Here is a 121,896-nt window from a genome sequence, read left to right as displayed (position 1 = left end):
TATCCACCTGAAAGAAAAAAAAGAAAAAAAAGAGGAGAGAAAATAAGAGCTCACCCATCTCTGATCTATTTGCACCATGTGTTTCCACCTGTGTGCTTCACACTTTAATTGTATTGTGTCCTAATTGAGTGTGTAAGCTCCCCAGGCAGGGAACTATATTAATTATGGGCCAAATCCATCCCTGGTGTAATTCCAATAAGTTACACCACGGATGAACTTGCTCCTATGTGGTTTGCAAAGTTCCATGCAGACTCTACGGTCTTTATAAATAATTTCTGGAATGGATCAGTTAGACGGAGAAGGCATGATTTACACAGGAATAGATCAGAATTACATCCACTAGGATCTCTCATTAATATGCATCCCTAAGACTGATGTCTGCATCCAGAATAAGATCTCCTAGATCTGCTGAAGAAGGGTCACTTGGCAATATTTATTTTTGAGGACCTGAGTGATAGCGGTGGGCCTAGACACGGAGGAGGTACAATTGCAGTACGCGTACGCGTCCCCTCGCTAAAAATAGCAACGTAGCCATGTCAGCGCGGGTGTCGTCTCAGGCTAGCTAGCTGAGCACAATCCTGCTCAGGCCCCGGGCTACATACTCTGGTGGCTAGCCCATGCCAACGTGGCTATGCTGCTATGTGTAATGAGCTGACTCGATCAAAGCTACCTTGGGTATATCTATATGATCCTCCTGATTGCAGTGTAGACATAGGTCAGTTGTGATTCAGACTCTCTCTCTTCATCCCAAATGGACCACAGCTGACCCTCATTTTGGAGAATGATTACTCTAAAGTGAGGCATTTTGCTGCATGTAATGTGTACAGCATGCTGCTATAAGGACAGCTTTTACGCAGGTTGACCCAGCTGCCATTGGTACAGCAGATCAACATAACATATGCAGTTTAAAAAAAACCTGTCCAACATGAAGACTTTACCTGATCGCCTTGAAGAGACCTATAAGCAGCTGTCTGGGTTTGTCAGTTTTTTACTTAGTACAAGATTAAAAAACAAAAACAAAAAACCACCCTATATATTGATCTGGAAGTTTGGAATGACGTCTTCAAAACAAACCAAAAGTGAATAATCTGACAAGAGACAGGAAATTAACAGCTAAAGTTGACATTTATTCCCTTCCTCGGTATATTGTACCTTCTATTCCTCCTAACTAAGGGCTCATCTTTACTGCGGGTTAATTTGAGGTATAACTCGAGTTATTTTGAGGTATAACTCGTTGTCAGGAGTTGCCCATAGCCCAACTCCTGACAACGCACAAAAGTCTCTAGCTTGCGTTAAATGAGGTTTTAAATTCAACTTATGTGGTTCTGCGCATCGCACACAATCATTCTGGGCCGCTTGAGGGTTTTGCAGTGTGACCGTTCTCACTCAAGCTAGGCTAACTTGAGCTAATGTATGTCTGGGCTGTAAGCGGCTTGGAGGAGACACATAGGCCCTGATGCAGAGCTCACTGGTTTTATTCCTGATTTGTGCCCAATCCTGCATGCACAGGTGCACACACACACAATTTAAGCACACGAACAGTTCCACTGACCTCAAATTAAGCATGAGGGTAAATCTTTGCATGATCAGGGCCCTGGTAGAAGCAAGATCACAATCAAAACAGTCTTCAGAGTAGCAGCATCCGATGAAGTGAGCTGTAGCTCACAAAAGCTTATGCTCAAATAAATTGTTTAGTCTCTAAGGTGCCACAAGTCCTCCTATTCAAAACAGTGTTAAACTTCCATATTCACTTACAGCCCCCTAGATAATAGTTTAACCTAGAATGTATTAGGTTCTTCTTCATTACTATCACATCCTAACTTTTATACTGGTGCAGTTTTAAAAAGTATTCTAATGTAGCTAATGCTATTGTCTCATTATTACAAACTATTCTATAAAAATACACTATGCAGCATATGAGTTATTGAAAACTGTTGTTTTTTGGAGAAAAACCAAAACCAAAGCACACATGATCACTCTGAATAAAATTGCAGCAGAAAAGCAGGCTTACTGCTCTTCAAGAAAATACCATAATATTGTTTTGTTTTTTCAGAGTCACATAAAGACATTAAAAAGAGCACCCAGATGGTTAAAGACTGTCTGAGTTCAGAGTCTCTCTCCATAAAATAGTTACTCATTATGAGAACTTTGTAATTGAAAAATTGTATGTCAGACCTTGACACACCACCTGAAAAAATGAATGGAATAGGACTCTAAATAGAGCCATTCATTCCCATGATATGAAGAGGACTTCACAATAAAATTTGACAGCCTGGATACCACATGTTTTGTATGAAGAGAGAGGTCAAGGAAATATAAGGAAACGAGCACGATTAGTTTTTAATACATCAGTGATGCAATAACAGTGACGGGCATGCCTGAATACAGGCCTGATGAAAGGGAAAACATGTTTGTACCCTTCCTTTTGCTTCTTTATGATGCATAAAGGGAAGATTTGGATCGTTTTCATTCCTCTTTTCAGAATTATTTTTCTCGGTGGTTGATTTTTTTTTTTAAATTTCAGATTTTACAGATTTCAGTAAACATCAAGTCTGATTGCCTCTGTATTTGCTGGAGGAATTATTGGAAAACTGGAGTGGGAGATTTTATAGCCTTAACTGAAAGGGGAATCGTTGTTGAATCTTTAACAAAGAGTGGATTTCTCCCAATGATGTGTTAGTTAAATGGGTGGAGGTTTTTTTTAAATGAAGTATTTCTATGGCACTGTCTCCTTGAACTGCCTCCAAATGGCTTTATTGAAAACCTGCAGCATATATGCACCAGTGTCTCCCTTCCTCTTACATATTTAAATATTGGAGTAATCTCTTTTTTCCTTCCACAGGAGAAACAGCATAACTAGACTGTAAATTCATGGTGTTTATTTTTGTGGGTGGCAGCGAATCAATGTGCTGTATGCAAACACTAACAGAGCGAAGGCCAAACTGAAGAAATGAGTCCGGCACTTAGTTTTGAAAGCAGTAAATTCCATGGACATTTTTATTTCCTGGGGGAGATAATTCCATGATCGGGCTCCAGCTCTTGAGCTCAGCAAGCTGCCCCCTACTGACTGATGGTTTCATTGATCCAGTGGAACATGGCTGTCCTTGGAGGCTGCTGGAGGAAGAAGACATGGTTTGTCATTGTCAGGGCGTTAGGACCAAAGCCATCACTGGACTGTGCTACACTGGAAGCCAGTGAATAAGCATTGGCGAGATGTGTTCTAGTCACCCTGTGTTGCTAAGCAGACAGGCTGCTGGATTTTGTACCAACATGCATAACAAGGAAGGACTATTATTAACTACCATAAACAGAAAAATGCACACAATCGCCAAAGGAATATTGTAACTAAGGAGAGAGTAATCTGCATCTCCCCCAGCTTGATCAAAGCCACACTGACTCAAAGGCTCCTGTTACCGTGACACTCCCTGTAAGCACAAGGACGTGCAGTCGTTTGTGGCGAAGCCGATTTCTGCCGTGTGAACGAGACGATTATTTTTTGCAATGCATCCAGATCGACTGTGCTGTGCAATGCACCACAGCAACTGTCTCCCCCTTAAGGAAGCGTTCCATGGACTTCTCCGGGAAACTACATTACCCAGTGATCACCGCGGTGCTCGTAGGAAGGACGTCTGCGCACTAAGATACTCAGATCCAAGTTTGGAGCTTTTAGCTGCCAGCCCTGGCCCATCATGTAGGTGCAGCAGAGCCTTCCCTTCCATTGCAATTGGGGAAAAAATACTTTGCAATCTGTTTTGCAAGGTGTGCAATTGCACCGCCCCTCTCTGCAAAGAGATCTGCTGCAGCAAGTCAGAAAAACTCCAGTTGCATGAAGATTGAGCGCTTGCAGTTTGCATCTTTGTTGCAAAACTAGCTACAGAAGAGAGGCAAGGCAAAGTCTTTTGTGCTCCCCTCCCCCATCAAAGCAAAGGGGAAAATGTCTCAGCCGAGAGGTAAGGATCCGACTTCTGTTCCTTGCAAAATATGCAAAAAAGCACGCATGCATTTTCAAGTGCATGAATGCAATTTTCGGGATGCAATTGCATTTTGAAGTTTGAGGCTTTCAATTGCTTTCAGTTGCATTTCCTGTTTAGTATGTGCCTTTTTTGTAGACAGACACACACACACACACAGTTCCTGTAAGGCAGGGCTTGCAGTTCAGCTGTGCATTGACGTTATTTGCATTCTTCTGCTGGGATTACCGAGCTCTTTTTGCCTTTTGCACAGTCAGGACAGATAAAGAATGTTGAAGAGCACATGCATGCACTGCTGTATACATTTGCAAAATAGGCAAAATGCATCCAAACTGCGGATACTTTCAAGTGCAGCATTAAACCAAACTTTTTTTAAAAAGGTCTCTTCAGGGGATGGAAGGTGAAACTTGAGTGGAGTTACTCGGAATTAAATATATACCTATGTTTCCATGAGAAAGTATTGTTCTGGTGCCAGCATTGAGATCATTTTCCACCGACATTTCCCCCTCCCCCCCCACTTAATATTTGGTAAGTTTTGGTCAGAGGCAGCGAGGGTGACAGTAGATCGCTGGGAATCTGCAATGGAAGGCTTTTGTTTTATTTCACCATTAAAACAGGCTGGGGGCGGACTGGGGTACTACTTATTTTTTAGAAGCACTGGGGACTTGGAGAGAACGCATCCGATGAAGGGAGCTGTAACCCACGAAAGCTTACGCTCAAATAAATGGAGTACTTGTGGCACCTTAGAGACTAACCAGTTTATTTGAGCATAAGCTTCCGATGAAGTGAGCTGTAGCTCAGGAAAGCTTATGCTCAGATAAATTGGTTAGTCTCTAAGGTGCCCCAAGTCCTCTTGTTCTTTTTGCGGATACAGACTAACACAGCTGCTACTCTGAAACCTGCTCTCTTTGTAAATCTTGGATTGTGCAGGACTCCTACTGCTTTGTAGCCCAAGGGGAGGGGGGGAAGTTGTGGGCGATTTTTTTTTTTTAAATTGTAAAAATGCTGGCGAACTGCAGTAAACGTCTCAGACAGGTCTCGAATGGCATAAGTAGGAGTCACTGCACATATTTGTCAGCAACGAGATTCCTGGGTACACAAGATGCAGCTTTGAGCTGGCTGGTTTGGCTCTCATATGGGGGCTGCTTAGTCTTGCATTTTGCAGCCATCAGGTAGCTTCTGGGGGTGGATTAGAGACATTGCCAGCCGCGGACACTTGGGAAGGTGATCCGAGGACTTTCGGGCAGTCTGTCCCGCAACTTTAGTGGCAATCAATACACTTTGATTAAGTGCAATGGGAAAGGACAGGGTGAGAGGGTAAGTTTATCCTTTAAATCAAGGGGTTGCGCTCATATTTCCCCCACCACCAGTTTTCCTTTTGTACCAGATTCAGAGGGGTTATGTAATTTATTCCTAATTTGGATTTGCTGCAATCATCTTTCCCAGCCAAGTGGAGAAGTGTAGAAAAGTTTCCAACAGAAGGAGGCAAAGAAGTTTGACCAGATAAAATAGAACAAGAGGATGCTCACAGGACTTGTCACTAATGAGACCCCCAACATGCTGATCTATAGCTCATGCGGGGATCCTGCCTCATGTGCAGGGGGGAATGGAGGGATGGAAGGCGGATGGGGTGGGGTTCTTCCTGAGATTCCCCCAGCCACAGAGTTGGAAAAACTGATCAAGCAGGACCAGATGCCTAGTAGAAAAAGACTTTTAAGCAAGTATGCCTAGTAAAGGGAAAGCAGCCCATTTCTGGTTTTAACCTCGCTTTTTGCATTTCCCAGCAATAGCCCTGTCAGTTCCCTTCGGTACCAATAAAATGGAGTGGACAAGTAGCCAACCCACAAAACATTATTTCAGTGAATAGGCTCATTCTTGAATCCCTTTTCCATCCATCCCACTCCATCATATGAGTGCCTTTAAGTTTACATTACTTTTGAATTGAGTCATCAACAGCCTTCCCCTACCTCAAGAAACTGTATTGAAATAGTCAGTCTTCAGAATGAAATAAAGGCATAACATGTTAGATCATTTAATATTGGATATGAAGTTTTACCTTTCCAGGCTTGTCAAAATAAAAATTTATTGAATAGCTCTTGCCCTTCAACTCTAGAATCCCCCCTCAAGTCATTTCCAACAACTTGTTCTGAAAAGTTGACTAAGATTATATTTTATTTGGTTTTGGTGCCTTTCTTCACAACGGAGATAATGCAGTGAAAAGAGATTGGTCAGTAAGTTTCTCTTGTATATACATATATCAAGTCTTGTCCTTGGTTTAAATGAAAGATCGGTATTTTTAGATACCACCTTTTAGATGTACGTAATTGGAAATAAAATATTTCTATTCCATCAAAAATGTGTCGCCAACAGATTATTTGAGAGTAGAGACCATCCTCGGTAAAGTTCCTTCGTTAATTGAGAGGTAAGTCTTATGCAGATTTCTTTTCATTATATGTGCTTATAAACATATTAAGGCTCAGAATTCCAGTGCTAGAATTCAAAAGTTTTGTGGCAGGTAAAATACAAGTTAAGAAGGCACGAGAAGGTACAGAATTCTAGTATCTCAAACATTAAGCAAATCACTGGGAAAACATGATTTCCTTATTTTTGTTATTCAAGAGACTAAAACTACATTCGTATGTATGGAATTATTTCCTACCGTAAAGAAAATGCAGTAAAAATGAACAGAAAGAACTGGAAGGCTAGAATTATATGCAAGTATCATTTCTGTATCCCAGAAGTTAATTCCACCTTGATGTATGCAAAATAGTATGGAAGATTATCTGTTTGAGGAAATTACAGTACAGAAGAATTAGAATCAGTGCCAGATATGGAATACATGGCTGTCACAACTAATAGGATATCACAGAAAAAAAGTGAGGAAATCCCTTATTACATAGATTCCTTGCTAAACACATGAAAGTCAGAGGCTGCAAGTCTGAATAAATGTGTTATATTTACTTTTTAAATCCATATTAAAAAACAAAAACCACCCTGTAGACACTTTCGGTTGTGTTTTTTTTTATGTTAGAGAAGTTCTGATCACAATCCTATACTGAGATCACCATGTGAGATAGTAAATATACTTAGAGCCCAGTTCCTGCATTTCAGTGATTCAAGTTTAAGGGGTTTTTTTGTTTGTTTGTTTTCTTTCAAATCAAGTTAAAACTCGATGCAGATAATGTTATGAGAAGCTAGTCACGTGTGACTCACTGACATATGTACTTATGGACTTTGATCAAAGGAAGTGCACATATTGAACGTTACATTTTATTTATATTTCATTGTTCATTTAATTTTTTTCCTGCTCTAAATAGCAACTGAACAGATGTAACACAAAATAGCAACTCCTGTTTATCATCTTTGTGTATAGCACCCCTATGGGTTTCTGCTGGTATAAAATTAACCTCTTCTAAGCTATGTAAAGATTCAGGTTAGTTATGTAATATCCACGTTTTCTCCACTGTGCTATTTCAGAACTTCTTGCCATTAACATATTGTCCTTACAGGCACTTGGCTAGGAGAGAATTTGCAAAAGCAGCGTAAAGTAATGCTTGGTGTAAGTCCAGGAGGCTTGAAACTAGCGAGTTTGTCTAGTTGGGCAAATGCTGCAAATGTTAAGTTACTTGCAGGAATTCTGCCCTTTTAGTTTGTAGGGTTCCCCCCCCCCATTTTTCAAAGAGGGTTAATTATGGTTCCCCTTGTTGTATGGAACAGTAAAATATATTTTTTATTATGTGATTGGCCCCGCTAACGGAGCTGTGTTAAGAATAGAGAACACATTGTGCATTAAAAAATTGAGTGAATCTCCCAGACGACAAAGGAAGATATTTCAGTTTTCTCACAACTATCAAAAGGAATTTTCATAGGGTTGAGAAAACAGAATGTGAAACTGAAGATTAAGGAGTGGAAGATTGCTCCTAGGCTATTAATCACTTATAACACAGAACTGACCAGTATTTTGAACAGCTGACTAAGTGGGAGTGGTTATAGTTTAGGGTTCCCCCTCTCTTTTATTAACTTAAGCAGATGCCATTGGCGACACTATACCCGTGCTTTTGATAAAGCAGCTTCCAACATCACTCTCTGTATTACCTATCGGTAGCCTTGGCAGCATTAGATTTTTAATTGGTAAGTGTCGGTAAAAGTTGATTTCACTGCTCACGCAAACCGATGAAAAATATTTCCATTGAGGATAATCAAAACGTACATATAGGCAAAGTAAGAAAAAGCTGCTTGAGGACTTTGTAGAGTTAGATTTAAGGATATTTATTTGGTATGTTTTGACATGCAACGTTGACAATTTCTGCTTTAACTTTTTGAATCTCAACGTCTCAAAATCATTGTTTGGCCATCCCCTGCAGTTTCCCACAACTGGAAAATGTAAATAGATAAAAATAGAAAAAAAAAGGGCTTCAAAATAGGGCTGTCAAGAGATTAAAAAAATTAATTGCAATTAATTGCACTGTTAATAATAGAATACCATTTAAATATTTTTGGATGTTTGGATATATTGATTTCAATTACCACACAGAATACAAAGTGTACAGTGCTTACTGTATATTTCTGATTACAAGTATTTGCGCTGTAAAAAGCAAAAATAGTATTTTTCAGTTCACCTAATACAAGTACTGTTGTGCAGTCTCTTTATCATGAAAGTTGAATTTACAAATGTAGAATTACGTACAAAAGAATAACTGCATTCAAAAATAAAACAATCTAAAACTTTAGAGCCTACAAGTCCAATCAGTCCCGTTTCTTGGTCAGATCACTCAGACAAACAAGTGTGTTTATATTTGCAGGAGATAATGCTGCCTGCTTCTTGTTCTCACTTTCAGGTGACATTGCGAACAGGCGTTCACATGGCACTGTTGTAGCTAGCGTCGCAAGATATTTACATGCCAGATGATCTAAAGATTCACATGTCTCTTCATGCTTCAACCACCGTTCCAGAGGACATGCATCCATGCTGATGACAGGTTCTGCTTGATAACAATCCAAAGCAGTGCAGACTGACGCATGTTCATTTTCATCCTCTGAGTCAGATGCCACCAGCAGAAGGTTGATTTTGTTTTATGGTGGTTTGGGTTCAGTAGTTTCCGCATTGGAGTGTTGCTCTTTTAAGACTTCTGAAAGCATGCTCCACACCTCATCCCTCTCAAATTTTGGAAGGCACTTCAGATTCTTAAACCTTGAGTGCAGTGCTGTAGCTATCTTTGGAAGTCTCACATTGGTACCTTGTTTGCGTTTTGTGAAATCTGCAGTGAAAGTGTTCTTAAAAACGAACAACATGTGCTCACTTATCATCCGAGATTACTAGAACATGAAATATATGGCAGAATGGGGGTAAAACAGAGCTGGAGACATACAGTTTTGCCCCAAGGAGTTTAGTCACAAATTTAATTAACGCTTTATTTTTTTAACGAGCGTCATCAGCATGGAAGCATGTCCTCTGGAATGGTGGCCGAAGCACGAAGGGCCTTATGAATATTTAGCATATCTGGCACATAAATACCTTTCAATGCTGGCTACAAAAGTCCCTTGGGAACACCTGTTCTTACTTTCTGGTGACGTAAATAAGAAGTGGGCAGCATTGTCTCCTGTAAATGTAAACAAACATGTTAGTCTTAGCAATTGGCTGAATAAGAAGTAGGTCAGAGTGGACTTGTAGGCTCTGAAGTTTTGCATAGTTTTGTTTTTGAGTGCAGATACGTAACAAAAACGACATTTGTAAGTTGCACTTTCATGATAAAGAGATTGCACTACAGTACTTGTATTAAGTGAATTGAAAAATACTTTCTTTTGTTCACAAATATTTCCACTGTAAAAATTATAATCAAAAATATAAAGTGAAGAGTGTACACTTTGTAGTCTGTTGTTGTAACAGAAATCAGTATATTTGAAAATGTAGAAAAACATCCAAAAATATTTAATAAAATTTCAATTGGGATCCTGTTGTTTAACAGTGCGATTAAAACTGCAATTAATTTTTGAGTTAATCTCATGAATTAACTGCAATTAATAGATGACCCTACTGAAAAACAACCATATATAAAATATGAATATTAACTGGAGTGTGTATTCTGCCAAGCCTACCGATCAGGAAAAGGGTGCATACTCTGGGCTCACCCTCTCACACCAGGTCGTCTCTCCAGATGTTGCCACTGGAAAAAGGTGCTGTGGGCGTTTGTCCCACATGTTTTGGAGCTGAAAGTGGTTCTGTGAACACACTGTGCTGGTAAGAAGGAGTGGCTCTGGCTGAAGGGCTCCTGAGGGTGCCCCTTGCACTTCTTATATGTTTGATGGGAAGTTTTGTTGCCAGCTGGCTCTGGTTTTAGGAATGCGAGAGTGAGCAGGGTTTGCAAAATGCCAGTTGGATGCTAAAGCGTATAAGGTATCCCGTCCTTCGATCTCTGAGCCACTTGTCACTCACTACGCTGTAATAGCATGGGTGGAATGGCCGACATACTTTCTAGGACACCAGCTTTGCACAGTGCGTTGCAGACCACTTGCTGGTTATGAGTATTTGAGAAAATGGAAATGCTAAAATAATTTGAGCTATAAAAGTGATAAAGTAGGGAAAGGGAGAGAGTAGGGTAGAGACTAGTGCTCTTTTTGGGTCTCAAATGACTTTTAAACCTCACAGCAACCCTGTGATATAGGGGAGGGATATTTTAAAAAGCACATCACTCACCACTGAAATGCAGCCACCTCTGGGGTGAAACAAGACAACTACTTAGCAGCCTCTTGAAATATCTTCAGCTATTTAGGAGAAGGGAGTGAAGATCATCATATTCAATTAAACCGGCTGGAGGGATTTAGAGAGGTAAATATTAATTCTGCCCAAAGACATTGGAGTTAAAGGGATCCAGTCAACATGAAAATTATACTTCTGTCAATAGTACGTACCAATTTTAGTTACAAGTAATATCTATGACAATGTTTTAAAGTAGTTTTTTAAAAGTCAAGTTACAGAGGAACACTTTTAAAAGGTAACATGGGACCTGGAATGATCACGAGAGAGACACAGCTGAGGTCCTGATCATGTATCATTGAAGGCACATTGAGCATCGCTGTGTCTATTATCATATTTAACTTTTGTTGCCCCTGTTTGCTCATCGCTGTCTTGTCCCTCCTTCCAAATGCGTTACCTGACTGCGTCCTGTGGATTTGTTGTTGTAGCTATGGCGGTCCCAGGTTATGGGAGAGACACAAATCACCCACCTTGTCTCTCTACTGTAGATTTAGCATTTCCAGCCCCTTACTTCACTGGATTGTGGATATACAAGAAGAGAGATGTCAGAGCTTGTTTATTTTAACTCCCATGTGGAATGAATTGTACTAATTCTGTGCTACCATTTTGCGGAGAAATGCACATGTTCCATGCTTTCAGACTTGTGAGGCAGGCTTACAATTTGTACAGCAGCTAGTCAAAGTGACTCTAGCACTCCTATTGTCACCAAGGAGAAAAATAATTCAGACCACCTGGAAGGGAAAGCGTGCCTATTTACTGGATATTGCAGCCTTCTCTTTTCTCCCCCCACAGGCCTCATGACTGGACACTGGGGTTAATATCACACATTCTTCTGTGTGTCAATTTGTCTGTAAAACATCAGCATTTTAAAGACTAGCCATCTACCCGTACAATCCCGAGAAGGCGCATACACATTATGCAATACGATGAGTCAGTCTCTAGGGCAGGGGTAGGCAAACTTTTTGGCCTGAGAGTCACATCGGGGTTCCGAAACTGTATGTAGGGCCGGGTAGGGAAGGCTGTGCCTCCCCAAACAGTCTGGCCCCTGCCCCTCCCACTTCCCACCTCCTGACTGCCCCCCTCAGAACCTCCAACCCATCCAATCCCCCCGCTCCTTGTCCCCTGACCACCCCCTCCCAGGACCTCCTACCCCTAACCGCCCCCACCCCCATCCAACCCCCCCGTTCCCTGTCCCCTATCCATGCCTCTGCCCCCTGACAGCCCCCCCTAGGACTCCCACGCCTATCCAACCGCCCCTGTTCCCCATTCCGACCATCCCCACCCCGAACCTCCAACCCATCCAACCGCTCCATGTCCCCTGACTGCCCCCTGGGACCCCCTACCCCTTATCCAACCTCCCTGCCCCCTTGTCATGCCGCTCAGAGTGGCAGGACTGGCAGCTGTGCCGCCGTGTGGCCCGTCAGGAGCTCACAGCCGGCTGTGGGGGAGGAGGGACAGCAGGGGAGGGGCCGGGGCCTAGCCTCCATGGCCAGGCCCTCAAGGACTGGGCAGGACGGTCGTGCGGGCCGGATGTGGCCCGCAGGCCGTAGTTTGCCCACCTCTGATCTAGTGTCTGGGAAATAGAGGGACTGTTCCTTTAATTCCTAGGCATGGCCAGAGCTATAATTTAAAAAAAGGGTTTCATTTCTTGTAAAAGTGCTTAGAGGCCTGTCTGGAAATGTTTTGAGATTAGAGTTATTGGCTGCAGTGATACTAGAAGCAAATTTAGGAGCCACGATTTACACAGCTTTAAATATTGTGCTGTACAGTAACAGAGCTTTTGTAGGTGATTAAGTCTAAGTTTCATATTTTCTTGGATATTGCATTTAAAGACTTTTCTTCTGGCCTCTCATCCCTTCCAAATCTACCTTAGTTTGGACATAAGCAAGTGGGGAGAGAGGAAAATTTGTGATTAGTCATCCTTATTCAATGAGAAGGAGATTTAAATAAATAGTGTTAGGATTTGGGGGACACAGTTGCTCCTTTTGTAGTTTACTTTTTTTTTTTAAAAAAAAACAAAAATTAAAAATTATTTTTAAACTGAAAATCCAGAGCACTTGGCTGGAGTTTCATACATTTCATCACACCTGTCCTATCAGCATGTGGCCTAACATGGCCATCCTGCTAAAAACCTCTTCTCTTTGCCAAGCTACTTCTGTTAGCTTAGAGTCATCCAGAGCAGATGCTGGACATCCTTGATCAAAATTCCAGCAAGTTACACTCATGCTTTTGCAGATCGTTCTTGTTCAGTTAATGACCTACTTACTGGAAAAGGAGGCTGCTTACTGTGCCAATTTCATCAGTTTGGACTCTACATACAGGAGGGGATTGAGCTTGCATAAATGTGGTGCAAACAGCCATGCAGCTAGAGTCAGGGGGAAAAGCAGCATTTTGGGCATCTAGTCAGGTTTCATGTACAAATGTACATAATGTTAGAGTTGAAGATCCTTTTTCATGAGGCCTCAGTGGGAAGAAAGGGCACCATTCATTAGGGCTGCTACCTGGCTTAGAGGGGAAGTGAAGGTAGTTATAAAAAATGAAGTAACAAGTAGAATAAAGTTGATAGTAATGAACATAACTCATTTTATTGTAGAAAATTGATAAGGGAAGCAAAGGGACACAAGACGATGTCTATGGCCAGCAAAGTTAAGGACAATAAAAAGGAGTTTAAGTATATTAGGAACAAAGAATCCTAACAAGGCTCGTGGTTCATTACTAAATGGAAATGGTAGAATTATCAATACAGAAATATTTCTGTTCTGTCTTTAAGTACAGATGTAGTCATATCATAACACTTTCCATTCAGCTACTATCTCAGGAGGATATTAAACAGCAGCTGCTAAGTTAAACATTTTTAAGTTAGTGAGGCCAGATTACTAGCTTTTTTTAAAAACTCTTGGATGCAAGTTGAGGTGCTCATTGGATTATTAATGTTGATTTTCAATAAGTCTTAGACCATGAAGGAAATTCCAAAAGACTGTAGGAAAAATTATAGATGGGACAACCGAGTTAATTATAGGTCTGACAGTCTGTCATTGATCCTGGGCAAGATAGTGATGTGGCTAACGGGGACTCATATAATAAAGAATTAAAGGAGGGAACATAACTAATGGCAATCAACATGGGTTTGTGGAAAAACAGATCCTGTCAAACTAACTTGATTATTTTTGAGGGGGTGGGGGAAGAGATTACAAGTTTGGTTGATAAAAATAATAGTGTTGATGTAAAATACTTAGACTTCTGTAAGTCATTTGACTTGGTACCACATGATATTTTGATTTAAAAAATTAGAAAGATAAAACTAAGCAGGCACACATTAAATAGATTAAAAACTAGCTTACTGATAGGTCTCAAAATGTAATTGTAAACAGGCAGTCATCACTGACTGGATTTGTTTCTTGTGGGTTCCCACAGGGATCAGTTCTTGCCCTACACTATTTATGTAAGAAGTGGAAGGCAAAAAACAAACAGCTAATGCTTACAGGTGACAAGTTGGGAGTGTGTTGAAATAACGAAGATAGGTCACTGATTCAGAGCAATCCGGATACAAGCAAACAACATGTGTTTTGCTATGGCAAAATTTTAATGTTTATCTCATGGCAAATCCTGCAGGATGGGGGACTCTATCCTAGGAAGCAGCAACTCTGAAAAAAACTTGGGGATCATCAAGCCAAACATGTCGCACTGGGAGCTCAAGGGCTGATGCAATCCTTGGGTGCATCAACAGCGGAGTCTCACGTAGCAGTCGAGGTGTTTTACCTCTGTATTTGGCACGGATGTGACAGCTACTGCAATCCTGTGTTCGGTTCTGATGTCCACAGTTCAGGAGGGATGCTGATAAATTGGGGAGGGGTCAGTGAAGAGCCACAGAAACAAGTAAAGGATTAGAAAACCTGCCTTACAGTGATAGATTCTTGGAGCTCTATTTAATTGAACAAAGAGAAGGTTAAGGGGCATCTGTAAGTATCTACCTGTGGAACAAAGATTTAATAGCGGGCTCTTCAGGTATAACACAGGCCAATGGCTGGAAGTTGAAGCTAGACATGTTCAGACTGGAAATAAGGTGTAAATTTAAACAGTGAGTGTAATTAACCATTGGAACCACTCCTCAAGGGTTATGGTGGGTTCTCCATCCCTGATTTTTAAAAACAAAAATCCAATCTTGATTTAACATCTGCTCTAGGAATTATTTGTGAGGAAGTTCTGTAGCAGCTCAGACTAGTTGAGCATTCCGATGACGTGAGCTGTAGCTCACGAAAGCTTATGCTCAGATAAACTGGTTAGTCTCTAAGGTGCCACAAGTACTCCTTTTCTTTATACTTTCTACAGTTACTGAAAGTAGGTGCAATTTATGAAGGCAGCGTACATTTAGATTTTATAACTCGTTTTGTAGGAGGCGTCTCAGTATAAAAACTTAACTCCAGCAAAAGAAACACACAAGCAGAATGTCCATTAGTCATGAGTGACCTTAGAACATCACGAAGATCACAATTGGCTTAGCTTCTCTGTGTTAATTACAAACAATATTTACAGGTGGAAGTTACACTTAAGTCAAAGGTGCAGAATCAATTAATTAATTGTGTCTTGGAGAATAAAGTCCCAATCCTGCTAGTAGTTCTTTCCATGCACATGCTCACTCTGTCATATAGTCTCAGGTGGTAGTACATGCAGGAGTTACTGTTTGCCTGATCAGATGCGAAGGCAATTACTTCTTTATCAGACTATAAATTAAATCTGTGATTAGATGCCTCGATCTGAATCGCCCCTCTCTTAACTGCTTCTCTAGAAAACAATATATTTAGAAGATCAAGACCAGTTATTGTAAAAGGGGACTTTGATCCTTTATTGACAAATCTAAAGTTTGATTAAAGTAAATGGATTTTAAAAAAAAAAAAAGTTACCCTGCGGAAAAGAGCAGTTCCCCAACCAATAAGGGATTTGTGAAAGGGGTAGGTTTTATATAGGAATTGTCCCATCCTTACAAAAAGACTTTTTTTAGCAGGTCAAAACAGTCCAGAAGCGATTATCAAGTCAAATTTCCCTAAACGGGCCACGCATTTGTTTTCTCTCTAGAGTCTCTTGATTATTCGATCACATGTGACTTAACACTAGCAAGTATCTCATAATTCCCAGTGCACAAGGCAGATGACAGCATAATAGAGTTACTAAATGTTCCACAAATTCCAAGAAAATCAGAACCAACAAGTCTCTGTGGCACAAGCACCGAAAGAGAGCTGGCCATACCATCCTATGGATGCTTTCCAGCCCTCCAAACAAGAGAGCGAGTTCACTTTTATTCCCTCGGGGGAGGGGAGACAACAAATCTAAAGCTCACCCAGAGTTCAGGAACTGGACTCAAAATTATTTAGAAAATCTTAAAACATGAAGATTTGATACATCCCTGATGGGGGACAGACAGGGAGGGAAGTGGATTAAGAGAGAAGGTCAGTGGTATCCTCATGTATCAGAGGGGTAGCCGTGTTAGTTTGTATCCACAAAAACAATGAGGACTGAAAGCTTATGCCCAAATAAATCTGTTAGCTTTTAAGGTGCCACCGGACTCCTTGTTGTTTTAATGGTATCCTCAGGAAGACAAGTTACTGAAGCAGTTGCTCAACATCTGTTCAGGCTGAGATCCTTAGTGAAGCTTTTAGCAAAAGGGTGGGTGCAAATTACCTTTTCCCTAAGGGATTGGATCGCCATCTCTGATGGCCTGCATGTAGGTTCCCCCTAGCCTTATAATACAGCCGTGCATGCCCAAATAAGGATGCTTGGAAATTTTACTAGGCATCTTTTCCTACAAACACACACCTTTCACGTCTCCATTTAATCCTTACCGTGAATTAAAATGCGATCCTCCTTGATGCCTGGTGCCCTGCTGGCTATGGTCAGTGGGCAGCCAGTTCCCAATGTCCAACATAGGACTAGGGCATTGTTTGCATCATTTGCCACCACCTGTAGTCACCAGTCCATTCTCTCATCATATGCAAGCCTTTCTTTAGTCCACTAGCAGATGCCATACTGTCTACTTAGGGCTTCCATTAGTCATGGCTCGGACAAATGGGGGGCAAGTAACTCAAGCCTTTTTATTTACCACGTGTATTGAAACAGGGTAGCAGTGCGGTGCCCCACAAATACATTTATGTGGAAGCAGCTATAGGATTAATAGAGGCCTAAAGGCCACCCTGACAGAAATTGGCTCCTATGCAGTCCACAGAGGTTGGTCAGCTGCATTCAAAATGGCCGCCATAGGGTGGCGGTTGACCGCTCTAATATTTAGTGGGCTAATTGCTGATAGGACCAATTGTGAACATGCAACATGTCCTGTACAAAAGAAGCAGTCTGGAATTCACAGCCAAAGAGGATCAGCCTTTAGGTAATGCTAGAATAGCAGCCAAATGAGTTTCCAGGCACCTGACGGTCAGGGCGTGGGCTCGGTTCTTTGTATGCCTTTGACACAGCCCTAGCTACCTTGAAAGGAGGCACGTTAAGTAGAGAAATCGAGCCTTAGAAGGTTAAACCCAGTGGAAGAGCCATCCCAGATCTAGGGGTTAGTGAGATGTCGGAACCAGGCAATGAGAATCTCTGGAAAAGCTACCTGAAAAAACAAACAAACCATCAACAAAGTCTATGGCGGGTGATGTGTCCCCTTTCAGATCAGTTTTCTGTGTTTTTTTGAGACTGTAAGCTGTGGGGCAGGGACTCTTTTGTGTTTGAACAACACCTAGCATAGTGGGGTCCTGCTCCATGACTGGGGGCTCTTAGATAATTAATAAATAATAATAATGCTGCTGCTAACTGGAGGGGAGTAAAGGACCGGCTTTCTCTTCTGAGCGAGGCAAAGCGCTTTCATTTGAATGCGACCTTGGTTCTTGGTGTTTCTTTTTATTAGCGGACAGCTGTGGGATCTCCCATATTCTTTGTACTGACAGAATATCAATGAGAAATAAGTAGAGTTTGAGGTTTGGAAGGGCCGAGTTTGATTTTGTAACCTGGTGCTGTTACAGGCTTCTTCCTTTTTAAAAGGGGAGGGGTTTAGTGTAATCCCTCTCCTTTGAAACTGGCGGGGAGAGAGAGAGAGAGAGAGTGTGTGTGTGTAGGTTTCAGAGTAACAGCCGTGTTAGTCTGTATTCGCAAAAAGAAAAGGAGGACTTGTGGCACCTTAGAGACTAACCAATTTATTTGAGCATGAGCTTTCGTGAGCTACAGCTCTATTGGTTAGTCTCTAAGGTGCCACAAGTCCTCCTTTTCTCTTTGTGTGTGTGTAGTGATGTTACAAACCCTTCTGAGTAAAGATTAAAAACCCCAAATACACCATAAAAGAAAACAAACAAGGTTTTAAATTGCAGTGTTCTGCAGGAAGCTGGAATAACTTCCAGTTCTGGAAACTTTAATGGCTATCTCCTGTGGGTGTATCATAAAATAATTTATATTCTGACAGGAGCTGTCACAATCACACCTTCATTAGGTAAAGATAGCCACTGGCCACAGCTGTACCTTAGAACATAGATTTAAAGTGCAGTTCTCCTCCAAGGAGTGTCTGGTGGTGGGGTTTTTGCTCTTTTTGTTTTTAAGTAAAGTCTCCTGTTTCCACAACCTTGTCCTTGTTCATATGCAAACTCATAAATCACTGACTATGGGGACACATTTTTATTGCTCTTTGGTCCTGTTAGCCCTGCAGCAGGAAAGAGCTAACAGAAGCTCGGATTCTGGTCCTTCTTCTGCAGCACCAAGATCGCTTCCTAAAATCCAGTGAGTGGCACCTGTGCAATCCCACTGCCTCCGGTGGGGTTACACAGGGGGCACGGAGGCATAATTTGAAAGTGATGGGATTCCACAGGTCTAGAGCAAGGACAGGATCTGGTCTGTATGAAACTTTGCTACTGGTGGGCTGCTCAGGTAGGAAAGAACCTCGTCTGACTTACACAATCCAGGCTGAGTTTTTAGGGCTGGCAGCTGGGAAGAGGGCACCCCCAGTTTGATGGTAAAATTGGGCACTCTTGGTGTTGGAGAGAGAAGTTTAGACACCCCACAGGGCAGAGTCACTTTTCTGAATAGCTGATCTGTGCACTGGAGTTAGAATTCCAAACAAACCTTAATGCGTTAATGTTTTCAAAGCCCAGAAGACTGACCCTCACAGCATACCCGCAGCAGGGGGGTCATTTGTTGTGCGGCAAGGGGGATAGCTGCCCCCTGCAAACCTTGGTTTGCCCCCCAGATTCTTCACAGGTCTATGCACTCCACTCCCCCTGCACTACTGTGCAGGGTAATATACAGCATTCTTTGTACTGACAGCTTCCCCCCACCACAGATTTTCCTCGGTTATCTAAAATGCATAAGGTTGATAGAGTAACATATTGCAAAGAAATTAAATGCAAACCCGTGGTTCGGAACATTTTCCTCACTGGGAATCCCGTCCCATTTATCAGTAGGAGACTGTCCTAGTGTTTGTAATCTCCTAATACCTAATCTGTTAGCTTCCAAACCCCTGATGTAGACAGTAAGATTTGGGATAAATTACTACCTGATAAATCTCAACACACGAGTCTCCAACTTACTCAGACAGCTATAAAGAAAGCTAATATGAGCAGTTATATACACTGGAAGTGCAGAAATAGAGCTAATCCAAGTGTTACAGAATTGTCCTTTGAAATATTTCTTCCCAGAAGGAGTAAGGAGAATCCGTGCAGACTGACCACCTTGCTATTCTGAAAGACCATATATTAGACATCAGTAACATGCCCAAAACATACATACACACACAATTTCTACTGAAGACTTGAGTTATTGTCCAGAGTCTAGGTTGATAAATGGACTAGAGAACAGAATTTCAGGCATCAGACATGGAACAAAGTGACCTCACACTATTACAATTTACAAAATAACATTTCAGCTGAATGAAGACACAGAAAGACACACTACCAAGGTCTGTAGGATTAAACCTACTAGGGTTATAGGTACATACCACTAGATCATCAGATCCCACTGTCTTGTTTTTGTGTCATGTAAGAGACTAAAAACATAGCTGGGATCTTTTAGCCTTGTTCTGAATCTGCAGCCCTTTGAATGGCAACGGGGCACACACCATTTGTGATACAAATGCGTTTACTCCTGCTAATACCAGCATAGGCTAGACAACCCAGCCAACCTTTCTTCCTTATCGTGCGAAGGGAGTTTTATTCTTGTTGTTAGGCTACATCCTTTAAAACCTAGCAGGGGATTTCTCGAATGCTGTTTGGGAGTGCCCCTCACAAGAAGGCAGGAGCTGGAACAGCTTTCTGTATTAGGAGAACTCTGCAAGCCCCACATGTATTTTAAAGCAAGGCTAATTGTTCTAAGCTTTAAATAAGTATTTACACTGTGTGCATATTTGTGAAGATACTCACCAGTTTGGGCCCGTTGTTAGATAATTGCTTTGCTATCAGCATTTTTTCTTCCTCTAAGGCAGGTTTCCTTTCAGAACAGCTTGTTTTAAAGAGACTACATGATGGCTGATTGGGAGAGCTCTAACCACAGGGCATCCTGGGATATTTAACTCCAACTTCACAACTCAGTTGTGGGGGGGAAAAAACATCCAGATTTTGTGGGTTCTGGGAATTATTTTCTTGATAAGAGGCGTGGGAGTTGGGATTGATCTTTAAGGTTCTGATTTTACAAATTCTTATGTATATGTTTAACAATAAGCATGTGAGTAGATCTTCAAGTTAAGCACATGTTAAGCATTTGCAGTGTTAGGGATAGATCTTCTCTTGATTGCTAAGTGGAGCAGTTAGAGGATGGGCTGCAGTGTGTAAATGGAAAAGGAGTACTTGTGTATCTTAGAGACTAACCAGTTTATTTGAGCATAAGCTTTCATGAGCTATAGCTCACTTCATCGGATGCATAAAGTGGAAAGTGTGTAAATTCTGTATGTGTGCCTGGCTGCACTTGTTTTTCTGTTTGTCAAATATTGACTGCTTATGCTATCAGTTCTAGTGACTTATAAATACAAAAATCACTTAATACCCCCCCCCCCCACACACACACACACTATGGTCTCAAAACACCAGTCTTGCAGAGGGAGCTCCAGAGAGACAGTGGCAGGAATATTGCTGTGGGGAGATACACTTGAAGCTCCTGAATGAAAAATCCTATTCCTAATTGAAAAGCTGGAACTTTCCCAGGGGGCGTTTGTTACACCTGGTCTCACTTGGCCTGGAAGAGTCTTTAGGAGAATAGAACTGAGGTACTCAAGCAGATCTGAGTGTGGGCACACTACTGAAAACAAAAAAGCACTCTAGTCTCTTGTGTGTTATTGCTATGCTGTAGTACACTCATTCAACTTGCTTTTCAAATTGAAGATAAAGCTGCACAGTAGGTAAACAGATGTTTGTTTTGTACACTGTGTACTTTGTCATGAGATACAAACCCACTTAGATGTCTAAAATGATGGCTAGAAATTTACACTTGTTGCTCCAATTTGGTTGAAGAGGGTTTATCTATTGGCCAAGATTCACTGTAATTATCAGTGGATATGGCATCTATTGGAAGGCTCAGGAAATCTTATTCTGTGAACCCAGTCCTGCAAACATATAAACTTATGCTCTGTGGGACTACCTGCATGTGACAGGTTTCAGAGTAGCAGCCGCTTTAGTCTGTATTCGCAAAAAGAAAAGGAGGACTTGTGGCGCCTTAGAGACTAACCAATGTATTTGAGCATAAGCTTTCGTGAGCTACAGCTCACTTCATCGGATGCGCTCCAATGAAGTGACCTGTAGCTCACGACAGCTTATGCTCAAATACATTGGTTAGTCTCTAAGGTGCCACAAGGACTCCTTTTCTACCTGCATGTGTAAAGTTATGCATATATTTAAGTGTTTGCAGAATTAGGCCTATAGTTGTTGCATGAGAAATTCATTGCCCTCAGAGGGCTTCCCTCTAATACGTTTGAGCTTTTACTTTTTGCTAATCTCTGTTCCTTGTTTTTAACAGCTATTTGTTTTGCTAAAATGTTAAGGTTGCAAAAATGGCAAGAACCATTCTTCTTTTAGCATCTTCCCTTTCCTTCTCTAAGTTCTAATATATCAGTTAGAGGGTTCAGTAGTTGATGCTCAAGTTTTGGAAATCTGATGAGGATTGTGTTCTGGTTTTCAGGTGTTTTTAAATTTAAATTAATCAGCCTGCCAGTGAGACATTAAGATATCTACCTGTGTAAGTAGGACCTATATGAGTATTTTGTTCTGTTACATTGCCAGCAGAGGGAGTAAGAGTTAGCTCTCAATGTGTGCACCCTGAACAGTTTGATAGCATCATCAATGATACTAAAAAACCCCTCAAAACAGGCCTTATCAAAAGCAAGGGAGGGGTGTTTAAAGCGACAGCACCGGGGTAATTTAGTAAAAAAACAGGCTTTTACAAAATCTAAGACTAATAGAAATGTTGGCTTGAAACTTTAACAACCGTAATGTTGTTAAACAAACAAGCATTCCTCTGCTGTGTTTTTATTCCAAATATTGCAGTGTTATGTTAATATATGAAAACCCTGAAAGTGAAATTGATTAGGGTTGTCCCCTGGGAGTAAAGTGCAAAATGTAAATAGTATAAACGGCACAAAGTAAATTAGATCCATATAACTCACAAGTGCTGTTTGAAACACAGGAAAAGAAAGTTCTAACAATTACTTTGACTCTGCCCCGTTTAAAAAAAAAAAAAAAAAGGAATAATTGCCAAATTCAGCTAGATGACAGTAGGATGGGGGGAATATTTCAGTGTGGAGGGGTCCCTAAAGAACCACTTAAAGCTTTAGCAGGCTGTGGTGATATTAACCTGTACGGGAAAAAAAATTAAAGTCCCATGCTAAACTGTACTGCAGTCTGCACATTGCAATTCTGCTTATAATGAAACCTCTGAGAGTGAAGTTACTTGACAAAGAAGAGAAAAAGTTACACTCCAGAAAATAAATATTCAGAAGTAAAAGTGAAACATTCTCATTATAGGTTTCAGAGTAACAGCCGTGTTAGTCTGTATTCGCAAAAAGAAATGGAGTACTTGTGGCACCTTAGAGACTAACCAATTTATTTGAGCATGAGCTTTCGTGAGCTACAGCTCACTTCATCAGATGCATACTGTGGAAACTGCAGCAGACTTTATATATACACAGAGAATATGAAACAATACCTCCTCCCACCCCACTATCCTGCTGGTAATAGCTTATCTAAAGTAATCGTCAGGTTAGGCCATTTCCAGCACAAATCCAGGTTTCTCATTATAGCCACGCTAACAAAAATAAAAAAAACTAATGGTCTCTTGATGGCATTTCGGACTTAATTTTTTCTCATGGATCTTTAAACATGGGTTAGAAGTACTAAAGAAGTGTAAATGTTGGGGGTTTATATGTAATATTTCATTCGTGAAAGATGGTTGTAAACAGGGTATAAGCTGCTGATACTACAACATCTGGAACATGCGGAACCAGTTAAATCTATTCTTGGTAAGATGAGATGCCTGTGGCTGAGTAGGTAAGGCCCTTGGTAAACAAATGAAACTGTAGCTCTGATTGCTATGCAATACCACTCATGGTTTATCCCACTGAAAGCGTGGTGATGCCACAAGTAATAATTATTTGGGAACATTTTATTCAGTGATACTGTTTCTTTACTGGGGTGGGATGTACCGATTTAACATCATTTGGGTGGACTGAAAATTAAAGGGAAGATAGAAAAAAGCAGTTTGAGTTTATTGTGGTTTTTAAGCCGTGATTCTGCAAAGATTTCTGCACATGCTCAGTGCGTGAAGAGTCCCATTAAATTTGGTGGGACTTCTCCTGGATGTAAAATAACTCATTGCAGGATTGAGCAAGAGATGCAGACTGTAGGCTCTCATTACAGGCAATAATGCTGCAATTACAGGCAATAGGCAATAAGGCTATAATTAAGCACTTGCTAAAGTGCTTTGCAGAGGTCCAGTCCTGTTCAGTGAAGCCCTTGAATATATCCTTAGAGTGCAGCGTGGGATTAAGTGCCTTGCTGAATAGGGGAATGCTTTTCTGAATCAGGGCCTAAGGGCAGACTTCCTTTTGAAAAGGAAGGCTTTGAACAATTTAAAGAGGACTCTGAAGTTGTAAGCAGAGAAATGCGGGACAGAGGTTTTTATGGAAATACAGTAGTTTTGAACAGAGAATTAGATGGTGCCGAGGGTTGAAATACTCATTCGGTTTAGCTGATAGCATGTATATTGATGGCTGATATATCATACCCTCCCCCCGGTGCTGAAAAGCCTCTTATAACCTGCAGATGTGTCAGGAACATACCAGGTAGCATTCTAACAATCTGGATTCCCTTTGCTTGAGCTGAGAAGTGTAATTATTTTCCTCACAGCTGCTGATTATGGATTTTTCTGGCTTTGACAGTGAACCACCTTTTAAAAGAGCATTTAGGCATTCAGTACCTTTTTAAATAATGAGTGAGGCACCTAAATACCTTTAGAGATCTCATCCTGCGTGTCTAGCATGCTGAGGGGCAGAGCCTCATTTGGTGTAGGTTGTACCCCATTGGCTTCAGTGAGGCGATGATTACCCAGGTTCCCCTAGAAGCCACCTTTTACACTGGAAACAAGTTTGGTTGATGCGGCACCCAGCATGCTACAAGTGCTGAAGGCGCCTTTAGACAACAACAACAATAGAACCCCCCCTTCCCCCCCCAAAACCCCCCCCCACCTTTTAAAACCCCACTATCCATTTAACTACAAGCCTGAGAATAGAAATAAGTCTGGAGGGCAGCTTTGAACAAAGCCACATTGGCTCTCTGATAGAGAAGAATACTGTACTTAAAAACAAAATAAAAAACCCCTCATACCTTTGCGACTAGACAGAAAATCCTCGAGCAAACTACTGTATGGCAGGCTAAGGAGAATTGCTCAGAAGGCACCGTGCAGCGGGAGCTTGGTTACAACAAAAAGTTGTAAAGACATCGACTAATTAGGAGGAAGAAGAATTGTTCAAGCTGTGTTGTAGGCTTAAACTTAAAAACAGATCTAAGCTCTGGCCATGGCTGAGATCGGAGTGATGTGTGAATTAATTGTGTTGTCGGACTAAATCCAAACTTCCCCGTTAGGGGTTGCCGCAGTCTGGAAAGTGTGCTAGTACGAAGACCGTAAAACAGACATCTGGGGTCACCAGATGCAACAAGGCTGTGGGCTATCAGCAGTTTTGTAGGCTAGTGCCTGGTGCAGGTACAAAATGGTCTTAAAAAAAAATCACACATAAGAGAGAGGTATGAACAACTGGAGTAATAAGACTTTAAAGATCACAGATAACCCAAAACCCCGACTTAATTCAGTGTGAGAGCCCATCCTCACGAGAGGAGCAGATCTGTCTAAAGTTAGACAATCTAATGAGCAGCATTTAAAGTCCTTTAGACCAAAAGAACCTGGAGAAGAATAGCAGAAATCATCCACTTCTAGGCAGGTGTCTTAGGATTTCACTGCTTAAAGCAGGGACGGACAACCAGTCTACACGACAAAGTTTGGTCGTCTTAACTACATCACTCAGGATTGTGAAAAGATTTCATGTGTTGCACCATGTAGTTAAAGTGACCTAAGCCCTGGTGTAGGCACCACAAGGTTGATGGAAAAATTCTTCCATTGAATTAGCTACTGTCTCTCAGACAGGTGGATTTATTACCGCAAAAGAAGAACCTCTTTCATCACTGTATAAGTATCTCGGTGCAGCTGTAATGTTTCTAGTGTGTGGTCAGTTTTTCAGAGCAGGAAGAGAGAGGGTCAGGTCTCCTGGGTCCAGATTTTCAGTTGATGTAAGTCAGCATACATCCATTGAAATCAAGCTGCTCTCTGATGCAGAGTCCCAGAATTGCCACCACTTTGTAGTGAGACTCAAAGCAAGCCATCCAGCCTGTCTGCAAAATGGACATAAACCTCTTTACTCTTGCACAGGGGTGATATGAAGCATAATTAGAGTTTGTAAAGCGCTTTCCATCTGCAGCAGAATTGCTGGTGCATGAGAGATAATGGAATTAATTGTTCAATAAATCCAAACCGGTCTCTGTTAACACACAGGAGAGTCCTTTAAAAGTGAATACAAAAAGAGGGAGCTGAAAACCAAAGCAACTACAGATCTGGAGAAGGGGAAGAGCCAAAGTGCACAAAAATAAACCAAACCCCCGTGTATAGTTCAAGGGGTGACTCTATTGTACACAGGCAGATTCCCACTGGACGCAAATGACCTAGGGTTTGGCCCAAGGGTTGGAAGACAAAGCAACAATTAAAGAAAAGGTAGCTAATTAAACACCCTCCCCCCCCTCCCCCCATAGGGCTGGAAGCCTCTTGCATGATTTGGAATTCCTGTGGATTTCTTAATTTGAGAGATAAACAGAAAAGAAAACAGTATCTGGGATGGAAGGCAAAGCAGCCAATGGACCTTGGCAGAATGAAAATACAAGCGTGATTGATGTTTCCCTGGGGACTCAGCAGAGCTACCCCCACCCCTGCTGCTCAGGTCACTGGATTTTTATTAGTGTTGTTACGTCCAGAGATAAGTGGGATGATGAGAGGCTGTGGGGGCTTGCAAAACTGTTACTTGACCAGATGCCTCAAACTTCTTGAAATATAAATTCTTTTTTTTTGGTGATACATATGGTGAACTAGGTGCCGTGCCTGTGAGTGATCGGGATCACTTACTTGGACGGGCAGGGTCTCTGCCAACTGTATCCACTGCTGCCCATGCTCTGCCAGTTTATCTCAATCTTCTTCAGTGTTGGATCCCTCCTGTGCAGAGGCTGATGATCATGCACATTACAAACCCACCGCCAGAATGAAGGCAGATGGAGACCACGAAACTTGTCTTGGTTGGACTTGACTGATGATGTGCAGAGACTGAAAAGCGAATGGAATAAGCCATCACCCCATCTGGCTTATAACTAGTCTTATTTGTTTTACAGCAGCACCTGGAGGTCCCAGTCGAGATCAGGGCCGAGTGCTATACAAACTTAGTGAGGGAGTCCCTGCCATGAAGAGCTCACTGTTTAGACCAGGCAAAGTGAGAGAGGGGAAACTGAGGCAGGGAGAGAGATGAAATGACTTACCCAGAGTCACACCCAGCAGGCCACTGATAGCTAAGGGGGGAAAAAGGAGTAATCTGTAGCCTCCATTTGCACTCCTGTGAGTTTTCCGTAAATCATTCGTGCCATTGTAGGCAAAGAGAGATTTTGAAGGAAGAAATATCTCCCTTCTCATCCTTCCTCACCTCTCTCTTCACAGTGTGGGGGCAGCAGATGCATGTCTTGAGCTGCTTTGTCTTAGGGAATGCCAATCAGTGCAGTCAACGACATCATTTAGCTTTTGGAGCATTGGTTTGGAGCACCTCAGTCATTGCTGCAGAGACCTGAGGCTGCAGCTCAAGGGTGTTTGCTATAGCACTTCCAAACTCCACGCCACGTTAGCTTCCACTCGCTCATCTCGATGCGTCCAACAGTGACACGGACAAGGTTCTGCAGCTGTGCCAGCCAGTCAGTGGCACCAGTCTGGCGCTGAACAAGCTGTGAAGAGCCAAGTGGGTTAACAGCTAGTTGTGAAGAGCAGGTAACTTCATGTCTTGTTTTGGCCTTCCTTTTGGGGAAAAGTTTACAGGTGAAAATGACCCTGTTAGGTCCTAATTGATCTCTGGTGTAATTTCACTGACGGCAACAAAGTTACTCCTGGGATGAACTTGGCTCTTAGAATATAATAGCTCACCAGCTAGATCTATTATACTGAGCATTAGCTAGATTTGAGGGGATTTGTGGATAGAGGCAAGACATTAGAAGCCTTTTTTGGTTCTGCATAAAGAGAAAAGCCCAGGTTGCTTGCACAGACACCTTATTGCACCTGTACAGAGAGGCTGGGATGAAAGGCTGAGCACTGAAAAAAAATGCATGTTAAACTAGTGAGTAAGAAGAACAGTGTAAGGAAAGGAAAATGTTTGGAAAGAGGAACAAGACGCATGAGCGTCGCAGTCCTTGAGCGGATCGTCCTGCTTTTGCCCAGACAATATTTCTATCCGCTGGCAGAACATTGGCACATTTATGCAAGTCACAGAAATTTGTATTTCGTTGTTAGCGGCATTGTTTTTTTTAATACCGCTAACTAGGAGATTCACAAGCTCCCACGAACCTTGGCATGTGGTCCAGCACTTCTTAGCACAACATATCCTTCAGCACAGACAGGTGTCCCTGTCCAGTTTGAAAAAGCAGGTGTATTTTTGTCTTATGCCAGGATCATGGAACGCCTGTGAGCTAGGCACATAGATAAGTGAGGAGGGACATTTCAGTTTAAAAAGCATCATCCCTTTGACCGATCCTCCACTGGTATAAGTTATCAGAGTGCCGGTGAAGCCAGTGGCAGTTTGTGCCAGCTGGGGATTTATGCAACGAAGTGCAAGTCTTTGAGATCAGTGGGGCTCCATTCAGGTTCCAGGGTCTGCCTGTGGGGATAAACATGCAGGATCCAAGCCAATATTTGTGCCTTCAGTTCACCCACAGGAGCTGATCTCACCACCTAGCTCTCTGAGTGCGAGGCTCATTTCTTTGCTTCCCTAGCAAGCCTCTAGGGACAACAAAGGAGAGCAGAAGCACAGGGCAGATGTTAGTCATATTCCTTATTGTATTACTGGAAGGCACTCAGCTATCATGGTGCTGAGTGGGATATAGGAACCGATACAGAACAATCGGAGCACTTGCATTTCTACCTGTCCAATGAAAGTAATAGATAATATCTAGCATATTTGTGGAGATAAGCATCATCAGCCCCATTTTACGGAGAGGGAAACCAAGGTAGAGAGATGAAGTGACTTGCCCAGGGTCACTCAGTAGGCCAGCGGCAGAGCGGGGAATAGAACCCAGGTCTCCTGAGGCCAAGTCCTGTACTCTGATAAGCCACACTGCTCCTTTTGGAAGGAGAGCAGATGCGGGATAGTGATAAAGCCATTCATGTCCCCAGCCTGTTGAGGTGCTTGAGTAGCTGCACAATAAAAATGGTGATAAAAGGTGATAAGTGTTATGAAAACAAGGTAAGCCAGTAGCACATAGTGAACGTTATTAAGGTCTAACCTCCATCCTTAGAGGTTTTAAAGGCCTGGCTTGACAAAGCCCTGGCTGGGATGATTTAGATGGGGTTGGTCCTGCTTTGAGCAGGGGGTTGGACCAGACGACCTCCTGAGGTCTCTTCCAGCCTTAATCTTCTATGATTCCAATCCTGCGGTTCTTATGGAGGCACAAGTCTCCTCATTATTTCACTTTTCATGTTGTATCCTCTACCGGCGCAGAGCCAGGTCAGGGCCCCATTGTGCAAGTCACTGGCTAAATAAGGACATTTGCTGATTCGAGGCTGAATAAAGGTCGCAGGACTTTCTCCTGGCCACAGAAACGGACAGTGTTGCTGCATCATGGCTGCAAATATCAGCCCATTTCTGGCACCAGCACCACTGAACAGCAGGCATATCTTCCCCACCCTCTTTCCAGATCTGCGCCATCTGCTTAGAATTCTATTGCTTTGGCATTTCCTTGTTGCACTTCTTGCTCGTCCGGGTACTGTTCAGATAGGCAGCGTCTTCTGGGCCAGGAAAGGGGGAGAGCTGAGCAAGCCACCCGTTTCCTCAGAACTGCGGTAAATGAGAGGGCAGTATGTTGAAGGCAGAGTTTCTTTTCCTGGCCATTGTCCTGTATCCTCTCCTGCATGCTCTGAGGACAATCTGACGACTAGGCACATAGTCGTGCAGACTGAAACAGGAGGAAGAATATAGACAGACCTCCTAGAGCCAGAGCTACTTATTCAGTTTTTACCCAGCTCTAAGCTAAACTGTTGGTCATTGCATGAAAACCTCAGTATACGAAGGGTTCTGTATAAAATGCAGCTGGCTACAGTAAAGAGAAAGGAGGAAATCTTAGCCCCACTGAAGTCAGACGAATAAACAGCCAATAAAATCAACCGTGCTGGAAAGCCTTGCAGATTGCAAATGCAAAGGGGTGGTTGCTGACTGGGGTAGGATTCCCCTGGTGCAGGCACCATGGGGACAGCCATAAGCTCTGGTGTAGGGAGTGGGTCAGGTGCGTGGCTGGAGTAGGAGGGAGGATTCTAGGCAACTAAGATTCAGAGCTGCACTGTACCTCATAGGGCCAGCCCCAGGAGGCTGCCGTAACGTAGGCCCCCAGAGCCATCTAAGATATGCTGGGGGCCACAGAAAGGCATCTTAAACCCACTTTCGTGTCCCCTCTTCCTGAGCTGCGAGTTCTGTGCTGCACCTCTTAGAGCACAGCTGCACAGAATCTCACCTCTTTCCCCTTTAAATCTCTAGTCAGTTTAACACCCAGATGTTTCCAGCTCTTATTAGCTACCTGTACATTCCAAGGAGCAGTCATAGCAGAGTGACAGCCTCTCAGTATGCTTTGCATATGTTTGTTATGTTTTCTAAAGATGAAACCACCATAAGAAGTATAGGGTGAAGACAAAACGGAAATCTGGAGTCTTGTTTCAGACTAGATGAGTGTAACCTTGGATACCGGACCCCGGATCTGCTGGAATATATGTTTAAGGACAAATTTGACAACCAGTGTGAGACTTGACTGAATCAGGAAATTGACTTAAAATTGAATTACCAGCATCTCGAGTCTACTGAAAGGACAGGTAAATAAATGCATGCTGGTCTTTGCACAGTTTAGGGACATTTCCTTGTGCTTCACTCACTGCTAAGAGAGAGCCATTAGCTTACAGATGTTCTTTGTGCTTGATGCTTCTGAAGAAGGCAGAAAATTCCCCTATTTGTGTAGCATTGTATAGGGAAGGGGCATTTTGTTTTAGATACCGGACCATTTCCTGAGTTTACTGCCAATAAACCTATACAGAGCACTGCTCTAAAGATAATTCATCCATTGTCTCTGTCTTGTCTTAACCGTGGAATTTCATTAAGAAATGTGTAATTGCATTACCAATGTTATTGTCAGTTGTAATAGCATCCTCAGGCCCCTTTTCTTCTCCCATTTACATTAGTGTAAATTCAGAGTCACTCCATCAAAGTAAATGGCATGACTCTGGATTTACATGGTGCTAAAGGAGAGTAGGCCCAATGATGTTGGGAGATGGGAGTAATGTAAATGTGTACAACACACGCACATGAAGTTTGTATACACTGGCAAAGGTCATCCGGCTCAGATTGCCTGTGCTTTCCTGCAGCTTTTTATACTCCTGTAAGTATCAGTGACCTGATGACTGCAATGAGAACAAGATTTCAAGGCTCACCCTGCTCATGTTAAATTGGAAGGAGCAGGAAATAATTAGGAACCAGGCGCCCAGTAAGAAGATAGGTAATTAGTTAATGTAACTTGTTACAGACCTAGATGACAAAATGCAGTTTAATTTACGTAAGTGATTTCTGGAGCTGTGAGACAATATTGATGCCATGGAGGATGAAGTAGCTTGATATTTTGGGGCCTACACAGCCTGGCAGTCTGAGCAGCTTGGCCTTCTGCATAGACCTTTCTGTATAAGAGTATCCCCACTATGTAGCCCATAGAGCTGGCCTTCCTGCTTGTTTTATTACATCCTGTCTTTATTTACTAGGTTGCTGGTTGTTTTATTAGAATTGGCTTATATTTTGTATTGAATTACTTCATTTGACATAACTTCAAGTTAAGGGGATTTGATCATTTTATTTCATTTTTGTATGTTTGACTCTGGGCCAAGTAACTTGCCAGGAGGCTCCGCAGTCAGGACCTCTGAGCAATGCAGTCCACGTGGAACTGGCTTGATCAGAGCAGAGGCCACATGAGCTTCCCCACAGTTCATACAGTGCACCTCAATCCTTCTTTTGCAACACCCCTGCTATTTTAGTTTGGGGGCTCTCCTGTGCAGCGTTTATTACAGCTTGCAGGATTGAGTCATAGGAAGGGGTGGAACAATGCGACAATAAAACCCCTGAGAGGCGGCTTGCAATACTGCTAGATCGACAGGGTTCTTTCACCTCTGGAGTAAGCAGCAACAAGTTTGCTCAGTCTTTGGCATTACAGTGTAGTTACTAACCGTGTCACCAAACAGTTTGGGAACTATTCACCCACAGTCTCTGCCATAACCATACAGCTAAGGGTAGCCTAGAATTCCTTCTGACCTGTAAGGGGTTAAGAAGCTCAAATAATCTGGTTGGCACCTAACCAAAAGGACCAATGGGGAAAGAAGATACTTTCAAATCTGGATAGGGGGAGGCTTTGTTTGTGCTTTTTGTAGGGTGTTCTCTCTCCTGGGACTGAGAGAGGCCAGGCCGAAATCCATCTCCTCCAACCAATCCTGAACCACTCTCTAATATTACAGAAATAGTAAGTAAAGCCAGGCAAAGCGTGTTAGATTATCTTTTGTTTTAGCTTGTGAATTTTCCCTTTGCTAGAGGGAGGTTTACTCCTGTTTTTTGTAACTTTGAACTAAGCCTAGAGGGAGTTCCTCTGTGTTTGTGAATCTTTTGTTACCCTGTAAAGTTATCTTCCATTCTGATTTTACAGAGGTGATTCTTTTACCTTTTCTTTAAATAAAATTCTTCTTTTAAGAACCTGATTGATTTTCAGTGTCCTAAGACACAGGGGGGGTTGATCTGTGCTCACTTTGTAACCAATTGGTTAGGATATTATTCTCAAGCGTCCCCAGGAAAGGGGGATTTGGGGGGACATTTTGGGGGAGATAGGGCTCCAAGTGGCCCTCCCTAAATGTTTGTTTAAATCACTAGGTGGTGGCAGCATACCGTCCAAGGACAAAAGGGATTTGTGCCTTGGGAAATATTTAACCTAAGTTGGTAGAAATAAGGTTAGGGGGTCATTCATGCAGATCCCCACATCTGTACTCCAGAGTTCAGAGTGGGGAGGGAACCCTGACAGTCCCTGAAAGAATCGCTCCTCAGACCAGTTGACTCTGCCTTACCTTGACTACCGAGGTGAGGTGCTTGCTGAATTCGAGTAACAGCAGAATGAAACTTAGGCCTGGGCTATACTAAAGTTAGGTCAATGTAAGCGGCCTTGCATCAACTAACTGTGTAAGCATCTACACTTAAATTTCACTCCTGCCGGCGTAACTGCCTCTCTATGCTGACTCTACGCTGCTTGTGGAAGTGGAGTTGAGTCAAGGTCAGTGTAGGCAGGTCAACTCAGTATCCGTGTAGACACTGCATTGCTTATCTCAACAGTTATTGGCTTTCAGGAGTTGGCCCACAGTGCCCCACACTGACAGTACAATTGACACAAGCGCTCCTAGCGAGGATGTGCACTGCTGACAGAAGAAGCAAAGTGTAGACATGCACAAGTGAAGTAATCACCGCAGCGGATGTATGCCTACGTAAATTAGGCCGACTTAATTTGTAGCGTGGACATGTCCTTAGTTCATCCACATGATGTACCACTGCTTGGCTGTTTTCCCTGGTGTGAAGGTTCCCATATCGAGAGCCCTCTGTCTACTTCGTCTGGACTTAAAGCCAAGTGGAAAATAAAATCTTCTGAATTTTGGATCTGATGCCACTTTCTTCTCACTAAGTATTTGAGAGTGAGACCCTGGCCTCACTGAATTCAGTATGAGTTTTTCCATGGACGTCAGCATGGCCAGGATTTCACAGCCCAGTGTTAGAGGGGCACAGGGATGTGTAAGGGACAGATCCTGAGATGGTGTAAAGCATCTCGGTTAGAGTCTCTGGAGCTCCATTGTGGTCAGCTGAGCTACATGAACCAACACCAGATGAGGACTAGAAATGGAGCAAATGCAGCTGTTTCCTAGACATGTCTGAGCACCAAGGCCTGGCATGTCACCGCCCCTTTGATTTCTTATATATTGGCAAAGTCTATGACATTCTTAAAGCACTCTCCCCTCCCCTGCTTCCCACCATTAAAGTGTTTTAATGCTGTTTCCTGTAAGGAAAATAAGAGATGATAAGATGGTGTATGTAACCCAGCACTCAAGAGCAAAGCTACAATTCTAAGCCAGTGCATGCAGTCCAGCACTCAAGAGCAACCCTACAATAGCCACCAGCTTGTGCAGGCAAGCACATACCAGCTGCCCCCTGATAAGCCAACGTGCGCAGGCCAGCAACCCTGTGATAACAAAGGAAACTAGTACGAGGAAGCCCAGCATTTGCAAGTAGCCCTGCAATAACACTACGTGCAATGTTCCCTACTCCTCTTTGAACAGCCCTGCAACGATGAGGGAGTTGTTAAGGAAACCAGTTTCAGTTTGCAGCTTCCAAGGTGTTATTGCAGACAGTGAGTAGAGACGTTAATAAAAAGCAGCAGCAGGAAATCCTTTGAATCCCACAGTCTGTTCTGTGTAGCTTCATCACTGTATTGTCCGAGCACCTCCCTCTGATCCACCTCCAGCTTTTTTCATTGTAAAATCCTCCAGGCAGCGCAGGGCTGTGTCACTTGCTGTTACCCGCAAGGAGGTGGGATGTCTTTTGCACAAAACGATCATGAAGATACCCTGCAGGCCCTGGGGATGTGTCTACCCACCAAAGTTGTCCCTTTAACTATATGGGTGTACTTGATGGAGTACAGCTTCTCTCCCATGGGTGCAGTTATAGGGGTATACAATGCTTCTCCTGGTAGTTTATTCCTGCACAGGCTTTATACCAGTATAGCTGCATCCACATTAGGGGTAGCTCTGGTATAACCATCAGTTAACCCTGCTCCTCCGCCCAGCCATCGTCATAGTAATGTAAGAGACTCTGTAGACCAGGCTTCCGGGACAGACCTTTCCTAGCTGCACTGTAGTTCATCTGCGTCAGTCAAACATGGTCCACTCCTCGGTGAATCTAGGAAGTTACCCATTCTGGCAGAGTTGCCAGTATGCACTTAAGATCTTAGGCGACAGAGCCCATGTCAGCTTGTTTACTTTCAAGGTTGCAAAAGGCTTCTGATATTGATATTGAGCCCTCCTGTCTTCATCCCAATCTGGGTTTTCAGTAATGAGCTTTTTGGCTCACCGTTAGCCAACTGGAGTGTTTTTCATTCCAACACTAATACAGAGACAGCCAGGTACTAACACTTGGCAGCTCATATTTATTGACAGAGCTAAGGAGAGAGCGTCTTAGTTATATTTCAGTGATACAAATAAAATATAGGTTTCAGAGTAGCAGCCGTGTTAGTCTGTTTTCACAAAAAGAAAAGGAGGACTTGTGGCACCTTAGAGACTAACCAAGTCATTTGAGCATAAGCTTTCGTGAGCTACAGCTCCGAAGTGTGCTGTAGCTCACGAAAGCTTAAAACAAAATATAGCTCTCTTTGGCTCTTCCCTTGGCTTTCGGCTGAAGCTTTAATGGTGCTTAGAAAGTTCTTGCATTCTGCCTGCTTCGCCTATAGCTTACTGGGGCTATGGCTACACAGTGAGGCTTTTAGCGTCGCGGCTGTGCGACTACACTTCCTCACAAGTATCAGTGGCTTTGTGGGCAGGAGCGCTCTCCTGCTGACAAAGCGCTGTTCACACCGGCGCTTTTCGTTGGTAAAACTTTCGTCGTGGGGGGGGGGGGGGGGGTTGGTTTTTTTTTTTTTTTAACACCCCTGAACGACAAAAGTTTTGCCGACAAAGTGCCAGTGTAGACAAAAGTCACTAGTTTTTCCTCCATCTCTGTTCTTTTTGGTTGGGGGCGTGGCTTGCATTTCAGCTGAAAGGGAGCCAGCTTGTGAAAATTCACATGGCGGAGCCAAGCCATCAGGAGCCCAGGAAGTGACATTCCTGTCTGAGGAGGTGCATTTAAAATGTACTTTGCTTAATTTAAATCTTTAAGTCCAAAGACTTGGCTGGGAAGCAGAAAGGGTCTTTACTTGGTGACTATTCTAAGGGTGGTAAATGTTTAAATTCAGGCAGTGTAACATCCTTTTCCACTCCTCTTAGACTTGGCCGGAGTGTCCTCAGTTGGGGGAATTCCTGGGGGAGAGACATGGGATGAATTAAATGCTTTTCAGCCTGATAGTTGACAAGTGGCTGACGTTCAGCTGCTTGAGGTAAACGTATGTGGATGTACAGAGCAGACAAGTACAGCACCTGCTAAATAACAGCTGAATTCTTGTAGGTTCATAAATAAACTGCTGTCTGTTACCTTGTGTGTGTTAACCTGCAATCATTTGTTTGCATCAGTGGTAAACCTGCACGCTGATCTGTAATAAGTTTCCTTAATTAAAAGCGATACTCATTGCTTCCTGGATCATTCTAAAAGGACAACCATGATATTAATAATGCAACATATGCTTCTGTTAGCACCACTAGGGTGCTATGTTTCTTTGCCGCTGTGCCCCAGCGTAACGGGCAGTGCTAGCAAAATATGCAAGTATCCTAATCTGGAAAGCGCCAGGAGAGCAGGATTTCTGCCTGTTCACCAGTTTCGCATGGGCCACATATACTGCTAGATCTAAGGAGAGGTGGGAGTCTGGGTTTTGGCCTTGATAAAACTGCTTTTGTTAATGGGAGCTTTGCCTGTGTAAGGACTGCGGGAATAGGCCTCTGGAAGTGCATGGTTTGTAGGCTTGGTTGGACACAGTTGCTCTGACTCTGTTGGATAGAATCAAACAGGCCATTGCACTGTGATCTGTTCAGCTCCCATAGGTGATGCTGGGTCAGGCTTGTTTGCAAAGTGTTCAGGGTGGAAGGGGCCACTGGAGACATGTGAGCTGGTTATTAAAAGCCTCTGTGGGTGTGCACTGAGGCACCAGGTGTCTAGATTAGCTGCCAGCATGCTGGTTTTTTAGGTGGTGGATCTGTGGTGGAAGCTGACCCAGCAAACTCACTTGCCTCCTCCCCGGGAAGCTTTTACTGCGCTGTTTACTGAAGTGGGTCCAGTGAAAGGGGCCACATACAGCACACTCGATTCTAATACCCACCAAGGGAATGAATGATTTTCATTACATGAAGATATGCCCCATTCAGTTGTTTAACTCATAATTAGCAATCCACCTCCTGCTTCCGCCCCAAGCTGTTCCGACACCCAGTTGGGTCTGTTGGCGTTAAATTAATATTTGTGTCTGTGCAACTCCGTTCCTTCCCACAGCTAGATCCGGCTCCCTTTTAAGTCAGTGGAAAAACTCCAATTGACTTGATTGGTGCAGGATCAATCCTGCAGGGCACAGGGATGGGAGGAAGGAGACCTGGTTCTGTTCCTGGTTTTGCCACTGACTTCTCTGAGACCATGGGCAAGTCTCTGCACCTCTGTTTCCCTTCTTGCTCTCTGTCTGTCCTGTTTATTTAGCCTGTAAGCAGGGACAGTTTCTCACTAGGTTTATACAGCACTCAGCGCAAAGGGGCCCAGATCTCAGGTGGGGCCTCCTGACTCTGCTGTATTGGTTTTCAAACAGTGGGGTGTGATGAGATTATCAGGGGCCCAAGGTGGGGGGGGTATAGGGTTGTGGCTGGCCAGGTGCCCAGGTCAAAGCATGGCAGCAGCAGGGAAAGCATGCAGGGAGTCCCCAGCAGCCAGGGGAGGAAGGTAGGCCCCCACCTCCCCAGTCCCATTCCAGCAGCAGCCTGACCACTGGGGATTTCCTGTGCGTGCTCCTAGGTGCTGCCCTGCACTGGCCCAGATGCCAGGTCAGCCACAGACCTGCATATTTTAAATCCTCCAGAGCTTGTACGAGCCTGCTGCTGCCCCTGGGCATGTTATCTGTTCTCTTCAGTGAGTTACTTTCTGCCCCGATGGGTGGGAGTTTTGGGGGGGCTGTTATGTTACTCCCATGGAGAAGGGAGGGCACAGTAAACCGTTCGGGAGCCTCCGCTCTGTTGTAATACAATTAATAATGAAGGTCGTCTTGGTCTTAGCTCTGCCACTCCCCCAAGCTCACACTGAGACAGTATCTTCCCCGTTCCATACCTCAGTTTGCCTTCTGTGAAACAAGAGGAACAATAATACATCCCTGCCTCCTGAGAGGCCTACATGAGCAATGTTGGTGAAGTGCTTTCAGAGCCTTGGGTTGAAGACCCTGGACCAGTGCCAAGTATTTATTCTATCTGAAGTTTGTCATTGCCTTGATTTCAGCAGAACACTTTGCACAGTAAAGTACTATTGATCGTGGGAAGGGGAAAATAATTTGTCCCTGAGTGCCTTGAATAAAATCAGAAGCAGAGCCGCATATAGATACCAGCAGCTCTCTTTGCTCCCGGTTATTAGATAACACTCCCTCCAATCCTAATAGGGAGGAGTGAAAACAGACCTTCCTCTTCCTGTGACGTTTTGCCAGTGACCCTTAACACTAAATAGCAGAACATTGCCATGTGCCTATTGAATTTGACTTTAATAATAAATTGTGGCAGAGACAGAACTGGCTAATATCCTCTGAAGGAAATAGGAGCATTTTGGAGTAAGAAACCCTTGACTTTGGATTAGATCAAAAAGAGCTTTTGGCCACGATGAAACGCCTGGAGGCTGGCGTACAGGATTTCTCTTTGGGAGCAGCTGTTTATTTTCTGTCCCAGTATCTGTGGGTAACAGACTCCTCTGTCTTTGCATTCTACACAACTACATTATTCTCTAGTAGGTTTCCTTTATTTTTCTGTGAAATATTAAAGTTCAGTGAATATTAATTTTTTTTTTTAAACTTTAAACTTTTTTTAAACCAGCAGCAGTCATCTTCACCAGTGAGCCTATAGCAAATTGCTGGACTCTGGAACCAGATTAGCAAGACTATTGCATGAATGAGGTGGTGTTTTTCTTCCCCCTAGGAATGGTGCTTAAGACTTTCAAAGGAAAGCATTCAATCTGCTTGGGGTTTTTGTTTTGTTTTTTTAAGTCAGAGGAAAAATACTAATAATTTTGTTTTTTAGCCCTTACTTCATTCCCAGCCCCAGTTCCTCAGTTTGTGGTTTACGCAATGCCCCTGATTTAAAAGAAAGAAAAAAGCCAAAAGATAAAGCACTAGAGGATTACAGCCCTAAAAGCTAAACAACTTTGCAGTATCTTGGCTTATTACTGGCCACTCCAGTAATTACTGGCCTATTACTGGCCACTGGCAGTGATTTCTCTGCGTCTAGACTCCACCCAGGTCTAAATACTTATGCTCCAGCTGAAGTGCATTGTAGGATGAAGATAATTTAAGCACATGCTTAAAGCTAAGCATGTCCTGAAGTGCGTTGCTAAGTAAAAGCCTCAATTCTCTTTATCCCATTGTCTTCCCAGCCTTGGCAGGGCTAACACAAAACCCTGAAAAAAATCTGTTCAGGCCCTTCCTTCAGGACACAATCCAGTCTGCAGTACAAAACATTCACAAAGTTAACACCCAAGCAACCCTATTATCCTGACCAAAGCAGCTGCAGAGGTCCAGAAGGCTATCTTCTCATGTCTCGCCACTCCAGGATGACCAACAGCAGCCAACTTGCAGCTCTCCTCCAACTGACCTCTCTCAACCCTTTATAGCAGTCTCCTGACCCCTTTCCTCAGCTGGCTGTGATAATCCGACAAAACTGGCTAGTGCCAGTGTCCCCCCACCCCAGCCCTTAAGAAAAGCAGGCCACCCACGTCCCATTCTTGGTACTTCAGAACCAACCTTGTTTCATCCTCTTCTCACCAATGCTGTTCTTAAAGCCCAAGCTCCTGGGGTTAGGTGACCGGGTCAGAATCTCAGTGGTCATTTGTAAAAATGAAATAAGATTCTAGCTCTCATGATTGCAGAGAAAAATGTGACCTAAGTGCAGCCTGAATGCTCAGAAACCAGGAGGGAAAGAAAAGGACACACACCCTTTCTTATTTATTGATTGATTTATTTTAAATCTAATTATTTTAAGCCAATTTTATGCCTTTTGGCTGTTTGGGGTTGACAATACTCTTGCCCTTAACCAAGGATGCAAGCTGTTTGAGGCAGGGACCATGTTTGCACTCCATCTTTGTACAGTGCAACCACAATGCATTCCAGTCCCTGATTCTAGTTACTACTGTACTGTAAATAGTAATGCTGCAGAACAATTCTTTTTCTTTTGGTGTGTACCAGACTGCGTCAAACTTCATGTTTTAAAATTGCCTGAAAGCCAGATAGCCCTAGATTTTTATCTCCTGTACATACTACTCCTCCCTTCAAACTGTAAGTACAGTAGAATACATCCTTTTTATCGAGTTCCTTTTAGCTGTCTATAAGGAGGAGTCTCATCCTTGCTGCGATCAGCTAACGGAGAGAGGTGATCACAAGCACAGAATTAGTGAATTGCACTCATGTAGAACGGACACCAGTCACTAACTCTGTTGGCTTGCGTCTTTTGCTTCTTTTCATCTAAAGTGCATTTAGTGCTGGGAAAAGGACAATGTGGTTTTTTTTATCACAATGTGTGTGTATCTGGGCAAGGTACCTCTTCTGGCTCTCTAAAGAAAGCACCTCAGGGGGTTATCAGTCAGTTTCCCTGGCTCACTCACTTCGTAACTGCTCTCTTGAGACTGATAAAAAGATGCCAGCTAATATAAGGTGGGTCCTGTCCAGGAGGAACTGGGCTGAGAGCCACCCAATTCCTCCCACACAGTTGGTGGAAACAACTATTGGTGGCTGATAACCTGGGGTAGATTCAAACCCGTGACCTAAAGGCCTTTTATCCTGGATCTGATCTAAAACCTCTTGAACATAACGAAAATAACATGGTTTTGTAGTCTGGGACTCAGGAAACCTAGTTTATATTCCCAGTACTGCCACTCATCGGCTGTTGGACTTTGGGCAAATCTCTTCATCCTTCTGTTTTCCTTCCCACCCTTGGTATATTTAGCTTACAAGCTCGATGGACAGGGACTGTCTCCTGCTGTGTGTCTGTACAGTGCTCAAGTCAATCTTGGCTGAGGGCCCTAGATGCTTCAAGAATACAGTTAGTAATAAAAATCAGTGGGTGGCTTTCCATTGGCTTCCCTGGGCATCGGATCAGGCTCCTTGTTAGCAATCTCTGTGCTATCCAGGCTGCCCCCGCATTGCTGTACCGTCTTGTTTGGTGGTAGCTACTGTGATAAATCAAACATTACACTTTGTATCCGTATAAAAATGATGATTCCTGGGTGCGTCAGAATGAAACGTCATCCGATTCAATCTGAAGGCTGGAAGGCAGATTGTTCATGCTGCACTCTAGACACCCTGTTGCGGGCACAGAGCTCCGGAGAGCAAGCACTTTGCATGTTGTAACAAAAGGAGTGAAGAAACTTTGTCTAATTCAGCTGAGAGGCATAAAATTGCTGGATTACAGCCAGGGACTTTCATTAAATACCCATGAGGTGAAATGTGGTGCGTGATGTTGTTGTTGTTGTTGTTGTTTTTGTTTCACACACTAATACTGCGGGGAATTTGCTGGTGCTATGTGAATTCCTGCTGGTTTAATTCCATCCTGCAGTTCCACTTCTCCCAGTGCCACGGTGAGATCCATATTTTCTTTTGATCATTGTTGATGCTTTAACGTTAAACTAGGTCCATGTCTTGGCAGCTTTGTTAAGGGAACAGATTGTGCTTCAAAAAATGGCAGAGTTTCAAAATATTGTATTCTCTTAAGAAAGACAAGGAAAATAAACTCAAAACATGCAGAATATATTTCAGCAGAAGGCGGAAAGGCTTTTAATATTTATTTGGGTTTGGTATTTTGCTACTTTGTTCTTCCTTTGACACCACTTGTGAACCAAGATAAGATTAAATTCTGTGCAGTCTGTTATGGTTCATGCTCAAATTAGGTTGATTTCCAATGGGTTAATTTCCATCCCTTCAGAACTGCCTAAAATATACTATGCTGAGATATTGGTACAGCATGTGTGATTCTGCAAGTAAATTAATGCAGGAAACAAAAAACAAAAATGGGTAAGAATCTGTGCTTGTTTTCACTTTTAGGTAGACCATTTGTGAGTGTTTTTGCAGCAGCAGGGGCTAGGATAGAGTGTTTCTCGATGACCGGTCTGTGAACTGGTGCCAGCCCCTGAGGTCTCCCTGACGCAGTTTAGGAAGGCAGCAAGCCAGTCCCTGGTATCAAAAAGCTTGAGAAACACTGGGATAGACGATCAAGATGAAGACGAAGTAGCAAACCAGAAGAGGACAGATGGTCTTATGGTTAGGGCCCTACCAAATTCACGGTCCATTTTGGTCAATTTTATGATCATAGGATTTAAAAAATAGTAAATTTCATGATTTCAGCTATTTAAATCTGACATTTCACAGTGTTGTAATTACAGAGGTCCTGACCCCAAAAGGAGTTGGCGGGGGGGGGGGTCACAAGGTTATTGTAGGGGGCATTGTAGTACTGTTACCCTTTCTTCTGCACTGCTGCTGGCTGGGTGCTGCCTTCAGAGCTGGGCGCCTGGCCACCAGTCGCCACTTTCCAGCCGCCGAGCGCAGAAGCAAGGGTGTCAATACTGCAACCCCTCTAAAATAACCTTGTGGCCCTCCTGCAACTCTCTTTTGGGTCAGGACCCCCAATTTGAGAAACGCTGGTCTCCCCATGAAATCTGTATCCTATGGGATAAAAGCACGCAAAAGACCAGATGTCATGGTGGGGGAGACCAGATTTCACAATCCGTGATGCATTTTTCATGGCCGCGTATTTGGTAGGGCCCTGCTTATGGTTAAGAGGCTGAGATGGGACTGTGGAGTACTGGGTCCAGTTCCTCAGTGTCCCATAGACTCCTTCTATCACCTGGGGCAAATCGCCTCGTTTCAGTTCCCTATCTGTATTACGGGGATGGAAAACTAGGATTCTTATACTCTTTGTCTTTGGAGCCAAGCTTCCTCTTCCCCCACCATTAGCACCTTTCACAACGGAATATTAAGAGGCAGTCCCTGCCCCAAAGAGCTTCCAATCTAAATGGAGACCATAGACAGTCACGGACCCCATCAAAGTCAATGGGTGTGCCATGCAGGATGCATGGGGTTTCCCTGGTTGCATGCTTAGGGGCTAGGATAGAGGTTGCAGGCTGTGTCAGAGAGCCAGTGAGAGGAATTGTGAGGATGATCTAAGAGGAAGCAGAGAGACAGGGCTTTTTGGGCACTGAGCTCGCTGGAGTGGCAGGCTTGGAGATTTCTGAGGAAGGAAACTGCTGGTTGCTGTTTGTATCTCCTGTGTTCAAGGAAACAGGACTCTATACATTTTGGGGGGTGGGGTAAATAAACAAGATTACACCAAAGTATACCTGACTCCTCTTACTGATTCGTCAGCCTAATGGAAACAACCTATAAGAGCCTGAATTTTGGCTAACCACTCCAGCTGACGAGGCAACAATATGTACAGTGCCTAGCACGGCCCCAATCTTAGTTGGACCCTCTAGCTCAGGGGTGGCCAACCTGAGCCTGAGAAGGAGCCAGAATTTACCAATGTACATTGCCAAAGAGCCACAGTAATACGTCAGCAGCCCCGCATCAGCTCCCCCACACCCCGCTCCCAGCGCCTCCCACCCACTGGCAGCCCTGCCGATCATCGCCTCCCCCTCCCTCCCGATCAGCGGTTTCGTGGCACGCAGGAGGCTGTGGGGGAAGGGAGGGGAAGGAGCGAGGGCACCTCGGGCTCAGGGGAGGGGGCGGGAAGGGGTGGAGTGGGGGCAGGGCCTGTGGCAGAGCCAGGGGTTGAGCAGTGAGCACCCCCTGGCACGTTGGAAAGTTGGCACCCGTAGCTCCAGCCCTGGAGCCTATACAAGGAGCCACATATTAACCTCTGAAGAGCCTCATGTGGCTCCGGAGGTTGGCCACCCCTGCGCTAGCTGCTATTATAATACTAAGAAGACCAGAGATGTAATGAGCAGGGGTACTCTGCTAGGGTTACCGTACGTCCATATTTTCCAGGACATGTCCGGCTTTGTGGTTCTTAAATCGCCGTCCGGGAGGAATTTTTAAATATCTAAAAATGTCCGGGATTTTGCCATTATTATTTTTCCCCAAAGATGAGTTGATCAATCACGAAAGAGAGCAGGAGGACTTGTGGCACCTTAGAGACTAACACATTTATTGGAGCATAAGCTTTCGTGAGCTACAGCTCACTTCATCGGATGCATAGAATAGAACATGTAGGAAGAAGATAGATAGATTAGATACATACATACATACATACATACAGAGAACATGAAAAGGTGGAGTCAGAGGCTAATTAATTAAGATGAGCTATTATGAGCAGGAGGAAAAAAAACTTTTGTAGTGATAGTCAAGATGGCCCATTTAGACAGTTTGACAAGAAGGTGTGAGGATACTTAACATGGGGAAATAGATTCAGTATGTGTAATGACCCAGCCACTCCCGGTCGAATATCCACGGCTGCTACTCTGAAACCAGTCTCTGTTCAAACACCTCCCCCTGGCCCCCATGGAGTGTCCTTTTTTTTTTTTGAATGTTCAAATATGGTAACCCTAACTCTGCTAATCTAATTACAGAAGCGTCTGCCTTTGTTTTTACCATTTTCCGTCTTCCTTATAGACCAACTGATGTCTCTTGGGAAATTTTTGAAAACTATTCATTATTATTCTCAATAATCTCTCTCTCTCTTAAGCTGTTCTGCTGGGTCTTGTCTTCTGTTTGCTTTTTTCTATTTAGACTTGAAGCTCTGTGGAACAGAGAACATGTCCTTTTCAAATGCAAGTTTGTAGTATTGTTTTTTAATTAATAATAATAATAATAAATAATATAAAGCAAGATATGTGCAATAATTTCCAAGTAAATGTTTTTTCCATAAGGCTGCATTGCAGCCATCTGCCACATGCTGGAATGGCCTGTGGCAAACTGAGCAGGCTTCATCTTGTGTGTTCAAGCTGAGAAGAAAAAGATCTACAGTTAAAAAGTTGACTAGTTGCTTTAAAAGGGTCATTTTCAGTTCTGTGGGCATGCATCGTAACCCAGTGGCCCCTGCAGCCCTGGAATGCACAGATATTTATAGTCCTGCGTGTCAGAGCATGATGGTAGGGTGCGTCATAGGAAAATAAACTGAAACACGTATAAGTAAAAGGCTGAAAGAGAGTGTCGTGAACAGGGAGAGACACAGAGGTTTGAAGAAATACAGTAATTGATGTAAATTGTTAGGTTAAAAAAGTCTAAATTAGGTGGCTGCTTTTTTGGGACCCAGTGTTTTATAACACACCCAAGCTGCAGCTGTATGTTTATCCTGGGGGTTTGGTGACATGACTTATGTTCCCAGGTTATTTTGTCCCTGGATTCAGAACCTCGCTCTGAAATGTGACTATATGTTTAGCAATGGAAAGGTTCTCATATTGCCCTAGTCCACTGGACTGTGTCACCCTCTGGTTTGGAATCCAATTACTCTAGGGTGAACTGCTTTAGAACTTGGTTTTAATCCTGTTCATGTTAACTCACTTTAAGAAAGGTTTAGCTAGCCAATGTGAACAAATACTGTTGTATATTTCGAGCCTAATTCTGCTCTCATTTGTGCTGATTTTACATAGCTACATTGACTTCAGTGCTTAATCCTGGTTGACACTCGTGTAAATGGCCCAGACGCTCAAAGGTATTAAGGTGCCTAAGTACCATTGATTTCAAGGATCTGGGCCTATAAGATCAGAATTTGGCCCTATATTGTCAAACTCTGTTTAAAAAGATTCTATCCTTGCTTGCACAAGGTAAATAGGTATTTACACCTGGTATATTGGAACTGGTTTCAGTCTGAATTGAATCAGTTCAGGAAACATGGGAGCCAGTGTAGATAGGGCTTAAAAAGATGAGATGCCTTTCCCCTCTGCACTTTCACGAGGGCTTCGGTTGCCTGAGCTGTCGCCTGCATTCTGTGCTTGCGTGGGAGCTAGAACTGCCGGCCTGGTCACAGCTGGCTGAACAAAGTAACTTTATATTTTGAACTCTGTGCCCTGAATCTGCACCACCAGACTGAGCTGGTGTTTCTGTTAAATAAGGTCAGCCATGGTAGACAAACTGTGTTTTACAATTATAACCACAGAGGTTAACACCCCACCGCCTCCTTCACCCCCCCACATGGAAATCATCTCTCTTTCCTTCTGCCTCTTTCTTGTTTCACAGGCAAGAAGAGAAACCCTGGGCTGAAAATTCCTAAAGAAGCGTTTGAACAGCCACAGACAAGCTCTACGTAAGTCTCAAAAAACTTAGGGTTTATAAACACCCCCCCCCACACACAGTTAATTTTCTCTTTCATGTACTGCTTTGTCGCGTGTCTCAGTCAAAAGAACAAAAGGGGGTCTTATTTTAGCTGATGGTGTCACTTCTTTTGCGTGAATGAGTTAATAGATTCAGAAGGGACCATTGTGACGTGCTGCATAACATGAGCCAGAGAACTTCCCCAAAATAGTTAAGAACAAGCTTTTAAAATAACCCCCCAAATCAACACACTCAGAAGAGAGAGCCCGGTATTATTAGGGTGCCGTTTGTTGCACAGGGCAAGCCCTGCAGCTAAGGGTTGCTTGGCTTTATCAGCCTCCTTGAAGGTTAACGTTGATTATTAAAGCAGCAGCACCCACCATCCTGTATGGCTTGGGTATCTATTTGCATTGGCAGGTCTGCTCAGCTGATAGGCATAAACGGAAACACACAACGTGATCTGATCCCATCCATCAGCCCCTTCCTCGTGCTCATTCTGCTAATCCTCTGAAGGGTGAGCCCCTGGGGGACTGATTTTAGACAAGTCAGAGACACAGATGTTTGGGAAACTACATGGGGGAGGGAAAGGAATAGGTACATGGGGGAGAAAGCCCTGGGCTATAAAGTGGCCAACAGCTGAAGGGATGTCACGTCTCCCCCAGAAATATGAAAATTGTGGCTGATGCTCTTGTGGTCGTTGGGAGAGTAATTTAGATTTAAGTTTCTCTTAAGAGAACCTGTATTGTCTACTTGCTTGGAACTGTTGCTACTATAATATCCCTGGAGCTGTCTCCTGGATGGTTTATATTCAATACATTTGCTGGTATAGTAATGTTGCTTAGAGATATATGTGTGGGATGGTTTATTTTGTTTGGGGAACTGGTAAAAGATAGCCCAGCAAAAGTACTCTTTTACTGGTATGAGCTGCGTCTGTACTAGAAAATGTTTGCTAGTGTACATCTAGACTGGTATAGCTATAGTGGCAAACCTTTTCTAGCGTAGACAAATCCCCAGTCAAATCAGTAGACATCAGATACTGCGACTATGCACTGCCCTGTACTGTGTGCCCTCATATGGGAATAATTTTATGACATTGATGAGATTCCAGAAACAAATTAATTAAAAAAAAAAAAAAAAAAAAAGCAAACAATCCAACTGGCTTTTTATTCAGAGCTTAATTCAACTGCCTGATCAAAGGAGCAGCCCTGGTATGCCCTGGGGGCGGGGGGGGGGGGCAGCCTCTCAGCCAATTAGCACCTCATGTAGGCCACAGTGTAAAAAGATGGTATGAAGGCCTTGATTTGCCAGGGCAATTCTACTTGGGCTCCCCAAGCTTATGTACAAGCAGGAAGCCTGACTTTTTAAAGTGTGTGAGCCGTGGTTTTAATAAATTAAATAAGTTAGGCAGCACCAGAAAGGAGAAATTTGAGAAATCTGTCTCTGGGCAGATATACCTGATGCCTTCCCTTCCCCGGAGGAGGAGCATTTTCTGAGAAAGAGAACCATCCCCCACCTTGTCTTAACTATTCCTGGAAAGGATTAGTGTAAGATAAATGACAGGTTTCAGAGTAGCAGCCGTGTTAGTCTGTATTCTCAAAAAGAAATACTAGTGGCACCTTAGAGACTAACCAATTTATTTGAGCATAAGCTTTCGTGAGCATCCGATGAAGTGAGCTGTAGCTCACGAAAGCTCATGCTCAGATAAATTGGTTAGTCTCTAAGGTGCCACAAGTCCTCCTTTTCATGAAGTGAGCTGTAGCTCACGAAAGCTCATGCTCAAATAAATTGGTTAGTCTCTAAGGTGCCACAAGTCCTCCTTTTCTTTTTGCGAATACAGACTAACACGGCTGTTACTCTGAAACTTTTCTTTGTAAGATAAATGAAGGCTGCTTCAGGTTCTCTGTAAATTGGATGGGGTAGCTGTTCCTGCAGAGACTGTGGAGGAATCAGAGCTGGGATTTCCTTTTTAGCTGCCTTTATTTGTATTCTCGCTGCCTTGTGGAATCCTAGATGGAGCAGGTTTTCCTTAGCAGGACTGTGGAGAGATGTAGCTTTGCTTAACGATCATTTTAGGGTAAGTGGGACCCTGCTAATTGACCTGCGTGGGGCCTTGGCGTTAATGGGCTGCTGTTTTGTACAGCGTTGGATGTGAATGCTAAATAAAGATGTCAAGGGGGTGACAAGATGTTAACCTTTTTGCCTGGAGTCAGGTAGTAAGCAGTTAGATGGGCTATCAATCCTTATGCTTTAGGACACAGAGTACATCTACACTCCAAAAACCCCCCTTGTCACAGCAAGTCTCAGAGCCCAGGTCAGCTGACTTAGGCTCATGGGACTTGCTGTATGTGGCTAAAATTCACAGTGTAGACAGTTCCCATGTGGGCTGGATCCCGGTCTCTGAAACGGGAAAGGGGGTGGGTCTCAGAGCCCAGGCTCCAGCCCTTACATTGCTATTTTTAGCCCTGTCATGCAAGCCCCTTGAGCCTGAGTCAGTCGACCCAGCTTCTGCCGCTTGCTGCCGCTGGGTGTTTTTTGCAGTGTAGACGTACTCACACTGATCACCAACTCAGAGGCCAGGGGTATTTCACAGTTCGGTGGATTAGGGTTTACTGCTTTCTTCTGATTTTTGTTTAAAAGCTCTACTGGGGATGTTCCTTCATCAGGGGAAGGGGAGGAAGAAAACAACCTGCCAAAAAAATCAGCCATGTCCTACTGAAAAATATTTTCCCTTTCTAAATGGAGAAAAGTCCTGAACAAAAGCATCGGGTCCCAAACTCCTTTTAGCCCCAGGTGCGTTCGGGGACAAATGCTACTTCCGAGACAGAAGTGAAACCGGGCTTGCGTTTTTCCTCTCTGCCTGTTTAATCTGTCCTGTAAACTGGCTAAGGCGGATTTGCTTCTCTCTGCCTCTCTTGTGTGTCCCAGGAAGTGGTTCCAGTCCCAGCCTCTCAAAGGGAGTACTCTGTTTGAATTCCTTGGCGCTGGAATTGGACGCAGGCTTGTGAAATTCCAACTCCAGCAACTTCCTTCCCGACACCTTTTGGGGTGACTTTGTGAACCATGGCAACATCTAATAGCACTGAAAGGCTAGGAAGCCAGCTCGGCTACTCTGGGTGACACTGCTGCATATACTGCATCGGGCTGCCGTCCCGTCAGTTTGAGGGGAACTTACACCCAGACCTCCCATTACTGAGTCCCATATCCACAGGGCAATAGCCCCTGGACTAGGGGCTCTGAAAGGCTTTGTCTCTTTGGAATATTATCTGTGTAAGGTCTCTGTGACTGATGCTTTCTGCATACTATTTTGTTCTTTCTCTTCCACAGGCCCCCTCGAGATTTAGATTCCAAAGCCTGCATCTCTATTGGCGAGAAGGTACAGTTATGAGCTATGGCAACCAAAGACTTCATATGTGTTTGCGTACACAGGGTCAGGAACTAAGTTAGGGGAGCGTGTTTAGAAAAATAATTCCTGGCTCTTGTGTGGGAGGGGTGCGACGATCTGAACGTGAGGAGGATTGAAATCGGGTTTAGGGCAGGGCTTCCTGGCCATTTTTAAGCATAAAACCACTGATGTTTTCTGTCAGTACTCCCTAAATTATGTGTTTCTCCATTTCTTAGCATCTTTTGTGCTTTATCAGCTAATTCCGCTCCCCCTCCAAAAAAGAGAGACTGTTCTGGCACATAATATGTATATTATCTTATGTTCATTGTGCCACTGTGTTAAAAGTTTATGTTCAATGCATAGAAATGGGATCATTATACATTTTAAAAGCCATCTCCAGAAAGTGTTGTTTATCCATTCAGACTAAAAGTTTGTGGATTACATACTCTCTAGTGCCGTATCTTCAGTAAAATTGTTAACCGGAGAAATGGGTAGAAATGCATATTACATATTTGTTTATAAGTGTGTGACAAAAAATAGCTCAGATCGTTCAGTGTATTGAAATTATAGCACAAGGGATTATATGCATGTGTGTGAAAGGATATATGTCCATCCTAAATCTGTTTTCTAGGAGCTGTAAAATTTTCTACAGAATGAAAGCTTTCATTATATATCTCTCTGGTTTAGAGGATGGAGGTAGGTTCATGGTGGTGGTTTCCTTACACATATGTGTTTGGCAAAACGAGAGTAAAATTGTAAAGTCTTTGGGTCAGGGACAGCCTCTTTGTTCTGTATTTTGTACAGCGCCTTGCACAATGGGGTCCTGGTTCATGACTTGGGCTCCTAGGCATTATCACAAATTCCCAGTGCAAATCATTATAATTATTATTATAATACAAACCAGGCTGTGCAGTTACAGTGGATACCAGCATGCTTCTAGAGTTTTTTAAGCAGGAGGTCATAAGCCAAGCACCTTTACGATCGGTGTCCCCTTTAGCACTGCAGCCTCTCAGCTGGTTTTAGTTCTTGTCTAAGGTTATTTTCCCTCCTCCTAGGTTTTGATGAAACAGCCGTGCCCCACGGATGCACAGGGATGAGAAGTGTGCTGTCATGCTCATAGCTTGGCTGCTTTAGCTAGGCTGTAGCCAACAGGGACTTGGTCCCAGTCCAGAGCATCCGATGAAGTGAGCTGTAGCTCACGAAAGCTTATGCTCAAATAAATTTGTTAGTCTCTAAGGTGCCACAAGTCCTCCTTTTCTTTTTGCAGATACAGACTAACACGGCTGCTACTCTGAAAACTAAACTGGCTAGTGAGTCTTCTTGACCCAGAATCCCACACAATCAGAACCCAGCCTACTCCCTTCTGGCCAGTGTCAGTGTCGCAGCTGAAACGTTTCCGTATCATTTAGAGAGGGATTAGCCGCAGCTCATCGAACCTGCCTCGGCCTGTATTCACCTAATCCGGAAGTGAGATCAAGGAGCGTGTGAGGGGTCTTTTGTGTCAGCACATCTGTTAAAAAGCAGCCAGGCTCAGAGCTCGCATATGAGACTGTCCAGCTCCTCCTGTGAGCAAAGCAGCTCTGCAAAGCCAGCCCAGGGGAATGGCCTAGCAAGGAGCAAATCCTTCTGTGGAGAAGGCCTAAGAGGTGACTCCGATTTGGTGCTCCAGGGAATAACCCAGTTTAATGAGAGTGACCTCATTTCCCTCTGCGACACGTGCAACATCCTTTAACCCTTGCCTGGCTTTTACCTAATGCCCCCAACACCCCACGCTTAATGGGATTAATAGTAACATGTAGTCGGGGCAAGGTGCTGATCGCTAAACCCTGGGTAATGTTAGTAGTTTTCTTCCACTTCATTCTCCCACCACCAGGATCAATACAAGCCAAGAGGACGCAACCCAAGAAGTTTACTTTTTAGATGGTCTGTGTGAGCCATGGTGGTCACTTCTAATAACTGGAGTATTTGACTATATATATATATATATATAACTAGTTTAGTCCCACCCACCTGCCTGGCCCTGAGCTATTGTTCGGTGTCCTTGCTACGAAAGCAAACTCCTCCTTCAGTGGCAGAGTTAACACTTGTATCCTCAGGTAGTGGTCTTAGCACACAGGGCGCTGCCCAGCTCACACAGAGGTGGACATGGAGTTGAGGCAGGGTTTTAAAATTCTCTGGAACTGGATGCAGGCTGAGGGTTTTTCCCAGAAGATTTTTCCTGGATGAGTTTTCTGGGAGCTCAGGCCACTAGCAGTAACGCATGATCTTAACTCTGGTGATCCCAAAGACTTCAGAGCGTTCCTGGACAATGTTCTTGTGACTGGAGTCGATGACAGTAATTGGATCGCCTGCTGCTGCTGGTCCTGATGTGGGATACTGAGTCAGGGCATTATGCGGACCTCATGGAGGGACTCTGCTAAGAATGCTGGCAAAGAACTAGATTGGCTGCTAGGAATCTCCATGTGCCTCATAAGTGTGACTGGCCTGTTCGTTAGCCTTTCATTTGTGGGGGTGGGGATCCTCCTTATTGGCATCGGATGCCCCCATTTCTCTTACATAGCCTCACCTTTATGGCAGCCCTCCCTGCGTCAAACCACTGAGAACCAAATGGGCTCTTGCTTCTTCAATGGCCAGAAGCTGATTGCTCCTCTGTAAAATGTAATAGCCTCAGAACAGCCCTAGATACTGTTGACCCATGAGGTGGGACATAGGGGAGCTGTGATCAAGTATGTGTGTGTACAGGCGTGCATGAACACCTCAAAACTGAGCTGGGTAACAACTTGACCTGAGGCTCTTGGAAGCGGCCTGATCACCTTGTAAATGGCCATTTTCTCCTAGCTCTAGCTGGAGCAGAAAGTAGGGTTTGTTTTCTTTCCCCATTTTTCCTGCTTCCCCTTGAATACTGACTCATTCCTCAGGAACAATGTCCCTAGCTCCAGCTGAGGTGTGAACTTCCACTGTTTGTTGCTGGACTGTTAACTTCAAAGCCTAGTTCCTCCCCTCTCCCCAGACGCTATTAAACAGCTTCCCCAAGTGCTCGGCCTTGGCATTTCAGTGAGGGACACCTCTTCTGGCTTTTCACTCTGAAGACTGGTAGGCCTAATGGATGAGGGGAGAGAGAGCCCACTCTCCCCTCCTGAAATATAATCAAAGCCAACTCAGTCATCCCCAACAGCTTGCAGGGCTATAGCCTGGATTGTCAACCTGGGGGAGGGAAGAGATCACACAGGCTTCAGCGAGCTCTGACCACCTTCCCTGGCTGTGAGGAGGATTCCAAATCTTTTTTTTGCTGTCAGAACATGGCATCGCTGAAATATTGCATTAAAAGTATGGTGTGGGTGTGTACCTCTACCAGCAGGAGGGCAGAACAGTCTGCATCTGATGGAGTGAGCTGTAGCTCACGAAAGCTCATGCTCAAATAAATTGGTTAGTCTCTAAGGTGCCACAAGTCCTCCTTTTCTTTTTGAGAATCCGTCTGGTCTACTGCTGACTCAACCTGCCTTCTGAAGTTTTTGACTCCTTTCTTACGTTGGAGGCTTTTCTTCATCTGTGCTGCTACCATGAATTTATATGTCTAAGATTCTAACCAGCGCAGGTCAGCCTGTCCCCAAATCAGATTCCGAGGAAAACAAGGATAGAGTCCAGTTCCATTTGACATCGTAAATTTTTCCAGGAAAACAAGAACGTGCAACAGCTGTTTTTATTAGAGTAAATGTCCCAGGAGCTTTAATAAGAGCACAATAAATCCAGGCAATAAATTGGTTAGGACTATCTCTTGCCACTGAACATCAGCCAGTTAATTTATTAGGTGATGTATTAGGTCATTAGCATTTTACGATATCTGTCATTGGGCGTTTGTCTCTCTTTCAAGTTTGAATTTTTATTTTCCCTGGCATAGCACTGGGGCTGGGAGATGGAAAGGGGGGTGCGGGATCTGCAGCTCAGGGGCTGGGAGATGGAAAGGGGGTGCGGGATCTGCAGCTCAAGGGCTCAGCGTCAAGTCAAAGAAATACCTGCTGCTAAAGTGATCCCTTGTTCCAAGAAAAGCGGTTCACATCCACAATCCCAAGAAAGAGGGAGAGAATTCCAAAAGGAGCTCTGCATGGAGGCAGAAAGACCGTGCTGGAAGGCGCAAAGAGGCAAGCGCTCATAAAATACAGAGCTCAAGCTTTTTTTTTGAATATGGCGTCCCATGGAGGAGGGAGACTTGATTGGCTAGCAGTCAGTACCCTGGTAGGAATTAGCTGTCTCTGTCCCAGAATGCATTTGTCCTGCAAGGTTCCTTTAGGACATGATATCATCATGCTCCTGTTCCACAGGCTGTATTGTGTTCCCTAGAGTAGGCTACTTGTCCCTTTCCCTTTAACTTTGCTGCTAAATTTCAGAACGCTGCCTGAAAAAGAGACAACGGGCTTGTTTCGGAAGAGTTTGCATTAAACAGCAGGCACGGTGTTGGACAGAACAAGATGCTTGGATCCATGTTAACACAAAAAAAGCTAGTGAGGGCTGGTTTTACAGTAAATGTAATTGTGACCAAACAGCCCGCGTCCAAGGTGTGCGGTAACACAGTGCGTGCGCCCAAGCTCTCAGAACCCTCTCCGGGTAGCACTTTGCAGGCGGCAGATTTTCCGTGGCTCAGGTAGAAAGCGGTGTGGGATTATGTGCTGTGAATCAGTTCATTATAACCAGTCGCTTTCAGCAGGACGGTTGACTTCTGCGGTGGGGCATTCAGCCGGCTTGAGCAGCGGAGACCTATTTCAAAACCCAGAAATAATAATGAGCAAAATACAGCCAGTGCACAATAATGCGTTGAAAAGAAGAAGGGGCAGGGCAGAAGGCAGAGCTGAAAACAAAGTCGTCCTTTAGGCAAAGCCAAGAGAAAGCAATGGGTAACGCTAGACAAAATAAATCTACCGAGGTTTAAAGTGGCACTCTCAACTCCGATCTGGCCCCGATACAGGTTTGTAGACACAAGCTTTTCAAACCCTAAGACCATTTGGAAACACTTCCTTGGATTATTTTTTTAAAGACATTCCCATGGGAAGAGTTGTTTCAGCATTTTCCGGCAGCGTTTTCAATGACCATTGCAGCACTGAGAACCTGAAAGTGAAAACTGACTAAATGAAATGGGAACTGGCTTGATTTTCCTTGCCTAAAATTTAGGAAATATAACTGAAAAGGTTGGAAAGTCCATTCTTAAAACTGTTTCAGCTCCATGTGAGGTGCTGTTAGTCACACAGGTGAGGGCTGCACCACTGTAGTGATATACCTCTTCTGGGGCCTAGCTAATCCTCACAGCACTCCTAGGGGGTTAGGGTCAGTATTCTTATCCTCATTTTACAGATAGGGAGACAGGCTAGAGAGGGGAAGGTCATCTGCCCAGTACCACCAGTGGGAGCTGGTGTTCAAGCAAGGCCTAGATCTTAGGAGTTCCTGACTTCCTTTATCACCCTGTCCATGGTGCCTTCAGTGAGGAAAACCGCTGCACCTGTTCTGTTGCCTTTGGCCTTTTTCACGGTGGTCTTTTCCTCCCACAGAACTTTGAAGTGAAGGCCGATGACCTGGAGCCGATCTCTGAACTGGGCCGAGGTGCTTACGGGGTGGTGGAGAAGATGCGGCACATGCCTAGCGCACAGATCATGGCGGTGAAGGTAGGGTGAGACTCCTAAGGTGTTTTCTATGTGTGTATGTGTGCTGACCCGTCAGGCTGTTCTCAACATAAGCTTCCACTCTTACCTTCACTCGAGTAGGCCTTAGTCTGACAAGGGACTTACTCTTTCCATGTGGAGGTGCTGAGATGGACAGGACATTAAGCCTAATTCAAGCCCAGATCTACACTTGGAAAAAAGGTGTGTTTTTCAAATGTGACCGCTGATGTGTTCAAAAATCCTAGTGTAGACAGGGCAAGTTATTCATCTGCACACCTAGGACTTTAAAATGCCTTAGCTCTGGTGTTTTGAAAGTGCACTTCTTTTCTTAGTGGAGATATACACTCTGGCTTACAGGAACTCCTCACTTAAAGTCATCCCGGTTAACGCTGTTTCGTTGTTACATTGCTGATCAATTAGGGAACATGCTCGTTTAAAGTTGTGCATTGCTCCCTTATAACGTTGTTTGGCAGCCTGCTTTGCAGGCTCGTTGCAGCGAGCTGGTTGGGGCTTGGAACCAGGGTGGGCCCTGTCAGCTCCCCACTCCCCTAAGTTCCCTGTGCAGCAGCCGCCCAGCAGGCTATCAAGGGCCTGCAGTTCAGCTGTCCCTCCCCCCTACTGCCCTGTGCTGCTCCTGTCCCCTGCCTTGGAGCTGCTCCCCTAGCCTCCTGCTTGCTGTGTGGGGGTGGGGAAGAGAGGGGCTAATGTCAGGGTGTCCCCCTCCCCCTTGCTCCTGCACCCCGCTTACCCCATCTCCATAGAGCAGGGGGACACAGGACAGGGCTCAGGATGTAAGGAGCTTCCTGGTGGCAGGTGTGGTCTCAGCTTGTTGATTAACTTAACAAGGCAGTGTACTTGAGTGGGTCAGCGTACTTAAAGGGGAAATGCCCATACACACACACACACACACACACACACACACGGTGTGTGTCTCTGTCTGCCATGCTGTCTCCCCTCCCTCCATTCCTGCTGCCTTGTAGAGTGTGAGGCTACATTAACAACGAGTTAACCCTTGAGGGCTCAGCCAATTGCTAGTTCATCATTTAGCAGTAAGGCATTCCCTTGGAAATATCCCACCCTCTGACTCCACCCCCTCAACCAACCTTCACAATCATCATTGCTGTGTACAGTATTAAATTGTTTGTTTAAAATTTAGTGTGTGTGTGTGTGTATATATATATATATATATATATATACACACATAGTGTCTTTTGTCTGGCAAAAAAAAATTTCCCTGGAACCTAACCCCCTCTATTTACATTAATTCTTATGGGGAAATGGGATTCGCTTAACATAGTTTCGCTTAAAGTCGCATTTTTCAGGAACATAACTACAACATTAAGTGAGGAGTTACTGTAGTTTGAAAACCAACTACAGCAGGTGTAAATTTGTCCCATTAAGTCGGGAGGATCCATGTTTTGCACTGCAGGCCACTTAACAGGAGCCTAAGGGTCACATATAATTAAGAGCATCCACTTTTAATAGGCATGTGCAGACCATGGAGATTCCAGAAGACTTGTGGGTGGATGAAGATGCACCACATCATACAAGGAGATGCATTCTCCACAGGCTGTACGTCCCTATTAAGTGTAAGGGCCTTTCCTTTGGCCTCGGCCTCGGCCTCCCCCTGCGTTAGAACTTTAGGAAGAGGTGAATTTCTCTTACTGCAAACAGAACAAAAGGATGCAAGGAGTGTCTGTGTGCACCGTTTATGTATCCTGTCTCCAAATTTAACATGACATTTTTGGGGGGCAAATGGGGTAATCTCTGTTGTAACCCCTCTGACTGAGGCAGTAATTGCAATACACTCTGATCTGAGCCCTGTATTGTGAACTTTACCCATTTCCGTTCATATTAACCTACGTTCATTTTATTTTATCTTCATCATCATTTCATGGGGTTGCTCCTCTGCATCTTTAGTAATCCATGGGTGGGTATGTATGTATTTATACACCCCCCCCCCCGCCCCCAAGTAAATAGTACCTGTAATAAAAGTACCTTCAGGGACTTTTGGTAGTTGAGAGCTCTTTAATCTATCAGAAAAAGGCATAACAAGACCCAGTGGTTGGTACCTGAAGTGGGACACATTCAGATTAGAAATAAAGCCCAATTTTTTAACATTGTGGGGAATTAATCACTGGAATACTTGATGTAGGAATGTGATGGATTCTTCATCACTTTAAAGGCTTTTGATCATGACTGGATCTCATTCATGTAGATATGATCTACCTCAACCAGAAGTTAAGGGCTTGATCTAGAAATTACTCGTTGGCCTGTTATACAGAAGGTCAGACTAGATCATAACAGTCCCTTCTGAAATTAAAATCTATAACTCTGAATATACATGCATATGAAGAGTGAGAGGGATACGTAGTATTGGGCAGTGTGTATACCACAATCAGAAGACCTGGGGCCTGATTCTCCTCACACTTACAAAGGGGCAGCAGACCCCCAGACCCTATGCCTCTGACACAGAACATCTGTTTTGCAAATGGTGATCGTAGCAGAGCCAATTTGCTGCCATGGCGCCTCCTGCTGGGGATTAGCTCTCTTGGACCACCAGGGCGCCTTTTACTAGTGGTGTCTCACTCGCCATTACTTCCGCTTCCTCTACCGTCTCCACCATCAGGACCTGCGTTGCTCTCGGACCACGGTGTCCTCTTGGGACATGGCCCTCCAGCTGTGCCCCAGCCCGCTGTCTCCCCCATTTCGGGGGACAGGCAGTCCTCAGTCCCTCCACTTGCCTCAGCTGCCAACTGCAGTCACTAGTCTAGCCCCTGGCTTCAGGGGCAAACTGCAGTCTGGATTTAGGCCACTCTCCTCATTAGCAAGTAGAGGTAAAGGGTGTGTGTGTATGGGAAGGAAACCCAGGCCCACCTGCTACTCTGGGTCCCAGTCCAGGGACCCTATAGGTGGCAGCCACTTACTGCCCCTCTTCTTATTCCCGCTGCCTACTTTCCCTGGGCCACTTCCCCCATAGCCCTAGCACCTTCCCTGCCCTTGCTTCAGGGCCTCAGTCTGGCCATGGTCAGCCAAGAGCTCCCCTATTGCTCTGCTACCCTGCCCAGCACTGCAGTATCTTCGGTGCTCCTCAGCAGAACTTCCCCTTTGCTCTCCAGGAAGAGACTGCCCCTTGCTCTGCTGAGCAGCCCTTTATATATGGGCTGCTCCAGCAAACCTTCTCCTGATTGGCTGGGTTCTCTAAGGCTGCCTTAACCCTTCTCCTGCCTGTGTGGGCAGCTGCCCCACCACAGTGACTCTTCCAGCTTCATGCCTTCATGGCCTCTGATAAATGCAAGAAGCTCAGCATCTTCATCCAGCTTCTGGACCTGCTAGCTTCAGAAAAGCCCTCTGAATACCAACACTTGGAAGCAAAGAACCCCCTTGTTACCAGCTGTCACAAAGTTGCATTCTTTTCTTAAAGCTCCAGCTCCTGGGCTCATGAGATTATCGGAGAATTGCCACTTTCAATTTTTATTTTAAAGTAAATTTCTAGCCCTCCTGGCTGTTGAGAAAAGCCTGAAAATGTAACCCCTGAAGGTTCTGGCACCAGAAGAGAAAACCCAGACATTAGTTTAAGAAATCTCATGCTTTTTAATGCAATCTCATGATTTTTGGAAGCCTGATTCATAATTTTTTAATCTTGGGGCTGGCAATACTGGGATCCACTTAGGGCTATTTAGTGCAGGGACCCTGTTAGGGTGACAAGATAGCAAGTGTAAAAAGTCAGGAGAGGGAGTGAAGGGTAATAGGTGTCTGTATAAGAAAAAGCCCCCAAAATCGGGACTGCCCCTATAAAATCGGGACCTCTGGTCACCCTAGACCGTGTCAGGTTGATGATTTTGTTAAAGTCCTCTGTAAGAAAATTGTAGATTAAAATGGCAATAATTGTTAAACCATAATTTACTTTTTACTGTGCTCTGTTTTTCTGTGGATTTTTCTTCGCTGGGACACTGAAAATATTGAAAAGTCAGTTTCATTCTTGTTTCTAGTCTCCTGGGGGCAAAACTGTGTTTTTGTTCTGTGTTTGTACAGCGCTTAGTGTAATGGGGACCTGGTCCATGACTGGAGCCCCTAGGTTCTACCATAATATGAATACATAATAATAATAGTTAAAAAACAAACAAACCCCAAACTGTCTTGTAATTAAAGAAAAAAAGTGAGAACAGATGTGTTGTACATAAGTTTTCTAAAAGGCTATTTTTACAAAGCCTGAATCTTGGGCCAAATTTGAGCTGATATTTTCGTTTTAAAATAAAAGGAAAAAAAAGATGCAAGGCTGAAAGTAATGGGTGAAGTGAAACAAAACTCTTAGCTCATCAGTACTGCCAAGAACACAACAAAGCTTTCCCAGTATCTGTGGGACAAGGACTAGTCTTAAGGTACATCTACAATGCAGCTTGGAGGTGTAACTCCCAGCTTGGTTGCCATACCCTTAGAGCCTGCATTCTATACATTTTGTCTGTCCTCTTTGTTCTGGTGTCCACCAGGTTCCAAAAGCCCTCTGAAAATGGGCATGACTGGGGTTAGACAGGATGGTGGGAGCGTACAGAGCTGTTACTTATTTTCTTCCTAGCTGCTCCACAGTGCTGAGCCATTTAATACTATTATTAGGCTCCAGTGGCTTTGACCAAAGAGCCTAGAATATCTGCATCTCGTCCACGTTTAACTGTGTGAGCTTATAAAGCTATCCCAGCACCACAGGCACTTGCTGGCAGCTGTCACTGGGGCCTTCCTATGATGGAAGGAGAGAGAGAAAGAAAAAGAGATGAAGAAAGAGATGTTTCAATAACAATAATCCTTTGCCCTTCTATAGCAGCTCTCCTCCGAGGATCTCTCAGGGCTTCACAGACATAAATCCCACCTCACCCCTGTGGGGTAGGTAAGCCCGATTATCCCTGTTTTACCATGGCACAGAGAGATTTAAAGACCAAATTTTCAAATGTCCCCTCTAGTTTTGGGTGCCTGACTTGAGACATCTGATAGACTTGTTTCAAGCCACAAAAGGAGTCATTGGGCAGGGATAGAACTCGGGAGTCCTGACTCCCAGGACCAAATTCTCTGCCGGTGTAAATTGCTGCAGCTCTGCAGTGGTGGCAATTTACACCAGCCTAGAATTTGCCCCCCAATTCCCTGCTCTATCCATATGACCACAATGCTTCTCAGTTGTAAAGAGAGCCAGGAAAAGGGGAAATGATTTAGAATCCGGAGTAAATGCCGGGACTTCAGTGTGTTGCATTGTGTGGCATTTTCCCCTCATGTAGCTGTTGTGAGCACACATATGCGAGTGAAACACGGCATGTGGCTGGGAGAGCCAGTGCTAAAATGCTCTCTCTTCCAGCGGATCCGAGCCACAGTGAATAGCCAGGAGCAGAAGAGGTTACTGATGGACTTGGATATCTCCATGAGGACGGTAGACTGCCACTTCACAGTCACTTTCTATGGTGCGCTCTTTCGAGAGGTACAGCATTCTGGATTCCTGCCTACGTCTTTCCCTTACACTTACTTGGCTTGGAGGCCACTGTGATGGGCACTGTTAAAGAAATGTAATAGAAGTTAGAAGATTAGACTACATTGTAAGCCTTTCCCCCAGCCATCTAGGCACTTATGCTATGCCCCTCCCTGGGGCGTCTGTTTTAATACACCACCATTGGTGTGCACTCTGCTATGCAGGTAGGTATAAAGACGTGATCCATCCCTAGGGGAATTTACAGTCTGATTCACAAAGGCTTCCTTGATCAGAGGAGACAAAACCCCCAAGGATCCTGGGTGAGGTGGGGAAAGCCATCTCTATGGCACTACCAGTTTCTATAGTGTTTGTTTAGACCCGGACAGTTGCGTGCTAAGAACATCAGCTCATGGCACATTGAGTTGCCTAGAGTTTAAAGCCAGAAGGACCATTAGGTTCTCTAATCTGACCTCCCATTTATCACAGGCAGTAAATCTTACCCAGGCACCCCTAACTCATAGTTCTCTTAAACATCCCTCCAATGGTAAATACTGCTCTAGACGTGAATTGAGTCAGGGAACTAGAGAAGAAAATCACCACTGGGGAATTTTTCAAAAGCACCTCAGCCCTATTTTCATAAGTGATTTAGGCCAAAGTGACTAGTGATTTTGGGTACCTCAGCTTTTGGGTGCTGAACCTGGGACACCGTAGAGGGGCCTGATTGTTAGAAAGTGCTGAGCACCCATCCTCTGAAAATCTGTCCCCTTTGAGAAGTCCAAGTTGAACAACCAAAAATGGAGGCATCCAGAATCTCTAGTCACTTGTGAAAATCTTGGGGCCTTAGGAACTTAAGTCCCATTGACTTTCAGTGTGGCTTAGACTCCTAAGTCATTTAGGTGCTTTGGAAAATTTTACCCAATATCTGATTTTTAAACCCTTGAGCCATGTAGTGCAGCACCATATATAAATCAGACACATTGCACTTAACCCTTGTGTGCTTGGAGGAGAATGGAAAGCCCAGTGCAATCTTCTATGAGACGTTTAAAAAGCCAGCAAAAGCAAGCCAAGGGCGAGCGCTGTAGGAGAGACTGGGCAGATGTTTGCTTTCTCTTTCCCCCAGGGAGATGTGTGGATTTGCATGGAGCTGATGGATACCTCGCTGGACAAATTCTACAAACATGTCATTGACAAAGGCCTGACGATTCCTGAAGACATCTTAGGGAAAATAGCCGTCTCTGTGAGTACAGGCAGGGGTGATGTTTCTATTCTAAACCTAGGCTGTGAGGATCTAGCGTCCCTGCCATCGGAGCCCTGGGATGAACTTGGCCCACAACCCAGCGCACATGCTAATTCTTATTTGGCTTCCAGTATTTGGTCTGCGGTGACGTGTCTGCATTTATGAGCCATAAATGCTCTCAAATCTGCCGATCTGCTTTTCAATTATGAAGCAGAAAACCCGATTGATGTGGAGAGGGCACAGCAGCTGCTTTTCCTTTCCATCAATGTACTGTCATTCCCAGGAGATCTCTGAGCATGCATATTCCCTTAGAGCAGTATGGATCAGAGGAAGGTTAGCTGTTGGTTGTGGGGAGGGGACCAGCCTGCCAGGGAGGGAGGAAAGCTAGAGGGAGAGTCAAGTGGAAATCAGGGAGGTGTCCTTGCCAGTGCGGGAACTCATTTTGCATGCTCACATATCTCACAACTATTGCCATGAATACTAAATCCAGACGTGGCGGGGGGCAAGAGCCCCCCAGGAATTCCTTCTTTAAAGATCCTGTGTAGCAAGAAAAGTTGAACGTGGCTCGCCTGGGTGAGCTGCATTCTCAGCTCTCCACTAGGAGTCGCTACCGAGGCACACTAGCCCACACCTGCCACTGAGCACGCTGCCTCCCTAGCACGCACGGCTGTGTGCTGCCAAAATGACAAACCGAGATTGTTTCCCCCAAGCGGGGCCGATGGGGCGAGCGCGGGGCAGTCGCTGTCGAGGCAGGAGAGGTGAGCTAGCCAGGTGTGATCAGCCACGTCATGCTGCCGCCAGCTCTGGTTCACTGTAGATTTGTTATGTTTCAGATTGTAAAAGCACTAGAACATCTACATAGTAAGCTCTCCGTGATTCACAGAGGTAAGTGTGACCTGCGTAGCTTCTGGCACTGCTTGTTTCTCACTGAGCCCTGTGTCACGCTCTTAGTCCAGCAGGGCTTATACTCAGAGCCTCGCTTGGTGCACTAAAGATAGCCCAAATACATGAGGTTTGGGAGGCAGGGGAAATCCTGTGGTCCAGCAACCCAGGATAACCCAAAGCCTGCTCAGGATGAGTGGTGGGTTGTTGAGTTGCTCTTAAAACTCCCATCGACTTGCCATCATATCTCCCCTGAAGCTGAACACAGAAAACAGCTTCCACCTTCACTTGGCTAGCAGAAGAAATGGATCATTTGCCTGCTTGCTTCACTGGATTCCTCTTCTGCTTCTGCTTCCCCATTGCATGCTGGGAAGGGCACAGCTGGCTAACTATGGGCCTAACTCAGAGCTCCTTGAAGTCCATGGAAAGACTCCCATTGGCTGGGATGGGCTTGGGATCAAGTTCTGCATATGCAAACTCCTCTCCGGGTGCAGAATGGGGCCGAACTGCCGTTTGGTGGCATTTACACTAAGGCCGATAGCAAGTCTCAGATTATTCACCCTCTCATGCAGGTCAGATCAACAGCTTAGCCTGTGGGAGAGGCATGAAACATACGTTTATAGATGAACTAAGCTTTAAAAAGCCCGACATAGGTACTAAAAAATAAAAATTGGGGCCTACCGTATTTTCCTTTCTGGCAACCACATTTGACCTCCAGATTTGTGATCAAACCTGCAATGTTTTGGTAATATTAGAGACACTGGCAGGGTAAATATTTTCGTACGTGTTTCAACCCCCCCAAATTTCCTGACCAGTATCAGAAATCCAAAATTATTAAAGCTGAAAAAATGTTTGTTGTGTGTTTGTACAGCACAGTGGGGTCTGGTTCATAACTGGGGCTCTCAGGTGCTACTGTAGCTTACCGTAGCAATAATAATTTATTTCCCCATTTGTTTTTGGGTTTTTTGCCCTCCGCTTTAGTGTCAGATCAGTTTCAGGATCTGACCCTAATGCTCTCTTGCAACATTGAAGGGTTTGAGTTGCAAAAGCTGAAGGGGGCATCATTTCTGTGTCATTTGGGCAGGTTTGTTTGGTTTTTTGTTTTTAGCAGAATCTAAATTTGGGGTTTAAACTCTCTTGACAATGTCCCCTTTAAAGCAACAACCTGCATTCAGGCCGATGCCAAGAACTGACATGATAGGAAACTGACTAACTTACTCTTTTGTCAGTTGGCGCATTTATGTAAAGGATTGTTTGCCATTTGTTGTCATGAAAAAAAAAAAGTCCATATCTGCAGCGTGACTGCTGGGGAAAGAGTTCTTTGAAATGATAGATGTTCAAACGTAACAGGGGATCGTGTCTCGTACATAATGTGTGTAATTGAGGTTGAGCTCCTGCCTTTTGGATATTTTATGGTGGGTGGGAAATGCCATTTCGCTTCTGGATTTTTGTTTGTGTGACTGAGTTCATTTGAAAATTCCTTGTTCCGACATCATAAATGAGGGGGGAAGATCTCAGATGCCAGAGGCTTTGACTGCAAAGAGACAAGATGCTAAATACCATGAACCTCTAGGTTCTGATTAGTGGGCTCAAGGGGATGGTGGCGCTGCTAGCAACCCTCAGATGCCTTTACAGCTTTGTATTATTCTATAATATGTGTAGATAGAGCAAATGGTTCAGAAGGAATGGTGGGTGCCTCCAGCATGAGGGATGAGCCCATGGTTAGATGAAGGCGCTACCCTAGGATATGAATGACCTGGGTTCAAACCCTGCTCTGCCAAAGGCCTCTTTATGTGAGCTTGGGCAAATCTCTTGGGAAACTGAGGCACAGAGACATTATCTGAATAATGGTGTTAATAGCACTGGCCTGCCTCACATATTGAGTGTGGCATGCTCACGTACTATGGTGTTGGAGGCCAGATAAGTATGATAGAACAATAGAATTTCTGACCCCTTGGGCCTGATTTCCAGGAAGTCTGGGTGCTCCCAACTCCAGCTGAAGTCCGTAGGAGTTGCAGGTGCACCCATAGGGGCTGGAACTAGGGGTGCTGGCTTAAAGTGGTTTTCATCGTATACAGGGTTTACAGTTTGGTTCAATTCTTCTCAGCATCCCCACTGTACAAATTGTCCCAGCACCTCTGGATGCATCTCTGATTCAGGCCCAAGGTGACTCAAGTTGGGCACCAAAACTAGAGGCCACTCTTGGAAACTTTGGCCTCTGTATCTTGTCTTACGATTTTCTCCTTTCCCCAGCTCTCTATTCTCTCCTCCCATCTTTCCCGACTTCCACCCTTCTTCCCCGTCTCCTGGCCTCTTCACATCTTATCTCTGGGGTTTTCCTTCATGCTGCTCTGAAAGCATCTTCAGTTAACGCATCCTCACCACGCGGTGGATTTTCACTGCGGAGATTTTTGTTATCTGTGCTGCCGATGGTGTGCTCAACGGGCAGCTTCGGGGTGCTGCTCTGTGACATCGCTCTTGTCTGTGACATCATGATTCTGCGCCCTACCCAAAGTAACAATAACAGGGAAATCTGTTAGTTTCCCTGGGAGCAATGTTTGTAAGACGTGGGAGGCGCTTGTGTAAATGGGGAAAATCTTTTGCATTTGCAACAGCTCCCAATCTTAGTGCAGTGGCTAAAAAAAGCCCTGCAGATGAGCCTGCATGGATTGATGCGGTCGATATTGCTTGGGTGCCTTCTGGTGGTAGGAAGCTAACCCGCCTTGTTCGCTCCCAGGGATGCTTTAAAACGATGGGGCTAGGCCCAGTTGTGACAGTGACGATGGTGTGTGTTCCTTCTTACAGATGTAAAGCCCTCTAATGTGTTGATCAATACACAGGGGCAGGTGAAAATGTGCGATTTTGGAATTAGCGGTTACCTCGTTGACTCTGTTGCTAAAACCATGGATGCAGGATGCAAGCCCTACATGGCTGTAAGTTGGGAAGATGTGTGGGAAACTGACTGCCCCACTGTAGAGAGGAATGTGGCAATAGATGATCTTAAAACGGGAGACCTAAAACAGAGCAACTTCCAGCATGTGTCTCAATGGCTCGCTTAGTGAAACATGCCTCTATAGTTATTTATTGTTTAATTATTTGTAAACATAAAGAGGAGGCTCTTACAGCTAAAGCTCAAAGCTGGGAATCAGGACTCCTGGGTTCTGTTCCCAGCTGACACTGACTCACTGTGTGATCGTAAGGAAGCCCCGGTAACCTCACTTTGCTTCAATTTCCCTATTTGCACAGTGGGGACAATAACACTTTTAGCAACATCCAGGCTCCTCTGTGAAAAGTCAGCAAGAGGCACCTGTGAGCACCACGGAGGGGTCAATTTAGAAGGGTCAGGTACATTAGGGCCCATCAGGTTTGACATCCTGTGGGCCCCAGGACAGCTGCTGCTTCAGGTTCACTTAGCAGCCAATGCACCCAGCCTCTTTTGGCTCTTTAAAGAGATGGTTTGCAATTCCCCTTTCAGTGCCATTGCCCAGCGCGGGAGAGGATTCACAGTGCTACGCTATTCAGGGGTGCTGTGAACACCGCCTTTCGGCCCATGTTTCCCCCCCACGTTCATAGAATCATAGAATATCAGGGTTGGAAGGGACCTCAGGAGATCATCTAGTCCAACCCCCTGCTCAAAGCAGGACCAATTCCCAACTAAATTATCCCAGCCAGGGCTTTGTCAAGCCTGACCTTAAAAACCTCTAAGGAAGGAGATTCCACCACCTCCCTAGGTGATCTGTTTGTGTAGCAGCAGCTTTGTTATAGCTTCTAAGTCAGGATGGATCTCACCTGCCTTGCACTTTTCTATGCCTATGCGAGAGTGGGTGTGAAACACTAACCCGGGGGGTGGGGAATCCTTCGCCCACAACCCCCGGTGGAGCATTTTACTTTGCTGAGGGGCAAACGCCTACGTGAGGCTTAAGGAACTAGTGAATTGTGGCCTCCAGTCTCCTGGATAAATCCGGGCCAGACCATGTTTCGAATTGGGAACTGGGGAAACAGGAATTCAGCTTCTACTATCTAGATCTCAGAATGCAAATGCCATCCGCTTCCGGTCCCCAGTCTTGTTGCCTGTCCTTGCAGAGACCGTAGGCCAGATCCAGTCAAGAGATAATAGGGGAGTGGAGTTTCAATAAAGAAATGGCCCTATGGGTTTCCTCTCAAAGACTCCCCTCGGGATTGGGGATTGGTCCTGTGCATTCAGCATGGTTAGTACTGCAGTGGGGATTGCCTGCTGGAAAGCATTCAGAGATGGTGCAGACTTGCTCTGGGGATATTTGCTGAAACATAGGGAATAGTTGCTCAGTATGGGGAGCTCACATCAGTCTTAACAGGCACTCCAAGGGGATGGAGAGGGGCCGAACGATGTAGGGATTGAACCTGTATGTCTATTTCAAACTGTTCTCGTCTCTCTTTCCAGCCTGAAAGAATCAACCCAGAGCTAAACCAGAAAGGATACAGTGTCAAATCGGATATCTGGAGTCTGGGAATCACTATGGTAGAGTATGGAGCCCTGAAAGGGCAGATCTGAAAGGGCTTGGGGTTTAAGGGAACACTCAGCAGGGCTGACAGTGCTCTCTGGTTCTGTTTTGTTTTGGACCTCTCCCTCAGATCACTGACACAGTTCCAGAGCCGGGGGATATTCAGCTCTCTCTGCACCAGTAGCCCATAGCATATCGCAGTTTAAAGGGGAAGGAGCCTAGTGCTAATTCACTAAGCCACGTAATCTGAGATCCTAGTGATTGTCACTAATCGTACTAGGCAGTCAGCACCTAGAAACTACAGCAATGAACACACTTGCAAAACAGTCAGTCGCAGGAGACGCAGCACGCGGGGAGACTCCTGAATCCGAGTCACACGTCATTGAACAGAAACCAAGAGTGCGACTCCTCTGAACACCCAAGACAATGTGTAATAAGCTAACCAATAAGCAGGAGAGGACCCTGATCTCTCGAACATCCAAAGATCTCTTTCAGTCTCCCCTCTGAACACCCTTGCAACTCAGCTGCCCACATCCAAGTGATGCACTTAGAGACAGCAGGCCTTATAGCTACAGCAGTCAACCCATAATACTTTTATTATTTAAAGGCACAGTGTTGTATTCTTACATTGAGCTCATAACATAAGAACATAAGAATGGCCATACTGGGTCAGACCAAAGGTCCATCCAGCCCAGTATCCTGTCTACTGACAGTGGCCAATGCCAGGTGCCCCAGAGGGAGTGAACCTAACAGGTAATGTTCAAGTGATCTCTCTCCTACCATCCATCTCCATCCTCTGACAACAGAGGGTAGGGACACCATTCCTTACCCATCCTAGTTAATATCCATTAATGGACTTAAGCGCCATGAATTTATCTAGTTCTCTTTTAAACTCTGTTATAGTCCTATAGTCACAACCTCCTCAGGCAAGGAGTTCCACAGGTTGACTGTGCGCTGAGTGAAGAAGAACTTCCTTTTATTTGTTTTAAGCCTGCTGCCCATTAATTTCATTTGGTGACCCCTAGTTCTTATATTATGGGAACAAGTAAATAACTTTTCCTTATTCACTTTCTCCACACCACTCATGATTTTATATATCTCTATCAGATCCCCCCTGAATCTCCTCTTTTCCAAGCTGAAAAGTCCTAGTCTCTTTAATCTCCCCTCATATGGGACCCGTTCCAAACCCCTAATCATTTTAGTTGCCCTTCTCTGAACCTTTTCTAATGCCAGTATATCTTTTTTGAGATGAGGAGACCACATCTGTACGCAGTACTCAAGATGTGGGCGTTTCATGGATTTATATAAGGGCAAGAAGATATTCTCCGTCTTATTCTCTATCCCTTTTTTAATGATTCCTAACATCCCGTTTGCTTTTTTGACTGCCGCTGCACACTGCGTGGACGTCTTCAGAGAACTATCCACGATGACTCCAAGATCTTCCTCCTGATTAGTTGTAGCTAAATTAGCCACCATCATATTGTATGTATGGTTGGGGTTATTATTTCCAATGTGCATTACTTTACATTTATTCACATTAAATTTCATTTGCCATTTTGTTGCCCAGTCACTTAGTTTAGTGAGATCTTTTTGAAGTTCTTCACAGTCCGTTTTGGTTTTAACTGTCTTGAGCAGGTTAGTATCATCTGCCGACTTCGTATCAGTTTAGTATCATCTGCTCCTGAGATTCTCCCACCAGGACAACAGGAGGGTTGTCTTTCACTGTGCAGAGCTAAAAACAGGAAGAAGGGGGTTGGCAGCCACTAAAGAAAAGAACAACATTGACTTGTGCATGCCCGGTGCATGGTTGGGCAATGTAAGTCATCTCCAGGAAGTGACATGGAGGAAAAGAGGGGGTGCCTCTTTCTGGGACCCTTACATAAAAACCCAGTGGCTTTCACTCCTGCCATGAATGTGGTAGTTCTCAGCCCAAAGATCTCCATCTAAGGCTGCTCCCCCCAATATTTTCTTCCATAATTTTTGGGCAGATGTGGTGAGGGGAAGGATCAGGTAAGAGAAATTACCTCCATGTAATTTCACTTATGGAAACACATTTCTTTTCTGGTGCCAAATGGTTTTCAAAACTGAGCCTTCTCTAGACCAGTGGTTCTCAACCTTTTTGGGCTCAGGACCCATTTGTAAATGTTTATGGCATGTCGCGACCCAGAGCCGGGGGGTGGAGGCGACCTAGTCTGGGGGTGGAGGCCCTGGGGTGGTTTAGGTCGGATCCTGCCCCCATGGGGGTTGGGTTCTTCCTGGCACTTACCCCATAGTGGCCGCTCCTGTGCTGTGGGGCTGGCTGGGCCTGGCTCCCTGCTCTGGGGGTTGCAACCTCCGGGGGTTGCAACACTACTCAGGTTTGGCCCCGCCCCTCCTCACTGGATCAAATTTGCGGGAGTGGAGTTGTGACCTGGCTCACAGGGTTGCAGTTCCACTCATTCAGATTTGGCCTACCCGGACTCCCATCGTTATGATGGAAGGACCAAACCTGAGTAGTGCTGGGACCCCAGAGGCTGCCGTGCCTGGAACAGGGAGGCGAGACCCACCAGCCACATGAGACAGGAGCCACGGGAGCTGCCTTGCGACCCTTTGAAACATTCTGGTGACCCAATTTTGGGTCCTGACCCACGGGTTTAGAAACCCTGCTCTAGAGGAAGTACAGCCCATCTCTTTAAATATCTTCTGAATTCCATTGAATTAAGTGAAAAATGACTGACATTCCTTCCGGGCAGGGTGCAATTTTAAAGGGCAAGAACTGTCTGTGGAACCTCCCTCAGCCAATTCCTGTCTTTTGGACTCCTGCAGTCGCACTGTGTGCCTTCCTCATCCTCTCTAGAGAGGCAGGAGGGTCTGGTGCTTAGGGTGCGCACTTGAGAGACACAAGTTCAATCCCCCTGCTCTGTGTGAGCTGAGGTAAGTCACGAGGGGACATTTTTAAAAGGGCTGAAATGTCTTAGGCAGTGAGAGTGAAGCTCCTAAGTCCCTTCCGAAAATGGGACTTAGGAGCCCAAGTCCTGTAGAGACTTTACCCTCAGCCCCCGTGCCTCAGTGTCCCATCTGTACAATAGTTAATAGCACTGTGTCCCTCGCAGGGGCGCTGTAAGTCTGAATACATTAATGATTGTGAGGCGCTCAGACATGAAGGTAATGAGGACCTTAGCTAGGGAGTGGTTTAAAGCCCCCTTTAAGGGTACGTCTGCACTGCAGCTTGAGGTGTACTAGACGTGCACATGCTAACTTTGACCTAGCTAGCACCCAAAATAGCAGCATGGCCGTGGTGGCACAGACAGCGGCTTGGGCTAGCTGCCCAATACAGTCCCCTCCTAAGTCCTAGGTTGGTACTCGCTTAGGCTGGATCAAAGCTAGTGCTTGTATGCCCACCTCCAGCTGCAGCATGGAGGTACCCTGTGCGGTGGCTTTTCCCAAGAATAGCTGGCTGGAGTGTTGTGAACTGCGGGGAACCCACTGACCTAGCAGGATAATTCCACCCATGCTCTGCCGGTGGGGCAGTGAGGGTAGGCTGTGACCCTAGGTTGCTGCAGCCTTGTCCTTGGATAACTTGTGTGCTCAGGGCGTGCACAGTCTAGTCTTGTGTTGGCGCTGCATGCCCCTGCGGGGGGAGCCCATCGCCCTGCCTCACTCAGCACAAACCAGCAGAACTGGCCTCTTCTGCTGCGCCCTGCACTTCCCCTGAGGCACAAAGAATCCTGGGACTCTCCTGGTTGGTGCCTTAGAGACACAACTGAGCCCAGTGTTCCTAAGTTAAATTGCTTCAGGGTTCGACTGCACTGCTTGAAACTGAAAAGCAACTTGAGTGTAACTTCAGCTGGCCAGCTGATGGCAGTACAAGCCAACACTAGCAAAGGGCCTGAAATGCTGATCGGGAAGCATCCATCCCTACTCGGAGAGTCTGTCGTTTTGGAGTCTCTTTGATTTCAAAGATAAAAATAAACTCGGTGGTTATTAGCAAAATCTCTCTTTAAACTCAGAATTGGAAGATCTGCCCTGAAATCCAGGAAAACTGGAGTTAAAGGGACTCCACCAACTTAACTTGTCACAGCAATAGGTCAAAGATTGATTTTTAACACCTGAGAGTAGGGTAATGGAGAGAGATAAGAGGGAGAAAAGGTTTTATCTCAGATTTGTTCACTTTGTGCATTTAACTTACTTGCTATATAGTCCATTTCCCCTGTAATTTGAGTGGGTCTTTCACACAGAATAATACATATTAAAAGAATATTAGGAAATTATCACTGTACTTAGATTGTAAGATCTTTGTGGCCAGGAACTGACCTTTATGATCGGTATGTACAGTACCTAGCACCGTGGGCCTCCAGTCCTTGATTGGTTGGGCCTCTAGGCACTCTCAGAATACAAATAATAGTAAAGCTACAAGCTGACAGAGTGGATGCAGTACAGATACCATGAATCCACCTCTCCCTTCTTCCAGGTGGTGATGATACAGACTCGCTTTGCAGGGGTGTGAATGACGGCATAGGGGTAGGGCAATGGGGATCGAGTCCTGGAAGCATGAGATGAAGAGAAATGGAAAAAGTTGTTCACTGATTTATCTGGTATGGGAGAAGAAAAATCAGTGCACCTTGACTGTATTTTAAAACTGGTTCCACTAGTGTCCCTTGCAAAGTAGGGACCTGCTCCTATGCTCCGTTCTGGCAGAGGAGGATTTAAGCTGAGAGTGCTAAGTAATGGGGTATGTCTTGGTCTCTCCCATCCCCAGCCCCTCCAGAGAGCAGTGCTGCGGGAAAGAGTGCGTACTGTGTTCATACAGGATAGGTGGTGAAAGGTGCCTTGGAAATTGACAGAGCCAGTGATTGAGACCCTTCATTACTGCCGGTGTCACTCGAGCTCTTCGTGGGGCTTTAAAGCCACGAGGCTGCGGGGGGGAGGGGTGACTTCCGTGCTGATGCTTGCCCCTCTCTCCCCCCCCCCCCCAGATCGAGCTGGCGATCTTGCGGTTTCCATATGACTCTTGGGGGACGCCGTTCCAGCAGCTCAAACAGGTGGTGGAGGAGCCGTCGCCGCAGCTTCCGGCGGACAAGTTCTCAGCGGAGTTTGTCGACTTTACCTCACAGTGGTAAGCGGATCCCTCCTGAGCTCTGGCTGTGGAAACCCAGGAAGGACCCCCCTCCCGCCCCCACGCATCCAGGAAACTCAGTCCAAGGCTGAGCCCTGTCTGCTTGGAGTCTGTAGCTCTGATATGTTTTCCTTGCATTCGGTAAAGAGCAAGAGGCTTGAATGCTGGCTGTGTCACTTAGAACAAAGTAAAACTGAAGCCTCCTGCCCCAGCATGCCCTGGGCCTGGAACCAGAATTGTCTGTCACTGGTCAGGGGTGTGAAAGGGGTCCTGGGGGGATATTGTGCTATCAGCGCCAATCTTAAGCCTAATTCTGCTGGTATAAACTCCCCATTGAGTGTGTGCGATGGCTCCCATCTTGGCCGACACGAGGGATTGAACCAGGGATCTCCAGCATGGCTCTTTACAAGTCACAGCCCCAGCTAGCGAGCCTGGCTTTTTAGGCAAAGACTCAAATGTTGTGTGTATGGGGCATATAACACACACTGTCCAGAGACTCTCACACGTCTTAGACATGAGGGAGAAATGCGAGAGAGAACAATGGCAAATCATTTCATCTTTAAAGGGGACACTAGCTAAGTAGTGTGGGTCCCAAACTGGAACTACTTCAAAGCAGTTGTGCTGACCTGGGGGATGTTTCCCCAGAGGTGAGATGGAGGAAGAGAATTTTTCAAGCCACTATATTCTTTGCTGAATAACTAAACAACCCAAGTCACTCCTCGTGCCGCTGTCGACGGGGAGCCATGACCTGGGCCCTGGAATTGGCTCCTCTCTTTCCACAACAGGTGGCTTCCCCCAAGAGAAGATTCAGAAATGCACGTACCCCTGGCCCTGCACATCAGCAGCCTCGCACTGCTTTCCTGTGCACGGACACGTGAGCCTGAGTGAACCTTCCGTAAGGCATCCAGGGTGGAACGTGTTTGGGCCTGAGAATGGCTGTTTCCTGTGGCTTTCAGGAAATGTAGCGCTGACCCTGAACGACCCCCCCACCGCCTCGGAGCCCCTGGGAAGCTATGCCACAGAGTGTCTAGCTGAGGGTAGTGGAAGTTCAGAGTTTACTCAGAGCTCGGTCACATCTTCCTTTCGATCAGTGCAGGGGGCAGGCTCTGTTGTGGCTTACAGCAGGGCATCTGCGTCGATTTCAGTGGGGCAGGGTGGGCCCGGAGGCGCAGAAAGAGGAGGTGAGCACGGGGAGAGGTAAAGGATCCATGTTACAGCCTGGGGCAGACTAGCGCTGTCAGCAGGTTTGGAAGGCTGCATGAAAGAACAGATCCTTCCTGCCCCCTAAAATAGACTGGCATTTGTCCTTGTCCTGAGGTGCATTGTTTAGTAGCTTCTAGCAACAGCCCTACAGCATTTGAATGCTCCTCCCTTCAGCCTCCCTGGAAACTACTCCGGAGGCCTCCCCCCCTTTCTTTTTTCCATTTGCTGTTTTGCCACTTGCTGTTTGCCAAGTTGGCAGATGGATGGCTGTTTGCATGGTAGCCAGGGAAGTGCTACAGGCTGACAAATGCAGAAATATGAGACTGTTCCTGATCTCCCAGTGTCAGGGCTCACAGCCCTGCCAGCTCCGCTTGTGCCCCAGGAAGGAGTTTATCACACCAGCCCAGTGGACCTTAAGAAACAGTACTTGGGATTCTGCTTTGGGGCCCTGTTTAAATCGGCCACGTGCTCAAGGTTCCTGGAATTTATTTCCTCCTCTTACTATGCAGAATCAATCCCATTTTCCCCATTTCTGCTCTACACACACACACACACAGAGCAGGACTGATGCCCCCCCTGGGTAGGGGGAAGTGACACCCCCCGTTTTGGAAGCCAAACACTGAAATTCTCCTTTCTAGACAACCTTCCTTTCCTCCATCTTGCCTGCTTGCCGCTTTGTTATTGTAGGGTTGTTTGAGCAAGCAGGGCAGCTTGTTGTTTTCCAAAGAACGCTGAGCTATTTGCTTTTCCAAGCCCCGTTGCTTGTTGCAGGTCACATGGACTTCACCAGCAGGTTTAAGAAGAGGAAATCCAGTCTGTTTGCGATGGTTATAATGATAATATCCTATCTTTTAGGACTTGCAAGAAAGTGTGTGTGCATCTCAGAGGGCCTGATTTAGCATCCACAATCTTACTTGATGTCTGTGGGAGCTGCTGGTGCTCAGGACCTCTGAAAACCAGGCCCTTGGTGTCTTTGGCCTGGTTCAACATCACTGAACTCAATGGAAGCAGATTTGGACCCTTAATTTCTGGCCAGGATCAGATCTGGGGGTGTTGGGACGCTGATCTTAAACAAGAAATGTAGGAGGTGTTAAAGAAGCTCAGGGAACTGAAAATAGAATTTGGCAGAACCAGAGGTTCCATATTGCTGTGAACTGTATGGTCAGTGATGATCAGTAGTGGGTTTTGAAAGGCTTCTTAAAGATTAACGTTAAATTCCTTCAGTAATAACCTGCCGCTGTTTGCCGTGGGATTGGTAATCCAAAAATGAGTCTTTTCCATGAAGTCTAAATTAACAAGAGCACAGACCAAACGCTGGATGAGAACACATCCAAGCTTTGAAGCTCACCTTCAGCTTGACTTGAAGCTTGACTCATTGCAGACTTGAAGGATATGATGCATCTCTTCCCAGTCACTTACCACAGTTAGCAGTTTTGACATGCATTATACCAATGCACCGCGGTTACAGTAAACGTGAGCTAACCATGTGCAGCAAGAGACAGGAAATATCTACTCAGCGGGCATCCATCACTTCCCTTGGGCCTGGCAAATCCCACAGTGGAGTGGCTTATCATAGCTGAGGATCACACTTTTGTTTTGCTCAGCATGACACCTTTCCCCATGGACGTGTCAAGATCTTTTAAAATCACTCCAAGCTTCTTCCCATAAATACACCATCAGGAAGTGAGTAGCGATTACGTCCTGTGATTAGAAGCTATTTTCTGCTGGAGGGAAGCAAAAATAACCTCCCAGCCACCAGCCTCCCGAGCCATCTGTTGTAGTGGAGGAGACTAAAGGATGTTCCGTGTAACTGTCCCCATGCCATAACTGAAGTGCAGAGATAAATAATAGCCAGGCATGGGTTTCTAAGCCATTCAGTTCTCCACTCCCTTGCTGGAGCATTGAGGAGCTGCCAACTTCTGCAAGCCCTGATTTTGCCCTGAATATATTCAGAGGGTTCCTTCAGAGCTCACCAGATGTGCAATGTGTTGGCTAGCATGTATGCTGTCTAGGGATGTACCTGCAGGAGTCAGAGCTCCTGGGTTCCTTTTCTGCCACTGACTTGCAGTTTGATGTCTGTCCCCAAATCCCTTCACCTCTCTGCCCCTGGTACTTACTTAGCTCTCAGGGGTTATGGGAAGGTTAATTGGAGAATGCCAGCTGCAGTGAGCTCATATGAACAATGCTGTAGATGGACTAATTATTATGACAGTGTGTGTATCACTCTCCCTTCATGATTGGCCTTCCACGAGATAATCCTTCTATCGCCACCACTAGAGCTGGGGCAACTGTTTGTTTTTGCAGCTGATGGCCCTGGCATTATTCAATGACTCTGTGGACCACAAGTGAGTGGTGTAGCTTGTCACCGTTATCTGTATGTTTGTTGACCACCAGAGTCCATATCTAGCTCGAGAGGATTTTACTGAAACACAAAGTGCAGTAATTTCCCCTACCACCATGCAGTCCTTGCCCTGGAACTGAGCTGCTCTGGCTGAGGGACTGAGAAACCAAGACTCAAAACCACAGTGGCGGAGTGAGGGTACATGTCATTGGGCTGTCGTGGGGTCATGAACTGAGTGTGCTGAGCCTGCAAGTTCTTGGGGCTCTGTGGCGGGCCACTTGGGGAATGAACCTTGGCAGACAGAGCCACAAATAATGAATAGATAATGGAAAAGGAAGTAACAGAGGGGATAATTCAGAGAGGCCCATGGCTGCAGATGGATGTTACCTTGAAAGTTTTAAAATGCAAAGGATCTGATGGGTGAGATGTGATCACTAGAAGGCACAGGCTGCCAGCTTTCTCCCAGGATGTCGGTGGGGGTCTGCATGCACAGACTGCAATCGGAGCATGGCCCTAAATTTGTAGCATGTCTTTTTCTAGATAGTGGAGTTTTGAATAAACCCAAACTAGTGAAGTAAGAACACAAATGGGGAAAACAGGACTGCCGGGGAGGTCTGATCCAAATCCCATTTGCAGTCAATAGAGACTCTGGTTGACTTTTTAATGAGCTGTAGGCCAGCTCATTATTTGATTCCTGATGAGACTGAATGAATCCGAGGAAGGAGTACATGCTTCAGAGATGTGCCATGGAACATGGTCTTCAGGAAATGGCGTCAGCTGTTCAGAGCCGTGAAAAGGCCAGAGTCACAGTGACGCAAAACAAACTAACTGCTGGGAAATCTACAGTGTTCATACTCCAGTCACTGGAAGGTCCTGAAATCTGAGTGCTGTTGATCTAAAATATGGATACAGGACTTAAATCTTTGGGTATTTGCGTGGTGTATTTTTATGGCTTTGCTTAAATTACATACAAGATATAATTCTCTTTTTATTTCCTTTCCTTCCTTAAAGCTTGAAGAAGAATTCCAAAGAACGGCCAACATACCCAGAGCTTATGGTGAGTGTGGCAAGGCTAAAGGTACATGGTAGCCAGACTTAAAGCTTAGGTTTTCAAAAGTGACTAGGTTTTCACAGGGGACTAGTGATTTTGGATGCCCCCTTTCATGTGTCTGGAGTTGAGCACCCAAATCACTACTCGTTCTAGGAAATCTTGGCCTAAGTACCAAATTTGGTTCTTTGTTACTCAGGTGGATTTCCCATTCAGATCAAAGGAAAGTGTACTGGTATAACTAAGAGCAATATGTTTCCCTAACGGTGTAATGGACCAAGGGTGTATGGGGAGTACTGCCAGGATGGATGAGGATGGGTTGGCAAAGGCAAAACTCTCCACTAGGATCTGCATGAGGGCCTTCTACACCCATCCTGAGCAGAGTTTTCATTGCTGTTCCACATGGGCAGCAGGAGCAGAACGTGCAACAGAGATTCATTGCCATGGCAACTTGGAGAGGAGGCTTTTGAACCGAATGATTTCCAGATGTTATTGGCCAGGATCAGCATGTGACCAAAACAAGCATTCACATACTGAATTTCTTCTGCTGCTTGGAATATATTTGCTTTGGGCAGGGCTGAGGGAAGCAACTGTGGAAAAAGATTAATGATAGGAGGGCAATGCAAGGTAATTTGTGTGCAGTGCTGAAAGGGGCTCAGAGGTCAAGTGTGCTTAGCTGCAGGTGAACTCCCAGCTGTTCAGACACTGCTCTAAACTCAGCCAGAGCTGTAGGAACTGATTTGGCAAGAACAGGCTATGCAGTGGGGTGTCCTGTACCTCCAGGCTGCACTTTGGTCAGAACCTCTCTCCTGATCTTCTGGAGCTACTTCTGCTCCTATTTCTGGTTAGAATCTGGAATTGCCGAGACCTGATGAAAACACGAGAGAGAGAAATAACAGAGCTGAATAGCTGCTTGTGAAGTTAACATCCCACTCTCCTAGACATTCTGCTTGGTTTCTATTTTAGCCCTGTGCTTTGTCCATCCCCAGGTGCACGTTCCACTCCCTCCCTGCCATTTCCAACACCTCTTCCATTTGCTGGGACGCAGGAAGGAAGTTAATCAGAAAGTATGAAAGTATCCTCCCTCATCGCTTCCTCCCGGCTCACTTTACGGGTCTTTGCGATACCTGCTGTAAGAGAGCTTTGAGGTTCCTAACACTCTATAGGTGTTCTCTGCACTGGAAGGTCATGCACCTTTTAAAAATTACTTGTAAGCAGTGAGTAATTCCTGTGGCATTTTTGCTGGGGTCTGTAATGCGATTAGACTATGTAGAGATCTACTTTACACACAGCTTTGCTTGCACACCGACTTTCAGACAAAGGGAAGACCAAATGTTTTTATTTATGATTGAATAGATAAATGTAGAGAGAAAGCAAATCTCAGACCTTTGCCAAATGGCCTTTTATCAAAAAGGCTCACCAGGGCAGATTTGTCTGTTGCAGCATAATACCCATTGGTAGCTGTGCTCACGTCTATTGAATTAGGCCCTTGGATCACCTTTCCAACATATCTCAACACTGTGGTATTTTACGGCAGATGTTAATGTTGTGAGGTCCTGTGGTTTTGGTGTGGTTTTTCTTTTTCTCTCCTGTTCTCTTATGGCATTACGAGTTGCGGTACTGGAACGGACTTGCCTTTTTAGAACACGGCTGCTCTTTGCTTTCCTGTGGAATTGGGGTTTCTCATGGAAAATGTGACTCTGTGTTCTCTGACTTGAGTAGCGGGAAAACAGATACTGGTGGTCTGTGCTTAATTCTTTTTTAAAACCTGTTTCCCCAGGTGAAATGGAGCATGAAACAACAAAAGGAATCCCTCTCCCACAGCTTACAGGCTGTAAAATACAGCCTAGGTCATGTGGAGGTGGCTGGGCAATTAGCTTTGCGCACTGTTCTCTTCCAGCCAGTGGCTGAGGTTGAGATCCTGCAGGGATCAGCATGTGACCAAAACAATAATGGGAATTGCTGTGAGAATTGTTCACGGGGCACTTGTGAAAAGTGACTCAGGTCACTTGGTGCATCTTTCCCTAGCCTCTACTCATATAATGGCATGGTTTGCGTCAAGTGACTATCTCTGATCAGCAGAAATGATCTCCGGGCTCTTATCTTCTGTCTCATACCTGCTTGAGCCCTGTTCTCTGCTTGAAATCTATGCCTCTCTCAGATGTTCCTCCTCCTCCTTGCAGTTGTGTCTCTGAACCTTTTTTACATGCTGCTCCCTGTGCTTGGAGTAGCCTCTAGTGCATCAAGCTACATCACTCTCCTTTTTCAAATCCACCCTAAGACAGCTCACTTCTTCCCTCCTCCAACCACCCTCTCCTGTCTCCACTCGGTCAATGCAACAGACGAAAAGTAATTTTGATCTGCATTAACAAACAAATCTTATAATGCAGGTGCCAAGCCTAAACCATAACCACTCCCATGACATCTTCACGTGCGCTGTCCATCCAATGTCTGATTTAGGTTGTAAGATTATTGGCAAAGGGACTTTGTATTGACTTTACTGACAGATGCAAGACAACAAATTACATTTAGCAGCAGGGCTCTTGGATCTGGATTGAGACGCATTGGCAGGATGGTACTTGGAACCTGAACTGGAGTAGAAGGTGTTGCAGGTATCAGTTGAGGGGCATCAGGAGAGCTGCGACGAAGCCCTGAACTGAAGTATGGATATTGCAGGGTTGGACTCAAGGTGCACTGGCAGAGCTGGGCAGGGGCGTGGGGCTACAGCAGGTGTTGCAGGTCAGGACTGATGTTCTTTGGCAGAGCTGGGTACACTTTAGACATTGTCATGCAGTCAGGCTGTGATCCATGCTCTTCATTCCTCCGTTTTATGAGCTGCACGTTAGTGTTTTAAAGAAAGCCAGGTGAAGAGCCTTTTCCTCTCCAAGAGGTGACACATCTGCTGTTTTTCCCATGGCTTGGCAGGGCATTTCTGCAACACAAGCAGAAAAGCAAAACCCCACCCATGCCCAGCCTCAAGAGAGCTGCGGGAGGGACTTCTTCCATCCAACAGCTCACCGTCTCGTGCGTCAGAAGCTGAAGGGAGTAGCAGGACTCCTGTGCCAGGAATCGTCAATGTAGCCGACTCCAGTTAAATTGGTCCCATGTCATCAGTGAGACGTTTTGAAGCATTTTGACAAAGTCTTTAAATGTCAGATGAATTCAGATTTGGGGTGTGGTGGGGGGTTCTTGGAATGCGATGAGCAGTTAAGATTGCCCAGCAGGAGTGTTGGAGGATTGTTTACACAGAGTGAGTAGGTCGCCTGGGTATGACCCTTGCATTACTGTTAGGGTGCCGCAGGAAGCTTTTATTTTTGCTGAGTAAGGGTGAAGGAAATGATCTGAAAAGTAGATTCTTTGAAATCCTCAGCCTAGCATCCAATGCCAGTAGCTCAGGTAAGCACTGGGGAGATGGGCAAGGGCCAGGTCTCCTTCCCCCGAACTCAGGCAGTGATTGCCACGCCCTGCTGTTTATGTAGGGGGACTGAGGGATCTGTGCAGTGGCATCTCTCTCCTGAGCTGGATTTGCCTATTGCGGTTCCATATAACTCCCACTGCACACAGATGCCTGCACGCAACAGCAAGGAATATTCAGCAAAAACTTGGTAACACATGCCGGTGACTGGAAGGCCCAGTGTAGGTCATTGAGGACAGGGAATCGTGGCTACTCGCTCCGAAACTAACACCCACTGGATTGGGTGTAACCCAGGACAGAACATAGCCTGCAGCGAGAAAACGAGCAAACAGGATTTGTGAAAAATTCACAGCCAAAATAGCCTTTGCTCTTTCATTTTGAAGTTGGGGGGGAGAAAGTGGGAGATAGAGGGAAGAGTGGAGGGTGGGTATTACAATACAGCAAAATGTCCAGGAAAACGTTCTAAAATGGATGAAAGTTTAGAAGTATGAAGCCTCGTTGCAGTCCTGGTCTCTCAAATCTGCTGAGGTGTCAGAGATTTTATTGCTCCCTGCAATGGCACGTCTAATACATTGCACCTTGAGCCAGATTGATTAGCTGTCGTCCCAGCTGTGCCCTGGCATTTGGACGAGCGCACAAATGGCCCTTTTGGTGCCTAACTAGCCCCTTGTATGTGAATGCACCTGGCTTCCCCTCAGCAATTTCATGTGCAAATTACAGGCACAAAGAGTTACACAAGTGTGTGGGCATTATGCATGTGAACCTCTGCCCATAGTCTTCAGAAATCTAGCTGTTTCCCACTGGATTGCCAAATGCTGGGATTGGACAACAGGGGGTGGATCACTTGATGATTATCCTGTTCTGTTCATTCCCTCTGAAGCACCTGGCATTGGCCACTGTCGGCAGACAGGATACTGGGCTAGATGAATGGACCATTGGTCTGACCCAGTATGGCCACTCTTATGTTCTCATGAACCAATAGTAAACCAACCTGGATGTAAGTTAGAGATACCTGCAGTGAGATGTATGGGACCTTTGTGTGCAATCCCTCTCATTCTCAATACTGCTGTGCCATACAGGCAAGAGTAGGCAATGGACAGCTGTGTTTTTAGGTCTGTGCAGGGTGAACCGACACAAATCATGGTGGAGCATTGCATGCCGGGACTTTTGGTCTCCATGGGTCACACCTCCTAGCTTAACGTGGAGATTGCCTGCTGGGACCTGGGTCATGCACCCATGTTGACCTGTCTGTGAGGGGTGCTTATATGGCTCCAATCAGAGTAGTGTCTGAGCACCCCAGTTTATCTTCCCAACACCCCTGTGAGGTTGGGGAGTAATATGATCTCCATGTTACACCTGAGGAGCTGAGACACAGAGAGATTGACCCAAGCAAGACTTTCTCAGAACCAAGAATTGAATCCAGCACCCCCGTGCGTTAACCACAGCCCCATCCTGCATGAAGATGAGGGCCATAGCAGTTTGCTCCATTCTACGCACATTGGTGTTTGGACTGTAAGCTCTTTGGTGCAACGATTGTCTTTTGGGTTCTATGCACCGTGGGGTCCTTGTCCCTGACTGGGCTCCTAGGGTCTCCTTTCAATCAAATAAATAATAACAATAACTGATCGTTAGATAAGCCTCACCCTGCTTCTGGCAAATTGCAGTGGTGGTGCCACTGTGTTGCTCAAAGCCTTGGTGATTTCTGGCTTAAGTGAATTGCTCTCACCCACTGAGATGCAGCCGTCAGTAGCACATGTTAGTTTCTGGTCGAAGTAGGGTTTGGGATTGTTTTGTTTTTTGTTTTGCTTTTTGCACATATTTTTCCATTTACAGAAATGTAGACAGAACCTCCGGCTGGATGCCTTAATATGTTAGTTACAATTAAGTGTTTAAATAGATAGCTATTTATCATTTTCCAGCCAGCATAGCTGGCCTCTCTGCAGAGTGGTTAAGAATGAAGTAGCCTTAACAGTTGCTGATGGGAAGGAACAAGACACAGAACTGAGCAGAGGGAAAGGGATAAAGAAATAAAATTGGAAGCTTGGTAAATATTCACTGAGGATGCGGTTTCCCTGAGAGGCTTTTCCGTGGAAACATTTACACGTTTGTGGAACTATATTCATGCTGTTAGTCCCATTTCTGTGAATTCAGCGGGAGCATGCTCTTTGACTGCACACCCCTAACAAACGCATGAGTATCTTCCCTGAGGATGGGAATGCAAATTCAACTGAGAGATGTCTCCGCCTACTAAAATAAGGGATAACACCTTTCTTTCTTTCTTTCTTTCTTTCTTTCTTTCTTTCACAGTTCAATGATCCAATGCCTTTGATTTATAATATATAAATCAAATATATATATCTATATATATATTTGAAAGAGACAAATTTAAGGCTAATGTGCCCAGCATTTGTCTGACCTTCCTTGTTTTGCCTTGGGCCCAAAGCATCTGTGTAAACCTATATCTACTGTGATCTTCTCCTATGCCATGTTGTTTACATCTTGGACTGCTTTGTTCTCTTCGTTGTGGGCTTGTCAGGACGTTTCCATCTATTCCTACCCACATGGGGTTCACGTGCCCCAATGGTCACTTTGTAATTCTTAGATGAAAGGTGCTGACAAAGTGTTATAATTATTATTTTCATCTGGGAAGAGAGGAGGAGCCTTTCCACTCTTGGACCAATAGAAGTTCTACGTTATACACCCACCAACACCCACGTAGAGTTGAATGAGCAGTCCATTCCAATACTGCTAATCTCTGCCAGGACTGAGGGACAGTAGACAGCAGAGGATACTGGAGCTAGAGAGCCGGAGAAAACTGCAGGGCCCATTTGGGTCCAGATATAGAGAATCCACATTTCATTAATTTACCAGCCCAGACACGATATGTACTTACCCACCTGAATGACACCATTGTGGTGCTAGTAGGGGAAACAATGTTGTTTTACTAGGAAGACTTTCCCCAACTGAGTAGAATTTTGCCAGGCTGACACTGAGAATGTCAGCTTGGTGGTTATGGTTTGAATAATACATTTTAATGTGTTCTCTTTTCTTTTCTTTCCCAGCAACACCCTTTCTTCACCCAGCACGAATCCAAAGAGACAGACGTGGCTTCTTTTGTAAAACTCATCCTGGGAGACTGAGAAACGGACTTGTACACGATTTGCCTTTCTGTGGACTGGTGGGTTTAGGGGAAAAGGGGTGTGCGGCGGGGCTTGGTCACGAAAGCACCAATAGAAAGTCGCCTTTTAAAAAAAAAATTTAAATCCCCGCCTCGCCAATGTTTTTAAAGGGTTCTTTGGTATCCATAGTGACATAGAGTGAACTGGTTAGTGAAATGAATTTTAATAAGGTTGGCACCCTTCAAACAAACAAAATAATTTTTAACAAGGGTGATTGAAATATTTAATGACTGTCAAAATGCCATTCCCCTCCATGCCCCAACCTTCTCCTCAACCCTCTTCCCTTGTTTCTGTCAAATTGCTTTTGTCATGGTAATAGGTGCTATGGTAGTCATGAAGTTGTATGTAGATTTATATTTTGTCCCTTCCATTATTTTAATATTTATGTTAAGTGCTGGATTGAATAGATTTCTGTTTTATATGAGAATGAACGTGTGATGATGATGACGAAAATGAGGCTACAGCAAGCAATATTTATAGGGCTTTGCTGTGGAAAGGGTTAAAAGGAGAAAAGGAAAGAAAAAAAAAAGAGAGAAGAAGCCTGTATGTTGTGGAAAACTATTTAATGTGCATTGTTAAAGAATTTTTAACAAGGATCTTGGTTCAAATGCCGGGGCTACCTCGGAAAACACGCTGAGGGGATTGATAGGATCTCACATGATGTGGGACGCGGTCGGGCACAGGAGAGATTGCTCTGATGACACGTAAAGAGGAAACACAGCTTGGTTCTCATGGTGTTTGCGGTGCATTCCCAGCGCACGGCGTTGCTAAAGCCTCTGGTTCCAGCGGTTTAGACGCGTGTCTGACAGGCAGTGATGTCCTGAGGCAGAAACGTAGTGACTGGGACTAATGCAGGGAGGAAAGGTTCGTTTTAAAGTGCGTGGCAATGTGAAGAGGCAATAGCTGATCCCTCACCTGGCTATGAATTCGGGAGCGTTTCATGGAGAACCTTGCGCTGATGTTAGAGTTCAGATTTTGTGGTGGTTTTGGCCTCGGAAGGGAGTTTTCCTGTCCTCGCTGAACAGAAAGGAACATTATGGATGGCTGGATATCTGCAAAGGGGGAAGCAGGGTCAGAGGATTACGTCCCAGGGTGGGTTTCCAAATTTCCGAGCACTACACAGACAGAAATCCCCTGAACTTACCACAGTCATTTGAAACGCTAACGAGCTCCGCAGGAACTCCTGCTGGAGTGCAGTTTGATTCACATCCAGGGCCGGTCAGGATGATCGATGCAGCTGTGCGTGTTAGGCTATTGCACACACTGCAGGTGCCCCTCGGAGGGCTTCAGTCCAGGAAAACCCGCAAGGAAACCACAGCTACACCGATCCCAGGAGCTTGTTGCCATTGGACGTGGTCCACAAAGAAAACTGCTAGCCAAGGGAGAAGAACATTGGGGATGTCAGGATGGGAGGGAAAGACAGCATAAGAATGCTGCTCTCGTGTTAACACAGTAACTAGTGCTCTGTAGGGTGAGCAGATGGACCTTAGCTCTGCTCTCGGTGACTCCACTGACTCCGGATTCACTCTGGTGTCACCGAGCAGAACGTGGCCTGATCAGCTTTCCTGACTTGGCTCTTTCACTGCAATCCGGTCTTTGCGCCTTGTCTCCCTTGATCTCTTCCCTCTCACCCTCCCGGCAAGGCAGAATGCATGTGTGCAATGTCTGTCTCCCCGTTCTGTCTTTTAAAAGACACCCGCTCAGCACTATGCCTCTCTGCTGGGAGGGTCACAGACAGAAGCTCCAGATTTGCCGATTTGGGAGCCGAGCCCCATGTCGCTCCAGAACAGCCGGGAAAATTGGTGCTATGCCAGTTAAGAGAGCTCCTCTTCTCCAGCTTATGTGCTGAGGGCAGCCTTTTCTATTGCATTACAGGAAACAGAAAGCTCCCACTCTGACCCAGTCTTAGGCCTACCCCACCTTTTTTTGCCTTTCTCACCCGTATCAGGGGAACGAAGATCCACTGAGGCAGAGCTAGGGTGGGGAGAGGGAAAGTAATACGAAAATCCACAGCAGCCCTAGCTGAAATCCCTCGAAATCCATTCAGGCCCAGAAAGGAACTGCCCGAAGAGTAGCTCTCACTGCGGCACAAGACTCAGGGCCAAGTTGTGCCTTGTTTCACACTCTCCACCAGATCGTCAGCTGGTGGAAATGGGCGTAACTCTGTGGACGAGCCCAAAGCATCCATTTGTGAAGTGATCCAATTCCCCAAGGCTGCATTGTTCCTTTGCAAGGTCAGAGGGGGAGGATGGTAATTTGCATTGCATCTGTCCAGGGCGGGGGTCATTAGTAATTGAAGTGCTTATGGGAGTTCTACCATCTCGTTCACCAGGATCCCATCATTTTGCACCACATACTTGCTACGTCCGTCGTTTGAGGAGACTCTGGAGAGTTCAGAGTTTGGATTGTGGGATAGTTCCCTGGGGGCACAGGGTCCTGAAGAATTAAACTGGTTGCAAAGAATTTGGGTATATCTGTGCTATAATCACAGGGGCTGCCGTTTGAGCAGACGTACCCAAGCAAAGCTAGCTTGGGTCCCGGAGATGTGAAGTGGCAGCAGTGTGAGCTGCAGATTGGGCTAGCCCAATGAATAATTTCCCAGGGTTCCAGGCTGGCTTGCACAGCCTGCTCTGAAAGTCATGCTGCCTCGGTTTCCCTGTCCTAAGCGCTGAGCTAGCTAAATTAGAGCTAGCTTGGGTCTGTCTTCTCGAGCTGCAGTCATGCCCAGTGATTACAGCATAGCATTACCCTTTGTGTGAAGAGGTTCCTTGCTCTCCTGCGTCAGCACCCCTTTGTAAGTTTTACCTCTCTCTCACATGATCCCATGGGGAACTTCCAAGGAGATGTTTTGTTGCAGATGAAACACAAGGTTCTTTTACATTTCAGTGTAATTTTAAAGGCTACTGGGGGGCTCATAATCTGCGCCCTGGTTTTCAGCTTTGTGTGTGTCTGTCTTTTCTCTCTCACACTTTCACATAGACTCCGAGCTGTTTTGATTGATTGTCTTCAGATGCAGCAAAAGTCCAGCCAGCCAGCCAGCTTATAGTGTTGGTTCCAGCGTCAATTCTCACTTGAAAAACATAACGTTTAAAAACAGCCTTTGGTTTTCCTGCATATGGATCTGATGCTTTCGTTAAAGATCGGTTTTGCCTTTTTTCTCTTGGAATATAAATCTCATTTGGACACTAAATTCCCTTGACCTCAGAGCACCTTTATTCCAGTGCCATGGTAACTGACGGGTTGAATTTATGGGATACCGTCAAAGATCAGTATTAACAGCAGATATTAATATCCCCAGCGTTTTCCAACAGAAAACTGTCAGTGTTGTATGCAGTTAGTAACCCTATAATCGGAATTGTGCATGGCTCAACACTACAGGTCGAATGTTTTCTTTTGTGCTTTTTACTCTTGTGATGTCTGGCTCATCCAAAATCTTCTTGGTTTAATTGCATTATAACAAAACAAGAAAGAAGGACTATTGAAAAGAAACAGTCACCCCATTCCTCTATCTGATGTTCAAAAGCCTGATTCTCTGCTGCCTTTCACCTTGGGTAGGCCCTTGAATCATTGCAGAGTAAGTGTAATTTGCCACTGGTGATGTGAGTGGAAAATTCAGATTGAGCAGCATTACACACCCACTTTGCCCAGTATAAATGACCGTGCTAAGTGTGGGTCAGTGGAGAAATTCGAGATTTGCTCCGTATCTCAGCATCCATCTTGGGCAAATATCAAAACAAAGCTTGTAACATCTGGGGATCATTTGAAACCTTTTGAAAGTAGTGTGCCACAGGTCGTCTTGGGGGAAGCATGGCCTAGTGGTCTGAGCACAAGATTGGGAGCCAGGATTCCTTAAACGCTTAGATTACCATTGTGGTGGCTCTTTTACTAACACTGTGGTAGTGGGCAGGTGTGTAATCTCTGCCTCGGTTTCCCCATCTGTAAAAATAGAGATAACAACACCTACCAGGACGGGTGTATTGAGGGTTAATTTTCTGGCTCATGCAGTGAAGGTGAAAAGTGTTCTGTCAGTGGCTTCCCAAGACTCTATTTCTGGACATCACAAGAGTTCCCTCACTCCATCACACACTCAGAAGGAAGGCTGGGGCTGGGGTGGATTTGTTGCTGCTGTTTGTATGGTAGGATTTTGTTTTTTCTGGAGAAGATTTTCCCACGCATCACACAAGACTTTAAACAGAGATCCGTCCTTTCTTTTACCGTGTTCGCTGGTTATTGAGGAGTTGTTCCTAACTCACGCCCACAGGGGCTGGGTTTGTGGTGGTGGAGCGGCTGTGTCTGGAGGCAGGGGGAGCTAGAGAGGGCCTTGCTCAGAAATGGCTCTTTAAATGGGGAAGCACACACTCCCCCATGTGCCCCGTTGCACATCGGCAGGTGAGGGGGAGGGGCGTAGCCATGCCAGTCCTCCCAGTCGTGCTCTCTTTGGGGTGTACAGTGCTGCTGCCCTACAGCTTGTGCTTAAGAAGCTCTGGCTCAGCTAGCTGGTGGCCTTCTGCATGTGGGCACTGGTAACGAAGGAGCTCCCTGCACCCCTTTCCCTCCCCACCTCGCACAGCCATCAAGGGGCAGCCAGAATATGGCCCCAGGCTCTTTGTATTTCAGAAGGGCCGCCTATGCTTGCTCCTTAGGCAAAGGTGTCATGCCAACACCACCCTTGTTCCCTTCAGCCCCAGATGATAGGTGGTGTGAAACGGGGATTGTGTCTACACTGTAGATTCCAGCAGAAGGAGGCAGTGGGTGGAGCGGGAGGATCTCCTTGATATGCAGAGGGAGCACACAACAAAGGCATTTACACACACGCAAACATGGCCAGTATTTCTTGCTGTTCGCTTCAGTAGAAGAGTCTGCCTCAAACCTTTCGTAGAAATTGTAGATGGGAAAGACCTGCTAGGCCATCTTATCCATTTCCCTACCAATGCAGCATGGATCCTTGCAGCCCATTCACTAGAGCTTGGTCCAGTGTAGTTATAAAAGTCTCAAGCAGAATGGCTTCTATCACTTCTTGTCCCTGCTGCAAAAAACACGTCAAAATGCTCCTTGTCCTCTCTTCCATCTCATTGATGTCCATCCTCCGTGGACCATGCTTGGTGCTTACACACTTTCAGATGGAGATCATTATCACATCCCTCCTAGGTTAGCGTGCCCCCAAACCAGCTCAAAAATCAGCCCCTTCCAGCCTCTTAATTACATATTTTTGCTTTTCATTGAATTTCCTCCTATTTATTGATATCTTTCAGTTACCGAGCAATTAGTTATATTCAGTTTTGCTGATGGGAGCAGGATCAAGACAAACAGTTGCCTTCACTGGTCTGCTTTTATTGGTGCATGGGGGGAATATTGCAGAATGTTTATTGCTATTAATGGAGTAAAATCTCCTGACCCTAAAAATGGGAAAGAGACTTGTTAGGGCTATAGATTCTCAGCTGGCATAAATTGGTGTCGCTCCATTGATTTAGCTGGAGTGACGCTGATTTACTCCGGCTGAGACTCTGGCCCCTTTTGTATAAACAGCTATTCTACAATAATAAAGTTTAATGAATGGAAATTTCCCCTGGATTCACATAAAGTAGCAAGTTCTACTCATTAATCTTTATTGCCGCATTATGGCTGTTTATGTATAAGGAATCTTGTCTCCCTGTTGTGCATATGTATTTATATAGTGGGAGGGCTGGGGTGAGAAGTGTATATAAAAGAGACATAACTGACCTGATGTCCACATATTTTATAGTCTGTAACTTCCTCCCCTAGTTGATTGTTTCCTTGAAAGCTGTTAACTGGCAACAAAGGAGGTGTTACAGAGCTTTGTCTGCACAGCTGGCCTTTTTGCTCCACTATGAAATCCAGATTGTTTCTTGTGAAAAAAGATGAGATCTCCAAATTAGTATTTCAGCTCAGCCTTTAGTGGAGCAGGTGGATAATATGGAATATGACGAGTTCTGGCAGGCAAGCGCTCTTGCTCCCCCACACCTTGATGGGAAGAAACAGCTGCTGTTGAGGTCTCCCCAGGAGACAGATGTGTTTCTCTAGTTGAAAGAGCATTTACTAACCCCTGCGATGCCACACATTAAAGTCAGTTGATTTCACTTAGGAGAGTGTCTGCCCTTTCCCAGTGGGTTTTTTTTTTATTCCCAAACCTGTTGCCTTTGCATGTTGTCGACTGAGTTTTTATTGTGGGCATGGCAAGGACACAGTTGTATACGAACTATGGGCAGATGACTGCTGTGCAATGCTTGGTTGCACAAACCCTCTCTAGTAAAAAATATTTCAAGTAGTGGCACAGGAGAAAGAAATCTTCCAGGAAAGTCAAGCAGCAGAATGACCTTCAGCACTGGCAGTCTGAGAAGCGAGAGCTCAGTTATAGTCCTGATGCCTTCCCTTTGCCCATCTCAGATGCTGATGTTGATGCTTTCCTTTGAACACAGAGGAGAGACAAAGTGGCGTTGCGAAATGTGAGCATTGTTCAGCAAAGGATAGTAGATTTCCCATGGACCTCTGGCTGCTGGGCTGCATAAATGGAATGTAATCTAACAGTGGAAGATGTATGGGGAGGAGCACAGTCCCTGTATGGCAGCAGGCAGAGGAAATACCAAGGAACTGGCCACAGTGCTGATCCTCCTATTTCCCTTCTGCTCCTGGTGGGAAGCAGAGCATAAGAGCTCACTGAGTATGCCCGTGTAGTACATCCCATATACCATAGGCTGCTACAGGCACTAAGCAGCCCGGGAGGGAAGATAGCTCCTTTCCCGTGTCCGGTGCATCTGCTTAGCACATGGCCCAACTACACAAGTCGTCCCTTTGCAACATCAAAATGTTTTTTATCAAATACCGATTCCTACTGTACCCCCCTCTCATCTCCCCAAGGCAGTCCCAGTGCGGGCCTTCAAGCAAAGAGCAGCAGAACCTTAAGATCAACTAAAATCCACTCTGATAAATGTGGCTAGGGAGTAGATATGCATAAGAACACGTATTAGCTGGTAAGGATAAATTATCTGGCAGTGTGTTTCTAGGACATGACTTTGGCAGCAGTACAAAGACAAGAGAGCAAAGGGAAGTTCTACAAAGCCAAGAAATGAGAGGAGACACCTTTTAGGATTGTCTTTGAATATCCTATTACAAGGAATAGATGACTTAAGGTCTATTAGGGAAAGTTCATTCCTCATTGAAGCCAGTGGCGGTCCACCAGAGATGAATTCGACCGTGTGTTATTTTACACCTAGCTGTTATACCTTTACAGTTCTCATCCCAAAGCTGCATGGAAACTATTGGCTACCAATGTCCTCATCTCATTTTTTTGGCCATCCTTTAAGGCTTGCCCTGTGTTCCTGGGATTTCCGCAGCTTTGTGGGAGGCGGGGGCATCGCCTGCTGTTGTTTTTAGGATCCTTTTTATTTATTGATTTATTGTTTGTCCAGTGACTCATGATACGGCAGCGAGCCACATTAAATCATGCATGGGCGCATACCTCCGATGGAAGGCTACCACCAGCTGAGAGGTGTACCTGGGGCCCACTAATGCACGCCCCAGCTTGGCTTGTTGCTATCAGAGTGTCGCTCGATAAAATCTTTTCCAGAAATGGAGCAAGTCTGGATTTACACCAACGGAACAGAGATCTGAATCTGTCACATCCACAGCCATGCTGCAATGTGGACTGTGTTTACTTTCCAGAGGGATTTACAGGTTCCCTAAAGCAATGAGGCAAAACTCCAGGGGTTGAGTGGTTCTATGAGGATAAGCAGGCAGAAGCTCAGAAGCTTCTAAAGTCCTCTGGAAGTAGTGATGGAAATCTCACAAGATCAAATGTCATTTGAAGATTTCCAATACATTGTGGGTTTGGCCGGAGCAGAACAACCTTCTTATAGCTTCTCTGATGATATTTTGATATGTTACTTCCACTTCTGGGCCCAGCCAAACCCAATAAGGACAGAATTGTGGAATTTTTAAATAGAAGGGGGGGAAAAGTGAACCAAGTTTTTTTTAACTTGGTTGTAAAATGTCTTTTTGGTGCGCACTATAGGAAAGATTCAGGCCAGTTCTGATTATATCTCCTCCCTAATTCTTCACCTTTAGAAGGTGATAGTGGTCTTGAGTCTCACTTACACTAAGGTGCCTCCGCTTTGCCAGAACAGTGTAAAGGAGCTTTAAGGTAAATGCGATTTGGGCATTCAATCCTTTTGAAACTGGGTGATCCCTGATTTAGTTCAGTCTCAGTGCTAGATTCTGTGATATGACTGTCCAAGTGTATTCTCTGCTCACGTGTACGCAGAAGTGACACACACCAATTTGTGCCAGAAGACAACGTGAGATAAGGACTAGAGTACAACTTTTGGCCACGGTGTGGTGGTGAGAGCAGCCATCTTAGAATTAGGTTGGGAAATTCTTTGACCTGTCCTATGCAGGAGAGCAGACTAAATGATCACAGTGGTCCCTTCTGGCCTAGTGATCTATGAGCAACTGGGCCCTGCAGCCTCAGGGTGAAATGACTTGTGCCATCTCATTCTTCATACTGAATCCATGAGGAAAAGCCCAGGTTTCTGCCGAGTGCTTCACTCCTTCCAATGACTGAGAGAGGAACAGGAGCATTGACTGCACTTTTGAAGTACAGATGTGCCGTATAACTAACACTTGGCCTGTCGCTTGTATCGCACAGAGTATTAATGAAGGATAAGCTGCTACAGATTCAGGTTGTTGTACGTATAGGTATATTTGTGAGGAAGGAGGGTGAGGAATTAGTCCTAACTGAAGGGAAGAGGTTTTGAAACAGACTTTCAGAACAGCGGGCAGATGGGCTGTTGTCTAAGGCTCAGAACCTCAGCTGATGTACATCACCATTGCTCTGTTGATTTCAGTGAAGCTACAATGTCTGAGGTCAGCTGAAGATCTGGGCACTGGACTGTCGTTTGGTTTTTGTGCGGTAGTTCTGCCTCAGTAGAGTGCATTTTCCTTGACTTAGCCAGTCCAGCCTTTTACTTACACATTTTTCTGTTACACTGGCAGATGAATTTTGAAGTATTGTAAATACCAAAGGATGGGAACATTACGTTTCTTTCCTCAGTTAAGAGTGGTATTTTTTTCAACTAAAAGAACATTCAGCCATCCCTGAATTTGCAGGAACAGTCTCTTAAAGTTTTTAGTCCTTCTCAGTCCAGTCGTGTATTTTGTTTAAGAAGAATACTGTGAAAAGATAGGAAGTACTAGATGTGAGAGGTGTATTAAGGAGGTACATTAAGGGTCTACTATGAGCTGGCAGAGGGCAGCAGAAGAGTTAAGAAGTTACCTGCTGCTCATGGGGTAAACTGAAATAAACTGCAGTCAGAATCATAGCTATTTAATCAGGATGTAATTCTGCTGTAATGTACTCTGGTGTAAATGCAGAACTCTCCATCCAACACAGAGCACTCACTCCAGATTTAGACCCTAATTCTATCGGAGTACATTAATGTCAATGGCAGTAGAATGTGGCACAAATTGTTTTGGATATATCCTACCATAGCTAATGAATTTTCAAAGCTACGTCACCTTTTCATTATCTCTGAAGCTGTGAATCATGTGAATGGTGTTTGCGGTGACAACTGCCATTGTACTGATCAAGGTTGGCTGAAATATTCACAGCAACATCTTGAAAATCTTGAAACTTTGCATTTCACTTCCGTTTGGTGAAATTAAATTAACTTTGACAAAAAGCTGCTAAATTTTGTTTCTTGCAAGTTAGGAATAAACATGAACCCTTATCAAGGGGGAAAAAACCTAGAAATGACTGAAACTTTGAAATCAAGTGGTTTAAAAAAATTGGCCAAGATTGATTGATTGATTGATTTTTTTGGCATCGAAACAAATGAAGTTTCCAAATTTGCAGCGTTACAATCTTCTCTTTCCTGGGGTAGTGGGAATTTTTGTAAAAAGCAAAAATGTCTTGCGATGAAATTTCTAGAATCAGATAGTAGAAAAACCAGTGGAACACCAGTTGCATTGCAAATGGGCACATGTAAAGCAGCATCTCCTGCTTTTCCATACGTTGAAGTGGAAACTACTCTCTCTTATTATTTATTCATTTGTGGTAGCACCCAAAATGTACTAAAGAAAGCCATTGTCCCTGTCCCCATATGCTTACCTACCTTGTCTTTCTTTGTTATCCTCTGAGTGTTGAAATGGCAAATGTCTATTGCTGGCTAATTAGTATTTTATGTTCTATTTCAGAGTAGCAGCCGTGTTAGTCTGTATTTGCAAAAAGAAAAGGAGGACTTGTGGCACCTTAGAGACTAACAAATTTATTTGAGCATAAGCTTTCGTGAGCTACATGCATCTGATGAAGTGAGCTGTAGCTCACGAAAGCTTATGCTCAGATAAATTTGTTAGTCTCTAAGGTGCCACAAGTCCTCCTTTTCTTTATTATATTTGTTACAGTTTGAAATTTAACTTGTTCCGCCCTGTAATTAGACGTAGGAATAAGAATTTTTTTTTTTTTTTTTTACACCTTTTAGTTGAAGGTCCTGGAAGTTTCTAAATAGATCTTGCAGCCAAAATTAAAACAATAGTAACACTAGATGAGGGAGAGTTCCAATTTGGGTGTAACAGTGACTTCAAAAACAGATTGACTGAGTTTAAGGTTCATGGAGTCAGTAAATTCTGAGAGTATCGCAGTGTGATTAACCAAAACGGCCACTGGCAATTGCAAGGAAAGACCTTTTAAATTTTTTTTTAAATGCCTGTAATTCTCCACCTGAAAAATAAAATCTGTGATTTGCCATGGATTAAAGATGTTTGGTTGTCTAAGTCTTTGCTTGACTTGGTTGCTCCATCCCTTTATATGTCATATTTGCATGGAGCATTTCAGTCTTTCTTTAACTTTTGGCCAGTCAGATAGTCACTGGATGTCAATCAAAGGTTATGATTATTGTGTTATGAGGTCATAGACCACCCAGGGACTTGGAGGGCCAAATTCTGCCCTTGGATATGCATGACACAACTTCCATTGATATCAGCAGACATAGCACACACATTCCAAAGGCAGAATATAGCCACCAACACCTCTTGCACCGTGTCTTTGGAATACTCCGTGGCAAGGATCTGCTGCTAGAACCAGGCTGTGATAGTTAATCCTATTCTGAATTGAGAGGTAGTGGGTGACTTTTTCGGGCTTGATTCTGCAAGCCGTCCCAGGAGTAGACCCACTGCAATCAGCAGCTATTAAATCAGTAAGCCCTGTGGCCTGGTAGGGTCAAACATGCACCCGCTTACATTCCTCATGTGTTATACAGAGGACAGAACAGGTATGCGGTCTTTGGATGATGAAATGGTAGAGTAACTAATGGAGGGCTCATTCCTGCTCTTCAACAAAATTCCCTGTGAAGTCAGAGCAAGTCTTGTTCTTTATATTTCCCTCCTGCCATTTGAAAAGGTGCCTTTCTCTTTTGCTGGTATGAAAACGTCACTGGCCCTTCTGCCAAGAGAAGTCTCTGCATCTCTCTTTTAATTTTTTGTGTTGGTTTTTCTGTGAACAAATGTTGGGAAGTGGGTTGCAGAATATGGAACTCAGAAGTAAGGCTCGCAGAAGGACGTGGGTCTAAATGTTTTCATGCATCTGAAGCGAATTTTAAGGAAATGTCTGTCCACAATTTACTTTCTGCTTTTCCAATACCGTTTGGGAGAAAATGGAGTTATCAAAGCAGGTAATAAACTTTGCAGCTTTCTGCTTCAAAATGCACAAGTAACCTGTCTTGAAAGTGAATACAATAGCTGCACTAAGCCAGAAGAGAGTGTGTGTATGTGGATAGGGGAGGTTAAATCTGCCATTTAGGAGATTTTTAAAACAGTGCGAGAGATTAAAAATAAATGTAAAATATTTATTTATCAGCGAAAGTACATCAAACTGCATTTTCATCCATCTTTTCATTGCTTTATGTTTGTTTTATTTAACAAGTCTTTGCCTGCCTGTTTCCCCTGCAGTGTGTTTTCCCACTGCTGCTTACCAGTTCCTAACCTCAGAGGCCCTTATAAGAATACATGAGCTGGTAACATAGGCTATATGATGAAGACATAAATTCTGTGGCTGATCCAAAGCTCTTATGTCAAGATAGATGAAAATGGTTGAAAATGACATTGAAATGTATTGAAAAGCTGGGCAATTTGGCTAGGAAAGCTTTTGTTTCACTTCCTTGCATCGGCTAGGTAGCTCTTCCCTCCTGAAAAACAAAACAACCCAAACCATAATGTAGGGCCCTGATCTAATTGCTGTTGTCTTTTGTGGGAGTTGGATTAGACTGAGATATTGCAAGTGTTCAAGTGTTTTCCAGGCAATCATGTACATCTTCATGCCGTATTGTATTTCTCTTCTGTGTATGATCTGCCACAGCCAGTTACTGTGAACAAGTGTTAGAGATATGGTTTGCAAAAAAAAAGCTGCCAGATTTGGGCCATGTGCCTGTTAATGAGAATTCACCGTCATAAAGATTCCTCCAAACTTCTGCTTTAAGAGTATTTTAAAGTAAAAGTCCTCCTAGCGCGTGCATGTTTGTTTCATCCCAAACTGTGGGGTTCCTTGAATTAGGAAGATGATCAACAGTCAGAAGCTGACATTAGAGCCAGCTGTGTGACAATGTGTGTGCTGTAATTTAATATTGTGTATGTATGTGTGTGTGTGTGTGTGTTTTTTTTAAATTAAACAATTTACGAATCAGCGTTCTATTGGATTGAGGACATGGGTGAAATATTGGAACAGGTGTTCTTTACATCACTACTGTCTGTCCTTCCCCCCCATCCCTATCCCGACACTTCAACAAATTAAAATGGGAGATTATATTTTTACTTGAAAAAAACTGGTAGCAGGAGAGGAACTCTACTACCCTCTGGTCTTATTTCTCAGGATATTCATAGGGTTAATACTGCTGCTGAGAGAAGTGGGGAATAAATACCTTTTTGAAACTTCAACCACTGTAACCATTGTCCAGCCATGTGTTTGCTAAACTTGGCACTGTGTGTACGTGTTCTGCTCAGTGTTGTGTTCAACCATCAAATGATTCAGACAACTGCTTGGAAGGAAAAAACAAAACAACAATAACCTCTTTGCTGAGACTTTTCATAACCACGCGTGAACTGGTGGTATGGGATTAAATATTCAAAGAACCGGGCTTCTTTATAACAATGGTATGTCAGTCGAGTTCAGAAAATGTACAAAAGAATAAAGGAAATTTTTAAAAGGTGCTGTCTATATGTATTAATCGGGGGGAAAACACCTGTAGGGCATACTTACAGTAGCTATTGTGGACATTTTCAGTATTGCTTTTGTCATATATACCGGATAGTGACAGGATCCACTTGGGTCAAAAATCATATTACGAGTTACTCCTAATAATTTATTATAGATTATTAAAATCCCCAGAAGAATGTTAAAACTCTAATATATTTGTTCACCGATTCTGCTGTTCGTTTTCACTATTCAAGCTGAGTGAAGTTTAGAAAGGAAAGGGACAACTCGGATTCCCTTCTGATTCAAGTCTGTTTGCAATCGGCCCCACTTTCTGACTCTCACATGCTACCCCACCGTTGCAATGTTTAACTGAGAGGCTTTTGGGTTAGCAGTCAGGGGCACTGGATTAGCAGTCAGGAGACCTGTAGTAAATCCCACTCCTAACACAGCTGCATAGCACCATTGAATTTCCTAGGGTTCAGGAAAAGAAAGAAGAAACAGCTACTTCCTAGAGGCATTTGGGACAGGGACTGTCTTTCTGTGAAGTGTCTATACTGCACCTAGCATAATGGAGTCCTGGTCCATGACTGGAGCTTTTAGGTGCTACTGCGCTTATAGCTACAACTACTAATAGTAAATATCAGTGACTGCAATGCACCTCCACCCCCTAGAAACAGCTGGAGAGTGGAACTTCTAACTGGCGTGTGTGTGTTGCACAAGATCACCCAGAGCCAGTTAAATTACTTTGCTCCACACCCTCGTGATCGATCGCTGAGAACTTTCAGGATCCAAAATGTCCTTCCGATTGTGAGGTGGTCAAGCTGTCACTAGTTGTATAGCTGTTTGCAGACTGGTGAGACTTGAATGAGATGAATAAAATAAAAGGCCTCTCCGTCGCAAAGGGGTCAAGAAACAAACACATTGGCAATGAGTGGAAGTTATTAAAATGAATGGAGAGATGTGCTGGGCATGTTTTCTCACTAGATTACCAAGTACTGTCTCACAAAGCTAGAAAACTTCTTCAGATTCCAATATTTAGAAGGACACCACTCTGTGATATGAGCAATGGAAAATACCATTCATCAAAAAGAGGTCCCCCACTGTCACAGAATTCAGAGCAGGATGTAACTTCCATTCTTCTTTGAATGCTGGCCCTTATGTGTATTCCACAAGTGGCTATGCCTGCACACCGTGCGCCTGAGTTCAGCCATTTCTGGCAAGTCATGTCCGTTGGTCTGCATGTGCTCAGGTCTCCTCATGCTCCAAAATGAGGTCACAAGGGGTGGAGAGGACCGGCACCTCTCCAGTTCCATCTTACTGCTGCATGGCACCGTGTAGTTCCCATTTTTAAATGGGGATTGCATTCATCTTTTTAACTCTCTCTATTATTTTAACTCTATTTCCTCCATGAATGCCTGGCAGTTTGCATAAGCTGAGGATCTGGTCCTATGGATTTATAATATGGGGTAACAGAACCACAGTTCTTTCTTAGAGCTCTCATGTATTCTTCTTCCCTCCAAAAACTTCTCAAGCAAACTCATACCACAGTTAGCCCCAGCTCCAGCAGCTTCTAATCCCTTTTAGCAGTTTTTCTTTTATTTTCCCATTTAGGTTTACTAATCATGGGATAAGAGTAATATTTTCCTCCAAAATGCAAACATTCCAAATCAAACATCCAAAAATTCCGCTTTCACTGCATCATGCCACAGGATATGCTGCAGGCTAACTTTGCTTCTTCCAACAATCCTTCAGTGGCCTTTGGAAAATTTAGCAATGACAACTTGAATTTGTGAACTAATTTATATTGACTCGTTTGAATGTTACTGCCTACATTGCCAAAAAAAGACCCTCTCAAAGTTGGCTCCAGTTGTTTATGCTCCCTACAATTACCTCGAACATTTTCAGTAATAAAGCTGAAATTGTTATTTTTTTAAAACAAATTCACCACACTTTTGGGTCAAATTCATACTCGCTAGTTTTTGATTAGAGCTGCATAACTTACAATGAAAGCAACGAAGTGCTGTGTTTCATAGAAACACGTTGCAGTCTCTATAGATGGCATTTGTTCATTTCACGAATGACAGAGATCTGTTTTTGGTTTGATATGCATGCAAAATTCCCACGAGTGTTAGGAGACTAGACAGACTCTAATTTCTTTCATAAGAGATCATGCATAGCTACAGGTTGTTTTAAACACAAATTATTACTTTTAATAGGCTTGCAACTTTTTTTCAAAAATCAAACAAAATAAGCCTTAGAAAATTACCATGTGTTAACAAATTATTAACAGGAAGCATTTTCAAGAGAGCTTTCTAATTGTTTAAATACAGCCCTACACATCAAAGTGTTATTGTGAACTCAGTAAAAAATCCCGCTTGAAGGAATCATTACTAAAGCATTTCGTATACAGATTACTTCAGACTTCATCATTCTGATTCTCAGCTAAGGTTATGAGATGAAAGCCAAGATTCCTTGATTAAGATCAGATGGCTTGTGGCGAGAAGGAATCTAGATGACTTAACTGAAGGGATTAAACCCAAGTCTTTTGGCTTCCATTTGGCTGTTTTATAAACTGAACTACTAGGCCAACTAGTTGGGCTGTGTTTCCCCCTGGTCATGAACGTGTGATGTTAGAGTCTTGGGTTTGCAATATCAGACAGGTGATCAGTATTAACAATCCAGATGTCCTGGGTGAGAAGAATAACAACAGTATTACTATAGGCTAAAATTAGGTCCCTAAGCTCCTTTTAGTGGACCTACCTGCTTAGTGACTGACTTACTGCTTGGCTCTGTTGAGTGTTTACTAGTATATTTATGTCTTTGAAGGGTTTGGCTTTTTTTAAAACTGACTGAAAATGTTGCCATCAGGCACACATGCTATATCTCTGCCTATGGAAGCTCAAGTACAATCTGCACTTTCAAAATCTCAGCCCATTTTCAAATGATGGCTGTCCAAGAAAGTCAGCAAATTCAGAGAGAGGCAGGGCTTTCCATCATCTCAAGATCACAAATGCTTTGACCCAGCGCCATCAAATCTGGACTTTGCACATACCAAACTCAACTTTATTGTTTTCCCTTCTTGGCTCGCTGGGAGGCGGACCCTAATGCTGATTCTGGTATTTTCTCTCTCTTTATACTTTAGTTGCAGATAGATGACCAATTTAGAAACACCAGGATAAGGATTGTGTGACTGGCATTTTATATTTAAAACCACACCCTTTAAACACACCCACACAGGCGCAGCTAAAGGGCTGATCTTTTATAGCCCTGACATTTAATTTTATAATCTCAGTTGAAATCAGGCATGAAAATAAAAGTCACAGGTTTAGCCTGTCTGGGTTTTTATACCTCACGGCCATTGTCATCTTCCCCCTTCCATCCTCATTTTAGTTCTTCTCCCTCATTTTTCCTTACTGATTCTTCCTCTCAGATTGTATTCTCTTTATCATATATACATCTGTTCAGCCTGCCCATATTCCTTCTTTACATGAACATTATTTGCCTCTTGCCTTTTAAGATGTCCTCACTTCCCTTTCCAAACTCCTCTATTCCAACCATGTTACCCTGCAAGAGATAAGATCTGGTATGTGTAGTAATGAGAAGTATGATCTAATAATCCAAGCAGGACGCTGGGGTTCTAGTCACAGCTCTACTGCCATTGACTCACTCTGGAAACCTAGGCAAGTCATTTGACCTCTCTCTGCCTCAGTGTGCCCATCAGTAAAACGGGCATAAAAATCCTTCTCTCCTCCTTCGTGAAACTTTGGCAATGAACATTTGCAAAATGCTCTCTCAGCTGAAAAGCTCTACTGGAGTGCAAATTATTATTAGAGACCAGGGAATGTTACTAGACTGCTATCAAGTCATTGTCGACAACTTCTCTGCAGAGAAAAACTTAGGCATAGCCAACAAGAACATGCTGCATGTTTTGAAATTGTGCATTTGATTATTTTGGCTTTCATCTTTTGGTAAATGGATCCAGTGTCACGTGAACTGCGTGGTCTCAGAAAGCCCAAATCATTCAGTCAGCTTGGATGGAAATAAATCTCTGAAGACAAAAAATAAAATAGCCACCTGAGATCACCAGGAGATCGGTGATGAAAATGATTTCCTATCCCTTGCTATTTCACTCTTCAAACACTGGCCTTTTCCCAGGGGAGAGCCTGAGTGCTTAGGAGAAACATGTGATGTGTAAATTACATATGTATCATCATACGTGAATTTCTAAGGGTTCCACGTATTGCAGAGAGCAGTGAGGGTTTGCCTAGAAGAAATAAGCCTAATAAAAATAATACATAACTATTGGACAATGAAATTAGTGCCACAGAAAGGAGGTGTACTGATAGCCCAGGGGATACTGCTTATCACTTTCTCCATCTGTAAAATGGGGATAATGATATCAAACTCCTTTGTAAAGTGCTTTGAGCTCTGCTGATGAAATGTGCTATATCAAAGCTAGGCATTATTGTTATTATTCTTGGGTAACATATGGCATAGAAAGCTGAAAGGCAGGCTTCCACCACACTCCTTTGCCAATGTATCCCAGCCTGACTGACCTGGAGGGGTCATTTCTAAGGAAGTGCCATCTCCGTGGCCGTTGAGGGTCTTATACAAAGCTCATTGGCTTCTTTGCTCAGATCGCCAACAGGGATGCCCTTTCGTGCGTTGGCCTTGGTGGCACGCACACACTTCTAACGTAGTCTGCCAAAACCTCTTTCACGTGGCCATGACATCATCAAGCTCAACATGGAGCGAAGATGACTCAGAATTAGTGGCTTAGAAGCTCTGTGTCGTATATCAATCCTCATGGGCCATCCAGTCCCCAGAGTGCACAACGGGATATCTGCAACCAGTGTACTTCGGCACTAGGAGTTTCCTAGTGCATGTTACCATAGTATGTTAATGCACATTAGGGAGCTTTTAGTGAATGGGCCAGTTAGTTGTGTAACATGGGGTGCTTTAGAAATCACTCCCCTCCAGAGTGCACGGCTGTGCCATATGGACAAGCCACGAGGCACAGATAATCTATGGGCACAGAATCTCTGCAACTGCCTTTACTTCCACATGAGGCATGGCTTTTGTATGTCCAAGAATATGTTGAATCCAACATGCCTTCCCGCTGATACCTTAAAGAGAATGGCTGCCTTAAACAGGGCATTTCCCCCCCATCCTTTATCAGGCAGGCCCGTCAATTGCATTTGCCTGGTGCTAGCAAATAGAAGGGAAGATAGCTGGAGGCTAGACTGCATTAGTGAGTATATAAAGACGACACTACCAATTTGAACACACAAGCAGAATATGTACTGCAAACGGGGTTATTCTCATAAGATCCAAGTTTTGTGCAACAGTGACTTGTCATTAGGGATTGCCTGGTTTTACTTAGCAAGCTTTTTTTAACACTCACAGTGCTACTCCAGGTAATACATGATTTTCCAATGCTACGCCAGGTAATACAGGATTTGCATCTTTTGATGAGAAATCAGACATTTCACAAAAAAATTGTAAAACACACACACACACACACACACACCAATTGGTTACAGCATGGGCCATGATTAAATGTACTAATATTTTAAATAAAATTTTATGAACTGTTGGCAATTTCATACAATACTGCTTAAAATATGTGTGAAGTCTGTGCTTCTCCTAGTTAACTATGCGTACTTGTCCCATGTCCATGTAGGTATATGTTTATGAAATAGAGATATTATATGTAAAGCATTTGTAAATATATTGACGAGAGCTGGTTGAAACAAGGGCGGAGATTTTCTATTTAAATAGTTCTCCCCTTTTTTCAAAATACAATGTTGGTCAAAAAACACTGAAAAAATTCATCAAAACTTCCCTGTTTCCCCCCCAAATTTTGAAATTTGAAAAATTTCAACCAACTCTGTTATTTAATAACTGATGAATTTTGACCAGGTGAAGCACTTTTGTCCCTCATGATGGCACCAAACTCTCTTCAGTTGTCTGCTGGACAAAGATCAATTTCCAAAATTCTTAATAATAGTAGAGTCTTCAATTTATGGAATAACAAAGAGCATTCATTAGTCAATCGTCCTATGTGGAACCCATTCTTCTTAAAGAGCATCTACAACCACAGCTGGACACCTCCAGTTATGGAGATTATAACTTTTGGGCCTGAAACTGCCAACACTTGCATGAGTAGATCTCACTCACCTGAGAAATCCATTGATTGTTGGAGTAAACATTTGCAGGGTAAGGGCCACAGCCTGCAAGATAGTATCTCCTTAACAATACAGTCTCTTATGATCTGTCTGACTTTTCTGAGGAGGGCTACAGCTAATGGAAATTTGTATTCTCCTCTGAGAACATCAAGCCATCTACTCAGCCTTCTCTGTGGGGATCAGACAGGAGAATGTTGGCCTGAAAGAATAACACATCAGACTTAGAAGCATTTTGAGCATCAGTGCAGGGAATATTTCAGAAGGCGATCGAAAGGGTGGTCTTTTGGCAGCAGCTCTCATAAGTTCCAAGCTTCCAGTTCTAAAGGCACCTGCTGGGGGGCTTCTACGTCCTCTCAGTCATTTCACAATGGCAGGCCTTCTTGAAATGTGCAGTTATATGTGGACAGGAAATCTCCTTGGGGAGAAAACGTTGCACATAACTGTATGCTGCTCAGGGGCACATTGGAACATCTTGGAACAAATATGTTGAAGTGATGTGTCTTTAATTCTTATCTACAACATTCCATGAGCCTGGAGTGACATTCTATTCCCATCAAGAACACAGCCACCACAGTAGCCCTCCCCAGTACTTAAACAAAAATGAAACTACAACATTAACCAGAGTGAAGCCTGAGGGTCAATTTAGTTAATATGTTCAAAGTGCTTGGAAGGTGGAAAACTTTATAATTGCCAAGGGTTACATCAAACCTCTAGGTCTATCACAAAGTGTAGGAGCAAGAGGAGCTGGATGAGGTGCAGATTCCTAGGTTTTGCTAATTGACATTGGTAGAATATGTTTAATGTTGGAGTCAAATAGTAGCCAGAAGAGGCAGCTTGACAGGCAGAGCTAGTCTTCTCCCTGAAAATGAAGGGGCAAAAAGGGAGGAAGTATAGTTTGATGGGTGGGCAGCTTTCCCAGGGGAGTGCTCGCAGCTTCGGCAGTGGGCTTATGCCACTGATATTACAGCTAAGCATTAACTAGACCACATAACATTGGGCTGTCTTATTTAAGCCACATACTGCGTTTAGCTAGATGCAAATAGTGGATTATTTTGAACTTTGAGTCACCCTTGACTCAGCAGTTCCTCAGGCTAACAAAACTAATATTGTTCTCCATCGTTTTCAATAGCTCAGTATTTTTAATTTCTATTAAGTGCATAGATTGGAAAGAGCCCCCCCACTTGAAAAAAAAACAACGAGGACAATTGTTGTGTGAGCACGTAGAGTAACTGCTTTAAAATAGTGCTATTGAGCCGTCACCATGCTTCAGCTCAATTATTCTAATAGAAGTTGATCCGTGACCATGCAAATGATGTCACTGTTAGTTAACAAAGCAGAGAATATGTAAAAAGCAATTGTGACAGAGAGGGCAAGTTCCTGCAATTGCCCAGACAAAATTCGCCGTGTAGGCAGGGAGCTGTGCGGCCCGAAAATACTCTCGCCGGGAGGGAGAGAGACGTGTTTCCACCCCAGAGAGGTGACAGCTGCGAGCCTGAGAGTGAGTGCCCTGGCTGGACCATAGAGGGGAAATACAGATGCAGGTGCCTTGGACTGTGACAAAAACTCTATGTAAACTTCATCTAGCAACAATGTATCCCCAGACTACAAGTATGCCTGTATTTTGGTTTAAGCATCCTCCACTAAATAGATTCCCAATGTGACTACATCTGAATCAAAAGAGTTACACCAGGGCTGTTGTTGGCCCTATTTCTTACTAAGTGTGTCATTTCAAATATAAATAAATATTAATGTTCCTAATTTCCGCTGAATTTGACTTACGTCATCAATAGCAATCTTGTGTGAGTCAGCATTTTGCTGAATAGGTGTTACATGAATAACATAAGTCTCTAACTCATATGGCTTGTTAGCTCTTGTGTGTTAAATGAATAAAAAATCCTGCCTAAGTTATTCCTGACTGACGCCTGTCCACTTCCTTCTTGCAAACTGGAGCTCCTGTGCACTTAGGTCTGCAGTAGAAGTGCAGTGTGCTTTCTCCCACTGCGCTCTATGCCTCTATCTATTCCAATAACACCATTCATTTCCTCATCTCTTTCCCCTCTCTGTGCATTTTTCATGGAGCCCCCTGTGAGAGGAATGACCTTTATAGCCAGTCTCCCACACTCCTCGTTCATATCCATGCATAAAGTCAACAAGCAGTGAATGTGTAATATATGAGTATATAATATTTATTTTCATTTATACATTCGTTTAAAACCACTAAACTACCTCTGCATTCCCTAGCAGGTGTGTATATTGTCAAGATGCATACTCTTGGAGGTACGATAAAGAAGCATATCAATAGAGTTAAAAGTTCTTTCAGCAAATACCATGGGTTCTTTCTCCACTGAAAGAAGTCAATTTACCTCCTGCAACACCCCACTCGGGGCTAAACAGCCCATGCCATGTGCTTGGTGTCAGTCTCTAAATGGTTGACAATACCTAAATCAAAAGATCTGTCTGCTCCTTTAAACTAATGAAAAAACCCAAACAGGAACTGCTTAGTGGCACTGTTTAAGCAGAGGCCCTCACCTGGGCCTAGTTCTAGGCTAGTAACAAGGAGTTCCTCTCCTGCCTTATCCTCACCCAGCACTGTCTCCAAAGGCCACAGGCAAGCCTTCTTAAATGGCCTGCTGGCTCTCTATTGGTCAGTGTCACTTCCTGGCCCTTCTAGGCCTCTGGAGGAGTAAGTCTTGTTGGTAGCCTGACCCAAACAGATTTTCCTTAAGCAGAGGGTGCCAATGCAGAGGTGGCCTGGGAGACCCTGTCACTGTTCCATTCTTTCTTTCCATTCCTTTACAAACAGTAGACCCTTCTGTTTCCCTTAACAATGGCATAAGAGTCACATTTTAGCAATGAAAGGGGCCTTGGTTATAACTGAGAATTGAGGTTTCTGTGGTAATAGGCATGGTGCAAAGCAGCTCTTAGTATCTTTATTATGTGTATTGCAGGAGTGCTGAAAAAGCCCCAATCAGAAATTGGGAAACTATTGTACTAGGAGCTGTACACGTATAAGGAAAAGACAGTCCCTGGCTCAAAGGATTTACATAGATGCTTTAAAGGTAAACTATGCAGAGGTAAAGACATCTAGATTTGAAGCCATTCACCATGAGATTGCAGGTTCAAATAAAACCTGGATTGAAAGTGGCTTAAAGCTGTTATCAGATAGGTAGCTGGTAGTCTTAGTCTACAAAAAATCAGCACTGGAGCTAGTAGAAATTCAAACAATGGATTAGGCAGTCCCAGGAGAAAGGCCCAGGAAGAAGAGGCATGAATAATTAATTACCCTCTCACCACTAGATATAGTCCTACTGGCTCATAGATGGAGGACACTGATTTGAGAGAGTGGAGAAGTTCTCACTCGATTGAACCTATTGGATGGATAAAAAGAGAACATCTGCAGAATTATAATGCACTGCATCATCCCCATGTCCATACCCAGTCTCTACCATGATTGGCAAGGGGTAAGAGAGCTAATGAGAAGAGAGGAAGAGCAAAGACTGAAGGTTGCAGGATGGATGGCTGTGAAGAAAAATATTTACCATAACAAGGAAAAGTGACGACTATGCAAGGACTATGGGGGCAGCTGGAGAGAGCAATATGACTGGGTTTGGTCCACATTTTATCCCAATTTTGTGTGATGTTACTTATGCAGATGCTGGTACACTGAGTGTCAATACCTTTGTCTTATCAAGGACTGACTAAATCGATACCAAACATTTAAGCTGGTCGGGAAAAGTCTCTCCATCAAAAGAGTCTAAATTTACCATTGTGTTAACAATTCTGTAAGACTTTTTTGGCAGCTCCTAATGGAAATTTCAGAAGCAGATGGAAAAATTTGGAGACATATCGGACACATGAGCCTGCAACATCCATTTTTATTTTCTCAGTGGGAGGGGAGGCTGTGGTTTTGTGATGCCTTTAATTTTTTTCCCCTTTCTTTTAGATTCTAGGAAAAGCAAGAGAGAAAATGGACACATTATACACACAGGAGTTTTCAGTGGATATTGCCCTCATGTGGTCTGTCTGTCTGGACTCTCCATAGAATTCAAAAGAAAGCTTCATCCAAGGCAAGGAAGGTGTGTGCTGTGGTGGTTAGATCAGGGGAACAGCAAGAATTGTAGGATATTTCCTCGACTCTGGCTCTGTAACGTTGTGGAAGGGGCAGTGGCTTGAGTAGCCACTTGAGCTCGGACACAAAGTATTGGGCAGGTTTGGACTTGGGTGGCTAGCCCGAGCCGCTGAGCTGCCATCAGCTATTTTTAGCCTGTTAGCTCAAGCAGAGCTAGTACGTATGTCTGCCCACATTGAGAAGCACACTGCCAGTTGCAGTGTAGACACACCCTCAGTGGCCTAGCCAAAGCCTTTAAGTATAATGGACATTCCTGGGCCTGCTGGTGGCAACAGCTATCCTGGCTGGGGGGCGGGGGGAAGCATCTTTTATTACAGCAGCAGTGAGTGAGTGCTGTGTGAAAAGCAATTATAGTTCAGAATGGGGAGATATTCCTTTCACTGTAGGAGCTCCCAGGATGCTGCCCTGGGAAAAACGGGTGCTGTTTTCCCTTAAAGCACATGCAAGCTGCAGGAAGACGATTTGAGTGAATGGGATGTCTTGCCCCTCAACTACCTGATTAGCTAATGGGAAAAAGTAGGCCATGAGTCACTCATTGTCTCTGTAGATTGGCAACAGCATAAGAAGCCTTTCCATGGCATGACACCAGATCAAATACGGCCCAGTTTAAACACAGCCACCATTCGTGATGGCTACCGTCACCAGTTCATGAAAGAAAAGGGCTTTCAGTTATTGGATCATGGAAGCCATGTGTATCATGGAAGTTCTAAACTTCCTGATGGCCTGGGTGTTAGCCTACATTTACTCAGTCGAGTCACATTTTCCCAGACATCCTTTGTATACCATCTGTAAGACACCATCTGTAAGAGGTGATGTGCTGGTGCTGAATGGACAGCTCCAGATAACCTTTGGACCCCCATTTTCCAATTTTGCATTAGTGTAATGGAAATAAATAGCCGGAAGTGTAATATTCTGTCATTTTTTTGGCTATGTGAATTGTGTCTATTCTTGCTACTGAAAAACACCATGGAACAGACTTCTCCCTTAATGAGGTTAGTACAAGGGGATCACATTACTTTTTTCAAGGTTGTCCTAGCAGCTGGGGCATACAGGCCCAGATTCAGCAAGGTACATATGTACACACCTAACTTTAAGCACATGAATAGTCTCACTGAAGTTACCGCAGTGCCTGGTGTTAAACCAAAGAGCAAAGGGCTTGGTCCTGAGAAGCAGTGTACCTGCAACCCATAGCAAAGCCCTTCGCTACATGGTTACATGTTTTCCTCTTCATCTTTTGGTAAGTGGATCATGTCCTAGGAGGGGCCACATGCAGTTGAGAGACAAAAGCCCATATCATTAAACATACTGAGCAATTGTTTGGAAGAAGAACTGTCATGCATCATTGCACAAACAGGACATCTCAGTGCAAGCAGATGCTCGTCACACTGCATTCATGAAACACCTGTATAGAATCAGTAGCCCGTGGTAGTCTACCCCTTGAACATCTGTATGGAACAAGAAGCCCACAGTGTTACATCTACCGTATAAAAATGAAATGCTTTAATTTATTAACATTTTTCTCAGAATCCTCTAGAGTGTTAGAAGTAATATAGATGCAGAAACATGTTTGTCTATATCTTGTGATTCATAAGTTGACAAAGCCCCTTGTCTTTCAGTCACACTCATGTTCCAGGGAATGAGTTTTTGCCCCAGGCCCATACAGTCCTGGAGTTACATACTAAGATTATTCTCGTTACCTCAACACAGGGTTTACAAAGTGAAGGATATGAGCAGGTGGGGTTCTTCTGCGTCCGTCCCCCCCCACACACACACTTATATTTCTCACGTTGCCTTAAAATTTCCCTCGATACATGCCTGAGCCAACTTCTTTCTAAAATTCTGTCTGTGCCAGTGTCTCCCGTTCTTGTTATCTTGAAGAGCATTGCTTGGTAACTGTCCCTTCCCTTGGGAATTTAAGTAACACCATCCCCAACAGCCTGCTGGCTCGGGGAGACATCCTCTCAGCTGTGAACAATCCACAGAAAATTCAGAACCCAGCTGGGATCATTGCAGTTCTATTGCGGGTACAGTAGCAGCTGCGGGCTGACTGCAGATTCCCCATGCCTTGGATCTGGGCTTATTTTTTACAGTGTGTTATACAAGGGGATGAGAATTTCAGTCTAAAGGGCAAAGTCTCCCCGTCAGCCTCAAACACAGTTTGTGTCTTCAATAGCATATTGTGTTCAGAACCAGGCCTACATTGTTGCTTTCCTTTATGTGGATAGCATAAATATCCTCTTGCCATTTAGCTGGATGATTCTACCTTCTCTGGCCTCAACAGCATCTTCTAATGAAGCAGAGGCCAGCCCTTGGTTCCAAAGGAAGTGGTTGTCAGCATGGGATTTGGAATAACTGGAAGTGCCGCCTTAACTTCTACAAAGACCCCACTACCCTGAACCTTGGGAAATCCATGAATGTGCACCTGGAAACTGCTCAGGGTGGCTTCTAAATTAGTCTAAAGATCCTCACTGAGACAGTCAGAGTTTTCGGGAAGACAATTATGAGTCATTTGCGGGCTGCAAAGCTCCTTGAAAGGAGCAGCACCTCCCAAACATGGGTTTTGGTGTGCCGCAGTCACCGGAACGTGGTGATATGTTTGTGGCCTGCTGCTGAAATTATGTTACTGTATCATTTGGGGGCAGAGCCAGATATGGTTCCACAGAAAGTGTCTCGCCTTCTTACAACTATAAAATAAATAAAGGATACGTTATTGAGATGAGCCTGGCAAAGAGTCAAGCACTTGCATAAGGCTGGCCATGGCATTATTGATACAGCCTTTATAAAACCTCTGGTGCATTTACGCTATGGTGGCAGAGATGGTGAATTATTTTTTAAGGGATTCACACAGGACTCTGTCCTCTGCCACGTGCTGAACTCCCACTGATGCCCGTGGGAGCTGCATACTTGGCTGGGCATGGGGATCTAAAAACCCCTGCAGACATGCTCACCATAAGGGCCCACTGACTTCAGTAGGGACCGAATTTCACCTCAGAAAGGGAAGATCCCAACAGTTCTAACAGTGAGATTCCAGCACTTTGTGGCCACATGGCCCGTTTAGGCTCATCCACCTTTCTAATAGCCATGCCTTAGGTTGTTGTTTTCTTGTGCTCTAACTCTTTTAAAAAATATACTCAGAGTAGCAGGGTCTATTGCTGCCTTTGAAAGCCCATTTCATGCCATACCTCCTGTGTTGTTGTACTTCTTCAGTCCTGCATATAACCCTTGTTGTTATAGCCCCTTGCCCCTTCGTATAACTTTCCGTATAGTTATAGCCCTTCAGCCCTGTTTCATCTCGGTTCTACTCTTCTCTGTCCCTTTTCCAAGCCTTCAGTACCCTCTTTGTAGTCCAGTGAAGGGCAATCCAACAACTACACTAAATCTAACATTACATCCCCTAGGGAAGGATCTTATTTTCAGTCAACCATGTGTGAGTTTTTTAAAGCAAGCAACCAAGGGAGCTGTTGTTTCCCTCCACTACACAGTGTGGAGGGGAACATGGACATGGAGAGGAAGATGGAGTAGCCATGTGGCACACTCTATCCTGTCCCCAAGGTTGTGGCCAGGCCTATGGATAAACAATATGTATTAGGGGCTCTGTGGGGTGATGAAGTTTGGGCTCCCTGTCTGTAGATGGCATGTTCATCTAAGAAGCTCACAAAGAGTGAAATCCTGGCCCCGCAAAGAATGAAATAATGGCAAAACTCCCAATGGCTTCCAAGATTTGTGTGGGGAGGGATAGCTCAGTGGTTTGAGCATTGGTCTGCTAAACCCAGGGTTGTGAGTTCAATCCTTGAGGGGGCCATTTATGGATCTGGGACAAAAATTGGGGATTGCTCCTGCTTGGAGCAGGGAGTTGGACTAGATGACCTCCTGAGGTCCCTTCGAGCCCTGATATTCTATGATTTCACCCAAAGTTTCCAGTGGAAATCCCAGAACAGCATTACAGACATCCAGCATCTTGTTTCTACTCGTCTCTCTCCCACTTCAGAGGAAGACCTATCCATGGAAACAAATGGCAACATAGCCACCAACTATCCATGCTGCTAGACATAGGGTTTGAAGGGACCACACAGGGACAAGTTGGGTCCCCCAAAATACATGGTTCTCCCAAAATCCCAATTCTTCACGGGTCTCCAGAGTTCACAGGTCCATGCCTCATCACTGCAACTCATCCCAGTCTGCAAGAGGATGAGAATCCCATTGTTTTTCATGGGTGAGGGTTTCACATTTGTTTTTCTCCATCTCTGCATTTTGGCTCAGACAGGAATGCTCTGACCTAACGCATAAAGCTACCGATAGTTTGGTTTAAATATAATTTAATGTTACAAAATGCATTCCGCATGGGGACTGTTGGCCTGCACATGGGCGCTGGTGGCAGTAGCTCAGAGTTTTGCTTCCAGAAAGGTTGTCGACTGACCTTTGCAAAGTGCTACTGAAAACCAGGCTAAAGGAATAGAACAGAAGGAACGGTGCCAAAAAGTCATGATTTTAAAGTGCCCACGTGGGGGCAGCATAGACATATGTCCTCAGCATGTGTTGCAAGGTAACTAGACAAAAGGATTCTTTTAAAGAGCACTTTACAAGCATAGACATGTCCCATCAAAATCCCTCTAGGACATAAAGTCACGTGAGCCTCCCAACACTTGGCAAAAGGGTAGGTTGGTGCTCAATGCCTGCAAGAGGCTAGTTACACCAAATTGGTCCCTCTTCATCATTCAAAATCACCCTTCCCCTCTCCTCCTGAAACATAAGGAGATAAAAGGAAAACGGAGAGGACAAAGACAGCTTGGATGGGCAGTGGATTCTCTTCAATGGAGCACTGATGACTTTCTCACCTCCTCAAGACAGGCTAAGGAACATAATGCTCAGTAATCTGCTGTCTGCTTGTCTTTGCTAAGTAGCCCGGTTGTAAGGAGGAAACGCAACAGGGACTTGTGAATCCATCCCCTGCAAGACAATTCTGTGACTGTGGCAAAGAGCCCTGTGGCACCTTATAGACTAACAGACATACTGGAGCATGAGCTTTCATGGGTGAATACTCACTTTGTCGAATGCATGTCCTTCTAATCACCTGACCTCCAGCTGACCCCCCCGGGCCTTTCTACTCAACTGTGGAAGGTTGGAGGGAGATAATAAAAATCAGGGGCAAGCTCATTCTGTGAGACTCCTTTGCGCCAAACTCAACCCTGTCTTTAGCAACCCTAAGTAAAGCTGTGGTGACTAAATACGCCTCCTTCAATCAACTACGCTGTACAGGGGACCTTTAACCTTAAAAGCCTCTGCCTATGGGAGGCTTTCTGAAGTGCAGGTTTCATAATTCAACGGCACGTGTTCAGTCTTAAGCAAGAATGGACTTGCTGGTGCTAATGCTAAGACAACTAATCTTCCAGCGTTCGGGTCCAGTCTATACCTCACCTGCTCCCAGTTTCATGATACCCAGGCTTTCCTAGGAGTATTTACAAAGACTTATTAGAGTATTTATGGAAGAGACTTGATGACACCTGATTTCTAGGTTCCCCCTGTCCCAGCAGGAAGCAGTCAATGTTCTAACCAAGGATGAGAAAAGCTCCCAAGATTAAAATCATTCTGGCTTCTTGGCTCCTCTAGAATATTTTCCCTTTAACCTGAGATTTAGAATCATTCGGATTAAAGGCTTGAATAATTGAGGCTTAGGTAGTAACGTGGCACAATGTTCCCAGATGCACTCTAAAGAGCCCTGGAGGCAAAACTCTGGGAAATGCTGTGCGCTAATACCTCGCAGAATGACTGCTGAATATCAGTGCAGATGACTGAAAGTTCACAGTGCGCTTTCTTCCAGCCAGCAAAAAGTGCCTTGTCTGAAACAAAAAAAATCATAATCTTTTTATAGAATTGTTTAATGGTCCTATGGAATGTAATAATCATTTAATAATTTATCATCACAGTAGTGTCCGGAGGCCCCAGTCTGGCATCAGGGCGTCAGTTTGCTTGGCATTGTACAGACACATAATAAAAATAAAAGACAGTCTCTATCCCAAATAATTTACAATCCAAATCGAGAATTATATCCCAGCCATAGCATTCCACAAGATATTAACAAAACAAAACAGAGAGAGGATTTTACCCTTTAATAGATTCCATAGGTTTTTTGGAGTCATTCCTATAGAAACCTATGACATTTGTATAGAAGCATACAGGATTCGTACACATTACATTCTGTAGCCATTTCCATGAAGGCAGGAAGTGAGATACCCCAAATCACCAGTCACTTTTGAAAATCTTGGCCTTATTGGAAAAGTGCTTTGCAAGCATCGCAACACTCCTGAGAAGTAGGAAATTTTACTACCTCTCATTATTACTTCCCCTTTTAAAGATGAGGCAGACAGGCCCTGGGGAAAGTGTCAAAGCTGGGAGTCCAGAAGTTTTGGAACCATTAGTCCACACCCCTCTCTATTCTAGTGAAGGAATTTTGGAATTTGTTGTCTGGTGTCATGTGATGTTGGGGTTGGAGTCAACCACCTGTCACCAACGCTCCCCCCTGAAGAGACAGATTTTTAGACTTAAAACAGATTAAACAACAAACAGTGTAGAACTTGATCCAAATCTTGTTGAAATCCTTGGGTCTCTTTCCATTGGCTTCTCTGGAGCAGGCCCTTAAAGCATTCTGAGGTAACTCTGGAAACACCAGTATGAGGAAGAGACTCACTCCCATCCTGACCCAGGACCTGTCAGCAATGAAAACAGTCCTGCCTAGAGCAAGGAATGTCGGGGGTGGTAGCACAGGAGGGCATCACAGATTTCGGAGAATGCCAGAGTCAATGATGGGAACGTTTGTATGTGCTGCATAAGAGAGGAGCATGTTCTCCTTTGCGCAACATGACAGTCCCAGCTCCAATGACTGTTTGTTTATTCCTGGAGACATTGCTTCACTAGCCTTTGTTTCTTAGGAAAGAGACTTCCTATAGCCAGGGAATGTCCATTTAACCAGATGCCATTGTGTGCTCTTGGGGGTTATTGTTGTTTTAAAGGAACAACCTCTCAGCTCTACACAGCTCTAAATCTGTAGCTCAGAACATCCCCACTTTTACCCTTACCATAATCAAACATTTTAATTTTCTCCAGATTTCATAGAAACTTCCAAATAACACCAAAATCATCAAGACAGGAAGTATGGTCCTGTGGCTCAAGCACCATGACTCAGCAGAGCTGGGCTCAATTTCCTGCTTTGCCGTGAGCTCCCTGTGTAACTTTGGCAAGTCATCCCATCTGTAAAATGGGCTTATAATGCTCTCCCAGTCTGTCTTGTCTAATTAGACTATAATTTCTTTGGAGCAAGGGCTGTCTTTTACTGTGTGTTCATACAGCACCTAGCACAATGGGGCACCAAGGTTGCCTGGGGACTCCAGACGCTACTACAATCTTTAAAATAAGGCATATTTTCCAGGGTCTGTAGTATCTATGTATATATGCTGTAGGTGGAGATTTAAAACATCTTTGTTTCTGTCTAGCTCATGCCAGGCAACGTGAATGGAGTACAATGGAATATGCTGAGTAGATTTTCCATTGTCCAGAATAATTCAAGCTGGCATGAAGGAATTCTTTAAGAAAACACAGGCAATCAGCTTTAAGCAAACATGCAAGCCCTTGTAGGTGGCGAATCGGCAGAGTTCATGCCAGCAAAACAAAACTGATCTAGTCAGCTTCTTAGCTGTGACTTATTAAAAACGACATAACTTAAAACACTGTCTGGAAAGGTTTATAAGCAATACTGATCTCCCCGGTTTGGAATGATCTTCAAGAAGGATAAAAAAAATTAAGGTGCTCCACAGCAAGAAATAGTTTGGGCTTTTGCAACCCAGTATCCCCAGCGGAAGGATTAAAGCTTAAAAGATGGAAAAGGAGAATTCTGGGAGGAATAATATCATGAAAGCCATCACTCAGATTGCTTACTCTGGGGAAATGTTTGGGGCTGGTTTAAAAAGGATGCAACAGGCAGTATAATAATTGCCAGATTGTGATGGAATGCACCCCTGTAGTCACACCGTACACACTATTGTAATAGTCTTTGTATAAGGCATGCCAGGTGAGGTATCGTTTGAAAACTCATAGCTTGTTGATCAGTAATATCACGGTAGAATGCATGGAGCAACATTATATGTAAAGTTATGAACATAAACTAAAATCTTGTCTGAAGTGTGTTTCCCAGATAAGTCTGGGGAGTGGCTAAATCAGTTTCTCAGATTAAAAAGAAAAGGAGTACTTGTGGCACCTTAGAGACTAACCAATTTATTTGAGCATGAGCTTTCGTGAGCTACAGCTCACTTCATCAGATGAAGTGAGCTGTAGCTCACGAAAGCTCATGCTCAAATAAATTGGTTAGTCTCTAAGGTGCCACAAGTACTCCTTTTCTTTTTGCGAATACAGACTAACACGGCTGTTACTCTGAAACCTCAGATTAAAAAGGGCAAGCTGATGCCCCAGCCAGGTGTCAACAAAGCTGATGGGCCATCACCTATGGCCTTTAGCAAGAAAGGGGGGCAGGGACAAAGAGATCAGCATCTTAGCAAAGAAACAGCATGAGGTCTCCTTCCTCCACCAGAACCAATGTCTCTTGGTTCTTAGCTGGAAATACTTTTCAAACAGGGACTGAAACTGTAAAAGGACAAGCAACTCCCCCCTCCCCAAGACACCCCACCCCTCCTGTCTCTCCCTATCCATCTCACTCTTTGCACCTGAGAAGACAAAAGAAGCAGCTGTTGGACTCTTGGGGAGGGGTCCTGATCTGAATTTGGTCAGTAATTCTGCTGGATGCACGTGGTGAGAAACTTTGCTTTAAATCTAATATAGTTTGTTAAAATAGGCATTAGAAAGCGTTTTATCTTTATTAACTACAAAGAGATCGATTTTTAAAGGAGTACTAGCAATGAGGTATATGGGTCAGAAATGGTTACAAGAAAAATAGACTTGTTTTATTTTTGTACCCAATCCAGTGTGTTTAGGTTAAAGTGTCTGGGTAACTCTGATGAAGTGAGCTGTAGCTCACGAAAGCTTATGCGCAAATAAATTTGTTAGTCTCTAAGGTGCCACAGGTACTCCTTTTCTTTTTGCGAATTCAGACTAACACGGCTGCTACTCTGAAACCTGTCCATTTAAAGTGGTGAGCTAGTGTTTTATTTCCTTTAAGGAATAACAAAGTTAATGTCCAGGAGAAGGCTGGGCAGTACAGGACATACATTTCTGGGAGAAAATCTGAGACTGGGGGTGTTGTTTTGGGGTCACCCTGCAGTATAACCAAGGCTGGTGAGAGCCAGAGTGTAACACAAGTGTGGCTGGCAGGCTGCAGTTATACAGAGACACTCAGGGTGTGACTTGCATGCTAGAAGGCTGCTTGTGAGCAGCCCAGGGGGAGCTATTACCAGCAAGGTATTTTAAGGCACCCAAGGTTGCAGGGCAGGGGTGACACAGCCCCTCACTGGTTTGGATTGCACCCTGGCATGTTACACAGATCACGGACTCCTGTTGCACAAATTGACAATAGAAAGCATCTGACAGGGAGCTGCCACCTGGCAGTCAGATGCTACGCTTGCTCAAACAGCAGTCTCCTGTCCAGTGCTTGGGCATTACTTGCATTCTGTGCATTGCCTGCAGCTGGGAATCCAAACAGGACCTCCATGGTTCCAGGCAGCAGATCTAATGAGGGCTCCATCCTGTTCTCATAGTGGGAACTGTGTTAAGCTTGGAAGTTTCTCGTTTCACATCTTAACAGAAATCTTATAAAGTTAGGGCCCAATCCTGGAAGCCTTTACTCCCCTAGAATGATTTCAATGGACTTCAGAGCTAGTTAGTAGATTTTTTAAAAAGAAGACCACAGTGTTAAAACATGGTTGTTTGCATACACATACAAGCATGTGTTTGTCCTTTACAGAGTCAGAGAGAGAATATATCACCCATATAAGCAGAACTAACCAAATAACTCACAAAGGGGCTTAAGGTCAAATGTTCAGCTCTTATAAGCTGACACAGCTACTTGACTTCAGTGTAGCTATGCAGATACACACCATTAATGATCTGGCCTGATAGCCCCTTTTCTATGTGCAGATTATTCAAGAGCAGATTACAATTTCTTTGAATTTTCTAGATTGTTTGACAAATACATTGTTTTTAACTCTATTGACTGATTGCAACTATTCAAAATTTCAGCCAGGGATCTTAAGAGTGATTGGTCAGATAAGTTCCATGGTATTTTTTTTCTTTTGTACCTTGAATGGATGAATGTTCAAGAGCCCGTCATAAATATTTGTTGGCATGAAATTAAAAGTAATTTTTTTTTTCTAGAAAGATGTGCTGCCAAAACCGAACACAAATGAAGCATGAACATGGAGGTAGCGAGTTCGGTTAAAGGTCTGAATGAATAACTACGGAAAACATTTTGTATTATTCACTCAGCCCCAGCTATACATGATGAAATATGTCTGCCAATTATGTGCAGCCTAAAAATATCTCCCCCAAAATATCTCTCATACCAATCACAGCTGGTAAGTCTTAATTTAGGTCTCTCATTGGCCTTGGACAGTGTCCCCTTTGACCTGCATTATTATTTGCAAGGACCTGGTAGCACATTATACATTAAGGTAAATATGATTTCTGACACATTTTATACAAAACAAGCCTCAGGATGGCCCTAAGCATGGGACTGCCTGGATCAGAAATAGACGCTTTTGAAGTTGTTTTGGGATTTGCCCTTCCCCTTCATCTACAATTGAAAGAAACTCTCAATTTGAGCCGCGCTGGGAAATCTCAGCCCACCCGCAAAATACCCTAGAACTAAAAGCAAAGCTGACTCACAGCATATGCCCCATGTCTATTTTGAAGCTGCCAAAGCTAAAAAAAAGTCGTCAAGGCCCCTGTGCTATTTGGCACCTGGAGAGGGAACGCTTGACCCTCCCACACACTTGTGAGCTCACATGCAGCTTGTGGTGAAAAAAAGTTTGACTGAGACCCAATCTTGTTTATACTTCTCTTTCTGTTCCACCCGGGTTTCTTTGAGCACCTGCTTCCAGAACTCACTCTCCCTATTGTCAATAAACGGCGGTTGTGGACACCTGTTCAGGATGACGCAGATTGGCCCCTACGCACATCCTTGCCTTGTTGCTGTCTTCTGGCATCAATGTCTATCTTGCTACACCCAAAAAATAGAAAGATATTTTTAGCTTTTATCTCCCAGTGTTGTTGTGATTTTTTTCTCCCCACCACCTCTTGACCTGGGAGCTGGAAATAAGGTCTGACTTCTATAAAGCTGAGAAAGTTCTCAGCATCTTCCTTCCTTCCTGCTGACATGACAAGCTAAGTGTAGGCTTGAATGTGAAGAAGTGACATTTTACATCACTCTAGCTTTTGATCCTTTAAGCTTATTAAATACAAGTCCTCTTCCTCTCAATATCTCTGTCTGCTTGGGTGTCTGCATTGCTGTAAAGTTTCTCAGGAAAGGGTGTCATTTATAAACTGATTGTCTGTCTATAATTTTTCAGCCATTATTTATTTATTTTTGTAACACACCTGCCAACATTTAGAGAAGAAATGATTCGCTATGCTGAAGGGGAACGAGAGAGAGAAATCTGTGTGTAACATTAACTCACCAAAGAACAGAGCTGACTTACGGGCTGTAGAAAAGTCAGAGCTACAGTACCCTGGGACAAGAAGGGCTTTCAGCACTTCGCTTCAGCCTGGCACTCCAGGTAAAGCCACTGTGCCAACCTGCCATCATTACCACGCAGTCGCAGCCACGGAGTTGCAAGGCCTTCCCGTTGTGAGCGGGCACTGGATGGCGTATGTCGCATTCCGCCCTAACGGTGGAAGTTTTCACTTGTAAAATATTGACATGCCTTCCCCCACAAATAATAATTTTATGAAAAGTTTCTTCTTTTCAAAATGATTCTGGTGAAAGAGGCCCAACCTGAGAGCCCTGAAAGGTGACATTCCCTGTTCGGCTTAGGTAATGATATGGCCCCCATTACCACAGTCTCTAAGCACCTCACCATTTGTTATTTATTCTCAGATCATCCCTCTGAGGTAGGGAACAGCTCTCAACATATTTTACAGAGGGCACCTGAGGCAGAAAGGGTTTATCTACACTGCAGCTGCAAGGGGTGATTCCCAGTGTGGGTGGACGGACCCATGCTAGCTCTGCTCAGGTTAGCATGGGTCTGAATTTGTGTGGCTAGCCCATGGCGTTGTCTGTGCCAGAACATGCAGACTGCTATTTTCAACACACTAGCTTGAGCTGAGCTGACACAAGTCCATCTACCTGCACTGGGAACCACACCTCCCAGCTGCAGTGTAGACATACCCAGAGAGACTAAAGTGACCTGCCCAAGGCCACACAGCAGCAAAGAATTGAACCTGAGGTTCCTGAGTCCCTGGCGAGACCGCTAACAACTGGACGATACGTCTTTCTCCAAGCTACAAAAAAAGTGCAATACATGCTAATCCTTTCAATGCACCTCAACCCTAGCACAGGTGGGAGGACGATGACTCATAACTCATTGAAATGGTGGCATCTTCTGAGATAGCCAATAAAGGAGTTAATAAATTCAAATTACAATAGCTGTTTTGCTGGTGTGGACACCTGCCCACTAATTAGTGGAATGGGGCCGCCTACTCATGTCACACTTGCGACCAAACTAACTTCACATGGCAATGACTTTTGGTCACTTGCTACTGTAGCAGTGCAAGACTCACCACCATGGCGCCTCCTCCAGTGGTGTCTCACTTGTCGTTACTCCCGCTTTACTGTCTCCACCACTCTGAGACCCGTGTTGCTCCCCGGATCATGGTATTCTCTTCTGGGTACAGCCCTCTAGTTGTGCCCTGCTCCGCTGTCTTCCCCGCTTTTTGGTGGAACCGGCAATCTATAGTCCAGCCATGGTGCTCCTAGGCAGCCAGTCCTTCTCCCTAGCAAGCCAGGACAGACCACTCTGCTCTGTTGAGTAACCATTTATATATGGCCCCTGCTGGCCCTGATTGGCTGCTGCAACAAGACACCTCCCAATTGGCTTGCTTAGTGAGCCCTCTTCTAATTGGAGGGTTCTGTGCAGGCTCCCTCTGGCCTGCTTTAACCCTTCCTCTTCCTGGAGAGGGGCAACCACCTCACTACATTACCAACCTGGGCTGGATAGAAACTGGGCCTGCAGTTCCATATCCAACCACAGCCCAAATTTTGCCTTCAGTTACTCGTCTGCAAGCCTGCTGACTTTACAAGACTTGTTCCCCTAGTCTTTAATTTAGTGCTGTCTGGTACTTTGGCCCATGGAAAGTTTTACTACTGTGTTTTGGCAGGGACCACTTCCTCTCGACTTTTTATCGGCTAAATTGCATGCACACCGTTTTAAGTGTTATACTTTGAATGAAGGAGCCTTGCCTCTGTTGCTTTCTTGCTCCATAGCCACAGTGATTGATTCCTGGTGGAGAAAAAAACAAACCAACCTCTGTTTCAGCAGTCTCTAGCTATGTTGCAAGTCAATTTCTCAACAGATAAAAAAACCCTGGATGCATCAATAGCAGCAGAAAAAAAATGTAGAAACATATGGTGTGTTATCCTGACCTTTCCAAGCTTTATTATTACTCCCTTTCTCTGCTACTATCAATCATTCTGTTCAAGTGTTAGCCAGTTAGCCAATGCAGAGCAATTACAGCCCGAACCCTTTGAGATGTTTCCAAAGAAGGCAAATGTACTGGAAAGATAATACGTAAAGACCAGTGCAAGCCCAACTGGAGAACTCTATGTGCAAATGTCAACTTTTTCCATTTCATGATTGTCTGAAATGTCAAAATTCTTGCCATCTGCTTCTGATCTCACTCACCCCGACTACCTCCACTCAGGTCAGTGGATTACTGAGGTGTAAAACTATGTACATGAGTGCAGGATCTGGCACACAGCACTCACCCTAAAGATTACAACTTGTCACCCTGAAGATTACAACTCCCAACAACGTTACAGTGCGTTGGGCCACTTCATATAGAATACTGAGATTGACACAACGTACAGCTGGATGATGTGATAGAAATGGCAGCTTCTGGCCCTCCTTCTCTTCTTGCAGTTGGGTAAATTAGGGGAAGCTTGGCCAGGGACTTTCATACTGTGCATGTGTGTGAAGCGCCTAGCCCAGTGGGGTCCTAATCTTGGTGGGGGCTTGTAGAATCTCTTGTAAAAGAACAGAACCCATAGGAGTTAGACCAGTGTATAACCAGTATGTGTTAAAGGAGAATGACACCTAATATTACCAGCAAAGGGGGATGGAGTCTGAGTAGCAAGTCAAGGAATGTTCGGCATAGATTCAAAGATTTTAAGACCATTTTACGTAACACAGGTCAGTGAAACCTTACCCAGTAACTCCTGCATCAAACCTGCATTAGAATCTGTTCAAAGGGAGTTTGTTTCTGAAGATGGGGGATAAAGGACTCGGTGCCCACTGTAGGGAGGTAGGAAGGTGGAAAAAGAGATAAAGTCTAGTAATTGAGGGAAATAAGGTTTGGAATGTAGCATGGATGCTCAGATATTTTCATAGCATGGCTCACATCCCCTGGGATGTCAGGTGGGCCACCTCCTGCTACATTTGTAATCATGCCGACCACTTCCCCCCTAACATCCTTGTGGCCACTGCAGCACTTGCTCACACGGCCAAGTAATATTAGAGAAGTATTTATATTCTTAGCTGCTTTTGAATGTACTTTAGCAGCAGGAAACAGGAGAACCTGCACCATGTGACCAGCCAGCTTTTCACAGATCAACAAGTGCTCCACAGACTGGCAGAGGTCCCTGCACCCCAGCTCAGAACCTCTGGCCTAGTGAACACAAAGTGATACGATCAGAGAGTTTGGTAATGAGGATGACAGGTTCTGACGATAAGGTGGGGGAATTTCTGCTGGACAGGACGTTATTGAAGACTGGTTACAGCAGCTGGCATCGTGATAACCTGATGGGCAGGGTTTTCAAATGCATGTGCGCTCAAATTTGGTTCCCAGCAGAGCGAGAAGCTATGCACTGGCTTGAGCAGTAATAATAATAATTAATGCACAGTGCATTTCCATAATGTCTTTCATGCAGACACTTTACAAAGCTCTGTTAAACCTCATCACATAACACGACACAGTAGCTGGCCAGCCTTGGCTGGCGAAGGACGGCATTGCGCCCCATAAGCTTGCATGGTGGCAACAACCTAATCTAACTTTTCTGAAGTTCAGGCAATCGTTTGAATGCCGAAGATTTCAATGATCTACCACCAGGACTATGAACAAAAGGAGTGGGAGTGTGC

The 121,896-nt window shown here is 44.5% G+C and overlaps 1 protein-coding gene across 2 annotated transcripts; it reads left to right on the top strand.

The window, feature by feature from the left end:
- The first annotated feature begins 3,681 nt into the window (after window positions 1-3,681).
- On the top strand, window positions 3,682-107,461 carry MAP2K6 (mitogen-activated protein kinase kinase 6). Of its 2 annotated transcripts, XM_077834080.1 has the most exons (13): window positions 3,682-3,950; window positions 45,657-45,723; window positions 49,056-49,104; window positions 54,651-54,764; window positions 60,103-60,222; window positions 61,331-61,447; window positions 62,281-62,332; window positions 65,135-65,262; window positions 66,750-66,827; window positions 71,766-71,905; window positions 76,461-76,506; window positions 82,975-83,090; window positions 106,421-107,461. In XM_077834080.1, exons 1-12 carry the CDS (start codon window positions 3,935-3,937, stop codon window positions 83,050-83,052), a joined length of 1,005 nt encoding a protein of 334 aa, XP_077690206.1. In that variant the 5' UTR covers window positions 3,682-3,934; the 3' UTR covers window positions 83,053-83,090; window positions 106,421-107,461. The 2 variants fall into 2 exon arrangements, with proteins under 2 accessions (XP_077690206.1, XP_077690205.1); XM_077834079.1 differs by lacking the exon at window positions 106,421-107,461 and having other exon boundaries at window positions 82,975-84,508.
- The last annotated feature ends 14,435 nt before the right edge of the window (window positions 107,462-121,896 follow it).

Source organism: Eretmochelys imbricata, chromosome 14 (genome assembly GCF_965152235.1).
Source record: "Eretmochelys imbricata isolate rEreImb1 chromosome 14, rEreImb1.hap1, whole genome shotgun sequence".
Lineage (NCBI taxonomy): Eukaryota > Metazoa > Chordata > Testudines > Cheloniidae > Eretmochelys > Eretmochelys imbricata.
The sequence above is the reverse complement of the archived record's forward strand: the minus strand, read 5'-3'. Positions and strand labels throughout refer to the sequence as shown.

What these genes read in the sequence shown, in the direction of transcription:
- MAP2K6 (XM_077834080.1), top strand. An exon ending in TAGGGAAAATAGCCGTCTCT is followed by an intron (nt 61,448 to 62,280) that starts GTGAGTACAGGC and finishes GTTATGTTTCAG; the next exon opens with ATTGTAAAAGCACTAGAACA. An exon ending in GATGCAAGCCCTACATGGCT is followed by an intron (nt 65,263 to 66,749) that starts GTAAGTTGGGAA and finishes CTCTCTTTCCAG; the next exon opens with CCTGAAAGAATCAACCCAGA.